At 42.0% G+C, this 144,179-nt stretch overlaps 3 protein-coding genes across 4 annotated transcripts; all 3 read right to left on the bottom strand.

The window, feature by feature from the left end:
• Positions 1-51,512: 51,512 nt before the first annotated feature.
• On the bottom strand, positions 51,513-57,054 carry TTC32 (tetratricopeptide repeat domain 32). The gene is made up of 3 exons (XM_004418299.3): positions 56,785-57,054; positions 52,658-52,824; positions 51,513-51,918 (listed from the first exon to the last, which is right to left on the bottom strand). The coding sequence occupies exons 1-3, from the start codon at positions 56,934-56,936 to the stop codon at positions 51,791-51,793; spliced, it is 447 nt and encodes a 148-aa protein (XP_004418356.1). The 5' UTR covers positions 56,937-57,054; the 3' UTR covers positions 51,513-51,790.
• Positions 57,055-62,818: 5,764 nt separating this feature from the next.
• WDR35 (WD repeat domain 35) lies at positions 62,819-118,894 on the bottom strand. Of its 2 annotated transcripts, XM_004418298.3 has the most exons (27): positions 118,759-118,894; positions 117,950-118,067; positions 113,663-113,734; positions 112,563-112,655; positions 110,899-111,027; positions 109,335-109,468; positions 108,051-108,216; positions 107,786-107,931; positions 104,136-104,261; positions 101,406-101,591; positions 97,021-97,081; positions 90,455-90,599; positions 87,710-87,779; positions 86,596-86,649; positions 84,589-84,698; positions 83,889-84,099; positions 79,146-79,226; positions 74,202-74,338; positions 73,685-73,888; positions 72,682-72,828; positions 71,848-71,980; positions 70,039-70,149; positions 68,942-69,106; positions 67,756-67,896; positions 66,936-67,092; positions 63,465-63,705; positions 62,819-63,158 (listed from the first exon to the last, which is right to left on the bottom strand). In XM_004418298.3, exons 1-27 carry the CDS (start codon positions 118,855-118,857, stop codon positions 63,008-63,010), a joined length of 3,588 nt encoding a protein of 1,195 aa, XP_004418355.2. In that variant the 5' UTR covers positions 118,858-118,894; the 3' UTR covers positions 62,819-63,007. The 2 variants fall into 2 exon arrangements, with proteins under 2 accessions (XP_004418355.2, XP_087293239.1); XM_087437113.1 differs by lacking the exon at positions 101,406-101,591.
• A 2,389-nt stretch (positions 118,895-121,283) lies between these two features.
• MATN3 (matrilin 3) lies at positions 121,284-141,579 on the bottom strand. Its single transcript, XM_087436426.1, has 8 exons — positions 141,302-141,579; positions 136,309-136,875; positions 133,670-133,795; positions 132,771-132,896; positions 131,221-131,346; positions 128,194-128,319; positions 123,871-123,981; positions 121,284-122,204 (listed from the first exon to the last, which is right to left on the bottom strand). Exons 1-8 carry the CDS (start codon positions 141,501-141,503, stop codon positions 122,149-122,151), a joined length of 1,440 nt encoding a protein of 479 aa, XP_087292552.1. The 5' UTR covers positions 141,504-141,579; the 3' UTR covers positions 121,284-122,148.
• Between the last annotated feature and the right edge of the window lie 2,600 nt (positions 141,580-144,179).

Here is a 144,179-nt window from a genome sequence, read left to right as displayed (position 1 = left end):
ATTTCTCCTAGAAGCCTTGATTTGTGTTAATGGGAAATGGTTTTTCTAGACCACAATCTCAGTGATAGGGATGCTCATGGCTACTTAGTCAGACTTCTTAAGAGGGTTATCTTCACTCCTCCATTCCCATTTACCCTTTAGCCCATCCAACTTAACTTCTGCCACCACCACTTTCTTGGAAATATTCTTACCAATTGCTAAATGAAACGGGCACTTCTGAGTCTTCACCCCCAATTGAAAAAACTAACCACTCCTTTCTTGACACACTCAGTGACCTTGATATCCGTGACACTACCTCTTCTCTTTTCCTCCTACTTTTTCAAGTGCTCCTTCTCATTCTTCACTGTGACCTTTCATCCTCTGCCCAGCTCTTAAATGCTGTAGTCCTGAGGGGATTGAAGGCATCCTAAAACTTTCCCCTTTTCACTGGACCCCTCTCTCTGACCTATACCACCCACTACATGGCTTGAATTAATTTGTATATTGATAATTCTCAAATCAATATCTCCTATCAAGATCTCTCTCCAGAATATAAGGCCCAGATTTCCAATTCTCCACTTGGATGTACCACTCAAGGTATCCAGATAGCCATCATGTCACCATTCCCCAACATGGTCCTGCTGTGATGATTCCTATCTTAGTGATTGTTGTCTCCATCTACCTAGTTGTCTGAATCAGAACCCAGTTGTTCACCTTTGACCCATTCTTTTCCCTCATCCTCCAATCCAATCAAAAACTGAAACTGACTCAGTCCATTCTCTCTCCTAACTACTTGGCATCTGTCCACTTCTCTCCACCCACACTACCCTTCCCCCGGCACATGCTGGCATTATCCAGCTGCATCTCAGCAACAGCCTCCTACCTTGTCTCCTGCCCTTGGTGTAGCCCCTCCAGTCCATTCCCAGTCTTTCTAAAACACAAACTGGATCATGTCATTCTACTGTTTAAAAGTCTTCACATCAGTCTAGGAATAAAGTCCAAAATTTTTCTTAAGATGTTTTTTACAAGACCTCTGCTCTTTTCAGAGAAGTGAGCTGATAAGTTCTCTTTTTGCTTCAGGCAATTTGGGTTGGGATTTCTGTCCCTGGAAAGCAAATGGAAACAACCCTATTGTAGCTCAATCCCATCTCAGGCCGCACCGGTCCATGGCAGACATCCAGGCACATTAACAACAGTATGGTGGCTCTTAGCTTCCACCTGCTGCACAGGGACCCAGCACCCCTCCCCCGCCCACCCCCACAAGGCTCCTTCTGTTATTTCTTGGTAAAGATTTTCCCAGTGGGTGCCTCACATGTGTTCAGGAACAGTTCTAGCCATGTTCTTTTATAACACACTCTTGTCAAATCACGGGCAGAGGTGGGAGGAGAGTGAGTAGAGTTGGCAGTCTCCTGTAAGACCACTCCATTAACATAGAGGAGAAACCGTCTCTTAAAGAAGGAAGAACCATTATCAGAAGAACAGGAGGAGGAAAGCTGGACAGAAAAAACAATGGGGCCCGTCATGGGCAAGGAGGGCCATCATCACCAACTGATGAAGATAGGAAGGCCTAGGGAAGGGGAGAGACATGACCATGGTCACAGGAGGAGGAAGTTACAGAGCTCAAACTTGAGCCCCCAGGGTCCAGGGTGCTTCCCCGGCTCACCCGCTTTCTTTGCTGGAGAGCAAAGCACAATTTAGAAAGAACCAAAAATGTTCACAAGCTCACATGCCAGTTCTTTCCAATCAAACTATCAAGTTTGAGCACATTCCTGAACAGTGAGGCAAAAGCATGATCCCAACATCCCCCCAGCATGAGCACCAGGCTCCCCATGTGGTAAATGCCACAGAACAGGGTCCCAGACCATGGCAGCCTTCCTCCTCTCAGAAACAGGTATTTTATGGAGTTAAAATGGGCTCTTTTTGCCTCAGGCTTTATCCAAATACTTCCTGACTCCCCCTTACTTCAGCCATCTCCCATGGTTCTAAGATCATGCAATTCTCTCACGTCTTGATAAGCAAATTCCCCTGGTCATTTAGACTTGCTCTCTCTCCATCAACCCAGAATTCTCTTTCCCATTTCTATAACTTAAAGGCTTTCCTCTCACTTCTCTTTCTAAGATTTTTCTTCTTTAAGCCAAACCCCAACCCAGCCTTCAAATCTCAGACTCCTCAAAAGAAAGAAGCCTGAATTGAAAGGAGAAGACCTGAGAGGAGGAGCCAACCTGGGACTGCTTCCCTTGAGGACATTGAGCCAGTTCCTCCTCCTCTGGGGCTTCAATTTGCCCTTCCCAGTGCCCTAGCACACAAATGCTGGGATTTCCTACATCATCTGACCCACTATAAGCACAAAAGATGCCCTGTCTTCCCCCTCCCCCGACCCCAATCCTCCTAACACCAAATTCTCCAGGGCTACGTCTGCCCCCGGGCTAGACCTGAACGATGGCAAGAGATACTCTTGGCCATGGAGACATGGGAGTCCAGGGCTGTTTCTGTTTTAAAAATAAACCGTGTGACTCTTTCAGATTTGGGGGTTGAAGAGCACAGAGAAAGGAGATATGAGAAGCTTCAGGGCCGATTGCCAAAAATGTTTCCCACCCCCGTATTTCCTAACTGGGAGCATCTCAAGGGGACACTGGCCACCTGGTCTTGATTTATTACAACTTCACTCATCAGGCTGGTATCCTTTCGGGCGTATTGTACAGCCAACAGGCGACAGCCTTTTCAAAGCCCCTTCCCCTCTGTCCTGGGGCTGGCCGGTGGCCCCAACAGAGGCCCCAAAGCAAGAGCCTTGTGCAGCCTCCCAGGAAGCTGCTCCTACTGGGTAACGTCTCCCCACTGAACCAGAAGAAAGCTCTGCAGAGGATCACACACAACAGAGATGTGGTGACAAACGGCACTAGGAGTCAAAGCCTGAATAGAAGCCTCAGCACTGGCCCCAGGTGTGATAGACATGTGTGTCCACAGGTATGGATGATAATGTGGACAGCCACACACACAGCCAGTCCCCCATGGGTGTCACCTGCCCACCCACTGGCTCACACACACACAGGCTCCAGTCCCTGCAAGCTGGAGAGGCATGTCCCTGTGAGCTCAGCCTCTGCCTCCAGCTGGGACACCTTTGACTTCCAAACTGCCTGTGAGTTAGATGAAACTGTACGTGGACTCTTGTTACATACACGCACACACACACAGACACACGCACACACACACACTCCTGAGACGTCCACCATCATGAAAGGTCATTTTAGTGATGTCAAGAGTTAATGTCCCTCTTCCCCAGTCAGGTGCAGAGGTAAAGCAGGTGCATCCGCTCCCCACAAGACAGCTGCCTGCAAGAAAGGGTCCATGTTCACTGAAGACCCTGGGCTGTGATGGGGTTTGCAGCTGGCACCTGCACCCCAGGTATGTGTCTGCAACAGCAAACCTGCGCCCATTAAACACCAAAGCCCTCAGACACACGAAGAGGAAGAAATGTCCCCTGAGCGCTCCAGCAAGGTCCCTCTTGGGGGACCTGTTGGAGGTCAGGGAGGAACTCTCAGAAGTAAAAGGAAGGGCTGGGGCCAAATGGCTCGCATGGGCTCCTCCCGCTACTGGTGGCATCTACCTAAGCGTTATCCTAAAGCCAGTAAAGGCTTAAATCCAGCCAGAGTCTAGCACCAAGATGCATTTTCCCACCAAAGGATCCTCATAAGAACATCCTTTCCTGAGAGTTGATCAGAGGCCGTGTTTCCTGACTCTGAGCCAAGCCCAGCCTGACCATGTCTTCTTTACCAGCCAGCAGTGCCTGTTCCCCAGATGCCCAGCCTTCTCACACTTCCACTTACAGGCTGCAAGTCAGCTCATTAACTCTGCCCTGGGCCTCAGCCTGGCTGGTGGAAAACTCCTGGGGCTTTCCAGGACTCAGTCTGTAACCAACACCACAACCAGGAGACCCACTGTGGGCACAAAGGGTGAGCCAAACAGGGCATTCCCTAGGGACAAGGTCCCCATCCCATCCCCCAGATTAAGGAGAGGGGTGTAGTGCCAACAGAGATGCTGAGGTTCATTTTATGATTGGGACACACACTGATGGTGTCAGAGGAAAGAGTCAAACCCGGCAACTGGCTGTTCCCCAGACCAGGAAGTTCTAGAACATGCTGCTGTCCAGTCAGATGGGCCTGCTGCTTCCCTCCACACCTCCCAGCTACACTCACTTTCAGGAAAACTCCAGGGTAAGATTCACAGATGATGGTTCTGGAAGGGGGTATAGTCCAATACCCTTTTCCCCAATGGGAAACTGAAGCTCAAAGAGGAGAAGACACACCTGTCCAAAGCAGTGCAGAGCTGGACCATGAAGCTATGCTGGTCTGGCAACTGAGAACACAGGCTTTGGAGACAGGTGGTCCTGAGTTCTGTCCAAACTCCCCTGTGGCCAAGGGTCAACACCAACTTCTGTAGGACTACCATCCTTACTGGTGAGATAAGACCACCGCTGGCCCACAGAGTTAGGTGAGTGTTAAATAGGACACTACATAAAAGAATCCAGCATGCAGTCAGAGCTTAATAAATACTGAGCTCTGCCCCTTCTCACTCCCACCTTCTTCCACCACTCTGAGCAAAGCATTAGCAGCTTCCCAATCATTTGACTAGATGATGCTTCAGATATCTGGCCCAAGCTGAAAAGGCTGCTCCAGTGGATGGGAGCACATCCCCCAGTTCCTTCCAGGGCCAGGGCCAAGTGGACCCCAAGACTCCAGGGGCTGCAGGAAGAGCCACTCCCTCCAGTTAGAGCCCAAAGCCCGCATCACCCTTCCCTTTGTGCCCTGATCCTCTTACAACAGCAGTACCAAGAGAGGAGACCCCTCCTCATTTGGTGGCCTTGGTGCCCTCCGTGAGAAGAAGAGGAGAGAAGCCTGATACACAACATGCTGAGGTCCCAGATGTGGCCGAGGGGCTGGGCAGGGCCATTGCTGTCTGCGGATCCTGAAGGGCTTTCTCCGGTCAGATGCAGCACACAGGCTTCGTGGCCCCAGAAGGCAGAGCCAGACCTAGGGTCAGCTACAGGTTGTTGGGAGGCTATGGGTATCATACCTGCCATGTCTATAGCACTCTTCAGGTTCTGACATGCTTCCACATCTATCTTCTCAGTTCAGAGTGCAAGGGGCCATCTCAAAAGGTGGTAACTCCAAGATGGATCCTAGCAGAGGATGACTACCTGCCAAAGAACACACCAGGAATTTCTCCAGTGGGTAAGGGAGGAAGGAGGTGGCTTTGAGGTCCTTCCCAGACCCAGGTATCTATGAGGCCACCAGCTGATTAGAGTCCAGCTCTATCAAAGGTTCAGAGCACTGATGGACAACCCCAAACATCACATAGTAAGAAGCTGGTTGCTTCTATGAGAAAGGACACTTTGTGGGCCAGGTATGTCCCGGAACTTAGCTGCAACTCCTCAGCCAGGAAAAGCCAAGCTAAATGCCAGGCATCCTTCCCCAACGCAGAAATTGGAAACTCACTTGCAACGTGAGCCTAGCAAAGCAAGATCTACTGCACTGACCCAGTGAAGGAACTAGGCCACCCAATGGGGGGCTACATGTGATTGGCACCTGCAGGGAAGCATTCCAGGCTGAGCCTCCCAGGACACACACATATCTGTCCACACAGTATCCACACCATTAACAAGCAGAGATTTCCCCAGGCTGGTCCTCACCAGGCTAAGTGGGAACAAGGCAAGCAGCTTTCCCGGGACAAAGAAACTCACTTTGTCTGGAACTTGCCATAGCCAAACTGGGCCATCTTTCCTCTCTGGATTTTAAGGCCTCCATGCTGGGGGTGAGACACTGGGGTCACTCTAGTCCAAGCCCCATCTAGCCTTCTGATCCTTGAGCCTCTGCCACAGGACCATCGACCACTGCGTCAACACCGCCATGACCCGGACTCACGAATGATTGCAATCTAGAAACTTTCCTCCATGTGTTGAAATCTGCCTTCCTATTTTCCGCTACCATACCTTCATTTACTCCACAAATATTTATTACCCAACTACTATGAAGTAAGCAAGTGGTCCCTGCCCAACTAGAATTTGAAGAGAACAATTACATCCTCCTAAAACCTCAACCTCTGGTACCCCCACCTTCACCTTGCTCCTTCAGCCACTCCTGCCAGGCATGGCTTGAAGGCCTCTGTGGAGGAGGTGGAAGACCTTAACAACACACACCAAAAGTGTTCCGAACTCAGACTTTCAAGGACTGAGGCCCCCCAGGTCACTGGGCGCTCTCCCACCTCCCCTAGGTCAGTGTCGAGGTGACAGGAAGATGGTGGGTCCCCCAAAGGCCTGAACAATCCTGCTTGGCTGACAAGGGAAGGCCCGGTGAGTGGAGGATGCCCAGTGGTCAACAATTAGTGTTTCAAACCAAAGAGGAGAAGGAGGAAGCTCTCATGAAGATGCTGGCCCCGTCTCTGCCTTAATTCTTGGGTCTCATGGGAGCTCTATAGTCGTTTTGGTTTTATTTTGTTTTGTTGAGGTAGGGATAGAGTAAGAATCAGAATGTCAGATATCGCCACAATATCTGACCCACCCTGGTGGTTTTCAAACTATGCTTGATGGAGCCCTGAGGGGTTCACAGAGTCCTTTAAGGGGCGCTGAGGGAGTTGACTATAGGGGCAAGGTAGGGCCAGGGGCATCGACAGTGTTCCTGCCCCGCCCTCTCAGAAGAGCGATTCTGAGGTTATCTATTCTATATATGGGGCTTTTTGTTTTAAGAAAGGCTCCCATAGATCTTTTTAAAAAAATTTTTTTGGATACCCCTTGCTTTTTAAAAGAGAAAATAAAACTGGGGCCTGAGGAGAGAGGAAATTGGCAAAGTCCACAGAATGGCTTGTGGGAGTCTCTTGACTGTCCGGCCAGAGTTCTTTTCATCCAGTTCACCCGGGCTTTAGGCCTACTTTAGGGTAAAAGGTGCTACACAAGAATATTGAAAGTGAGAGGTGAGGGGGAATTACTCCTTAATTGCGAACAATAAGAAATGCAAATAGATGGGCTTTTTCCATGGATGGAAACTACACACAATCCAGGCTTGGCCAGGTGCCTGGGAGCTGGGCAGGTACCTGTACTAGACTGTTCCCAGGACAGATTGATGGCTCCCATGTCATCAAGCCCAGTTTGGGGGCCCACTAGGGGGCTGTTCAAATGCTTCCCTTACCTGAGACCCACCCATGGACTTGAGCATACAGTTGATCCTAGGGGGAGTTACCTGGCTCAGGTATGGAATACTTCAAGGCCTCAAGCCAGAAGGCCCCCGGCAGGGCCCAGCGGGGGCTGAGTCAGTGGAAGGAGGAGACATGGTGTCAGCGTCTAGCTAATGCTCAAATAGATCATGAATAATTTGCTGGAAGCAGCTGAAGGCCATACACATTCTACAGCAATCAAATGTGGACTGTACATTGTTTTTGAATTTATTTCATTTTCTCTTCTGCCAAAAAAGGAAAAAAAAAAAAAGACACAAGTTTTGGGCCATGAGAACAACCCTGCTTCCTCCGCTCCACAGCCCTGCGTTTCTCCGGGCCTGGGCTTTTATTGGTGTTTTGTCTGCAATGGGCTTTGGCCATGTAAATGTGAACGAAATGAGGTAACTCACAATTAAATTTTCTGACTTTATTGTGGCTGATGGCTAATGCCTCTGAGTGTCGGCGGAGATAGGCAGGCAGGCAGGCACCCCAGTCAAGTGGCCATGGGGCCAGGAGCCAGCACCTTCCACAGATCAGGGAGTTCAGACCAGGAGTCTGGGATGAGGAGAGTCGGAAAAGGATCCACCTTAGCTGTAGGCTGCGGGATTTGCTTCATGACACCAGACACTGAGAGTCAGTCTCTGAGCTACGGTGGGACCCCTATTCTGAGTGTAGCACAGAGGGAATTTGCTGCCTGAGGCCTTCCCATCCCCAAATGGACCAGAGAGTCCTAAGCAAGGAGAAATGGCTAAAAGAAGACCACAGCCTGTTTTTCTGTAGCCCGTTCTTGTTCATCCCTGCAGAAGTGAAGGAAAAGAGAAGAGGAGCGGGGGGCCAGGGATGAGAGAGACACAAATAATGATGGAGATTGGACACCCCAGCAGCCGGAAGGCAGGAGACTGAGCCAGATTTGATTTAGAAAACTAAATGTGACATTTTGTACACCCAAATGACATGGGTCAAATTCATACTGGTTACACTTGTTTTCAAGTTTGTCAAACCGAAAGTTTGCCAGCAGTCCACACCCACAGATACCAAGCACCCACTTTTTATCAGTTCCTCTGCTGTGACTCTGCTCAACCCCACAGACCCCCTACACATCCAGGGAAGGCCTGGCGCACTGACATTCCAGACCCCACAACAAGGGATGGGTAGAGTCTTTCTGCCATGAGCGAAATCTGGGGCCTGGCTGAGGGCTCAACAAACACCTGAAATACTCCCAGGTAAAGATTAAGCACAACTCTCCCTAAATGAAGAGATGTGGGCTTGGCATTTTTCCTTCCTTCTATTTATTCACCTATTAACCAAAGTTTATGGGGCCACTTTCCTAGATATATCCTGTGCTCACCAATATCTGTTTCTTTTCTTCTTCCTGGACGTAGAAGACCCCGTGTTCCAGCCCCCTTTCAGTGAGGTGGGGCCCCAGAACTAAGTCTGGCTGACAGGCTATAAGCAGAAGTACGTGTGTCACTTCCACGCTGAAGCATAAAGAGCGGTTGGGGGAGCCTCCTTCATCCCCTTCTCCTACCCCAGCAATCGAGAGAGATCGTGTGCTCCAGACGGCACAGCTGCAAGTGAAATAGCCTCCATGGGCTTAGCACCTTGAGTGACTGTGTGGAGCAGAAGCTCCGCCCCCAGTCTGTGATGGACAGGAAGCAAAAAATACCGCAATAAACAAAAAATTTTTTAAATTTAAAAATTAAAAAAAAAAAAAAGAAAGAAAACCTTGTATTAAACCACTGGGATTTCAGGTTAATTTGCTGCCTAACCTAGCCTATCCTGACTACTATAATGGCCAACCCCACAAAACCTGTCCCAAAAACAGGAGTTCTGGGGGGAGGGGTCAGAAAATAGCAGAATGTAGAGATCCTGAATGGAGAAGACAGGGAGAAAAGCCATAGAAAGCAGGGCCTTGGGGCTTCAAAAGGAACTTTACCAAGTTCAAGGTCTGTGGAGGTCAATCCCACCCTGTCCCATCACAGCCGGCAACTACCCCCCACCCTCCGGAAATGCCCTCTGCTCTGCCCCCTCCCCAACTCTCCCCAGTCATCCATCTGAGCTGCGTGAGGGGTGGGGGAGACTAGCTGGGGGTGGGGACAGGACCAGCTACGTAATTTAGGGGGCCCAGGGCAGACTGAAAATGTGGGTCCTCTTGTTCAAAACTTATGAAGAGTTTCAAGATGGTGATAGTGTGAGGCTCTTCTAAGCAAATACACCCATGAAGTGGGGCAGCAACAAAACACTCCACAGGCAGGAGTGACAGCGTCACATGGGGTCTCTGTGCCATCGAGGCTGAGTCACAGCACTCTGTTCCTAAAATGCCCCCAGGAAAAGCAGTAGCTCCTGCAAAAGCTCAATGGGCCATACAGCCAGTGAATAGCACACGTGCACCCCAAGAAGTCAGGCCTCCTCTCTCACTCGATGTCAGATGGGACATTAGTGGAGCTGAAGCCATGAGCTCAGCCCTCTGGTGGCCCAGGAGGTCCGAGCACAAGGTTCAGACCCAGCACCCACCTCCCAGCTCTGCCGTCATCAACAGAATGTGTGAGGGATGGGTCGTTCCCACACACCCATGTCGAGGAAAGAGGCCACGTGTACCGAGCTCCCTGCCAACCCCAGGGCAGCAGCAGGCAGCCTCAGGGGAGACACCACGATGCCTCAGCAGCACCAGGCTCAGTGCTGGAGGAGAGGGGAAGGGAAGCCACAGGTGGGAAGGCAGCCAGTGGCTCAGGCACCCTACACAGGCAGGAGTACCACATCCCCACAAGCTCAGGGTCTCTAGCAGACTGCCCTGCTAGGCAGAGAGAGACCCCAGTCTCTCCCATCCCTGGCTCCCCCTCTCCTTTGTCCAACGAGGCAACATGAGGTGGAGGAGAGAGGCCTGGTCTCAGCCCCACCGCTGACCTACTATGTGACCCTCAGAAAGGCTCTCCACTAGCACGGAGCCTGTTTCTTCCACAGTAAAATCCAGAGCTGAATTCTATGATCTCAAAGGCACTGCTGGCTCCAAAATCGTGATTCTTCCTGAGAGGATTCCCGCCCAAGTGAGACAAGCCACGTCAGCCTTGGGGGACTGAACTTCAAGTCCCCCTGAGAACAGCTGGGGACATGGGGCTGCGTGACTTTACCTCCTTTCTGGCTTTTCTAGAGCCAAACTCCCTGAGGAGGGTCCTGAAGCCCTCTGCCCAGGTCGGTGTGGTGCAATTTCACATGGTGGGGGCTGCCCCAGGCCTGGGCTTTGCCGTGGAAGCAGCCAGAAGCCGCTGTCCAGCTGGCAACGTGTGGGATCTCGGACAAAGGCCATGAGTAAATCACCCATAAAATCACTCTCTTGCTCCCCACCCAGCTCTAATGGACCCCACAGAATAATTTATGAAGCCCAAGTGGGGAAGACTTCATCCACCACCCAGGGCCGTAAAGCCAAGGGTCCCCTGGTTATTCCCCAGCTGCCCCACAGGCCCAGGGCTGGAATAAAGGCACTCCCCTCACACACATTCCTCCAGGCTCCGACACAGGGGGCTGTTTCACTTCTGTGAAGGCTTTTCTGAGAAGGCCTGGGTGTCACGGCCTCAGAATAAGGACCTGAGCAGAAGCACGGGGCTCCCAGAGCCATTTATCACCAAGATATAGAGTAGAGACTGGCATACTCAAGTAGCATTTCATAAATTTTTTCCAAATATCTATTTTATTATTAAAATTAAAAATGACGTCTATATAGAGTTAAAAAATCAAATAGCACACAAAGTTATACTATGAAGTGAAAAAGCCCCCCATCTAACACTGAAAGAATCAGCCCACAAGTAGAGGCTGGTCCCCACTCTGCAGATGAGAAACTGCAGGAAGAGAGGTCAAGTGGCTTGTCCAAGGTCACTCAGCTGGTCTGGAATGGAGCCCGGGCCTCTGAACCCCCAGGTGACTGGTCCCTCTGGTGGCATCTGCTACACTCTCCATCCCAGCGCTGGGTGGTCTGAAGTGCCTCCCATGGGAACGGAGGTGGTTCTGGCCCTTCCTGTGTACCCGTGGGCCCTGGCATCCAGCACAGCTGGCTGAGCCCCCCAAGCTTCCCGAGTGAAGCCCCACTAGAAACTCTCTCATCCATCCCCTAAGCTCTGAAACTGCAAAACCCAAGCCTGGATGTCCTTTCTGGCGTGCCGAACACCAAGTCTGCCCACAGCCCTATGCCCACTCCGTGAGGATCTGAGCTAGGGCTGGCGGGATGTGGCAAGGGTGAGGGAGAAAGTTTCGAGTCCAGTGCCTGGAAGATGGCACCCTAACAACCAGAGCACACTGGAGGGGAGAGCACAACAGATAATGGTTACTTGAATGAGAAGAAAGAAATGAAAACCGTACCTCATTTGGGTACAAATTATCTTGCTGCACCATTGGACCCTGGGGAAAAGTCCAGTAGACCACGAGAAAGGCACCCCGGTGACCATCAGGGGGACCACCTGCTGGCGGGCGGAGGCCACCCCAGCCATGGCAGGATGACAGTATCCTGGGGGCTCACATTCTGAGTAAGAAACCCGCGCCATCTGGCCTGGCCCGGCCAGAGCTGTGTGATCCAGAACAAGTCCTGGGATGATCTGAAACCCAAAAGCACCCAGAATTGTAGGATACTGAATTTTAGGAGGGCCCAGGATAGAACATTTTATGGCCTTGAACAGAATCACAGAGAAGAGAAAGGGTATCTGTGATCAGAAAATTCTCCCCACCTCCCCACCACCCCGCCCCCTGCCTCCTCAGCACCCCCACCCCCCCTTCCCAGGCAGGAGTCCTCTCAGCAGCCTCTCTGATAATCAGCCATCCTCACTGATCTTCAATACTTCCTCCAGGGACATTCACACCCCTGAAAGTCAGCTCATTCCTTGCTTGAAATTTGTATTTCTTTGGAAGTGTTTTTTTACTAAACTAGAATCTGCCTTTTTGTAATTTCTGCTAACTGGATCAAGTCTAGTCTCTTAAAGCAGTTTTTGGCAACATTTTTTTCCTCTGTAACATATAACTGATGACCTCCGAATGCATATCCATGGCCATCGTTCATGTATTCATCCAACACATTTACTGAGCTCCAGGTGCCAGGTGCTGGAGCAGAACAGAGCAGGAAAGAGACAAAAACCTCTGCCTCATAGACCCTATATTTATTATTGCTTATAATAATAAGTAAAATACACAGTATGTCAGATAGAGATAAGTAGAAAAATAAATAAATAAAGCAGGGAAGAGAGGGAGTAATACTCGGGGTACGTTTTTAAATAGAGTGGTCAGGGAAGGCCTCATTGAGTAAAGACCTAAGAGGGGAGGGAGCAAGTGAGCCATGTAGAGGGAGTAGTAGGTGCAAAGGCCCTGAGGTAGCAAAGGCTGGGACACAGATGGCATAGGCTTCAGGATGGGCACGATTCTATGGAGTCTAGGTAAAGCTCCACCCTTAGCTCTCCACTCAATAAAGAACTGGGAACACAAGGGAATGAGAAGGACAGTTTAGAGATGAATCTTGAACCTGCTCTGCTCTAATTTCTTGTTTAAGGTACATTGGCACTTCATTATTAGCAACAGATTATGCTGGCAACGCACCTCACAGTGAAGATGACTCCCCAAGGCATCGCCACACCCGGCTGAGAACACTCTCCTGGAGACAATCACAACCAACTCAGCCTTCTGTTCAGAGAAGAGAGGAGAGCGCTCGCATCCCTCGCTGTCCTCCTGTCCTGCCCTGGACCTGCTCCAGCCTGTCTAGGTCAATCAATCAGTCTCCATCCTTTTATAAATCGCGATGTGCAGGTCACACACCAAAGATGGAGAAAAGGCACGCTGCGTATCCGTTCACACACAACTCAGGTTGCCTTAACCCAGACGTGTGACCTCCATGTTGGGGAGGCTGCGCACGGGACTGCCCTCCCCCCCTGCAACCACGTCACCTCCAATACCAGAAACATGTATCACACGGATCTTTTCCTTTTTTTTAAGATGTTCCCAAGAAAATCTGTATTTAATTTATGGGCAATTTATAATGGAAATAGACCATATAAAATGTATACAAATGTGTAGGTCTGTACATCGGGCTGGGAAGGAGACAGTGGAGCTTAGCAATAATTAACGTGGAGCGTCTCTTCCCCGCTGCCAGGTAGACGTTTGGATTGCCCGGACTTTCATTAAACTTAAACCAGAAAGGGCTCAGGGGCCGAGGGCCAAACATTCCTCAACTCTACGGAGGCCGTCAGGACACGGAGCCGACGACAATACATTTCACCAGGATTGCCAAAGCCCTGTTTAAGTTTAGAAGATGCCTGTATTGCATTACTTGGACAGAAGGAGCCAGCCTGTGCTCCACAATCAATTTTCCGGAGAAACAAAACCATTTCCAACCAAACCAACCCCAAACCAACGTGAGGCCGCACGGTTGGCAAAGTGGTCAGCCGACACTGGGGACACCTCTCTGTCCCCACCCCTGGCTCCTCGTCCCCCAAAGGCAGGACAGCTGCTGCTCCCAGCCCCGGGCCGCCCCGCTCGAGTCAAAGAAGAGTTACAGAGAACCTCGGAGTTGCCAAAAGCTATTTCCAGGGGACTTTGATCAACTGATGCTGTAATCTCTGAAGGGAAACATACTTCATTGAGAAGGTATTCTTTGGTGTCATTCCCGAGGAGAAGGCATACTTGTTTTTGGAATAACAGAGCACTTTCTCTCTCTCCCTCTTGTTCTTGTTCTCTCTCTCGCTCTCCCTTCTCGCCCGGCCATGAGCACTCTAATTGCGATGGTGCACAAACAATGCTGAACACAACGAGAGATCACAGAACACACTGTCAGCCAGAAAAGCCTGTTTTCAACAATGCCCAATTAGGAGCCAAAATCCTAGATGGCGGCAATACCACAGCCTTAGGGCCAACTGCCGGGCTCCAGCCTCCAGCCTCCACCCGCTGAGGACTCCTTGTCTCTGACCCCGTTCAGGGTGAGACCCCATTGTGCGAGAGGCAGGGCCCCCTAAAACACAGATGGGTCCCTGGAATCCCCTGAATGCCATGGTGAAGGGTGGTACATGGAAATAAGTTTTTCCTGGCATATTCTGACATGGCTTAGATCAATTACCTCATTTTTCAACAATGAAAAGATTAAACAGTTGTTAAGGGTTATAAAATGATTTAATATGCTATTAAGCGGAGATGTAAACTATCAAAGTTTAAGTTTCCAGAGAGAGACTTAAATATCAATTATATTCACATCCAATTGGTACGCATCTTCCCCCATGCACCCACCCAGAAGCCCACATCAGGGGCAGCCCCCTACCCTTGCCATGGGGACACACAGCCCCTGAAGGCAGCTTTGAAAATCCAGCTCCTCTGCGTTGGTTTCATGAGAATTTGTCATGGCGGGGAAACTAGGCTCAGACTGTTCGCAACGCTTTTTTTCCCTGAAATGGAGAACAAAATCAAATTTTAGAGAAATTTGGGGCTATGTATCCGTGCTGAATGATGGTAAAGGACGGCTAAGTACCTTATTTGAAACCAGAGTAGGATCCTAACCTCTGAGCTCGCGCTGGTTTTCACTCATTCACTGCTGGCAACATTTCAAAGGGTAATTTTTTTTTCACATTACTTTGTAAGGCATCATGAAAAAAAAATCTTTTCTTCATCTGTCTCCTCTCTTAGCATCAACTTTTAAAAATATTGGTTCTTCAGTGGCACTTTACTCCTCCCAACAGTTCAGCCTGAAAACCTGCCGCCTGTGATACTGACATCTTCTGATTGACGTGGCGCCCATTTACACAATCAATCAGAGGCAGTACAGCGTGCGTCTCGTCTCGGTTCACCCCTGGGCCCCTCGGACAGGTGCCGGCACTGTAGGCCCCATCACGGGAACAACTCCATAACCCATTTTATCAATTCGGACCTCAAGAGGGACGTGAAGGCAGACACTCCTGCGTGAGGAGCTCTGGAGCAGTTTTCATGGAACGCAGGTGTGACCCCACCTCCCTACTGTCTCTCTGTTCAGTCCAACCAGAGGACATCATCTAAGAGTGGCCCCAGGAAGGCAGGCTCTGCAACACTGTCATGTGGTCAAACTATGCTCCCTGTCCCCCCAGACCCCCAGGCCCCCCTCTCCCTCCTTCAGACCCCAGGAAGTCTTTGAAGATGATGGAAAAGAAATCCAGGGGTGGGAAGCAGTGCGACCCTGCTCCTGACAAGTCTGGGGGAATCAGCTTTAAAGAACATTTGGGAAAATGCTTTGCACAGTGAGTATCTCCCGACCCCAAACTACTGCTGCCCCACGTCCAGGGAATGAGAAAGCCCATATCAGGGCAAGATTTTGTTGCAATAATTAAAAAATGCGTATTCCATGTTTTTCAAGGAGAAGCCAAACTCCCCAAATTAACAGCACATCAAAGCAGCCCAAACATGGACTGATGTCTCCAGAAACAACCTCAAGTTTCTCGTGCTACTGAATCAGACTGTGTATGTCACCACCTATGAGAGGAGCGGGCCTGCGCTGGGTGCCTCTGAGCCCTCAGCACAGCAGGCCCCTGCCGCATAATTGAGTGGTTTGCAGAGTGCTGTTCACAGTTACTCACGAGACAGATGAACCAAGTTTCACTGTGAGCTTGGCGTTTTTTACTTTCTCAGGGAAAGCCGAGCCTGTGCATGAGGCAAGCACTGAGCTGAGACTTTCCACGCCCGCTGTGTGCGCAAGGATTGAACTCATGGTCTGCTGTTCAAAGCAATGACTCACCCACGTCGCCAAGAGTGAGGCCCATGGGGCTGGTAAGAAGCAGCCCAGTGACTTCGAAGTTTCCCTTCTGTTCTTCCCCCTTCTCTCCCCAGTCTGCAACAGATGAAGAGACTTGAGGTTCAATTCCTTTTGATTTGTTTGGTTTTCCAACTGTGCTCCTGGACAGCAGGGAGAGGGGCCCCTGAAAGAGCCTGAACCCTTTCCTTATCCATCCCAGCCAGCCTCCCCACCAGGCCCCTGGCTCCAATGGATGAGCATGCATCTGGATGAGGTGGGATACGGTTCTGGAAGGAACCACGATGTGTCAATCAACCACATCCACAGCACCGTTGCCAGAGGCCCAGGTGGATTCTTGCCACTAGGTCTCCTCTCCCGTTTCTGAAGAGTTGAGTCCCCCTGGCTGCTTCTGTAGCAGAAAAATTCTTTACCAAAGGCAGGGGCATAGGGGCGCATTGGCGAGTGGGGATGGCCGCAAGCGTGGACAGAGAGCCACCCTCTGGAACCACAGGCTCTGTCCTCCAGGAAAGCTGCCCTGCACATGTCCCGGAGACGGGGCCGAAGCTCCGCCGAGGAAGGTAGACTCGGGATTCTGCTAAATGAGAGCAAAAACTAAGTCAAAGTGATCCAAATTATGATCTTTAATGCTTCCGTTTCTGCCATTTGAAAACTTTGTTTTGGGTCTGAAAAGGGGCAGTTGGGGATCCCAGCAGAGGCAGATGAACTGAGGGCTCTGCCCCAGGGGAGGGGCCCTGGCCAGGAGTCCCCAGCCCCCACCGCCCCTGCCCAGGTGTGTTCTGCCAGCAACGCACACAGAGTCCTGCCCAGAGTCTCAGGAGGGACGCTTGCCCCACCTCTGGCTGCAGAGGCCAGATTTCCTGAGAAGCAGTTATCAGAGCTGTTTCTAAAAGTGATGGCCAGTTTCCGTCCTTATAAAGGATGTTCGGCAAGGCTGAGCACTCTACTGAAATGAACTGAGCAAACGCTCTTGTTCTTTGGGGGCGGGTTGTAAAAAGACGGGATAAACCTGACGCTCTGCATGTAAAGGAGGCTACAAAAGGTGCCCTGGACGGTCTTCCCTCCCACAGTCAGTCTCGTGCCAGGAGCAGAGACGACAGCAGTGCTCACCTCCCAGCCTGGCCGCTGTGCACACAGAGCAGCTCCCTGAAAACTGGGGTGAAGGAAAAGACAGGGAAAAGAGCCCCTAATGCCTGAGTAACCCCAGAATCCATAGTGCCATTTGACAGACCCAAGGACCCCCCACTCAGCCCTAACACATCTAGCTCCCAGGAAGCACTTCCAGAATCCCCAGGCAGACCTAGGAGCCCTTCTCTGCTCTTTATACGCATATGTCACGAAATCCTCAGGTGACCTTTGCGGTTGGCGTTAGTACACCCCAGGTTACAGAGGAGGACACCGAGGTGAGAGGTCATGCTGGTAGGAAGCAGTGAAGCAGGACGAGAGCCCGTTTCTCCCGACTCGGCTGTGTTCTTTCTCACACTGACCACATCCGCATGTGCCCCCACATCCACACTCTCACACACACACACGCACGTGCAACTCTCTGTGAGTGACAGACCCTGGCATGCCGCAGCCTCGACTTCCAGAAGAACCACGACCCCTTCAGTTTTTCCTGGGGGGAGCGTGTAAGGGCAGGATTTGGGATCGAAATAATATAAATAACAGAGCACCACACGCAGATCTCCCTGTCTCAGTGCAACCACAATCCCGCGACCCTTCATTACTCTCAAAACCATTCTTGTCATATAATATATGAACTATGCATAAACAATTCTGGGTTACGATGGGTTTCCTAAAACTAGGAGAATTTCAGCCATAACACTGACATTTTGTTTCTGGAAATTAAAGCCTGGGAACAGTGGAAATAAAGTCCATCGATTTATGAATTGCATTTCCACACATACTTCAATTCCCAGCGCTGTGGGGAACAACGCGATCTTGTTTCTGACGGCATCGCCGCGGAGCCCGGCAGGTCCGCCTCTCCTCAGCTTTCCACTTCATCCCGGGAAGCCAGGCTCTCCAAATACGGTCCCTGCTAAAACCCAGGTGACCTAGTGCTTCAGGACATGACCAGAACACGCCCAAGCAAGAGGGACATGCTAATTGCTCCTGGGAAACGGTGCCCCTGCCACTGCCAAGGTGTGGAGGAAGGGGTGCACACTTCAGAGAGTGGCCAAGGCTTCAGTGGGGACCCCAGTTTCTCAGACAGCCAGGTTTCGTCCATTATGAATCAGGCCTGGCCACACTGCATGGGACTGGGTCTGTGTTTCTGTCTGTCCCCCCAGTGGTGACCTTCTGCAGGTGGGGACATGGACCCCCAATTCCCAGCAAGCTGGAGGCCCCACCAATGTTTGTTGAATGATGACTGAGGGAAGTTTTAAAATGATTCCAGGGAGGGAGGCAAAGAAGGAGTGGTTTCTGGTGTGGAGGAGAGGGCTGAGAGCAACGGGGGCACGGCTAGCAGACCAGGTGGGATTTGGGTCTAGGCACGATAGTTCAACAGTGAGCTGGCAGTGAGGCTGGAAGCCCGGGTGGCAACGCTGAGGGGGCAGGGCTGGGAACGTGCAGAGGCAAGGGCAGGGAGGTTGATGGGATGAGAAGGGACTAGAGGAGGGTGCAGCACTTAGGATAACTAGATCCATGGTGGTGTTTCCCATGCTGGAAGGGCTGCAGAAGGGCCTGGAGGGGGAGCCTCCTGCCCATACAGCCCACACTTGCTCCTTCCTGGACGCCTCTGTCCGCAGAGTCTCCTCAGCCAGGATGGCCTCCCTGCCCCTTTCTCCAAGTCAGTCTTGTCCATCCCTCAAGGCCCTGCTCAAAGTCCACCTCCTCCAGGAAGCGTCCCCTGAACTCCTCGACAGACAGTAACGTCCTTCTTCCTCCTCTGCTTCAGTGTCTACAGCATACAGTCTGTTCTGCCCAGCCATCAGTCAGGGCTGGGAGGAGGCAGAGTAGGCATTTCACAGGTCCACAGTATGGCCACAGTGGACCTCGCTCTTCTTACACCATGAGCTTCCCCCATGGTGTGGTTCACCCCAGGGCAGGCATGCCAGGACCACGGGAAGGGACCTGCCAGTCCTGAGGGAGACCAGCCAGCCAGCCCAGCCCCTACCGTTTCCCTACCCACCAGGGACTCTGCTCACCTGAACTAGAGCTTCCAGGCCCTTCTTCAAGGCTCCTAAGAAAGAGGCTCCTGCACCCAGTTCAGAAGGCAGCCCAGCCTTCGGCACCTCCCCCAAGAGCCCCTCAGCTCCCCACCTCACCAGCCCTCCACAGCTGAAGATCATAGGTCACCTCTCATTAAAGCCAGGCAGTGTGGCCTGCCCGGTGCCAACACTTTCTGGACATCATCACGTCCAGCCAGCCCACTCCCAGGAGGCCAACTAGGCCTGGTTGCCAGCACCATCCATCCCCAGGGGCAATGTGTCTGGTCAGAGCAGCTGAAAACAGCCCTACCCCTGTGAGCAAGCCCACTTTTACGAGGCCAGAGGGGACCTGTGGGGGGTGAGGAGAGGAGAAGAGGCGGGAGGGCTGGGCAGAGCTCTGGTCTCCGTCCTTCCCACCGAGGAGGGAAGAAGGAAGACAGGCTCTTGCCTCTACTGGCTGGGGTGAGGGGTGGGCCTGCACAGAAGGCCCCACCTGTGGAGAAGCCAGGACCAGTCCTGGGCCTCCAGGTCAGCAGCACAGACACAAGCTCCAGAACTCTGTCCCTCGTCATAAGAAAAACACATAACACGTTTAATGGATTACTTGGGGGCAAACCCTCACAGGATAAAATTATTCTTCATTCAACGCAGGGTCCTCTTCAGGAATTAACAAATGCCTCTTGAACATGTAAGTGCCCCCCGGGAGGGCTAAGTGAGGCCTTTCCCTGGAGCCACACTGCTTAGGTGTTAGTCAGTCACACCTTAGTATGAATCAGCTTACTCAGATTGCTTTCCTGCTGCATTATGGTAGAATTCAACTTTCCTGAAAGAACGGATTCCATGCGGGACTGATACGAGGTGGGTCATTTTGGAACAAGGGGCACAATGTGAGGCTGGGAAGCATGGGGGAGAGAAGGTGGACTTGTTCAGCCAGCAGGCCGAAGAAGGAGACAAAGGAGAAGACCCCGAGGAGGCCGGAAGTCTGAGATCGAGGTGTTGGCAGGACTGCTTCCTTCTGAGGGCTGTGGGGAGAATCTGTTCCAGGCCCTCCCAGCTTCTGGAGGTTTGCTGGCCATCTTCGGTGTCATTGGCTTGTAGAAGCATCACCCCAACCTCGGCCTTCACCTTCACATGGTGATCTCCCCGCGTGCTTGTCTGTGTCCGCATTTCCCCCTTTTATAAGGACACCGTCACGCTGGATGAGGGGCCACTCTAGTCCAGAACGACCTCATCTTAACTAAGGACATCTGCAACAGCCATATTTCCAAATAAGGTCACATTCTGAGGTTCTGGGGGTGAGGACTTCAACACGTGACTTTGGAGGGAGGGACACGATTTCAGGGATGCAGCAGAAGGGAGCTCAGACCTGACTACTGGCTAGCTGAGCGGCCCTGAGCAGGGCATGCCCCCATCTGACCCTCATCCGATGGCATGGGGATGGTGGGTCCCTTCCCACCTGCCCCCCAGCACGTTGAGAGGGTCCATGAGGACAGGCTTGCATTCCACGGGCACCAGGGCAGCAGTAACGGCTCAGTAGGGTCTCACCTGATTAGAGCTTCCAGGCTCTTCCATCCCTCAGATAAGATCGTGGGCCTAACTGCCAACACTCCCAAGTCCCGGGGATAGGGAGCTGGGACACTGCAGCGTGCAAAAGTCCCAGCCTGACACAGGAGCCCTGGAGACGTCTTAAATGGGTAAGCCCCAGGGACCACACCCTTGAGACCTCCACAGAAAAGCATTCTACTAAACAATCCCAATAAATTCCTGATGTTGCCCACAAATAGCTTGTGCTTTCAGGGAGCAACAGCGCCATCTCTGGCCGAGTCGGGCCCCCTGCCTTCAGAACAGAGCCAGACAAGGGGACACACCTCCCCAGCACCCATCACAGGCCGGCACATGGTAAGCCCTCAGACGGCAGAAAGGAAGGCCCACTCGTGGGGCGAGGGCGACACCCCGTGGTCATCTAGAAAATGGCACTCAGGCCCAGCGGCTGGGCAGGAGAGAGGAAAGACATGAACCCATGTATATATATATAAGTGGCTGTGTCAGATTTGAGTCCCACGTCCTCTGGACTCCAAGTTGAGACCCAGGTCCTAGGAGGGACAGCAAAGCCTCCTCCCCTTTCACAGGGCCATCTGACCGCCTGCACAGCTATTTAAAGAACAAAGCCATGCAAGAGAGCGGGGCCGCTGTCCCCTCACCTCCAGACCACCCACGCCGACCGTGGACAGTCGAGCTGACCCTTTAACCGGGTTCCCTCTCCCGAGGAACACACGCGGCAGGACCCCAGGAGCCTCCCAGCAGGCCCAGTGTTGGGGAGCAGAAGAAACTCTGTAGCGACCTGGACTTCCGGCCTGACTCTGCACCAGGACCCCAACGAGCTCCCGCCTACCTGGACTCACGCGCCCCGTCCCTGCAGGGGGCGGCCGATGGGGTTACAGCAAACCATTTCTGCGGGCCTTCGCAGTTCAGACGCCCTCTGGGTCATTGTAAGCAATTTACCTTCAAGACCCTGAGCCTTGGTGTCAGACAGAGCCGGATTCAAATCCTGCCACTCTCCTGAGCCAGCTCTGTGGTCTTGGGCAATTCACGTAACTCGTGTGTGCCCGTTTCCCCTTATCTAACTAGGCTTTGAAAAGAACTACCTCACAGGGTTACTAAGAAGATTCCACTATACAATGTATGGAAAGCACCCCACACCTGCCTTTCCCGTAACAGGTGCTCGGTAGTGGCCAGCCCAGATTTCAGCCTCAGCTCTACTGCACGTGTCTAAGACAGTGGAATAGGGAATTAAGTCATCCTGGGAGATCAGAGACAGCATCTACTTCCTCTACCCTTAACAGAGCCTCTTGGCCATGACCTCACACAGCCCTGATCGCGAACCCCCCACACAAGCTGCGAGGGGCCACTCACTGACTGCCTCAGGGTCAAGTCCACATTGATCCCCCCCCCCCGCCGGCGCATCCCACCGGGAACCCCAATTATCCCTCCTAGAGTCTCCTCTGCACCACTGCCCTCATCCTTGACTCCTCCAGCTGCCTGGAAAAGGTTGGAAAAGTCCAGAGAAGAGCAGGGCATGTCCCGTCTACTATCTAATCAAGCGGCTAACCCAAAGCAGGGCCCTGGAGCCCAGGGATGGGGGACAGGAGAGGAGGCCCAGCCACAGCCAGACTCAGAAGCACTCAGCAGAGAGGAAGGAAGTGCTCCTGAAAGTTGAAGGATGTGGTTGTTACTGCAATAGACAGAACAAGCATCCCGCTTCCTCAGCAGCAGATGTCAAGGAAATCTGGGTGCCAAGCCCTGGGGAGCCCCTCTGAACCCTTCTGCTGGGGAGTGTGGGAAGCACTCCTGTTGGGCTGGGGACTCCAGCCCTGCCCAATGCCCAGCCTCCCTGCATGACTGGAGACCACCCTCCCACCAAATGCCGTCATCAGCCCACCAGCCTCAGAGGTGGCCACAGCCTGGGATGAGCCCAGAGGGTCTATCAACTCAGTGACATTAGAAGAGAGAAAACAGGCCCCGAGGGCTTAGGGGAACTGCCCAGAGCCACAGAGCCAGTAAGCGACAGAGGCAGGTGCAATTATGTTTAACTGTATTTAATTTGACTTAATATATCCAAATATGTTATCATTTTGACATAGAACCAAAATAAAAAATTATTCATGAGATATGTTACACTCTTTTATTGGTACTAAATCTTCAAAATCTGGTATATATTTAACACTTACAGCACATCTCGATTTGGATACTAAATTTTCATTAAAAATACTTGATCTGTATTTAGATTTCATAGACTTTGCAGCTGGGAAAGTAGATTCACATACTTTTAATGTAAAACATCCTTTAAACTTTTTCAATAACTGAACTATTTTTTTAATTTACATTAATTCAAATAAAATTTAAAATTCAGTTTCTCAGCAGCAGTAGTGACATTTCAAATGTTCAATAGCCACATGAGCTAGTGTCTACTGAATGGGACGATTCCTCTAGATTCTTTGTCTAATTCTTCAATGGGAGCACACCCAGAGAGAGACAGCACATAGAAACCCATGTTTCTTCTTCTTGCCCTGTCCAAGAACTCAGTGTCTTTGAACTTCATACATTACAGAGCTGGCTGTGTGTCCCAAATCCCTGCTGCTGATCCACGGGCATGCGTGACAGCCAAAGCATCAAGAGAAGTATCCACAGAATAGAGAGAAAAATATGGTGCAACTTCTGAGCGAGTAGCCACTACCTCAAAGAGTTGACACGTGTAAAGAATCGATGGGGTAAAGCCAGTCTGCACACGTGACAGACTCAAGGGACCCCAGAGGAGATGCCATCAGCTGCCACTCTATTTAGACAGCGGTGAGGAAAGGAGGCCCACACAGAAGAGTACCTTGTCCAGACCACAGTCAATAAATGGCACAGCCAGAACTGGAGCCCGGGTCCTCGTACTGAGATAACTTCACCAACTCCATTTCCTACAACCTTCGGTTTCCCTAGGAAGGGCGAGTCATACCCACAGGAGCACCTGGGGGGAAATGTCCCACCCAGTCTCTAGCCTGGAGACCTGAACAAGCCCTGCCCCAGCTTGTGTCCTTCTCATCTGCAAAATGAGGGGTATGTTTGTTTCTTGGGGCTGCTGTAACACACTTGGTGGCTCAAAACAACAGAAATTTATTCTCGCATAGTTCTGGAGGACAGAAATCTGAAGTCAAGGCGTCAGTAGGACCACACTCCCTCAAAGGCTCTAGGGGAGGATCCTTCCTTGCCTCCTCCAGCTTCTAGTGGCTCTAGGGGCTTCTTGGCTTGTGGCTGCATCACTCCAATCTCAGCTCACATGGCCTTCTCCTCTTCTCTGTCTCAAATCGTTCTCTGCTTTTCTCTTAAAAGGACACATCATTGGATTTAGGGTCCACCCAAATAATCCAGGATCTCTTCTTCTCAAAATCCTTAACTTAAATATATCTGCAAAGATGCTTTTTCCAAATAAGGTCACATTCACAGATTCTGGGGGTTAGGTCATGCATACATTTTGGGAGGAGTCACTTGGACAAAATGAACTCCACGTCTCACTCAGCTCTAAAATTCTCTAAGACAAAAATGTCAAAAAGCAACTATCTCTACTGCATAAGGAATGCATCCAGGTAGGTAAGAAAAACATCAACATCTCAAGAGGTAAACGGAGAATTTGTACATACAATTGGAAGATGTGCTAACTAGTAAGCAGACAGACAGGGATGTTCTGCCCTCCTAATGTCAGAGAGATGCAAACTGAGACAAGTCTTAGATGTGTTTAGTCTAAGACTAAGTCTGCTCCTGGACGGGCACAGCTCTTAAAAACCCAATGCTGGCAAGGATGTGATGAAAATGGGACGTACATGTGGACCTGCCATTTCTTCCCAGTGACTTATTGAATTCAGTTGCTGATGGGTATATAAACTGGCAAAACTCTTTGGGGGAAAAAAATGTGGCAACATATTCCAAGAACTTTGAAAATACAGTCACCTGCTGTAATGTCACACATAATGACATTTCAGTCAATGATGGACTGCGTATACGACAGTGGTCCCATAAGATTAGTACCATAGAGCCTAGGTGTGTAGTAGGCTCTACCATCTAGGTTTGTGTAAGTACACTCTGTGATGTTCACACCATGACGAAATCACCTAACCACATGTTTCTCGGAACTTATTCCCGTGGTCAAGCCACATACGACTGTAAAGGTGTCCCTTGTCTGAAAAGTCCACTGTTGAGAATTCATCCTAAGGAAATCATCCTAATAGATATCTAGACATTGCAAAAGCAATGTTAAACCCAGGAAAATAGGCTAAGTGACTAAATCAGGTCACTGTGGAGGGGGGAGGGGAGGCCTCTGGGATGCAAACATGTCTTGTGGGTAATCAAGAGCACGGTGTGGGGCCGGCCCCTTGGCTTGGCGGTTAGGTGCGCATGCTCCGCTGCTAGCGGCCTGGTTTCGATCCCCAGGCGCGCACTGAGGCACTGTTTCTCCGGCCCTGCTGAGGACCAGTCCCACATACAGCAACGAGAAGGATGTGCAGCTATGACATACAACTATCTACTGGGGCTTTGGGGGGGAAAAAATAAATAAAATCTTTAAAAAAAAAAAAGCACGATGTGTTTGCTTTATAATTATTTCTTAAACTGTGCATTTGTTTTATGCGTTTTTATACCTAAATCACATTTTACGATGAATAGATAGATAGATAGATACAGGACTTTTTCTTTTCTTTTTAAGAGGTGGATCCAAGAACCGTTAGAACACCAACTGCGCCAGACGCCTGAACTCCATCTGAGGCAGAGCCTTGGAGGGCTCCCAGAACGGTAGGATGAGTTAGTTACAGCAGCTATTTCTTCCCGGTACTTCCATGAGGTCCAGGGCCCTTGACACACACCGTCCTGATGAGGATGAATGGAAGGAAGTTCCCAGGTCTTAGATGCCTAGAGGTGAAAATGGCTTGACCGCCCCAGTATCTGTCCCGGGCTCCCCGGACACGCCCCCGCCCCGCCGGACGCGGGGAGCCAGGGGTCGCTCCGCGACCGGGTGCTGGGTTCCGCGCCTCCCCGGGGCGCTACACCCCGGGGCCTGGCCGCGGGGCCGCAGGGGCGGCGGCACGCGGCGCACACCTGCCCCTCGGGGCCTCCCCGCGGCGATCGCCCCGCGCAGCCCACCCCGCTCCCCTGGAGCTGACCGCACGCAGCTGGCCCAGCGTCCACACCTGGATGGGGCCCGCCCCGACCCTCTCGCCTCCACCCGGGTCATGCTCTCCGGCAGGGGCCCAGATCCCTCCGGGTCCCCGCCCCTTTCTCTTTCTGCCCCCAACCCGCCGGCTTCTCCGCCGCAGGCAGTCCTTGCTGCCCCTGTTCTGGCCATGGCCCCTGCTGGGGGCGCCCAAGCCAGCCTCTCTCTGCCCTCGGGTTCGTGAAGGCTCCGATGGAAATGCCCACGTGGAGTTCCCACAGGGCCAGCTGGGAGGGGCCCCGCGTTTTCTAACCGACCCTCCACGGGGTCCTCCCAGGCTTCGTGGAGAGCAGCTGCCTCCCAGGATCTTCCGGATGAGGCTGTCCCCGAGCTTTCTGAAAAACAAGACCTTCCGCCTTGAACTTGTTGGTGAGAGGGGACCCAAAACTCGTTCGGGTTCTCATGGCCCCATGTCCCCAGAGCAACCTCCTGTCCCCTACTCCAGCCCCCCTGACCAACTGGGCAAGCCTGGCCTGGCTGGGGGAGGGGAGATAGTGAATTGAGGGGCCTCCCACCACAGCCTGCCTTCCAGCTGGGCAATACCTATTCTTCCATCCATCTGCCCTGCCCACCCCCCACCCTCCGTGAGGTGGCCCTGGGTCTGCTCCCCTGGAGTCAGCCCTGAGCACTGCCCTAAGTGATCTTGGTGGGAGGGATGCTGAGGGCTGCCATGCCCCTCCAGGCCAGAGGGTGACCTTACTCCTCTCACTTCAGACCCCTCTGGGGGAGCTGCCATCCCCCTGGATGCCCAGCTGGCCTCCTGCTGTGGCTAAGTGCTGTCCACAGACGTCTGGGGAAACCATGTATTCCAGGCCTCTGTGCTGGGCTGTCATGTGGTCAACAGGTAAGGAGGCTTCTGAGGGACCCTTGTTCAACTGCTCCAAGAAACTGGAGCCCAAGTCCCAAACTCAAACAATAGCCAAAGCAAATACCATGGAACATTGTGGAAGAACACCCAGGCCCTGCCCTTGGAGCTGAGGATGTTTTGGGAATCCAGCATTCCCTCCTGGACATGTTCTGCCTCCACCTGGCACAAGGTCTTTTCCCAGCTGCAGAATCCTCTTGTGTTTTAAGAGCAGAGCCCACGGTTCCATCTGTGCCCTGCCAAGGCTGACCTGCAAAGCCTTAATGAGCAGAGTAGCTTTGTAGGGTGAACAAAGAAAAGCCAGGTCCCACGTACAGTGACTGTGACTTACACGGCTGGGGAAACAAGACCAGAACTGGAACCACTTTCCTCATTCCCACAGTTCATCCTCCCGCACTGCCTTGCCGGGTGACTGGTGGCAGACCAAACGCCGTAGGAGTTTAAACAAGGCAGCCTTGTGCTCAGCTGAGGCTTAGGGTAGACTGACGATGTTCCAGGTGAGAGTGATCAGGGAGGGAGCCTCAGGTGCGATGGGGAAGCCACGATGTCAGTGTGGTGGAAGCTGGATTGGAGCCCCAGCACCACCTGGACGCAGGGTTTGGGCATTTGAGGATGTAGGGAGCTGCCGGGAGTTCATTTTAGTTTTTAGGAAGATTGGCCCTGAGCTAACACCTGTTGCCAATCTTCCTTTTTTTTTTTTTGGCTCCCCAAAGCCCCAGTACTTAGTCATATATCCTAGTTGTAGGTCCTTCTAGTTCTTCTACATGGGACACCACCTCAGCATGGTTTGATGAGCGGTGAGTAGGTCGGCACCCAGGATCCGAACCTGTGAACCCCAGGCCGCCGAAGTAGAATGCGCAAACAACCGCTAGGCCACCGGGCCAGCCCCTGGGAGTTCTTGAACAGAAACAGGGGAGATTGACATCAGATCCCTAAATCCTGAAGCTCTTCTGTGCTTCTCGACCTGCTCTCTTCTATCCTACTGCTCCTTCCCTGCATACCTCTACCTGTTTATCTACTAACGAGATTTGTACCTCAGTCCCACCAAGACACGTGGGACTTGGCCGAACCTCTCTAATCAACTCTCACCATGTCTTCCCTGGGCCTGGAGAGCCTTCTTACCCTTCTTGCAGGCTAAGAAACAGTTTCCCCTCAGTGTGAACATAAAGGTGTCCGGGCTCGTGGAGCCTGGTGAAGAGATCACCTGCAGCCATTCCATGTTCTGTTCCTGTTTCACGTGGGCCCCGAGGGAGATTCTCTGTGAAGAGAGCTCCGTGGATGTGAGCACGCCTGAATGGGTATGGGAAGCATGGGAAACACCAGTCAGAATGCTGGATCTCCAGGGACTGAAACTACTTCATTCCTTCCTTCATTCTCTGAATGTAAGCCGAATGATGTTTTACATGGAATGAAGTCCCTTAGTATTTAGTTTTTATCAGCCATGAACTAGATCCTTTCTTGGAAGATTTATTAGATTCGAGGGAAGAAAATAGAGTATTGAAGCTGAAGGGACACAGGCCTAAAGGCAGGCAGACTGTATGCAATCACTGCCACCAGGTGGCTCCCTGCTGTTGCCTTGGGCACAGAAATAGTGTCAAAGCTGGTGGCCCAACCAGGCCCTCAGCCCTTAGGAAGGCTCAGGAGAATCTAGGTCGCAACAAGACAAACCATTCATGTGAGTGATCTGTCACCTTGGGCAGATTCCCTGCTCTGGAAGATATAACTAGGTGTGGGTACACTGGACCAGGTCCTGGGAATGTGTGTGAACTTCACAACCCCTGCAGTGGAGGTGACCCAAAGAAGAGGCTAAGATGCATGTGACCATGGGTGAAGGGGGCTCGAGAGATGCAGAGCTGGGGAAGCCTCTCTGAGCCTGGCAGGGCAAGTGCTGTCTGGGCAGAGATGGGAGAGGCCCCGCCTTGTGTGTACCTACCACATAAAGAACCCTACTTGGCGACAGGTGTCCATAAAAAGTCATGTGCCCATGGTCTCTGAAGCCCAGGACCCTGAGCAGTGGATGTGGGAGCAATGGCTTTCTCCACTCCCAGTGGTAGGACCCAGGACTGACCCGGCAATCCTTGACCAGCCTGGTTTAATCTGCCCACCTCTTTGCCATACAATGTATTGATGCCCCCACTTCAGAAGGCAGGTTCACAACCCTGCTGTAAACCACATCACATCCTTCCAATTCCCCTGTAGTCTGTGGAGATCCTATCTCACCTTGCCCACTTGGGCGGTCCCTGCCTCTGCCAGTCTTCCCTCCAATTGAGAACCTCCCCCTTAGGCCAGAAGGCAGAGCGCTGGGAGCTCCCATATATAGACCTCCTCTGCTGGGCCTCTCCTCTCAGCTCTGCCCAAGCTGGGGGGCAGCAAGAGTTGCTGAGTGTGGCCGTGCAGCTCATGCAGCCTGCGGGACTCCGCATCATGGCCCTGTGCTCAGTATCCCCTGAGGGGGCCCAGTCAGACTCAGTCTTTCGGCTCTTTAGTGCTCTGCGTTATCAACTTAGTAAAATGTCTAGCAGTTGCCTTGAGTTTGAGAGGAGGTGGGAGAAGCGGAGATGGCTGCCTTAGGGAGAAGAAGTGTGGATCTCTTGATGTGAGTAGCCAGCGCCCATTTCTTGCCTTGCATTCAGCTCCATAGCTCTTACATTTGATTGCCTGGTCAACACCACTCCTGTTTTCCAGGCTCCGGAAGCTGCTTACAAGCTATGGTGGGTGGTGTTTGAGCCCCCAGCAGGGAGGAAGGTCCTGCTGGTGACCAGCGGAGCCAAGCTGGGCTACATCTTCCACAGCACTGGGGCCAGGGTGTTCCTGCGCACACACTTCAGTGACGAGTCTGAAGAAACCTGGGTGAGTGTCCTCTACCCTGCTGACCCTCGCAGAGCGAGGGAAGGGACAGTTCTGGAGAAGGCTCTGGAGCTGGCTTTTGAAAGCTCTGAGCGCAGAGTCGCCAACAACCCTGTCTCGAGGAGGCGGCAGGACGGAGACTAAGAGGACACTTAAGCCAGTTCTCACGTTCAGAATCGAGTGAGACTGGTGGTCCAAGTACCTGTGCAGGCCTCTCGTGTGGTGGAGACAGTCCTGGTCTCCGAACCCAGAAAGTAGAATGAGGCCAGGGTTTCAGGCAAGCAAGCCTCACTTATTTGGTGAGTTTCCTGCAAGTGCTGCCTCAGAAATGTCCCCACCACTAGGCAGAGGAAGCAGATTGGAGAGGGATCGAAGAGATTCTCGTGCCTGACCATTAGAGGGAAGGCTGTGATCCTCGTCAGCACAGGCTCTCACCCCATTGCTTACGCGTGCAACCTAAGGAGAAGGTGTCCCCCCAGCTATGCTGAGGTCCGCGGCCGTGTACAAGCAGAGGTGGCTGCTTCTGCTTATCGACATCACAGTTTCCTGCCCCACAGGTAAGTGTTAGACTTCACTCTCCCGGCACCTGAAGCTCATCAGGGAGGCCTTCAGCTGGCTGCCAGGGCAGGCCTGAGTGGCTCACTCACTGGCCTAAGTCACAAAGACACTCTTCCCCTAACTCATCACCGTCTAACTCATGAACTTCACGGTTCTGAGCTATCATTCACATTCTCAAGTGAGGGTGTAACTTTTAGATCCTGTGAAGAGACCACCATAATAAGGACCCTTGACCTCCACAAGCTCTTGGTCTAGAAAGGGGCAGACAGTGGCTGGTCTCCACGTTTTTATGTTTGGCTGTTACTTAAGCCAAGATACAAAGGGACAAGGCTGGGTAAATTCAAGGTAACTCTCACCTGGGGTAGGAAGACTAGTATATTCAGGAACATTTGTATCAGAAATGGCTGACACTTGACCAATGATGCTTCAAGCATTCTGAGTAGGCTTATGCTCCCAAACTGGCTCTCACTCATCCCGTCCCTCCTCTGTCCCCTCTACCTCATCCTTGAGTTACCAGCTATAGAAGGACTGACTCACTAACCTCCAAGAGACAAACGCAGCCTCCAGATCAGCCTTGAATCTTCAGAGGAGATTATCAAAGGACCTAGATAGCCTAGTCCTTTCTACTCCTCTCATAAAAAAAGAGAAAATGAGGGCCAGCCCAGTGGCGTAGTGGCCTGCTCTGCTTCAGCGGCCTGGGGTTCATGGGCCCTGATCCTGGGCACAAACCTACACAACGCTCATCAAGCCATGTTAAGGTGGCGTCCCACATACAAAATATAGAGGAAGGTTGGCACAGATTTTAGCTCAGGGCCAATCTTCCTCACCAAAAAAAAAAAAGAGAGAGAGAGAAAATGAGACCCTCATAGCTCTGAGGACTCACTTAAGAGAGGTCAGTTTTGACTGGTTTGCTGCTAGTCGACCACAGATCTGCAATAAATGAGAACTTCCCAACAGATACAGTTCCTGAGACGAGACTCTTCAACATCACATTTGGAGCTGTCTTCCCTGATGACCAATTGGCAAAAATAGGGATTGGAACTGCGTGCTATCCCATTTCAGAAGTAGAAGAACATGGGTATAAGATGCAGGAGACACCCCTCCCAGATGGAACACAAGGGTTTGTGCTTGAAGCGTTTTGATGACCTGAGTATGATCAAAGAGGTAAGCTGGCTGGTGCCCAGGTAAGGGCCAGCAGTTTCGACAGAGCCCCCGCCCAGCAGGTAACTGGCTGGGCAGATAGCTCAATTCTTAGGTAAAGCTCCCACCCACCCCGACCCTCATGGGGCGTTACACTATGTGAGCTTGTCTTGCCTAATAAGCCACCCTGGCAGGGAGGAGCAGAGTTTGAAGGACTGTTAAGGAGAGACCAGTGGCCACTTGCATGGGTGACCAGAGTTGACATCCTCTGTGGATCACGGTCTCAAGCCCCCTATCAGGCAGTGGTCACACAAGTGCAAGCCCTGCTCCCCCATGCTGTCCAGCCTGAGCAGGTGATGTGAAGGGGGAGTAGGTAGGGTGACCACCAAATAACAGCTTCATAAATTCAGGCAGCCTTTTGCTCAGCGTGGCTCTAAGCTGCCCATCGCTTGCAAGCTAACCCTATGCTGTCTTCTAGTATGTGAACAGGAACAAAACCTGCTATGTCCTTCATGTGGACTATACGCTGAGTGTGGGCCCAGACAGGAAACTGTTCTCCTATCCTGCAGACGTAGAATATACCCTCCAGGATGTCGGTAAGTGTGCCAAGTGAGCCCTGGTCCTGGACGCGTGAAGGGTCTTGATGACTGTTACACTGGCTCTGTCTGAACAGCAGCTGTGAAGCCCTCTGGGCTTCCACTGGGGCGGCTAAAAGCAGATCCTCACAACTGACTCGACCGTGTGCCGGGAGTGGAAGCCGGTAGAGGAGCAGCTCGTGGCTGTGTAGCTGACACATGAACTGATACGTAGAATGGTTGGCTGCTCACACAGTCAGCGCTGAGACTCCTCTTACCTCATGCTAGAGATGACATTGTGGGTTCAAGAAGCTCCCTGCCACCACACCTGAAATACAAACATTGGTAGATCCGCCACGTCTCTGACTTAGGAAGGGCAGCCAGTGGTGCCAGGACTTTGATGTAAGTTAGATGTGACCCTTTTGCCAGCAAGGTCATTAGGTGCCAGATGTAGGGGTGGCTGGGAAAGGGTGTTGGAAACGCAGGGTGGTTCCAGGTAAATTGTCTTTTACCTATGTCCAGGCCTGCCTACAGGTTTCCATAGCCCCAGGAAGTGAGGTTTCCACCAAGGTTTATAGTTGTCCTTTCTCCTGTGCCTCCCAGGCTGTCGTCTTCTTAAGGTCTCTAGGATTCTGGTGTTGAAGGCTTTGGTGCCACATGGATGGCGGCATTCTGTTCTGTCCTCAAAGCACTTTCACAGTGCTGTCTAGTGGGCCCGAATCCTGGTTCTACTGGGAGCCCTAGGCAAGGAATGCAGCTTCTCCCAACTCCCATTTTCTCTATTACTAGCTACTCTAAGGGGGCTATAGGAGAAAGTGAAAGCATGTTGAACACAAAGATGCTCTCTAGAAATTGATTCTCTCTCCTCTGAGCCCCACAGGTCTGCAAGATGGGTAGATCCTGAGGTGGCACTGGGCTCTGAGAGGGGCTTCATCACACAGCTGGTGCAGAACCAAGTCCCCTGACCCCTAGCTGGCACATCAGAACCTGGGCAAGGAGCATGGACCTCAGACAGATGTGACTTGAGAGAACCTGCCACTGCCAGAATAGTGCCACTGTCACTTTCTCCAAATCCAGTTCTCCTACTGATTTCCCACAAGATAAGTCCTTTCTGTTAAGACCAAACCTTCTCACTTAAGGGCCTTCTCACTAGGGTTCTGGGGAGAAGTAAAAGGACCAAAGAGCATGATGACAAATGGATACTTGGGAAAGAACAGGCCCGCAACAAGACTTCTTCAGGCTCACTGGGCCGGGGGTTGGTAGAAGAAGGAGAATTTGACCCCAACCTCAGTCCTATTTACCCATTCTGCCCACTCCAAGGAACTTCCCACAGACCACTGGCACCTGCAACAGTGAGAACCTGTACTTGGCCATCCTGGTGACTGGCTTGTTCTGCTATTGGGAGCTTTACATGGGACACCAGTGCCTGAGCCCTGGGCCAGGACCCTTTAGTGGAGTCCTCCTAACAGATAACTCCACCCGTCTGCTGGTGACAGCACAGCTCTTTTCCCCAGGGGTGTTCTCTGAGGTGGGTCCTGAGAACAGTTAAGCTGATGGGCCAAGGAAGACGAGGAGAAGCTCTGCGGGCACTGTCCTGGGACCATCAATCACAATGGGGTGTGTTGTCGTGTCAGACACAAGGAAGTGGCCAGAATCTGAAGGTTGCTTCCAAGCAGTGAGGTGCAGGCTTGGGCAATCTCTGTCTGAGTGCTCGCATGGAGAGAATGTCCTGGGTCTCTGGGACAAGCCTATAGCAAGGTGCCTGAGGAGTGGCCTGTGTTTCGGTGCATGGCGTGCTATTCTAGCCCCTAGAACTAGAAAGAAGTGGCTTCCAGATGCCAGGCCCCCAGGCAAGCAGGCAACTCCAGAGGTCCTGGGCCCGACAGGCAGGAGTTGCCAAATCTGCCTCTTGTGGTGAAGACTGTCTGGCCTCAGCTTCTGCTGAGGAAGCTGAACCCAGCCATGGGGTGGGTCCCAGGATCTTTCCCTCCAGAGGCTATGAGCCTGGTTGGAGGTGGCTCTGAAGAAAGCAGATACTTTAAAGACTCTAGAAACATTCTCCGTGGGGGGTGTTCATCCCTCCTCAGACTCCATTGGTGAGTAAACAGGCCTCTGGGCTCTCTAGTCATGTGGCCTCCTGCTTGGTGCTTCCAGAGGTCTCCTTGGCCTCCAATGACCTTGTGTCCTATTTGGCCCATAATCTCCATGCTCCCTCATTTCATCTTTCAGCCCTGTCTTCAGGCCCACTGCTGGCTCTCCTCTAAAGCCACAGCATCTGCTTCCATCCTGAGTAAAGAGGCCTTGAGCATCTGTCTTGGTGGAATCCCTTTCCAGACTCACTGGTCTCCCTATCCCTCTAGGGAAGATGAACTACACTGTCACAGCTCAAATTCTCCTCATATCACTTCCATACCTTCCTCATGAAAATTATCCCACCTCTTCTTATGTGAACTCTCAGGCTTCAGAGCCCATTTCAAGTGCTGCCTCTTCTACAAAACCTTTCTGATTTTCTTTCTCTCTTCTTCCATTAAACTCTCATAATCACAGAGTCACAACCCCATTCTACCTTGGATTGTTATGTGTCCTTAATTGTTTGTCTGTATTTTCCCTTCTAAGTGATTTCCTTGAAGGCAGGGCCCATGATCTTTGCCTCTGGTAGTATTCAGGCTTGGCATTCAACTCCTAAAATGTATCTAAAAATGAGTAAATTCCAATATTTGTCCATCACCTACTCACAGGCCTAGGAATATGACCCAAATCACCAGTGAAAGGTCCTGGGGTAGCGAGCCAATGCTATCTCGGAGCAGTATAGAGGCTCAGTCCAAGTCCAGTCCACAGACTCCCAGATAAATTGGGGGACAGGCCTTGGTCAAAGTGTGGTTGGGGAGCAAGAATGGTTTTAAGAATTTTGGTTGTGTTCTAGTGTGCTTCCCCAATGGGACTGTGGCCATCTCCACCATGATGGCCACTGACCCTTCCACTGACATGAGCAAGGCCACACTGAAGAACCACACTTGGCAGCCAAGAATGTCTAGCAGGAACCAAACCTTCTTCCAGTTTAACATCACCAGCTGTGGTACCTCCATGAAGGTAAGTAAGGCAAAAGAGCCACCTGTTCCTTCCAGTTCTTAGAACAGCTTAGATGGCATTCTTCTTCAGTCCCATGTCCTCAATATACTCCAAAATCTTGGGTTATTTAGTTTGAAGGTGACTATGTCGTAAATGAAAATGGAGTCATCTACGAGAAGGAAACCGTTGCTGTGAAAGACTGGCCCAGAATCATGAAAGATCCTGACTACAGGTAAGATGGCCATGCTCTGAATGAAGGTCAGCTGTGTCCCTGAGCTTAGTGCACCTGTTATCCCCACCCCCATCTACAGGAATCCCATCCGACTAGGGAAGGAAACACGGAAGAGCAGTGTGTGGAAGGGCCTTACAACATCAGAATGCTTCAATTTCCATAGTTTGTTTTTTCTTCTTTTTGAGCTACATTTTATCTTATTTCTTCATCAGATACATATTCATATTGGAAGTATAATATAAATTGGAGTTATATTGAAAGACCTTCTTCTATAGAAGACTGAATGATGTTGCTAAAAACAAGTGATCACATGACTGGACCATGGTCCATCAAGAATATAGCCCACCAACCAGTGGAAAAGACCAGTAGAATAAATCTCTGCAGTAGGCTCTCTGTACTGAGCTCAAAACCCAGCTTTGTTGCTTTTGCCATTCATAAGTTGAGACCTTGGTGAAGTCCCTTCTCTCTGGTCCTCAGGTTCCATTGTCCATGAAGCAAAGAGTTCTGAGTCCTCATTTGCTCCGCAATTCCACAAACCAAAGGACCTGCTCTAGCCTCCACTCTTGTCGTAGGCTGGTGCTATTCTGCTGCTACTTGGTTAAAGAAACACTAACCCAAATGGGAAGGCATGGGGACAGGCCGAGGAAGAAAGCTATTCTGCCACCAGGAGATGTCTCAGTGGTGATTCAGTCCCAGATCAGAGGTCAGTGGGTGGCTGAAGAGCTGAGGGAGAACATTCCTTGAGTATTTCTACCTCGTTGTCCTAGGCTTGACATTCTCATTCAGCAGGGTCTAGGAGAGGCATTCAGGCACTAGAGATCCAGACAAGGGTAGCTAGAGGTAAGGGTATTGTAGAGTGTATTCTGGCGGCAGGAGGGCTGAAGAAGAAAATTCTCCATGAGGAAACCAAATACTTCCCTTCCTAAGAGGAGTCCTTCACTGAGTTCTACAATGGGGAAATGACCACCATGAGTCAGCCATCAGAGCCTGTGTTCCTTGAGATGGAACTGGAGAACTTTGTGGATGCCACAGCAGAATTACTCCTGGACAAGTGTTGGGTGTCAATGTCACCAGAATTTGATGGCAGCTCCCAGTAGAACATCATTGTAAATGGGCAAGTACCCTCAGATAGAAGCTGAGAGGGCAGAACCAGAACCCCAGTATTACCAGATATAATAGCCCAAGATTCTGTAAGGACATCTCATATTCCAGAGCAAGACCCCTAAAGTGGGAGACCCAATCTCCCAGTGGGTCTTAGTGTCACCTGAATCTACCAAGAGAGTTTTCCATCCCTTCTGTGCAGTTTCTCAGTCAGGATCTTCTCCTGACTTCCTAGCAGTCTCAAGACCTGGCCCCAGCCCTGGTACTCCCTCCAGCCCTGTGCAGGCTTCCTCATGTGTAAGAAGGGTCCAGAATGGACTGAAGACAGATGCTGATGGATGCAAGATTTCTCCAGAGTGCATCACACCTTGTTTGTCTCCAAATTCTTCCTGGCAGCTGAAAGAAAGAGAGTAACCTGCTGGAGGTAGATTTTTACCCTGTCTCCCAAGTGAGAGAGCCCTGTACACCTTCTTGGTCAAGAGGCTAGTGGTGAAGCATGAGGCATCCAGATTCAAAGAGGTGAGCTCTGAGAGAACTAGAAAGGGCCAAACAGGAATCTAGACTCCCAGTTATACGGACAGTTTGGGGACACTGAGCAAAGTCTCTGGGAGCCTCCGGTCCCGAGTACTTCCTAGGTTTGGGGGAAGAGATCTGGTTTACACATGCTGCTTGGTGACTTGGCATCAATGTCCAGAGGTCAAGGCCGACAGATGGTAACTAATAACTCGGATTAAGCATGGTGGGAGGCAGCCTGGTGTAAGTCAGACCTCGAGCTGATCCTCTGGTTAGCCAGTTACTAGCTGTGTGACCTGGACCAGTCATTTCTCTTTTTTGAACCTCACTATCTTTTCTGCAAAATGGGAACTTGAACCTCACTAAGGTCATTGAAGACTTTCAAAGTGTTGATGAGGCATCCAATATGTAGACTTTCTACTAGGGAGTCTCCACTGTTCCCCACTTGGGTTTTCAGGTGTAGATACACCTGAGACACACTCCGTCAGCCAAGTCTGCCTACACTTGAACCATAATGGGCATTGTCCAGGCCAGAGTTCTCCTGAGGAGGAGAGAGGAGGAGGCAAGAGCCAACCTTTACCATGCTGTATAGTGGTGACACTGAGAAGTTTTGCCCAACTGTCCTGCCCATGAACATCTCCACCTCTCCCTTCCACCACTCCAGATGACCCCGGCCTTCTGAGGGCTACCTCAAGTCCTGACCGAACTATGAACTGCCCTTTCTGCAGAGCCCTCTGAACAGCACTCTGCGTATCAGGGCTACACCTTGGCTGGGCCCATTTTGTTCTCTCAGCCCGAGGAACTGTTGCTTGAAGAGGTGTTGCATGCAGACCTGGGTGAGTTCTAAAGGCTCTTTGGCCAAAACCTTGAAGCTTGGCTCTCACCCATCAAGCTTGTCTAGTGTCTGGCTATGCTAATTTTCAGGGATTTTATGAAACATTTAACAAGTCTAGTTTTCCTTCTAGAAGAAGGAAGTCCTAGAAGAAAGTCCATATGAGCCAAGAAGTCTTAGCCTTCCTGCCTCAGTGACTACCCTACCCCACATCCACCTTGAACTCAGGCCAGGAAATTGTGCTTAACCATATGGCCCGGATTCAGTGACTATGTGGGTTATGTGCCTGCTGGCCAAAAGGTCGCGATCTTAGGAGGAACTTCAGAAAGCATGTCCCCTGCCAACCTTGAGACCCTGCCTTTTTCCTCCTCAGAGAGTAGCACCTGAAGGTCCTGACCATGGTCCTGGCTGTGCCATCTGCTTCCTTGTCACAGTGGTGGCCACTGTGCTGGCACTATCCAAGATGACCTGTACATCATTCCATGAATGACCACTGCTTTCAAATATAATAAATGCATTTAACCAAGCACATGTCAGCCCTGCCATCCCGTCAGTAGTGTTCCATTTCAGGGATCTTGTTCCTTTCCTTAAACAAGGGAGAATTCTCAGCACTCCACAGCAGAGACCCACCAGTCTTGTTGCCTTAGAATTTGTTTTATAAAATGAGGTGAATGACCTCAGCCATGTTGTCTGGTTTCCTATTAGCAAGGAAGAAACAGAGGGACAAGGATAGTTATCACAGCCTAGAGTCCGTTAGTGGAGGAGAAAGCTTCCCAGAAACTCTCAGTTCTCGATGAGCACGTCCAACAGCTCCAGTCAGCCTGTCACCACTTTCTCACGAGTCTGCCTAACCTGTTAGGAACACAGCCGTGTTCTCCACGGCACTACTTGCTAAGCCCAGTTGCCCACTTCTCCACGTAAGAGTGTTTTCCAGTGATGCCCACGTGACCACCTTCACCCCCAGGGGTCAATATTTACCTCAACTCTGGGAGTTCACAGAACACACCCTGACTCTGGAGATTATCTTTGGCACAGCTCTTTCTTCCTCCACATGGGACCTAATGGCCTTAGATGGACGTCTGTTGTTGTGGGGCCCTTCCTGGCCAGTCCTGAAGCAGCCTTGGAGGAGAGTGGTAAGAACATTTCCCTCAGGCCCCGTTATGGAGCTTGTCTCCTTTCCAGATCATGCTGTAATGGACAGAGCCCTCAGCTCGGACCACACTCTCCTTCCTGGCCCACGTAACTGTCTCAGAAGGGCAATGTTTCTCACTATAAAAATGGGTGGTCCATCTTGTTAACCCAGCTGAGCCTCATGGGTTGGTTAGCTGTAAGGGCCAGGGTGGGGTGGGCGGGGGTGTAGCTCTTGGCTTTGGTGATAAAGAGCCCTGACCACAGAAGTCCCTACCAGGGCCGGGACCCCAGCTGGGCCACAAAGGCTTTAAGATGCTGGCTTCTCCCCATTGAGAACCTCAGGCCCCTAGTTCATTATCAGGATTTTAGAAACACCAAGAGCATCAAAGAAAAAGAAGAACACGGTTTAAGTGAAAGTATTGGCCTACATAAAGGAGACCCTTAAAGCGCCCCCAAGAAGATGGGATTTGCACGTAGTCACTGACTAAAACTTGAACTGCTTTAAAAGGCAGAAGGCCTTAAGCAATGGGTATAAACTGATTGGCGTAAGTACTTAGAGAAGGGAAAGTAGCTCTGAGGAGAGTGAGAAAGGCTTCAGTAAGGAAGGAGCAATCCAGAGCCTTCTTGAAAGGGGACGGGGTCTCTAAGCTTCAGAACATGCCTTAGTATAGATGGAGGCCGAGAGCCAAGGCTGTTGGAGCTGGACTCCTGGGAGAGAGAAGAAGGGCTTATTCCCCCCACTCCTGATCCCTCCTTTCATGTGGATGGAGCTCTACTAGCAGTGACACCCCACCTCTCCACCCCCTTACCTATCTCCCTCACCCTCGTGAGGGAGAGTGACTTCCCTGATTAGTGGGTTAAAGAGCCAAGCTGCAGAGCTGGGCCACTTCCTCTCTTCCCGTACTCTCTTGGGAGTAGCTCCTTTCAGGGTCTGTGCTTGTTTCCTCCTCACCAAAGCCTTCCTGGGTGGCAGCAGCCACTCCCGCCCTCCTCCAATGTGAAGGTGCAGTGGTGGGTAGGTAAGTTGTCCACACTCTAATGCTCTGTTATTGGAAAAGCATTTCACTCTCTATAAGCTATATCCTCCAATCTGGTCCTTCTCGCAGAGAAGCTCATCATTCCCTCTAAACCTGCCTGTCTGCATTAACAGTTGATTCAAACCCCAGTGCTATTTGCTGGGCCCCTCAAGATGCCAGCGAGGCTAGGCTGGGGAGGGCTGGCAGGGAGAGGCCGCTCCCACACTCTCCCCCTCCCCAAGCCTGCTCCTGCAGCTCGTTCTTGGATCCCATGAAACTTGTATCCTTAAAATAAAGTCCCTTTTGACTTGAGCTGATTCTGAATAAGTTTTTGATCCTTGCACTTAACTTTGTCCCAAAGTAGAAACAGCAGGCATTGGCATCACCGTGGCTAAGTCACTTGTCTTCCTGTGTGTCAACCTCTTAGTCTGGGCTGAAGGAAAAGCAGGCAGACAGCACTCTCCTGTTGGTGACCAGGGTTCCACAGGGCTCCCATCACGGGCAGCGTGATGGGAGCTGGCCGAGCAGCAGCCAGCCTGGGGCTGTGGACTCTGTCCCACCTCCACCCCAGAACCAGTGAGCTGCAATCAGCTGAGCAAAGCAGGCCTGACCCAGGACCTGGGGGGGCCAGGGCGGCTCCTGTCAAGAATGCCTGTTCCTTAGGGGCAAAAAGATTGAGGAGCTAAGTTCACCCCAGACTGAGGGGATCCCCAGGATGCTGGACTTCCAGTCTCAAAACCAAGAAAGTCCTGGGCAAACTGGAACAAGTTGATGACCCTAGAGGGAGCTTAGGTTTGAGGAAAAGTAAAATCTGGGACTTGCTAGGAACTTTGACTCCAGCCTAATTTAAGCCTAGACTGATTTAGCCTAGACTAGACTTGTCCCTTTTGGTAAAATAGAAATAATGTCAGTCTTGAAGGGATATCATGAGGCTTAAATGAGAACACATGGAAGATGGCGGGCATTTGCCATACTGAAAGTTTCTCTAACTAGAGCCCGACCCTGCTCCCAGTAGGTTGCCTTCCTCTATATCCCTGGTTTGATGTGAACTTACTGTTTTCCTTCCCATACTCACAAGTCAAATTATAACCAGCTTTTAAGTGGGTGGAAACACAGTTGGGTCTATATGCCCCCTTCTCCTCTCTTCTCCCAAGTTCTTTCTACCAGCTTCCTTTCCTGAAGCCCTCAACTAGGGCCCCACAACTTACCTGTGCCTTGGGGCATCCTCTCTCCCTTAGGACTGGGCCTGTGGGGCTCCCATTCTGGAGGACGGTCCTGGGTAAAGAATTAGATCTTGAAGCAGGTCGAGGTTTGGTGTCAGATTAATGGGAATAAGTATAAGCTGAGGCGCTTCACTAACTGGAAGTCACTGTCTTTGTTCAGCTGAGAGTTCACAAGGGCTGATCCAGTCACAGTTCTGTTGTTAACCAACTGCGTAACCTTTAAACCAGAACCTTCTCTGGTTTGTCTACAGCTAAGGAGTATGGAGTGGGGGTGTTTGGCGGGGGGGGCGGGGTGGATAGATGGAGCACAGAAGATTTTTTAGGGCAGTGAAAATATTCTGTATGATATTATAATGATGGATTTACAGGCAGTCCCTGACTTAAGATGGTTTGACTTATAATTTTTTTTACTTGATGATGGTGCAAAAGTGATACCATGCAGTAGAAATCGTACTTTGAATTTTGCATTTTGATCTTTTCCTGGCCTAGCAATATGAGGTACCATCCTTTCTGGGGATGCTGGGCAGTGGCAGCAAGCCGCAGCGCCCGGTCAGCCATGTGATCACGAGGGTAAACAACCGATACATTTACAACCATTCTGTACAGTATTAGCTACATTACAATGAGATATTCAACGCTTAATCATAAAATAGGCTTTGTGTTAGATGATTTTGCCCAACTTTAGGCTAATGTAAGTGTTCTAAGCACGTTTAAGGTAGGCTAGGCTAAGCTGTGATGTTTGATAGGTTAGGTGTGTTAAATGCATTTTTGACTTGATAGTTTTAACTTATGATGGGTTTATTGGGACATAACCCCATCGTAAGTCAAGGAAGATCTGTATGTCATCACGCATTTGTCCAAACCCATAGAATGTACACTGTGAAGGGTGAACTCTAAGATAAACTATGGACTTTGGGTGATTATGATATTTCAATAAAGGTTCATCTTTGGTAAAAAATGTACCATTCTGGTGAGTGATGCCGATAATGGGGGAGGCTATGCATGTGTGGGAGAAGGGGGTATACGGGAAATCTCTGTATTTTCCTCTCAATTTTGTTGTAAACCTAAAACTTCTCCAAAAAATAAAGTCTTTTAAAAAAAAATAAGTAAATAAAATAAAAATAAAGGAGTAAATGATTTCTCAAATTCCTTCCAGCTCAAGTATCATGACTCTGATTAAAACTATATGCCCATTAAGCAATTCAAAAGGAATTATGTCTAGAAATTTGAAAGCTAGCAGCCAGCCCGAGGAGGAAGAGCACTTGAGGCGGAGACATTCTGCTCCCCAGCCCGGGACTGCTGGCTGCAGTGGTGATTGATGACGATGGAACACAGCAGTGTTTTATGAGAGCCCATGGGTAGGAAGCCTGAGGAGGCTATACATTAGTCATGTCTGAAAATCCTCGCTGATACTGTAAGCCAGAAGAGCTAGCCACTGCCACTTGCCCAGATGATGGACTTATTGATTCAGAAAAAGGTACAGTTAGCCAGCACTGCTTTATTTACTCAATAGCAATGATTTTTTCCAGGGAGGATAAAACTATTGGAAGCCAAATTCTGGATCAAGTCAGACCTCGACGTGATAACTCGATATTACCCATTGTGCAAAATTACATGGTATCAATTTGGTCTCCATTTTGGGAGAGGAAACATAACACCCCTCAGAAAAACTTCAAACCCTTAAGGGACTCAGGAGGACAAAGGGAAGTCTCCGTGCATCTCTTTCCTCCTCTCCCCTTCTCCCCGGCCTTCACATGCTTGAGTAGAACAGATGGGGAGAAGACACTGATCAGTTACCCTGGACATCAATCACCCCATGCTTAGACCTGGGCTAAGTGCCAGAGAGTCACGCAAAAACATGGCTCCTGTCCTCAGGGTCCCCAGCTTGACGGGGAGACACACACATAGGAACTGAAAGCATAATTAGATGCTGGGCTGAGCGATGTAGACAAGTGGCTCTCAAACTTGAGTGCGCATCAGAGTCTCCAGGAGGGCTCCTTAATCACAGAAGGCTGGGCCCCACCTCCAAGGAGTCAGGTTCAGTGGGTCTGGGGTGGGGCCCAAAAGTTGCATTCTGACAAGTTCTGGGTGATGCTGGTGCTGTTGTTTCAGAGGCCACCCTCTGAGAACCAGAGATACAGACCACCGCTTCCCACATCCTAGCATGCAGATGGACTACATGCGGAGCTCGTGAAAACGTAAATTCTGATTCAGTGGGTCAGCAAAGGCAGGGTCTGCATTTCTGACAAACTCCCAGGTGATGCCGATGCTGCCAGCCTGTGGACCACATTCAGTTGCAAAGCTGCTCCGTCTAGACCATAACGGAAAATTGGAGAATAAGGAGATGAGTTTGGGCTAATATTGGCAGGGCAGGGTTAATGGTAATTGTTGGGACTTGAAGAATGGGTAGGACTTAAATGAAGGAAAGAGGGTACTCTGGAAGAGAACACTGTGAGCAGTGGCAGGGAGGTGGGAGCGAGAATAACAGGGGTAGAGATGTGGACACTGGCCATTGTCATGTGCTGGCATCAGTGACACATTGAAACTAGGGGCTCCACGTGCAGGCGCCTCACTCCATTTGCCCTCCACCCCACCCTCCCCATTCAAAAAGCTATTCCAATTCCAATAAGTCTACTGGCACTGGTCTTCATAATGGAAATGATTATTGTTCCGCGAGCCCCACTGACAGCTCCCAATCCTGCTGGCCCAGCCAACTTGGATGGTGTCTCACCTGGCTTGTAATGGCTTGTTGTTTGGCAGCCTGAAGGGACTCCCACTTTTCTTTTCCAGTCTCAAGCCAGAGGAGCGTCAGTCCTCCAAGATTTGAGTGTCTTGAAGGCACACGGGGTGGTTATGAGCTCCTTAGCAGGCAGCCAGGGCAAACCAGCATGTTTTGTAGCGTTCTTAGTCATGGGCCCCTCTCCTGATTGAGTCAGGGTCATGACTAAGTAAGGAAATAACAGCTCTGTCTCCCCTCCCTCCCTTGGAAATCTTTAGTTTATAGGCTTGTTCTAAAAAAATGTTCACCCCTTTTTCCACAGAGCTGCATTTGTGGGTGCAAAAACGGGAAGTCATATGTGCAAAAGGCCTGTCATTTGGAAATTGAACTAATATTTACTGGGACTGTCTTAGTTTCCCAGGGCTGCCATAACAAAGTACCACAAACTGGGTGGCTTATAAGAACAGAAATTTATTCTCTCACAGTTCAGGAGACCAGAAGTCTGAAATCAAGGTGTCAGCAGGGCCACACTCCCTCCGAAGCCTCTAAAGGAGAGTCCTTCCTTGCCTCTTCCAGCTTCCGGTGGCCCCAGGCATCCCTTGGCTTGTGGCAGTGTCACTCCAGTCTCTGCCTCCATCTTCACATGGCTTCTCCACTGTATCTCTCTGTGTCCAAATTTCCTTCTTACAAGGACACCAGTCATAATGGATTAAGGGTCTGCCCCACTCCAATATGACCTCATTTTAACTAATTACACCTGCAACAAGTCCATTCCCAAATAGGGTCGCATTCTGAGGTACCGGGGGCTAAGACTTCAACATATCTTTTTGGGGGACACCATTCAACCCATAAAAGGTACATGTTATAAAGTCATATTAAAATATAAAGCCTGTGCTGAATTTGACCTTGTTTTTTAGAGGGCTTTCTTCCTCTAAATTAAACAATCACAGTGAGCTGTTTTAAATAAAATAAAAACACCTATAAATTGTGCCCTTTCTCAAGATCAACTGAGAAACAAGGGATCAAACACTTGTCTACCCCACACCTAATAGCCAATGATGACTGCGCAAGATCTAAATAGCAAGTTAAGTGGCAGATTATGATAATTAAGTCATTATCCATTCAACATATTTGAGGCCCTTCTGCATGCCAGGCACTGTTCTGGGTGCTGATGATACAGCAGTGAACAAAACAGACAAAAATCCCCGCCCAGCGAAGCTTACCTTCCCGGGGGAGAAGCCAGGCAGACACAATGAATGAGCACGCGGTATTGGAGACAGAGGAAAAGTAAGATGAGGAGTATGATCGGAATTTGCATTTAAACAGGGTGGTCAGAGGAGGGCCTCCATAAGGTGACAGACAGGCAAAGGCCTGAAGGAGGGGCGCGGGCCATGTAGTGAGGGGTGCAGGAAGGGAGCACCAAGTGCAAAGTTCCTGGACATAAGCCTTTGTGAGAGCTCTGCTTCTACTCAGCGAGGAGAGCAGCCATTGCACACTTTCAAATCCTCACTCCGTGGCTGTGTTGAAGCAAGCTAGGGGCGAGGACCAAGGCAGGAGACTAGTTGGGAGGCCTGCAAAAAAGAGGGGGTGACATCCTGGCCTTTGGTGTAGCAGAGAAGGGGGAGGACATGGCTGGACTCTGGATCTGTGCGGAGGTCAGAACCCAGCTGTTGGCTGCTGGGGGCCCTGGGATGGAGGGAGTCTGGCCCAGAAGCAGCGGGAGACACCGGCAGCTGAGTGGGCGACATGAGCTCAGTTTGGTCTTGTAAGTTTACACTATTGCAACTCCTTACTCTTAAAAAGAGTGCTCTAATGAAGTGGAAATAGGTTCAAATAAATGTGGTGCCAAACGGATATATTCGGAAGTATTCTCATTATGAACTGGTCAAAATTGCGAGGGCATAAAGCCACAAAGGGGGCGAAAAGAACTAAAACAAATTTTACAGATGAGACTGGGGGGTATAGGAAAGTGAGCTGTTTACCCTTTGCTTCTAGTTGTTCTGGTTAAAAGTGGTTACTTCTGGAGGGGAATGTGGAGGAGGAGGGGGTCTTACTCTTTATGTATACCTCCTGCACAGTTTTAATTTTTATTACCAAATGCATGTACTAATTTTATAACAAAAAACTAGCAAGTATTTTTAATGTGATTTTTAAAATCATGGGTCTAAGCAGAATGAGGTAGATTTCTAGGTTCTTACAAGAATGTCCAAGATAATAAATGACTTGTTACTGAATAATGATATGTATACTAGAATTCTATGCATATACAGTCGTTCCTCAGTGTCTGTGGGGGATTGGTTCCAGGAACCCTGTGGATACCAAAATCCACAGATGCTCAAGCCCTTTGTATACAATGGCTTAGTATTTGCATATAACCTACACACATCTTCCCATATACTTTAAATCATCTCTAGATTACTTAAAATGCCTAATGCTATGTAAACAGTTGTTATGCTGTATTGTTTAGAGAACAAAGACATGGAAAAAAAGGTCTGTACATGTTCTGTACAGACACAACCATCATGAGCCTTTCCATCTGTTGGTTGAATCCGCAGATGTGGAACCGCGGATACCGAGGGCCGACTGTATACATACATGTGTCTATGTATTTGTACATAGGAAAAAGTCTGGAAGGATAGATATAAACTTAACAGTGGTTACCCATGGAGAGTGAAAATGGAGAAGGGCCTTAAATCGGGAGCTCGCACTTTTTACAATATATTCTGCTGTAGTTCTTGTCTACTTTTAAAAGGAGTACTTACATGTGTTTGAATTCAAGGTGAAGGCCTTCCCTATACTTTGCTTCACTCAGTTACACCTCCACGTCATCCGAAGAAGAATTATTGAATATTTTAAATAAATAGGCCATAGAAACTTTTCAGTCTCCCTTCTCTCTTAGTCCTACAAGAAATAACTTAAGTGACTATAAAATGATAAACTCAAAGTTGTTTTTGTTTTTTCAATAGAAGTGTCACAATATCAGTTTTTAAAAGTTAAGTATGACTCATAAGAATACAGAATGAACACATGACAAGTGTTTATTAACTCATGAATGAGAAAACCACCAGGATGGGAGAAAAGCAGTGGAGGAACTGAGTGTTTATGGTCAATTAGGAAGGAATTTGGGGATAAAGTTACTAGGTTAGAATCAAAACCAGTTGATGTCCTCCAGGGCAATAAAACCATAACCTTTGGGATTATCTTTTCTACCAGACAGAAATCATTTGCATCTCCTCTGGAAAGAAATCTACAAGTTACATGTAATCTCACAGAGTCTGGGCCCTAATTGAGAGTGAAGAGAAAACTAAAAAAAGACACAGCCCCTAGAGGAGGAAACAGTCCCTGGGCCGGTCTGCTAGGCTGCGCTTAGCATGATGTTGAAAGGACATGCAATCCTCCTTTTGTCTTATTTATAAATGTTGGATACTTTTTCTTAACATAAGATACGAATTTACATATTGGCAGCTGTGGCTTTCAATTTTCCAAATGGAGTTTGCTCTTAACATTAATCTACTTTTCACCATCTTTTGTGTCTGTTTTCAATCAGGCAGGAAAATTACCAACAAGCAATTCTAGAATTGCAATAATGTTCCATTATAACAAGTAAATATATTTTTATATTGTTTTGTTACTCTCTTTGATGGGTACTAAAAATTTTATGAGCAATTTAAATTTTGTATCAGGACAAAAAAAAATCCATGTATCTGCTTTGAGTTGCTTCAGCAACAAAAAATCAATTGATACTCACTGCAGTTTTGAATGTTTACATTGATTTTAGAGATAACTTTGGGCAAGTTACTGAATTTCTTAGCCTCAGCTTCCTCCTCTGTGAAAAAATAAGACTTTCTTCACTGTACAGTTGTAAGTGTGATTGTATGCTGACAGTTACAAAACTGGGATCACACTGCTATGCTCTTCACTCTGTTATACGCATACTCACAGGTCATAATTGATGCTTTTTGGGCTTTCTTGTAGATTCGTTTTTTTTTACCATTTGCCTTTGGTACATGGATGTGTCCTTTTATCTTCTTGTGATTTTAAAAGTATAAACTATGTTTTTTAATCTTACCAATTGCTTTGTTTTTCAAAAAATATTAAATTTTATTTCTCATCCTTCTTTCCTTTTTGTAAAGAATGCGATGGTGTTTTCTGAAGTTTCCTAACATTAGATGTGAAATTGAACAAACCTCTCTCTCTCTTTCTTACCAAATGCCATTTTAAACTGGAATGTCTTTACCATAATTTATTGTCATATTTTTGAGAAATACAGACAACACCAAAATGTGAATTTATCTAGCAGCTGTGAAAATTACACCCTGAGCTCACATAGCAACTGCTCAGTTAGCTCTTCTCTAGGCTCTTGAAAAGTTATGCCATATTTGTCAATAATTCATTTTTTTAAATAACAACCCATTCACTACAACACATCCAATAAATACGCTGTAAGTGAAATTTCCACCTCAGCCTCAGGCAGAGACGTCCGCTCCCCTTTACTCAACACGAGTTTACACTCAGAGACCGTCACGTGAACCAACTTAGATGTGAGTGCTCCCTCAGATGAAACTAGAGGAGGCCGTGTCTCACGACTCTTCGTCTGTTGTGTGTGTGCTGTAGGAGTGCTGAAGCACTCTATTTAGCCTTGAATTTGCCCGAAAGTGTTTTTCTGTGTTATAATTTCATTCAGTGCAGTTTGCATGCAAGGAGAGACACACAGTTTGAAAATTGGTTTTTAAAATGGCACAGAAACTGACTATACTTAAAAACCACTGAATTGTACACGTTAAATGGGTGAATTGTATGATATGCGAATTGTATCTCAATAAAGCTGGGTTTTTTTAGTGGTAGAGAAAGAAGAAAAACATAAGTATATATAGTAAGCATTCATGCCATTCCAATGTATGTAATTGTTGTAAATGTAATTACGTTTCAAATTATTATACAAATTTGTTTTCATTGCTTAATTTATTGTTCTGTCTGTGAAAAGTATTTGGGTACCTCAGGCTAAAATGGAATTCATAATTTTTCCAATTCAAATTAATGTAAATTTTTTTCATTTAATGGCTTTTTACTTCTCGGGAGCATTTTCAGAAACAAATTAAAGTTGTTAAGCAAGACACAGGCTTAATTATTTGAAATTTAGAGTTAAATTTCTAAGGGGGATTAGACTTGCAGAGATGGAAACACTAAGATGAGGACCAGTGTAAATGCTGGATTGATTTGCCCTGAGCAGCAGGGTTGAAATACATCACATCCACTGAGAAAAACTTCAGACCTGCAAAATGGCAGGGGGGCAAGACTATGGATAGTGTTGGGACGGTAGAGAGCCAGTGAAAGACAGAAAAACCAGGAAAAATCTAGAAAAGGGCAAACAGATGACTAAAAGCTGACTCGGAAACTGAGTTTGCTAATCCACCAGCTGGACTGGAGTTTGCATTCATAAAGTAAGTCCATAGGCTTCATTCAGCTCCAGATTTCAGAAAAAAAACAGAGAGTTCCTTGCTGAAGGGTTAAGAGTAATTTTCTAAGCTCTAAAGTAACTTTGGGCCGGCCCCGTGGCTTAGTGGTTAAGTGCCCGCACTCCGCTGCTGGCGGCCCGGGTTCAGATCCCGGGTGCGCACCGACACACCGGTTCTCTAGCCATGCTGAGGCCGCGTCCCACATACAGCAACTAGAAGGATGTGCAACTATGACATACAACTATCTACTGGGGCTTTGGGGTAAAAAAAAGGAGGAGGATTGGCAACAGATGTTAGCTCAGAGCCGGTCTTCCTCAGCAAAATGAGGAAGATTAGCATGGATGTGAGCTCAGGGCTGATCTTCCTCACATAAAAAAAAAAAAAGTAACTTACATCCATTTACTCTCTCCCACCTTACTTTGTAAAAGACAAACCTTATAACAAACCACAATTTTCTGCCTTGTTTTTGCAAAGAAAAACTGGAAAACAATATTGTTTGGGAAAAGGAAAGAGCTCAACACATACTGAAATGTGGGAAATATGAATGACAGCAAACATAAAATACTATCTTTAAGGCGCACAGCAAAGGTACTATTTAGTCAACCAGAAATGTAGACTCTGAATGCGTAATGCCTAAAGTTTTGAAGAAGATAAATGAGGAAAATATATTATTCTTCAGTTACTTCCAGTAACTTGAGAAAAACAAGTGCCTGGTTCCAAATCAGCCTGCGCTAATTCTGAACTTCAGCAACTTTATTTTCTGATAAAGGATGAAAAAACATTGAATAAAACCCAACAAACCAACTGAAATTTTTTAACAAGTTTTTTTTTTTCATTTTACATCTGATACCAGTCAAGAGCAAAGAAAAGAGAATATAAGCCAAGAGAAAATAAAGTTATTGAAGCATTTTTTAAGTATTTGATTTTCTGAGTAGAATGGCTTTAAGCTCTCCCAAGGTCTAGGGATCTTGCTTTTCTATTAAAAAAAAATGTTTTCTTAAGAGGGATTTTTCTACATTTTAATGCAATTTTATAAATTCTTTTAAAGACATTTCCAACAAATGGAAAGATAAGTCATATAGGAAAATGTGAATAATTCCAGAAATATAGAGACTTTTAGTTTCCCTTCAGACTTCATTTTCTTTTAATATTAATTCACCTGCAGCCCAAATTCTCCACGTATTTTACCAGACATTATTTATGAACTCCAAACAGGGCAATTACTTCCTCTCCTTCATGAGATCACTTAAACTCAAAAGAAAACTTGTAAGGCTGATGACGGTGATTAGATCTGAGAAGGCCACAGAAGTCACTCTGCGCCTCCCTCTGGAGACACTGAGCAAACACACTCTCCTTTCTCCTGATTAGGGTAATTTCCACCCCAGAACAATTTTTCCATAGCAATAATAAACGAGTGTGAGAGATCCTGAGATGCAGGATCTGTATCTCTGAAAGCCAAACCTCAACAATGAAAACAAAAGAGAGTACATGAGACATGGCTGGCTTTGGCTTGTTTTCCCTTCAAATTCTTCCCAGTTCTTGATCGCTTCATCATAGCCTAATCATTTGTTGGCAGCACCTAAATAAAATAGATTTTTTAAAAGCTTTATATTTACTAAGCACTTCTCTTCAGTCCTTCATCTCTCTATCTACCCCGTCCCACTCCCAATTTTTTATATAAAGATCACCAGTGCTTGGCTTATAGTAAATTGTCAGCAAATGTTGATGATGACAAGAATTATTGTCATTATCCAGAGACAGAAAACTATGTTCCATATTTAAATCTTAACCTATCTTATCAAGGATTACTAGAGAAAATCAAGTATAAATTGAATTCTTTCAAATTGCTCTCATGTAGGACATCTGTTTATTCTTAAGCCCAAATGCTATGTATCTCTAGCCTAGCTATATAAAACAGCTTTGCTCTCAAAGCAAATGCCATGGGGAGAAAATGGGCGAGGGACCATTCTAGATTAAAGGAACACCAAGACACAGAACAAGAAAATGCAATGTAACTTGATTGCCTCCAGATCTAGAAATAAAAATCTACACAAGATATTTTGGAAACACTTGGGGAAATTTGAATATGGGCTGAATGTGGATGATATTATAGAATTATTCATTTTATTAGGTATTATAATGGTATTGTGGTTATAAAGGAGGATGTCTCTGTTCTTAGAAGATGCAGGCTGAAATATTTAGGGGTGAAGTATTGTGGTATCTGCAACTTATTTTCAAATGGTTCAACAAAAGTGTTATATTTAAATATAGAGAAAAAGCAAATGTGGTACAATATTAACAACTGGTGACTCTAAGTGAAGAGTTTATAGGCGTTTATTGTATTATACTTCAACTCTTCTGTAGATGTAAAATATTTAAATAAAAAGTTGGGAATAAAAAAATAGCAAAAGAATAGTTTTACTGAAGACAATACCACACATTTCTTTAAATATTTTACTGTAATAATATACAATTATACATTATTACTTATTTACACTTTACACTTTATACACTCAGTTTCTCATCCTGAAATTAACTACCTTACATTATTTAACTTTCAGTGTTAATGGATGAATCTCTTTTTCCTAAATATAAATCAAAATAGCTCAACACCTACTTTAAATTAGAGACAATGAAATACCAGGTGTAAAGATCACGAATTAATATTTTAATTAAGTTAAAATTTTCAATAATTTTTTTTTTTTAGTAATTTCTTCTTTGTTTTTCTTCTTTGTCCAGAAGAGTCTGTTTTAAGCTCAAAGTAGCATCTTGAAATCCAGGATTTAAGTCTAAAACCTTCTTGAAATCTTCCAAAGCATGATCAAAATATCCTGTACCAGAACCCAAAAAATGGAAAAGAGAAAAAAAGCTGAATATTTCTATATATTATTCATAGCAAAGTTTGGATATACACACTTCTGCTTTTATATTTACAAGCTTTCAACCACTCCTAGTCAAGGAATTTTTTTCTTTTTATAACGATATAGAGATGTGTATATCAAAGTAATTTTCTGTACCCTTAATAGAATAATACACTTAAAATTAGCTATGGGTTTATTTATTCAGATTTAACAGGTGAACAGCATAAATCAACAGAAAATATCAACAAAATAATATCACCTGTTTTATATAATTACAGTAAAATTAAGAGACAGGAAATTAATTTTCTTTTTAACACTTTAAATGAGAAACAGTACCTACAATCCCTTTAAGCCAAGGATCTAAAACCTCTTCACTTTATATTTTCTCCCGTGCCTTCAAAGATTTTACTCAGACAAGTTTCACAGGTGAGCACTAGCATTACCCTCATTTTGCAGTCGGGAATGCACAGGCTCAAAGTAATGGGGTTGCCCTCATGGGGTGGGTCCAATTCCCACCCGTGCTCCACTGTGGTCTGTAATGCCTGTCGAAAGCCTAAAATAAACTCAGGTATGCTTCCTTTGTTCCAGGTTCTAAACCTAAATTTCACATAATTTTATGACTTGATGATTATTACATTAGTTTTACAACATTTGAGAGCTCTGAATTAATAGACCACAGTCAAGGACAAAAAGAAAAAAAAATTCTTACCCAGCCTATACAATATCAACCCTCTATTGTAATATGGAACTTCAAAATCAGGTTGGACTTCTATGGCCGATGTGTAGTCATCCATGGCTTCATCAAAATCAACCCTGAAGTACTTGATTTGCCCCCTGTTGTTATACGCAGTAGCCAAATCCTCAGGGCTGCATTTGCTTTAAACAAAAAGTTCACATTTAAAACACCGTGTTACCAAATTCCTCTCATTTCCACTTTCATTCCCTTTTGGGTATTGTCAAACTTCATAGCCTATAACATGCAGCATCTACACTGAAAAACCAAGCGGAAGAAACAAAGTGCAAAGAAATAAAGCAGTGGAATCAATTTTTGTTTAATCCCGTTACCTACTTTTGTCAGGTTATATAGCGCTACAGTGTCAACCTGGAAAGCCCATTCATTTTATAGTGTGTTCAAAGCCCCTGTTCACTGCCAACTTGTTTGCTGAATATAATATTAAAATGATTGTTCATTTTTTAAGCACATGCCAGCAGGGCAAAGACAACAGATCAGATTCACGCTGAGTAAGGAGAGAAAGCCAGCCCAAAGTTCAAGTTTGCTATGGACATGTCACAAAGTGAATCATCAATTTTATTCTCAAATTTTTTAAGTGAGCTCAAAACAATGAGATTTGAAATCATTTTCCAAAAATAAAGAAACACAAGTTAATCCTAAGTGAAAATTCAACATGCTGATCCCCAGGGAGTGCTCTCTGGGGACAGAGCTGCCCTCCCTCCAGTCTTAGCTGGGAGCCTCCCCAAGGCCGGACTGGCTGTCTGCTAGGAGGCTCTCAAGGCTCCGGTCCACTCTGGCGGTCCTGTGTGCAGAATCAGCTCTGCATCTGAGGGCTCCAGAGGCTGCCCAAGGGGCTTTAAGTGACCAGACTTTCCTGTAAGGGGTGGGATGCCCAGGCAGCTCTGACCGGCCACCAGCTCGACAGGTTACAGCCGTCTGCTGACCCCCCAGCCCCTGCTGGACAAATCATCTGCACAGAGAACATTAATGGGCTCTGCTCCTGTCACAGATGATTCTGTTTTCTTTTCCTTTTTTCTAAAGGGACTCTCAAATTTGAACCAAACAGAACAGAGGCAGGTTAAACTCATCACTCCTTTCTTTGTTACATCCTATAGGGCAAAGTATAGTGTGACTGCAGTGAGTGTTACTAAAAGTTACTTAACATCTTGATCCTTGCGATCTCTGATCTCTGACAGGGACTGTAACTACTGCTGCCATAAGAGGTACTCAGAGCCTAGGGGTCTCCTTCAAATCTAAGTTTGCTCACAACGGAAAGGAACCACTGCAGCTTTAGAAAATTCTGTTTCTGGGCTGGCCCCGTGGCTTAGCGGTTAAGTGCGCACGCTCCGTTACTGGCAGCCCGGGTTGGGATCCCGGGCGCGCACCAACGCACTGCTTGTCCGGCCATGCTGAGGCCACGTCCCACGTACAGCAACTAGAAGGATGTGCAACTATGACATACAACTATCTACTGGGCCTTTGGGGAGAAAAAGGGAAAAAAAAGGAGGAGGATTGGCAATAGATGTTAGCTCAGGGCCAGTCTTCCTCAGCAAAAAGAGGAGGATTGGCATGGATGTTAACTCAGGGCTGACCTTCCTCACAAAAAAAAACAAGAAAATTCTGTTTCTGTGAGCTATGACTGAGAGAGACTGGGTACAGCGATGCTTCTGGACGCCACTAGCACCACTGTTAACACCTAGAGAACAAGAGGCCACACTCCATTCACTTATTTCTCTTATGATAGTAGGTGAACCGCTGCCCAGTAAAGAGTTTTAAGAAAAATGCAGCCTCAGGACTCCCGTAAGGAGTCATTAAGTTCTAAGCTTCTTAGAAATTTCTTGTATTCAGAGGATCATAGAATGTTTGATTTAGACTTAGATCTCATTACAACAAATTCTGAAAGCCTACTTTTTATGTGGAAATTGTTTCATATTTTATAGACATGGGCTAAGTCAAAGGAGAAAATTTTTTTGCAATATTAAGATTTTGTAATGATAGTATTTACCATAATGGAATTTAACCTAATCCAAATGTGGATTTTTAGCATTTGCAAACTTCAGCAAAGAAAAAATATTTGGAAATTAGGTTTATGGCTAGGCTGCACTTTTGCATATTAAAAGAAAATTTTATAAACCATGCAGAGTAGCAGGCAAAGACTGCAAATACTGTTTCAAAATGATTCAGTGACCCAATATTTCAAAAATAAATTTAAACTCCAAAAGATATATTTAAGGAAAAAAGTTGAAATGACAGAATTCCGTTTCAATCCATGAATTCCTAAAAGAATTTCAGAGCTATAAGGAAATTACAAGGTTCATTCAGACATACTGAATTCCCTTCTACTAAACCATGGCAGATCTCCTCTCCTACAGTGGTAAGGGGCAGAAATTACACGTGCTACAGACACACACATTTGTGCTCTTACATTGAGATGTGCCGAGGAAGAAGAGCAACAAGACTAGATGGCATCAATATACGTGTTGCTGATGAATACTTTTTGAAACATACCAGATTAGATTATTCTTAGAGCTTGAAACAAGGATAGGAAACTACATTTTCTATGTTTACTAATTTTTTTTTGAGGGGAGGGGGTGGTTGTACCATCTTATTGCCTGTTCAGAAACTTCTATTAACTATTATTCTGGTGTATTATTGAAATGAGAAAACAATTTTATTTTTCTGGTTTAATTCCGTATTAGTTTAAACCTCATACAGAAGACAAGCTGGCATCCTGTCAAAAAAATCAAATCCCTGATGTGGGAGGGTGATGGTGCAGACAACTCAAAACTGTCAAAAAAACCTGTTCTTTTAAAGCCTCTCTGTTCTTTCGTTTCTCATCTTGGTCCAATCCACACCATCAAGAAGAACAAAGGCAAAACTTGGAGTAACAACAAATGCTACACATCCATAAACTCAAGACAGTTTGGGCCAGCGGCACTAGCAGGTGAAGCTGCTAACATCACAAAAAGAAAGACATTGCGTGCTTTCTGGTGGAAGTATACACCACCACCTAGGAAGTATTCTAGCTATAATACTGAATCTGAATTGGATCAGACCTCAAGATTTAGTTACCAACTCACAAGCAATGTAGGAGCCAGAGGACCACATTAAATGACATCAGGGGGATGCATTCAGCAAATCCAAAATATTTTGTGTGTCTCAGGACACACTACTCAGTTTCCTCAACAAATAAACTGCAAGGGAAAAAAAACAAGGGGAGCCTTATAGATTAAGAGACCTGATGTGCATCCTGACTTGAACCAACTGCTAAAAACAAACCAACAAAACAAAACAAACTTTATCGATCAATCAGTAAAGTTCCAATATTGACTGGATATTTGATATTAAGAAACACATAGAGACAGAGATTGGATTGGTGGTTGGGGGGGGGGTGAAAGGGATAATTCAGCACATGTGTGTGGTGATGGGTTGTAATTAGTATTTGAGTGGTGAACATGATGTAATCTATGCAGAAATAGAAGTATAATGATGTATACCTGAAATTTATACAATGTTATAAACCAATGTTACTGCAATAAACAAAATATTTTTAAAAAAAGAAATTATGTGATAATAATATTGTGGTTATGTCTTTTTAAAAATCCTTAATATTTAGAAATGCACTCTGAAACACCCATGGATGAATAATATGTCTGGGTGAAATAATACTTAAGGCGCGTGACGGTTACCCGGAGGCTCATTATACCATTTTCCATATATTTAAATTTTTTTCACAAGTGAAAAACAGACCAAAACACCCCTGCCGTGCTGCTGTGGTTGGAGTCGCGGCACTGTGTGCTCGCGTGGCACGACCCCGTCACCTCGCCTCCCAGGTCGCCACATCTCAACTGTTAAAAGGACAGGCGGAGAAGCCTTATCCGCTCCTAAGTCTCCGGATCAGAGACGGAGTAACGGAAGGAGGACACCCGGGCTGAAGGGCAGCAGGGCGGAGGGACGCGCCCCTCACCACCTTTCTGGGAATACAAACACCTGCCCGCACCGTCCTCGGCGCCCGCGAGCTCAGACCGCTGAGCAAAGAGTTAGAGGACCCCCACCGCCCACATCGGGGAGACACCGCTGCCCCCACTTCTCGCGATAGTTACCTCCCGGGCGCCGTTCCTAAGGAGGCTGCACAGGCGCACTGGCGAATGTAAGCGGAGTACAGCGCCTCGGCTTCGGCATATTCGCCCTTCTTGAAATGAGCCTGAGCGAGTGCTAGGGTTGCGTGGCTTTGTTGCCCCTGCTGCCCTTCCATAGCGGTTGGAGGCCTAGCTTTACGTGGAGAAAGGGGGTTGACTTTTGAGAGGCAGGCGGCACCACAGAGCCACTTCCGCACCCCGGCATTTAACAGGAAAAACCTCGGCGCTAGCAAACGGAGAAGTTTGTGCCTTCTGAGCACCCGTCATCTCGCGAGATCAATAACCAAGCTGCCTGCGGAGAGTTCCCACGGTCCAGGAAAGCTTGGACAGACTCCTCTGAAGTGCAGTTCTGTTATTACTGCTGGTCCCGCGCGCTCCGTCCCAGAAAAGCAGTATATGGATGGTGCCAAACTGGTTTCCAGGTCCACGGTCTGATGTTGTGAGGAACTTGCCCTTTGTTACAGCGAATGGGAGGCGGGGAGGGGCTGACAATGCCCGAAGCGGAAGAAACCCTGGCTTGTTTTATGAATGGCTAATTGGCCAGCGGACTTACTGTCGCGCTCTTGGGGTTCCAGGGTCCGCCCTCAGCAAAACACCCGCTAGAGTATGTTCTGAGTAGGCTGTGGTTACCCTGAGACACTTTGTGTTGAAATCCCATGAGCTTAGTTGTCCCACCGTCCTGAGTCCAAAGTCAAACCCTACCGTTTATTAGCTCCAAGACCCGAGATTGAAAATTTCTCATCCTTTTGGAACCTCTGGAATAATGTAAGGATTAATTAAATAGGATTTTGTGTTGACAGTGTGTGGTCTATGATGTTAGTTTACATTTTCTGGCTATTTATGCCAAAGGGGAACCCAGATAGTAATTTATTAAGTACAATATGTTTAATTCAAGTAAAAAATATGTAAAATGAACAATCCAGAGAGGAGATTAAGAAAACAATTCCATTTACAATAGAATCAAAAAGAATAAAATACTTAGGAATTAACCAAGGAAGTGAAAGATTCGTACAACGAAAACTATTGCTGAAATTAGACATAAATAAAAAGACATCCTATGTTCATGCCAAAGCAATCTACAGATTCAATGGAATCTCTATCAAAATCCCAATGATGTTTTTACAGACACAAAAAAAATCCATCCTAAAATTCATATGGAATTTCAGGGGATCCCAAATAGCCAAAACCGTCTTGAAAAAGGACAAAGTTGGAGGACTCACACTTCCTGATTTCAAAACTTATTACACAGCTACAGTAATCAAAACAGTATCACCATAAAGACAGTCTTTTCAATAAATGGTGCTAGGAAAACTGGATATCCACATGCAAAAGAATGAAGTTAGACCTAAACATATTAAAAAAAACTCAAAATTGATTAAAGATCTAAGTGTAAGAGCCAAAAATATAAAATTCTTAAACATAAGGCAAAAGCTTCATGACATTGGATTTGGCAATTTCTTGGATATGACAGCACAGGCACAGAAAACAAAAGAAAAATTGAACTTCATGAAAATTAAAAACTTTTGTGCATCAAAAATATATCAACAGTAAAAAGGCAACCCAGAGAATGGGAGAAAATGTCGGCAAATCACGTATCTGATTAAGGATGGACAATGCAGAGATGGAAAGTCTGTGGGGCAGGCTAAGCTGGTGTGTCCATCTACTCATAGAATACACACGGGATTCTGACATGGTGTCTCTATCACTTGAGAAGCTCTGGTCTATAGAACACCTGCCCTGCAAGTGAGTTGCTGGGGCCAGGCTCCATTGCTGCCGCTCTCCGACTCTCATGCTGTTTTCCATGGACTCTGTCTATACTTAGTGCTTTGCCTGTGGGGTGGCATCTCCAAGCCTTCCCTCCACCAGCTCATCCAGAAATACAACTGCAACAAGATGATCTACCGAAAGTGTTATGGTCGCTTGCAACCTCATGGTGTCAACTGCTGCAAGAAGTGTGACCACACCAACAAGCTGCGCCCCAAGAAGAAAGTCAAATACGGTCCCTCCACAGGCTCCTCCTTCCTCCACAGGGCAGCCTCCTGCCTGAGCCCCATGGCCCTGGGGCCTCAGTAAAGCTTCCCTTTTGTTAACTGGAGCAGTTTAAAAAAAAATTGTATATGTATACATATACACACACGGACATGTTTTTATATATAGAATAGAGAGAGAGAATTCCAGAATATATGGAGAACTTCTAAAACTCCACTTTTCCAGAAAGGGTGTACTATTTTCCATTTCCACCAGCAATGTATAAGGATTTCATTTGCTCCATATCCTCACCAATACTTGTCAGTTTTAATTTAGCTATTATAGTGTGTGTGTAAAGGTATCTCATTTTTCTCTAAATTCCTCTAAATTTTACTAACAATTTATGAATTTTACTAACAATAGAAATTTAAAGTATGCCAAATAAGAAATGAGTAGTTAAACAAAGTAGTAACTCGAAGCCTCTTAATGTCTACTTTTTCTTTTAATTTTAGAGAAATCTCTTAAGAACAAATAGGTCTTGTTATGAAGAAAACTGATAGTACAGGAATTTCTTGTTTCACCTCAGTTTTTTCTTCTCCTAAATTCTACTAAAATAGAAATTAATGGCTTTTATTTTTTTAAAAAGTTAAGACTATTTTTAGGGCCAGCCCCATGGCTTGGCGGTTAAGTGCGCGTGCTCCTTTGCTGGTGGCCCCGGGTTCGGATCCCGGGCGCGCACCAAGGCACCACTTCTCCGGCCATGCCGAGGCGGAGTCCCATATACAGCAACTAGAAGGATGTGCAGCTATGACATACAACTATCTACTGGGGCTTTGGGGGGAAAAAATAAAATCTTTAAAAAAAAAAAAGACTATTTTTACTTTCTCATCTATGCTCTATGTATTTTTGAAGTTTTCTACCATGAACATGTGTTTACTTTTATACTTAAAGAACAATAAATGTTAATTTCTTAAAGAATAAAAAAATGAATTGAGAAAATAATCATAGGAATAGGCAGTAGGGGGTGACATAATATTGCTTTTTTCATTTTAGAAACTCAGTAGCAATATCTTGGAGCTATGAAATCATCAAATAAGTACTCTTGATTTTCTCTTAAAAGTGTGGTAACATAATTTTCCCCATTTCTAAATGAGAACTCTGTGTGACCTCTAAGGAGTGATTCACTGCAACCTCCAGTCATCTCACATTTGCCTGGTACCTTTAGAAGTTGTTCTTCCTGTTTGGTAGCAAAAATGATATTGTACATCTATTGCACCTCCTGTCCCTTTCTCCCCTTATCCACTCTGAAGCCCAACACCCTCCTAACCAACCCCCACCAAAATATTTAAGTCAAAACAAACAAAAACCATGTTAAGCATAAGTTGTAGATAAATGAAACAGGATAGATACAAGTCCTTTTTACTTCAATATTTTATTATTGTCATATTTTTCTTTACTTAATGCCACATAAAACCTAAGATCTCAGCTACTAGAATACAAAAAGATAATTCCAAAGTGTATTTTAGCAAAAAAAAAAAAATGTATAATAAAATTAGCATTTGTGCATTGACAACAGGTCATTTATGCTATGTTGCTCGTTAGGCACATTGCTTATCAGGATAGCGTTATCAGTTGGTTCCATCATCTCAGTACTTCGGCCTACCGTGCTACTTTGAAACTTAACATAATTCAGGCCAAGTTTTATGATAAAGAACAACTCAGCATTACTTAAAGGGAGTCAGTTCATGCTTATTACAAGAAGAGAACACCGTAACTGTTTCATTATACTATCCACTATATTACCACATTTTGTCTGTCCAACTTCTCTCCAAGTATTTGTTATAGACAATTTTTCTTCTCTTTGCCCCTTCCATCAGGGGAGAGTTGGTTGGTGGTGTTATCATGAAATTTCCTTCATGTTGAATAAAGCTAATAGGGTCAACTCATACTGTGGGTCTTTCTCTAGTACCATTTTCAAGCAAGACAAAGGTCTCCAAGACATTATCGCTAAAACTTGCACAGATATAAATCCCAAACAGTCATAAGCTTTTACAGTAGTAGAAAAGATACATCTGTGTGTGTATATATGTATGTGTATATACACGTATGTATATATATGATAATTAGGTCTACAAGGTATGACAGGTTGTTTTTAGAGATTTTTGGTTTCTGGATTAAACCGAACAAGAAGTAGCGACAGCAACTCAGGCTCTATCTGAAATAATTAGTTTCAGGAAAAATTCAAGGGCTCAGGCAACATGGAATTAAGTGTCAAATGAGAAGGCTCCAAGAGAGTTCACAAAAAATGTTAGGAAAGGCTTGAGGAATCAACAGCTGATTTTGGACTTGAAGCAAATGGGAGTGTAATCAACAAGTCACAGTAAGGGCTAGAGGAATGACAATTTAACTTTGAGTTCTCAGCTGATTCCTGAGATGGGAAAGGGAAAGAGAAAGAAGAGATATTCAGGCGTTAGACCAGGGACCAAGAATCACAACTCTGAACATGCAGTCCTGCAGGAACCCTTCACCTACAAATTTCTTGAAAATTTCTCTTTCATTAATGAAGCAGAGAACAGTTTCATTCCTGAAAACAGAAAGTCTTATAGAAAGATGTAATTAAGTTCAACAGAAGATATATTCCCTAGGGCTGATCTCTTTGTTAGGATGTTATTTTCTGATTTAGGAGAATATTCTATTCTGTCATAGAAAAAGACAAATGAAATTCATTGTGTTAAACTTAGATAAGTAACTTAAGAGACATGTTAGACAAAGTAAATAATAGAGCATATATGTGTGACCATACCTAATATTGATGAGGCACTAAAAATACAAAAGGTAACCAGGGACCTAACTATTCATGACACACTAAATATGCATGAGACCTATAAAGCACTCAATATGTATGAGGTTTTGATTCAATTACCCATTGATGACACTTATTCTGGCCCATCCTCTGCCCAGGAAATACAATTGAATCCATGACTGCTCAGCAGGCTAATTCAGCAACCTACAGCTGTGACCAGGTGTACTTGCCCCAGAGCTTCTTCTCCAGAGCAAGTGTAGAAGACACATTCCATCTGATTGGGTCCCCTGGCTCAAACCTCAACTCTGGTCCTGCTCATAATCACACTATTGGGGGAAGCTGGTGAGGCAGATAGTCAGGACATAAGAACAGTACATAACTGAGGATTCACGCACTGTAATCTTTCTACCCACTGGCCCCCTATCCTAATAGTGGTAATCTACCCCCTCACTTTCTCCTTGTTCCTCACTGTGTATTTCAAATTGATTCAATAACCATGCAATTTGAGCATCCTCATTTGGTTTGTAACCCTTTCTGTTCCATGACCTCTGGAATGGCTTCCTTTGTAGTATATTTGGAGGCTGCTACCATATCAAGGCAACTTGATAAGTCAAAACAGACGCATATCAAGAAAGAATCACTTCCTACAGCCTGAGAGCTGTTTAAACAAACAATCCAGCTTGGTGGCAATGTTTCAATTGAAACTATAACTACAAAATGGATGTTTTTGTATAAATTGATATCATTATAAATAAAGCCAAGTTTTCTGCACAATAACATGAAGAGTAAATGCCAAATGCCATTTCTTAGATGAGACTAAAAGGCTAGATAAAACAGGAAAAGCTATAAAAAAAATAAGGCTATTAGAAACAATGTAGAAAATGTCTTAAAATGCCTTCTCTTCACTTCTGAAAATAAAATAGAGAAGACATCCAACACTTATTTAATTAAATACAGCCAGAGTTAGAGCTCGTTTCAGTCTTACAATTGTTTAACCTCCTTCTAATACAGGTTATATCAATTCCCTAAATTCAACTTTGCCCCACTCTCATGTTTCCCCCATTTCCCCCCAAGGCTTTTTAATGAATTAGTAACCTTAACAGTGTGAGAAAAATTTCTCATTTGGAATATTTCCATTGTATCATGTAACCAGCCACAAGATAGATAGATAGATAGATAGATACATACATACATACATACATACATAGACAGAAAATAAGGTTGATTTCCACATTTTTTATTGAAAATCAGCATCATTATTTCACAGTTGTATTTTTACACAAAATTATTTAAAAAATATGGAAGTCAATATATATATATAGGAAAACATATGCAAGTCAACCTTATTACATATACAGTTACAGATATATATATTTGCTACATTTATTTTACAATTTTATGCAGTTTGTCATTTCTTTATCCCACTGAACTATGGCATAAGGGACAGAAGTTGTAGTTACTGATTTCCTGAGCCAGAACACAGTGCTTGCATACACTGCACATCCAGAACTGATATTCAGTGATTGGGCTTCCTGTGGCAACACATGTGGGCAGTTTCCCTTCCCCTCTGTAAAAATAAGGGGAAAGACAATTTAATTATACTTTAAGCCTTCTAATTACTCAAAACTTTATTTACTACACTTAAAAAACTGAAGAATGAAAAATATTTCAAGGTAAACTCCAAATTAAAACTTTTCTTACAATGAGAAAATAAAGCATTAATATGCTTGTAAAACTAAATAAAATAGGGTATAATGTTAAGATAAATTACTTCAAGATTTAATGCTTTCATTATTATTATACACTATTATACATATAGAAATCCCAGATTCTAATAAGGTAGAGTGACATCTGCTAATTACAATTAGCGTACCCTTCAAGAAGGCTGTCCAATTCTGATTTTCTGTTATCTTTTGGAGTATGTTTGGTGAAGATTTCTAGAGCAAGATCTTCATATTGTTGTTTCTGTTCTGAACTGAGGGTCTCTAAAGATTCAAGTTTAATAAAAGCTTTTGAACAAGTACCAAAAGCTCTACTGGCACACGCACAGAGTGCTAACAGAGAGTAGATCTCAACGGTGGGGATAATGTCTTCATAGTCTCTCAGGTGAAGAGCTAGGAAAGAGAGGACAATGTGGATTTTGAAAAGTAATCATGATAACATGAACATGCATGGGAAAGAATCTATGTTAAGCTGTTTTAGTTTAACCTACATGAACTTGAGCAGACTGAAAGAAAATAATGGCAGGAGATGGGTGCACTAGAAGGAGGAAGCAGGCGACATGACCTCTGGGGTTCTGTAACGCCAGCCAACAGCTCAGGTCCTATAAAAATCACCACCACCAAATCACGCACATACACACAGACCAAAAAATCTCGTATCGAAACACACATCTGTTGTTCCATATAAATATGTTAGAGATTTTTGTGGCATTCCAGAAAAGGTAAATTAATATTATACTATGTTAGTCATAATTCTCAAGATATCATGTTTCCCTTTGTAAAAAAAAAAAAAAAGTATAAAATCATATGTTTTCTCTTTGTGTTTCTTTGAACAGATTATTGCTTTTCTGTCTGCTTTTCTGTCTTATTGAAACAATAGAACTTGGAGAAAAGAGAAGCGAAAATGAGCCTCTAAGCTGTCAGTTCAGACAATTTATTTTGACAGCTAACCACATCTTATTTTCAATTTTTCTATACTGGAGATATAATCTCTTTCTTAAAAATGCACTGTAGAATTAATATCAGATTGGTAACCAAATTGTATCTTTTTCTTCTCTAGACGTTGCAATCTTAAAAATATCTTGTTATAGTATAATATTGGGCATTTCATAAAGCAATTTAAAACAATATAGTCATGTATTTTACAATTAGATTCCTATAAACTGCTTTTGGGGTCAAATGTTTACAACAAAGTTCACTGGAAGAAATTTACAAAAAATAAATTCATTCAGTTCCAATAAATAATACTTTCTAATTTCACAGGTTCATAGGCAATAATTTACAAGGCATACATTGTTTCAGATCATTTTATCAGTGAAAAACAAAAATACTGAAGTATACAGATATCTTCACCAGTAGGTGAAGAATCTTAAGTTAAAGGTCTAATTTATCTTAGAAGTCTAGAAATTGTGCATAAATTATATAAAATACAACTATTTTAAACAGTGCATAATTTGTATCATATTAATTAGTTAAAATTAAATGAAGGTCAGTTATAAAGTAAACACATAAAAATAAAAATGATTCCTATGTACAACTAATAACCAATTAGAAAAAAAATTTAGAGTCATTGCTAACGACAACAAAAATAGGAAGAAACTGCAAAAGAAATGCTCAGAGTATACAAGAATAAAACTACAGAACTCTAGAAAGAAGACAGATATACAGTTTTAAAAAACTGATGTTTCTGGATGAGAAAACTCAATATTGTAAACTTATCAATGATCCCATTAATAATACATTAAATTAACGCAATTCTAATTCAAAATCCAATGGGACTTCACCGAAACCCCTCCTACTCTAAAAAACGATTCTAAAATTAATCTGGATGAACAAATGCAAGAGAATACCCCAAATTTTTTTCAAAAAGAAGAGTAATGAAGGAGAGCTGAAATTCAAAATATTAAAATGTAAAAGTAAGGTAACTAAGAGGGCAGTACTGACAGAAATTCGTGACTAGAAAATAATAGTCTAGGAAGAGATTAAGAATATGTAAACTTAGTTTCATGAAGGTAGAATTTCAAATCTGTGAGGAAAGAATAAGATTTTAATAAATGTTTTTAGGAAACTAAGAAGTTATAATAAAATATAATATTTAATAACCTTCCAGTGAAGAACTTCCTGAGCATGACCCCTAAGTGAAATATATCAAGTAAAAGACTGATTGATCAGACCATATCAAAAACCACTATTAATATCATCATCACAGCTACCACTGCTTGAGGGCTCACAATGTCCAGGCACTATAACAAGTGAATTTTCTTTTCACAAATTTCTCACTTAATGCTTAAAACAATCCTATGAAGGAGATACTATTATCCCCACTTTTCACAAAAAGAAACTGAAGCTTAGAGAGGATAAGTAATTATAACTTAGAAATGCTAAGGAAAATCAATACATATGGCAGAGGGTTACTGTATATAATCTTATAAGAGCTCTTACACAAATAATGTAAAAAGAAAAAGAAAAACCCTTGCTATGAAATTCCAGAAACATCCAAATAGAAGACTTTCTCTAAAGGGTTTCTTTTAAAGATCATGCCATTATAATATAAATTGAGGATATATCAGGGTGTATTGTCGATGACACGAGCAGCAGATTGGTGATTTCACAGTGGCCCAACCAATGTGACACAGGAAGGCTGGGCAGAGGGTGACAGTGCCTGCACTGTTGTTATGGCCCATCTGAAAGCGTTGTGACGCTTTAGTCATTCATATGCTTTGGTTTATAACGTAATTCTTATAATTATGCCCTTTTGGAGTTAACATATTTAAACTATAGAATATCATTAAGCCAGAAATGAAGATCTTGATATTGCATGTAAATAATCTTCTATAAATTATAGCACATAAATACGATGGCATATTATGTCACAATAAAAATGACACAGATCTATGTTTACCAACATGGGAAGATAACTGCAAAGACAACTGTTGACGGTAACAAGCAAGCTCCTGAACAACGTATATTGTATGATGTTATATCAAGTCAAACTGTATACGATTTTATACGCATGGAAAAAGTCTAAAAGGAAGTTCACCCAAATGTTAGCAATGATTATCTCTGAGTTATAAGATTATTTTATAAATTATTATTTTACCTTTTTCTTTTTTTTTTCTGTTTTGGTTAAAATTGCTATATAAGTATCATTTTTATAAAAAAATAAGTTAAATGCTATGGAAATCTATCTACTAATATGGAAATATTTTGCAACATATTATTATGTTAAAAGTACACAAAAGTATGGCCTGTTATATTCTCTATATTGCAAAATAAAAAATTATTTATATACACACATACACACACAAAAGGATATGGACTGGGCTATTAAGTGTTTAACTGAACGGGTAGAAGAGTGAATGCTATAAATGTTCTTTTTTGCTTATTTCAAACTTCTAGTTTTTCTGTGAACTATATGTATTGCTTTCTACATATTAAAAAATAAGAACAACTTCAAAGAGGAGAATGCACAAAAATTACAGATAGCAAATCTCAAACGTATAAAAATAAATCCATAGATAAAAGTGTTATTGAAATTAATATAACAGCAAATTGAAGAAGCTGGCCCTTCACTTCAATTTATAATTTTTAGACATATCATCTGCATTAGGTAACAAGCCCACCTGTCTTCAATGCAGTGTCAACGTATCCCTCATAGAGCTGCCTCTGGGCCAGTATAAAAAAGTGGTAGGCCTCGGCCCCTCTCCAAGCATTGTCTGTGAAATGACCAGCTGTAGACAGAACTTCCTCTTCTAGCAGACCAGCCAAAGCAGAAGTGGCCTGCAAGGAAAGCAGACCCACATTTTCCGTCAGCACAACCGTGACAACGGTCCTTCCAATGAAGAGAACTTCTGAAACTGTTATACATTAAAATATCTAAATTAGCAGATTTTATAATTACAAAACTATCACTACAGACTTACTTTCTCCAATGTAATTCATATTTTGTTAAACTGGTATGATCACATTTTTTCTTCAGCTTTACTGAGGTAAAATTGACAAATAAAATTATAAGATATTTAAAGGGTACATTGTGGTGATTTGATATATGTATACATCGTGAAACAATTCTCTCCATGGTGTGATCAAATTTTAAAATAGAATTGATTAAACTTTAAGTTAATAAGAGAATAATTAATTTATACATTAAATAATATACATATTCTGGGAAAGTTTTTAAAACTCACTGATTAGAAAGGATTTACCAAGTAAGGAATTAATTAAAGCCAAGACACAGATTAGTCTTGTAGAAAAAATAATTTTCATTTTTAATATTTCCAAGTAGAAATTTCTAAATTTGAGTACTAATTCCAAATCAGTCATTCCTTTTCCTCACATCATTTAAGAAAATAAATGCAAACAGGCACATTAAATGACCTGTCCATAAAGACAAGCTTGACAGTTTTTTCTCTTAAACACTTCAGGTGATTTAATGTTATTTACCTCTGAACTCTTCCCTTTAACTTTCCCTCGCTGGGCATTTTTCACCTGTTCGTGGTGTTGCTCTATTAGTAAAGCTGCCAGTACATAGAGCTTCTTCACACGTAAAGGTTTAGTTCTTTTCTTTGCCTCTTCATCTGCAATCTTTAAACATTTAAAGAATTGGGGGAAGATATTTCTTAATCTATATTTGTACAAATATAATCATTTCTGAAATTTGATTCTCTAAAAAAAGGAGTAAAACCACCCATTTATGACAAATATTTGACAACCCATTTTCTTTTCCTTAGTATTGATAAGTACTTAGTTTTTTCCTTAGCATTCAGCCCTTGGAGTTAGAACTCATAACAATGGTAGAAAATAACAAATGCCGTTAAATAACTAAATCAGAATAAAGAAAGTTTTCATGGAATGGGCAGTATTTTCCATAACAAAGATATTTTAAAAATAATGCTCCAGGGGGCCAGCCCTGCAATTAAGTTCATGCGCTCCGCTTCCGCAGCCCGGGGTTCACGGGTTCGGATCCTGGGCGCAGACCTACACATATGGGGCAGCGTCCCACATACAAAATAGAGGAGGATTGGCACAGATGTAGCTCAGGGCCAGTCTTCCTTGCCAAAAAAAATAATAATAATGTTCCAAGTACACAAAGATAAGACTGCTTTAACATGGTACATCCTTCAGACATTTTAATATATTTAAATGATTCCAAGGGAAATTTTTCATTTTTAATTTAAATCAAATGGGCAAAGAATAGAATAGAATGTAAAATTTGCATATATTAATACTATACTAGTCATTTTCCCTCCAACTACATATTATGAAAAGTGTAATGTCTTTAAAACTTGTACATTTAAAGAACTCAAAATTCTATTATCAACAGGATTTAATTCCTAGTTAAGAAAACTTGTATTTTATGGTCCCTGAAAATTCTATAATTTTGTTAACTTCAGTATTAAGTAAATATACAATTGTTTAGGTATCAATAAGGTACTAATATTAATAAGTAGCCTTGTTAGCAAAAGGTAATAATACTAAGATAACACATAGTTATAATAGTAATAAAACCAGAAGGATTTTGCTATAATAAATATTTGTTTCCAAAGAAAATGGAAAATGTATTCTTTAGGATACAAGAAAACAATGGTAACTAGAAGAAACCAAATACTCACCAAGATTATTACATTACCTTAAACATCAGTTTAGCAGCATCATAAAAGTAATTGGCTTTCCGATAGAGTTCTATGGCATCAAGAGTTTTATTCTTTTCCAATAAATGAGATGCATACCTCGCTAAAAGAGATCCAATTTCTTTCATACTATGATTTTTAGCCAATTCAACAGCTTTGTTCCACTGAGAAAAAAAAAACACCATTCAGTTACCCAAGCATTTACAGTCACATATGTCATAAAATTCACAAAATAAAGCTTTAAGTTTACAATAATAAATAATATTATATCAAAATTAAAAACTGGTATGTTTTTAAAAGTCACTTAAAATCAGAGCAATTATAAGTTTTATAAGTTAAATATGTGTCAAAATGATTAAATGATCTAAGACTTTGATTTGCTTAAGAAGTACAACTGGAAAGGAAAGCTTCAAAGTTTATAATCACATTACTCTTATAATTCTAATTTTGTACAAATTCTGAGTGAGAATTATCATGAGTGAGAAAAAGATACCTTTGTTTATAGTAAAACAAAATGTAGTTTCAGTTAATAAAATGTCCTATCAGATTTAACATTTAAAAGTTATTTTTATAAAGCAAATGGAGCTTTATAAAATTCTTTAAGAAAATACTTAAAAGAATACATTGATAGTCAACAATTTCAACAACAATTCTGCACTTTAATTTTAGTGAAATTCCAGCTCTTAAAAATATCAAATATACGTTTTCTATAAAGGGAAAGGAAAATAGATTTGCCAAAATAAATACAGATAAAGTAACTCAATTCCTTCCTCTTGTAATGACCATTAACTGGTCCTTCTTTGGAAACAAAACTCCATCCTAATAAAATGCAGAAAATTATGAAATTACTTCCAGACAAAAACTTGCCAGACTAAAGGTAAGGGTTTGTTCATGTTCCTGCACTGAGTTAGTTATGAGTGGGTCACCCTTAATGGTAGCACTTCAAGGGGTAAGTGCAAACTCCATTTTCTTGGTCCTCAACTAAGTAAAAGAATGTCTGGCTCCCTTCACAAAATTCATCTCAAGCTCTCCAACCCTTATATTGGCAACAATCTTTACAGGATGACTACAGTGACTCTAATTTTCAGTTCCTTACTTGATTGAGATGCACACAGGTATCTACTGCTGCCTTTGGTTGATTACATTTCAAAAATGCAGTCACTGCTTGTTCACACATTCCAACTCTCACAAACATTTGTGCTATTTCCTGTAAGTACAAAACAATACTATCAGATTTCACAGACCAAGGAAATCACTTATATTTTAATTTATAAAACTCCATAGGGACATATGAATATTAAATTTACTGGTGGTTACAGTGAGTTTTCTTGTAAATGGACATAGGGGCAGATGCTACCAACCAGAGAGGATGCTAAGGCATCCTCTATAAAACCAGGGCGTCACTGGGTCACGCCGTGCATCTGATTTTTAACCAGGTCCTGACAACACTGCCCTCTTTTCTTCTCTCGGTTCAGTAGCTAGTTTATAGAAATATCAAGCTCCAAAAAAAACCCACAATAGTGGGTGAAAAAACCTTTAAGGCAATTGATAGTATACTCAATCATCAATTAGAGGCTTAAGAGAAACTTCACATTCACAGAGCTCTCAAACACCTCTATAAAGAAATGCCCCAGACAAGCTGGCCATTCATCAGTTCAGGAAGCTAGACCCAAAACAGAGCTCCCTTGGAGGGTGGTGGCAGGCAGAAAGAGCCATAACAAAAACCAATCATACCCATTTGGCTGTATTCTCTATTTTCAGAATACCAACTATTTTCTTTCTGAATACCTAATTGGCCAGAGTTTTTCTCCCCACTACCACTACTAAAAGATTTGGGGAAATCTCATAAAAGTATATTTTGTATCCAGTTATCTTTTTAAAAAGCAATGCTTACATTTTTCTGATTATAAAGTACATTATTATGGTACAAAAATTGGAAAATATGAAAAAGTAAAGCTACTCATAATCTTACTATCCATAAGAAACATCTCTCAATATTCTGGTGTAATTTCCTAACATCTTTGTCCTATGAATATATATATGCGTGTGATACACTGTCCCCATACCCAGGGTTATAAGTAATTTCAATTACCTTCCTACTCAAGAAAACACATAGGACTGAGAATAGGGTGCATGAACATGCCATTGTTACAGGACTAACTGCTCTAATTCACAATAGAGAAAACAGAATTATCAGAATTCTATACTTAATTACTAGACAAAACTTTTGTGGCAGAACTCACCACTGATATATGTCCAGACCCTGCAGATGACAGCTGCTAACTCTATGGTATTGGAGTGATTTATGAAGCTCAGTGATTTACGCTTTAGATAAATAAAATACAAACTCATACACATTATTTGATCATTAATTAAAAGAGGCTTTAAAAGAACATTCAAAACAAAGTTACAGAGAACTCTGCTTTTCGTTTCTCTTTTTTAACATTAAATACTTTATTGTTAATATAACCTAATAAAAGTCAAGCTATCTTTTTAAACTTTTGTTATAGCAAATTTCAAACATACATACACACACACTACTCCCCAGACCCACTTTGGATTATTCTGAAGCAAATCTCTGACAACATATCATCTCATCTGTAAATATTTCATGTGTTCAGCTAACTTGTAAAAGCAATTTTATAAAACTGATAAGATTACACAAGACTGTGATCATGTTAAAATAGTAGAAATATGACAGATTTTTCCCTCCATTTTCAAGCATTCTACAGTATCGATATACTGTTTTAACAATTAAAATAAAAGCATCATTCCATGTCTAAGAAACTGTAAGATCATAGAGTAATTTTTAATTTGCTTTGTGGCAGAGGATATTTCCTGTCTATAACATAAAAACCTTATAAAGTAACCTAAAACTCCAAAAACTAAAATGTGCAATACCTACTGGAAGCAACTTGTGGTTTTCCGGGAGTGAACTGGCAAGATTCTCCAGTCCCTCGTAATCTTCTAACATGTAGTAACATTCCGCTAAGTGCTCCTGGTTCCGGCCTTGTACATAATATTGTACAGCATTCAACCTATGGAAAGAAAAAAGAAAAACTTTTAAAACTAATGTGAATCTCCTGATACATAAGCACTTTCACCAAAAATGTTCCTTCATTAGAGTTACCAGTTCTAGTTATTACTAGAATTCTAGAATCTAGAATTACTAGTACTACTCCAGTCATCACCTTCAGTTACAGAAAGTCTTTGAAGCATATAAATTGGAAAAAAAAAACCTAAAGAATGTGTACATTTTAGTTGCAACATTCTATGAATATTCTTAAGAAATATTGTTTTAATGTGACATACAGTTGTACTTTCAAACACTGACATAAATAAGTATATTGATCAAAATGAAAACGTAAGAATAAAGCCAATGATTTCTGAAAATAATCTATAATAACAAAACAAGCAAATATAAAATACTTTTTTTACTTTTTTCAGAATTAAATCATCTAATGTCTTAGAATTGCACACTGCGGTCTCAAACAGTCGAAAGCCGCCTGGAGCAAAGAGCAAGTTTTGTGCTTTTGGAAACTCCAAAGTTTTACAATGCTTATCTAACAACTTTAAGGATCTCTTGCTCTCCAATGTGAATCTAGAACTATTTGAATTTTAGGATCCAGGAGGATGGTCTTCATTTCCCTAGTGTTATTCCATAGGCAAGTACTCAAGCAGCTACCATTTTAAGTAAGTGCTGGATGAATGGAGGAGGCGGTCCAGATAGGTTACCCACCACTTTTGTCGATCAGCAAAGTAGTCTCCGACGGCATTGTGGGCTTGTTCAAGGAGACTGTCATCTGCATCACCAGATCCAGTTTTCAGGAGCTGGAGTACTCTAAACCAATCTCCCAATTTCAGCCGGAGGCCAATAGCAAGATCTCTACAAATAATGGCATTCATTCACTCATTTATTCATTTATTCATCCAACAAGTATTTATCATGTGCCTACTATGTGCTAGGTTCCATTCTAGGGAACTGAGAATACACTGCAGTGAAAGGACAGACAAGGGAACTCTCCAAACATTTTAGAAACTTAGCCTGACCAGGGAAGAGGCAATGGGGAGAACCTGGACTAGGGAAAAGGAAACAATTTCCTGCCTTTTATTTTCCTGGACTTCCAATTTACTTAGCAAAATAATGACTTAAATAATAATCATTTCATCAATTTCTGAGACATGATCAGGTTTATTTCAAAACCAAATGTACACGTGTTTGGTTTTATTTTTCTTTTCAGTGTTTAACTTGTACTAGGGATCTCCTGGAATTACAAACAATATTAATGAAAATGAGACATAAAGTTTACAGCTGAAATGACATTCATGCATTATTTTATACAAATCAAAAATGAAACAAAGAATAAAACTCAATCGCTAAATATCTTTTTTATTTCATGCTCCTTGAGAACACAAAATTAAATAATGGCCTAAATCAAAAAAGAGAACCCAAATAATGAGCTGTGTAATAAGTGATAAATGCCCCCATTTTCTGTAGTCATATGATTTTTTTTTCCTACCTAAAGAAAAAAATCTCCCATGGCCAGCCATTAACATATGTAAAAATAGAGAAGAAAGCTGCCCTCAAATTACAAAACATAAATTAATGAGAATCATGTATTACAATCCAAACTGAAATTATTTTCTAAAAGAAAAATACTTAGTCTGTTCTACATTCCTCATTTGTAACAAAATCACGACCTCTGGAAGTACTCCGGGATGATTGCACCTTCATTTCTCACCTTCTGTCCATATCAAGATACATTCTTTCAGCTTCTTCGAATCTGCCAAAGTAGGCAGCAACTTCAGCCTGCTTCATGGACTCACTCTGTAAATTGCCCAGGCGCTTCACAAACTTAATGCCTTGGTAATCTTTACAGCGCACAAATGCTTGCTCTGCCATGTGCAAATCCAGTTTCTGAAGAGCTGCTTCGGCCAGTAGGCGCCTTTATTACAAACAGAAACAGAAAAGCCTATTGCAAATGACTGATAAACAAATCTTGAATAAGAATTCAATTACTATAACTATTGTTTCTAGTGAAACACAGTGGGAAGTGATTATTTTAACACCTTGAAGCATTTTTCATATAATATTATGCTTACGTTGAGTACTTCCAAATCTAAAGTGAATTTCTATGTTTTAAAAAGAAGAGCAAGAATGGAAGTCTCATCCCTCCAGGAGGCCAGTATGAGCCGGGAACGACAGAGGGGAGACGTTAAATACACCCGACATATTGAGAGGAGTATTTTTTTAAATACCAAAGTCGGGGGTGTGGATTGTCCTCTATGAATTGAGATGCATCTTCAATTCCAACATTCTCAATCAATGCTCGACTATCTCGCAGGGACCGAATCTCAAAGTTAATTATATAATCCTTATTTGGATGTTCTGGATCCTAAAAGTAAAGATGGAAAGAAAGAAATTCAAACAGTTGCCTTTAGAGTATGTGTTTCTTTTTTACAGTAAAAAAAAAAAACAACTGCATCATATTGTAAGCAAAACTGGGGAGAAAAGAAATTCCCAGGGCCGGCCAGGTGGCGCAAGCGGTTAAGTGCGCACGCTCCACTGCGGCGGCCTGGGGTTCGCGGGTTCGGATCCCAGGCGCGCGCCGACACACCGCTTGTCGAGCCATGCTGTGGCAGCATCCCATATAAAGTAGAGGAAGATGGGCATGGATGTTAGCCCAGGGCCAGTCTTCCTCAGCTAAAAAAGAGGAAGATTGGCAGATGTTAACTCAGGGCCGATCTTCCTCACAAAAAAAAAGAAAAGAGAAAAAAAGAAAAAAGAAATTCCCATGTGTGGGTCTTTTGAGTTATCAGCAAACACCCACAACCCACAAGTGAAGCCCCTCCTGAGGCTCTCAGGCTGCCTATGGGAAGGGGGACAGTGGTGGAAGAGATCCCTGACAGGTCTGTGGCCTAGTTTTCCTCAGCTCAAATGGTCTGTTCCCCAGGCGCTACTCTCTTCCTCCCAGCCTCCGCTGGAGCAGAAAACTCATGTGTAGGCCTCTTCCTCCTCACTCCCAAATCTACTCTTTCCCTGCCGGGGCAATGAAGCTGTTATTCCATGCGCTGTTGGGCAGCAGACAAACAGGTAAAGAAAAGAAAAAGGGCTAGTTTTCATCACCACTTTCCTTCCGTAATTTAGCAGGCTGACAAAGAAAAAAACAAACAAAACTGAAGGCCAGTCTTGCAGGAAACAGGTAGCTAATGATCAAAGAAAGGAAACGAGCAGTTATAGTGAATTCACCGATATCCTACATATCCCAAGTAATGAAAAAGTGAAGCGTACAAGAAAATTAGAGCCCCCATGTGTAAAACAGCAATGGCTCCCAGAGACCCAAGTTCTCCAAAAAGGTGAACTCAGCTGCATGCACCCCCTCCTCGCCCTACAACTAAAGCACTGTATCCAGAAACTGAAAAGTTCTTAGGGAACTCCCGAGTACAAAGGAGGTAACAGTAAGGAAAGAGCATGAAGTCTGGATTCAAACAGACTTAAGCTCAATCCTAATTCCATCGTTTGCTGGCTACATGACAACTCTTTCTAGAACCTACCCTACCCTTCTCCTGGGCCACCGAAGAAGCCAGGGACACCTTCCCAAAATGTAAACCCAATCATGTCACTTTCCTGCTTCACTCCCCCACTGACTCAGGATGAAGTCCAAACTCCACAGCCAGGCACACACGGTCCCTTATGACCTAGGCCCCCTCCTCCCTTCCTCATTTCTGCCATTGCTACCCATCACACACCAGCTTCGAAGCCAGACAGCTTGGAGTCAAATCCCACCTTGCCTACTGCTAACTGGGTGTCCCTGGCAAATTAGCTTATCTCTCCAAGCTTCAGATTCTTCATCTGAAAAAATGAAGGTAATAATCAAACTTACTTCCTAGAGTTGTGAGGATTAAATGTGATAGCACACATCAAACATTTAGCACAGTGCTTAGCTGTGTGACTCACATTATTCACAGTCTCAGAACTGACCCACTGCTCCCTCGCTTCCAACCTTTGAAGAGATACACCTACTACCAGAATCACAGCGCCCCCAACCCTTTTCTGGTTGCTGAATTTCTTGTCTATCTCCCCAACAACTCTACTTGAGGCCAGGAACTGTGTCTTATTGGCTCTCAATAAATATTTGCTGAGTCAACGAACAGATGAACTTTGGGTAAATCATTTTACCCACTAAGAGCCTTCTTATCTAAATGAGGTCTGTGTAATATCTACCAGGCACGGTTGTAATGAAAAATGAACAATACGTAATGACAAATGAACATCTCATATGAAGGTACTTTAGTAAATGTTAATTCCCTTCCTTTTCCTTTTGCATTCCTTCTTCTCTAGTCCTCCAAGAAATTTCTCAGGTTATTTCTTTTTTTCCCCCATTTTATTGAAATATAGTTAACATACAACATTGTATTAGTTTTAGGTCTACAACGCTCATGTTATTTCTTAAAACTGTATGCTTAAAAGAATCTACAGTTCAGCTAAATATTTCCTGGGTCAATGAGGTCCCAGAGGGAAGGAACGTATGACAATATTCTTTTCTTAATGGCTTTGCATGTAGTAAGTCAGATCACAAAACTGTCAGAGACTTGATCTCCCTTACAGTTCAACAATCTCTGCCAGTAAACTGGGCAACAGTACTGTAGATATTCTTTATCCTAATATCAGATATACACAAAATGTGCCCAGTGTATCAAGAACCTCAGAGTACACCTAACCGATTTAAATATATATACTTTAAAACACTTCATAAGAGTCAATACAATTATGATAGCAATAACACCACAGGCATTTTCAAGCATTCTAAAACTTAAGGCAACTAGAAGGCAAAACTTAAGGCTCAGCAACTATGAGCCTTTCTTGAAAAAAACCACGATAATGAAATCCAGCCAACCAAAAGATTAATCAAAATTAAGAACTTATGTACAGAGAAAATAGTAAAAAGACTGGAAATAGTTTTCGTTTAAATATAAGTCTAAACAACTGGAAATTAGGGTTACAAAACAAAATGTAAATGTTCTAAATCTTGACAATGTAAAAATAATAATATGGCTAAAAAAAGGAGAGAAAGAGGGAGAAAATTTAAGAATGTCATCTTTTACAGTGGACAATCAATACTATTAAAAATTAAAATGTAGGTTAAAAGTGATAACCTCTTAGTTTTTCATAATTTTTTTTCTTAACCCAGAAAAATGGTGTTGTTTGTGGTGGAAAAAAAAAAACTATCCAAAGTCCTAAAATTCCTTTAAATTCACTTTCAGGTTATTAAATTAAAATTAAATTTAATACTAAAAAAGTAGATTGTACAATGATGCCATTTTTATAAAATTACTTCTGTTCACTTATCTAATCTATCAAATCTATCTTTCCACACACAGCTTACAGCTGTATGAAATGATGTTCTGATATTTATCCGAAGTTAACGATTAAAATATCTGAGTTGTGGGATTTAGGCTGATTGATTTTTTTTTTTTACTTTATTTTCAGCACTTTTCTGTACTGCTTGAATTCTATATAATTACCATGTATCACTTTTTTAAAAGCAATAAAGTCACTATTCATTTTTTAAAAATCAATTTGACAAACACTTTCTGAGAACCAAATATGTATATCAGACCTTTGCTAGACGCTGGGGCTTCAAGACGCTCACTCTCCATCAAACCATTAATACACAAAAATAGACAAGATACTTCAGCCATGTTAGTTTGTTTCTACCCACCTATGGGTAGAAACCTTTGTTTTTAAAAAAGATATTGGCAAAATCACATCTTCTAAAAAGTTATTCCCAAACCCTAAATCTTTTAGGAAAGAAGAAAGCAAAAGGATTTAATCTTCATTCATACGAGAGGAAAAGGGGAAGAGATATATTCTCTGTTACTATATTCAAATTAAATAGGACAATAACTGCAGATGACACAAGTTCAATTCTTTTACAAGTTTCATACCTTAAACAAGGACAAGATTTTTTTCTTTACTCTTTGCAGAAGTGCTATCCACAGAAAGGAGCCAAATGGTCAGATTTGGGGATTATATAATCCCAGATTGCAGTACAGCCTCAGACTTCATTTTCAAAGTTTGACTGCGGACAGCTTGTAAGCCTCACCCCTCACCCTTCCCCTTCTGCCTCATATCTGGGCAGGCTGATAAGAAAGCCCAAGTGCTACATCCTTTAGCATCAGCAGGAGTTTCAAACTACACTAGCCCCTACTCGAGGAAACCCTCACCCCAGCCCACCCTCTAACTACCAAAAATACCCCAAGCCAATCTCCTTTCCCTCATCTCTCAAACCATTTTCGGACCAGCTTGAGATGCCTGCCCTTTCTCCCCCAAGAGCCTCATTATGTAAGTAACAAACCTTTTTATACCCTTTCAGTGTGTCTGTGGGGTCATCACTCTTGACATCCAAACCAAATTTTGGGTGTGGGCCCATCCTGCTACTGCATGGTGGTCATGATATAGGGAAAAAAACGGGTTCATAATAGAAACGCTGCAATTTACATATCAAACCATGCTACAAACTGCAACTAACTTTCAGAAATTTAAAATCCTACTTCCCCCTAAAAAATGTAATATATAGAAAAGTAAATGTTTTAGATAAAATGAAAGTAAAATCGCTCTCAATGTATTCTTAGAGGAAAAAATTCCCAAAGGATAGTCAATGAGGGCCAACGTAGCGGTTCAAAAAGATATCTGGAATCAGGAGTGGATTATTTTATAAAATCTAAAAACAAAAAAAAACAGGAGGAGAGTGGACGTCCAAACAAAAAGTTACTCAAATATCCTAGAACTAGAAAACGACTAACGTAAATTATCAAATATTCCTTCAGTACCTCTTTGTTATTAATATAAAAACAATGACAACAACAACTAGCTACCATTTCTTGAGCTCTTGGTCCTAGCACTGTGCTAAGTTCTCTTCACACATTATTTTATAAAATAACAACCCTATAAGATAGGTACTATTATTATCCACATTTTATAGAGGTAAAAACTGAGACTCATAAACAGGAAAGGAAAGTGAAGGTAAAAACGATGGAGGAACCTGTCTAAAGAATGCACAAGGAAGAGACAGAGCAAGGTTGGAACCCAGATACATCTGACTCCTCGGTGCACATTCCTGACCAGGATACTAAGTGTCGGTGCAAAAATGAATCCCAGTCAAGCCAGCAACAGATATATAATCATTTTTTAAGAATTACCTTTAATATCTCATCCAAAAGAACAGATTTAATTTCTAAATCCTCAAAGTTACAAATATATCCAGAAGTCTGAATGGGTTCCTTTAAAGACAAAAACAAATGTTATATTTAATTGTACAAAATATTCCTTCCTTTAACATATCATGATTTTCAATTTTATTATCAAAATTTTCAAACCAACAGAAAAGTAGAGACGATGTCATTAACACCAACATATCCATCATCTAAATAATTAATATTTAGATATTATGGGCTTCAGTCAATTTTTTGGCTGCAGTATTTTAAAGTAAATAAAGTAAATTTGTGGATATCATGATATTTCACCCCTAAATATTTCAGTACATATCTCTAAAAGATAAGGAAGTTCTCTTTCATGGCCACATTACTATTATCACACTTTACATAACCAATATTAATTCCCTAATAGCATCTAATATTAGTCCAAATTTTCCCAATTAATCCAAAAATCCCTTATATAGCTTGATAATTCTTATTCATCCAATTCAACATTAAATTTAATTCTTAATAAAATTGACAAACACTGTATTTGTATCTAAGTACATATGTCAAAGAAGTCCCGTACCATACTGAAAACTCCATCCTCTGTAACATTAGCCAAAGAGCGTTCCTGACAGATTTCCTACATAAGAAGATTTAACTTGCCAGTATGTAAATATACGAGTCTGTTATATGTCTGTCTCTTATCCTAGTGTTATACAGGCTTGTGGAAATAAAGTATATAGTAGATGCATATTATAATGTAAAGTAGCTACCCTAAATCCTTAGTAGAAAAAACAGGTATAAATATTATATAAACAAGGAGAAAGAAACTCCCAGTAAACTTACTACCTCTAAGAACACTGTAAAAAGAACAGGATAATGTTGTGGTAATGGAAGTAATACTAGAATGCGATTTTTAAAAATATGCGTGTATATGTATATCATAATGAAACAGAAAGTTACCAAAATCCAAATGAAATAACATATCAGATTGGAAGATACCAACAAGATGAAAAGAATAGGTAAAAACTGAATCATATTTAGAGTTTAGTATGTCTAAGTTTAAGAATGAGGCTCCTGTATGCACATTATATGTATTTATTGGGTTTTAAAATGTATACTTTCTTTTAAAAAGTAGAAATTGTTAATTAAAATAGTCAGATTATATGAGAAAATTTTATAAAATCCCCTTTTTCCTCAAAAAAAGGTTGTATTACATAAATACAATATGCTTTTACGAACAATGAATACACAGAAAGAATCAGAACAAAATTTAATTCAAAAAGAAAGGGTATATAATAAAATATTCCTTATAAATTATAGGACCTTTCATATACTTTGATTATTTTGATACTACATGTAAACCACGTATACCTGTATAAAAGTGTTTATCATTAGAAAAAAATTTTTATTTTTGGCTAGATAATGCAACAAAGCAAGATAGTCAAAAAATAAAAGTCAGAAAAGATGATCTGTGGATAAAAAATAATACCAAAAACAAAGAGAAAAGGAGAAAAAGAAGGGTGGGGAGAGAGATCAAAACTAAGAGTTCCCAAAATAATCTATGATTATTGGCATATACATAAATATACAAATATTTATGTAATTCAGATTTCAAAAATTCAACTTCTGCTTGAATTATCCCAACTAATTTTCTTTATTTTCCAAAATTCCTAGCTATCTATCCACATTTCAATTGAATATGAAGTTTTAGACTAGTGGTCTACAAAGTAGGGTACACTGATCTAAGCAGAATACAAGATATTTATCTTTATTGAAAAAGTATTGAAAACTTGACTAATCTTTACTATCCCAAGAAACACTGGTACTCTTAGTACACAAGTCAGAAGGTCTCATAACCTATACAATATATCAAGTATCCTGAAGTGCCCCTAACTTATCCATTCAATTTTAGCATAGTGTGACATACTGAAGTTTGTATGTTCTCACTTAAGTGGGTTTAGAGATTATCCTGTCTAATTTTAGCTAACCTTCATAAATTGGATGAGTGGTTTAAAAATCTTCCTGCAAAGAATGTGTGAATGAAATGTACTATTGGTAACACAAGCCCAAGCAAACAAGAAAAGGCAGAACTGTCACCTCTCTTACTCCTAGCACAATTTCTCAGGTCAGCCACATTACAAAGTAAAAACAGTGCCATTCTAACCAGGTCTGACAAAAAGTCAGCTGAAAAATAAAAAGTATCAAGTAGACTATTTGAAACATGAGACTTGTATTCACTAAGGTAATAATTCCTCTCTCTAATGTGCGCACTCTGCTTGAGACACCAGATAATGGCAGCACAAACCATAACAATGAGTATGACATTTTAAAAAAAACGTTTCTTCCTGTTAAAATTCATCTTTTTCTCATTCTTTTAAAATTTCTATTTTAGGGACATAAATCATAATGTAATTAATACGGTAGGTCACATATATAATTTCTAAATAAGTATAAATAAGTATGCATGTATGAAGCTACATATTCAAAAGTTTGGAAACCCCTTGTTTGGAAAAGACGCAAATGTACAAAAATGAGAAACTGATTGATGAAAATATGAGCTATGAAAGAAATATAAAATAGTAGTAACCAATGAGAGGGAAGATCCAAGAAAAAGAATAAAAGACCTGAATCGGTACCTTGAGAGGGTCACTGGAGATGAAAAGGATCAAGCAAGGAATATCAACATTAAATACTCATTTCCAAATTCTCAAGGAAAATGTGCTTTATCAGTGAATTAGAACTTTGCACACAAATGGCACTCTTTTCCCGCATATGATCTGAAGAAAGGTTTACAACTTAAAGAAAGGTATGAATTTAGAATTCATAATAACACTCAAGTGGATAAAAATACATTTATTATTTACTGTCAAACAACAGCTTATCTCCTGAATAAAAATATAGAATACTACATCCTGAAGGAGCTCCAAGAGGTTCTGTTTTGAAGAGGATGTCCTTACACGATCAGTCGATAAGCAGTTAGAGGAATGGACAGCAGAGTAACTAACCAAGCAAGGACCACAGCCAGCAGTGTCCTCATGAATGAAAAAAACAGCACACTATGGTTTATAAAGAAATCCAGTCAGTGGTAAGGTTGCAAGAAATTCATCTAGCTCTAAAACTAATAGAAATTGAAGTACTTGCTAAGCCAGAAAACAAACTCAAATTCACAAAAACAGAAGACGGCTGTTCTGTTAAAACTACTTAAGAAACACTTTCCACCAGGCAAAGATTTCTCTTGGTACTAGATGGACCATGTGTGCTACACACACCTGAGCAGCCAGGCATAACAAGCACCCTCGCTTCTCCAAGCACATCATTTCTAACTTTGTGCACGTGGGACCAAGGATGGACAAAGGACCCTAACATTCCAAAAGTATTCTACTGCCATCCTCAAGGTTATTCTGTGGTTACCTGTCAAATTTCTATTCTCCTTTTGTAGTAAGGGTCAAACTTCCCCCCGACCCTTGAAAGAAGCCCATGTTTACAGGTCATATGCAGCAGCCCTGAATGAATGCCTTTCCTTTGAACATTACTCAGGGTCTAAGAATTACAAAGATCCTTAAGACTCCTAAAAGCTTTAACAAGCCTTTGAGAGCAATTTACATCAGGTGATTTACCAACCCAAAGATCCTGAGTAGGGCTCAAATAGGGAAATGTGAAAATAATTTAGGATATTAAAGGGGCAAATAGTTTACCAGTAAATACATTACTACATAAGATCTTTGGCAGCTCAAGGGCCCAAGCATGCAATTTCTTCCCAAGAAGGAAACTATAGGTCCAAACAAAAATTAATCAATGACATAAAGCATTTATCAACTCATCTCTTATTATTTACACTAGTTGGAATATAGCAGGAGTTCAGAAAATTCCAAATTCAAAATCCATTAATAATTCAAAAATAGTTTAAAAGATTTTTCTTCTTAATGATGTTTAGATTAGGCTACCACTCAAATTATTCTGAATTTCCTAACACAACAGCTAACAGTTGATCCAGAGCAGCCTAAGTGACAGGAAAATTCACGGTCTAAAAATGAGCTGATGTGAGCCACAAACAGAAAATCAAAATATAACTTTAAAATTAGTGAGAAAGGGGCTTCCTGATACTCCAGAGAGAAAAGATTAATTGCAGTCCAGATTGCACATTCATAAGAATATCAGAGTGAGCGCCTCTCCTGTAATCACCACACTATTTGGGTTTCTACCTGAGTCTCTGCTCCTCGAATTGCAATTCTCTGATCCCACATAAACACTTTGCCTCTTACATTGGTTTCTGTTTTTCAGGTTGACAAGTGCATGTAAATATAAGACAAGGTAAGCACAGAAGCGGGTGGCTAGATTGGGTGGCAGAAGAGAATGAAAGGACGAAGAAAATTCAAAACCACAATTTTTGGTTAGGTTGTTCTAAGCAATTTTGGTAAATAAGACTACTGATTTTCTTTTCTTTTTAACTTTGACAAGGAAAAAAAATAAAGACCATATAGTTAGTGACCCTGGTTCCATTTTTTAAAAAGAACAGATAAATGCTTAGGAAGTGCCTTTCAGAGAAAACAGAAAACATTTAAAGGACGAGTATTTTTCCCACTTAAAACTAGATATTTTTAAATTCCACAGAAATGTTTCTATTTATTTTCAGAAATTCATGCAGCCAACACCAACAAACCTCTTGAAGAAACAAAGGTGAAAATCCAGGTTTTGATATTTGGCTCATTATTTATGTACTGTTAATGATCTTGTTTTTACCTCAGGATCCAAGTTTCTGAAAACATACATTCTTGTCTTCTCCATCATTGCAAACAAATCAGGATTATCTTTTGCCCACTTCATATCCCAGACATCTTTTCGCTCCAATTTTAACAACTCGCCAATGACTTGCTGTCCTGTGCTGTCCATTACCCGGGCGTCCAAGTCAAAGAACGTGAGAACTCCTGAGATGTCTATGACAGCAAGACGACTGCAAATAATGAAATTGGAGAGGGGGAAAAACCGTAAAATGACTATCAGTGATCACGGATACAAGTACCCATAACCATGCTGCTTCAAAATCAGTTCATCAGAACCTGGGAATAAGGCAGAAATGGCTTTAAATAAATAAATGGCTTTAAAAACCGGGACAGCCCCCTAAAAACTTTTTTATAAACTTGATGGACAACATGGACTATTCTTCATTTTGCTTCCTCATGAGGAAAAAGTATCCAAAGGGATTAAAGCAACTGGTATGCAAACAACTTAAAATGTTACACTGGAATTGCAGTATTTGGCCCAATTAAAGACATTTAAACCAAATACAGTATAGTAAATACAAATACAGTATAGTAAAACCACACTGAACTGTAAGACAAATTTAAAACCATCACGTCTTTGCATTTATTACACAAATCCAATAATCCCAATTGATAACTTCGAAATCTAACATCTACGTAAGTAGAGTTTTCAGACTTACCTAGAGTTGCAATTCAAGGATAACTGGTAGGCTCGACAATTAAGGGAATATTTTTGAATCAAACCAACATTAGGAAGACTATATCTCTGAATGGTGCCAGATTCACGACCCTATGAAAATTATTTTTGATTACTAAAGCATATTTACCATAATAATACTAAATTATAACTACAGGTCTCTCTAGATAACCATACGTTTGTTTCAAAACCAAAGTGATGGTGTCATGGTGAATTCCCAACTCTGATACTGAATCATGTTATGGAGTACATATTTATCTCCTAATTTAACTAAAACCTTTCTAAAGCAGCTGTAGGTGATCTAATTTTTTTCATGTAACATTCAAGAAAGAAGTCAGAAACCTAGCTCTTTAATAATACACAAATTCTTACATCACAAGGAAGAAATATCTAGGGTTATTTACAGTTGTTGTCTAGGTTAATATTCAGGGTACATTAAAAGATAAAACATAAAGCACTTCTCGAATTAAATTTCATATATATGAAAAATCAATATAAGATCACCATATGAAACAGTTATTACTGAAAGTCTACGTTTTTATCCTATAGCCGTCTATCTGATACAAGTTTGTGGCAAAAGGAGATAATCAGAAAGCAGTGATACAATAAATATTAGTTTTAATGTGTTTAAAAATAAAACAGAATATAAGTTTCTGTGCAACTCTGTGCAAGATTTAAGGCTGACAGATCAGCAGTTAGTACAACAGACAGGAGAGAGCTGTGGTTTTCAAACACTTCTGGGCCTTGGGCCACAGCCATGGGACAAAGTGGAAGGCCCCACTCAGCCAATCTTTCCCTCTCCCCTTTGTAATCAGAGCAGCACTGCTTTGGCAGCATGATTCTCAAGAGGAGCTTATCAGAAAGGCTGGGGGCCATGCGAGGGGGTGAGGGGGAAGACATTTTTTAATGTATAAAAGGGAGGTGCAGGCTTTAAAAGATTTAGTATTGGGGTAGGAAATAAAATTTTGTTTTTAAAAACGGGGTCCTGTGGCTTAAAAAGTTTGACAAGTAATAGTTCTAAAAAACTGTTTACATTTCAACAGTGGAAAGCAACTTTAAAGGCAGAAGATGTCTTCTCCGTTAAAATTTTGGCTGGTATTAAAACCATCTGAGTACGTTTCTCAGAGGTAGACTCTGTCATTTAGGAATTATGTCAATTTTTGTAATTATCTGAGTTGCACATTATTTTTTCCTGCAAATGACAGAAACACAACTAACAGAACAAAAAACCCTGCCATATAGCAAAGACTCTAAAAAGAAAACAAAAGACTCCACAGGCCTGACTAAGGTAAACTGCTTAAAACATATACCAAATGCATTTAGTAAGGAAAAATGAATACTATGTTCTTAAGATTTTTTCCCCCACAAAATTAGCTAATGGCTAAAGAATGTAAATAGCACCGGAAATATATGCTATTAAGGCTCTGTTTACATAATTCAAATTCAACAACTCCACTAGCATTACTATATTAAAGTAAATATTTTTCCCTAAAATTAATATTTTCAAATGTCAGAGCTCAAGAAAAGACACTGTAACATTGATTTCATTTGAAAAATTCAGCAAAAATTTGCTAAGGACTTCTTTATTGGCTAGCAAGCATACCACCTCTTCATTCTAAGTCTTATGAAAGTAGCTGAGCCAAAGCACTTTCTCCAACACGAAATAGCAGGCCTCATGGAGGAGGAAACTTTCTAAGATCTACTCCCACCCTCTGATCTGCTCCACATCTGCCAACCTTTTAGAGGACTCATTCAATCCAGTGTCAAACTCCTCAGCTGGCCCCCAATCTACTGTTTTTTATAAACAGCTGTTTTTGCAAATGATTAACAATTTGTGAGGCAATCTTTAAAACTTTCTATTTCTTATGTTGGACTTAGTAAAACCTGAGGTGCCCACAGATGATATTAAAATCCAAAACATATTGCTTTACTCTATTTTTATAATTTAAACAATTATTATTCATAAATAACTTTTTTCTTTACAACTTACCACAATCAATGTCTTATCAGATGCAGTTACGGCACAAATTGGATCCCTTGTGCCCTAAAATAAATTAATTGTTATTCTTTACCAAATAGTTATTGAATGACTAATCTAGTATAAGGTAGGATGCAATTCACTAAGAAAAATACTTCAACAATATATTTATTAACAAACATTTACTTCCTGAGCACCTACCATATGCCAGACTCTGAACTAAGCACCAGAGATACTCCGATGAAATCTTTCCCCTCAGGGATTACTCAGAAGTTTACTGGGGAAGATGGGGAACCGAACACCTGATTACAATACAGTAGGATAACAGCAGAGGTACACACAGAAGTTACGAGAGCACAGAGGAAGGAGCATCTAACTTACACCAAAATGGACAAGGAGGCAAAAACCCAAGCTTAGTCACAAAAGATGAACAGACGGCGGGAGATGGACAGATGGCAGCCAAAATGAAGAAGGGGAGACGGCACTGCAACAACCTGGATGGATCTCAACAGCATTATGCTTAGCGAAAAAGAGCCAACCGCAAAAGCTTACATGCCTTATGACTCTATTCATAAAACATTCTCAAAGTGATAAAACTACAGAGATGGAAACAGATTAGTGGTTGCCAGGGGACAGGGATGGGGGTGGAAAGTGGGTATGAAAACGAAGTAGCAAGAGGCAAGTTCCTTTACGGTGATAAAATTACATAAAACTACACACACGCACACATTCACGCATGTGTACATGTAAAAGCTAGTGAAAAGTGAACAAGGCCGAAGTCTAGTTAACAGTGTCATACTAATGTCAATTTCCTGATCTTGATATTATACTACAGTTATATAAGATGTCACCATTGAGGGAAGCTGGGTAAAGGGGTTCTATGTGCTATTTTTGCAACTTCCCTTGAGCCTATAATTATTTCAAAATAAAACGTTTTTAAAAATCAAAAGAAGAGAGAAAACAGCAGATCTAGAAGAAGTTTTTCAGAATAGAAAATTTTTTAAAGAATTAGTAGAATAATATGCTATTCACTGGAAACAAATTCTTTTCCAGGTCACAAAATAAAATTACAATATTACCAAATCTACAGATATTAACATACGCTGGCAAAAATAAAATCACCTACTTGAATGGCTTTACTATAATCAAGCACGCCATCCACTGATCCAGAAGGGGTATCATCAACATGATAAATTCTGAAATAAAAGATAAGTACTATTTCATAATCTCTAGAACAATTAAAGGATTGGATGACACCAATGAATACTGTTACTTAATATAAATGTCTGGATTATTTTAAAGAGTTCTTGACACAGCTCAGTCTTATAAAGGTAGAAACTATCTACTAGGTGTTTACTAGTTATACAAGTGATTTGCTCCTGAAAGCTGTGCCAAAAATATATTCAAACATTGAATCACATATTTCCAATGAATTTCATTAAGCCCCAAGAGATATTTTACCTTACTCTCCAAATGAACATCAGTTAGCAGTAACTTCTAATACAGTAAGTTTCTTTGTTGTTTCTCCATAATTTCCCTTCTATCAATGTAAACTTAAAGGTAAAACTTAAATGTATTTGGGAAGCTCTAATTAACGGAATTTTTGTTCTAAAGTAAAGAATCCTTTCCTAAGCTTACTGTGTTATGAAGATGCACCACTTTTGGACTTTCGCCATCTCTGATACCTTTATTATAATACTTATTCACACCACAGTATCACTGTTAGAGTACTTATTTCTCCTACTAGATGGTGAGTTTCCTGGAGGCAAAGACTATATCTCCAGTGCCTCGCACAGTGCCACACACTGTCAGGTGCTCTATAATGTCTGCAGAAAAAAAATATTAAAATGAATGGAGGTGGATGTGGGAGATTCACCATAGAGTAGCGATGAGGCCCTGGGCTACTTACTTAATTTCTCTGAGCCTGAATTTCTCCATCTGTAAAATAAGAGTAACAATTCCGCCTTTGCAGGCTTTTTGAGAGGTATAAACAAAATGTTTGTAAAGCACATAGGCACAGAGCCTGACACATAAAAGGGGTTCAAGAAATTGTAGCTGTAATATAATCACAGGAAAATCATGCCATTTTCTATATTTAAAATGCCACGAAATTTTATCATTGTTAAATGCAAATCATGATTGTACTTTCATCAATGTAATGAGATCAAATGTTAAATAAATTCAATAGAAATGTATTAAATGCAGAAAGGTGTACCAATTTAGAGGAACCACATTTCTGTATTTTAATACATTTCTATTAAGTGTATCCAGTTACTATTTTCACTTAGTTATCACAAAATAAAAGTAAAGGGTAAGAATAGGAGGCCTCTCAAGAGATCATCTGACCCACCTCCTCCTCTTAAAACAAGCAGTGTACTACGAGAAAGGCCAATCTGAGCAAAGTGGTTCACAGCCAGATAAACCTGGCCTTCTGTTCCATCTCTACTTATCAGCTGGTGACCTTTGACAAATAATTTAAGGTCGTGTGTCTCAGTTTCCTCTCTGTGAAACAGGACTAATAAGAAAGTTGACTAGACCTACTGTAGTATCTGGCACATAAGCACTCAATCAATGCTGGCTGTGATCACCATCATCAACCATATTTTACAGATGAGAAACTGAGGCCCAGAGAGAACCTGCCTAAAGTCATTTAAACTAGTAATTATAGCCCAGGGAGAAATATAAGGAAATGCTGTCTTCTTTATTTAAACAAAAGCCAGAATGTCTTTATCTGGCTCATGGAGAACACTCACTCTATGGAGAGGCTAGACTTTTCTGCCCCAACTTTGTCCTAAGATCCACCTTCTCTCTGCAGACTGCAGGTCTCTTGCTTATTATTGCTACCACTGCCACATGCTATCCTCAGAGAGGCCAAAGATTCTTTCTGTTCCGTCTTTCAGAACTACTGACAAGATATAGTACTTTTCAACTGTTTTTTTCCTTCTGCTTCCACATGAATTTATATATTCAAAATACTTTTACTGGGGACATATCTCCTCTCTTAGTGCATAAGTGAGTCTGAAAGGGAAGAGAAGATTGCATTAAGATCTCAAGTATGTGTAAGGGAACATGATTTGAAAAAGGAACCTGGGATTTCGGACAGGACTCCCACTGCCCACCCTGACCAACACAGGCCTACGTTCTCATTAAGATCATTAGGTTAAAACATTGAGCAAAATGCTTTACTTAAAAGCTTAGGGTAACAACAAAAGGGCAACAAACATAGAGTATCACTAACCGAGACAATATAACTTACAAACACAGTAAGTGTACCTGCACCTTGAGACTTACTGTAGGGAATCCCTCTATCCTGGCAACTAAGCTCTCTATGTGGTATAGCCCTCTTTACCCTCACTTACCAGAAACAGTTCCAACCCCAGACTCCCCAGAATCCAGGTCAAGAGAAAGAAGCCAAGTGGCCAGTTCACCCCACCTAAAGACCTCCTCCATATCTGTGTCCAATGACCTTACCTCTCCTATGGTGATGGATACTAGAATCACCCCACCCTCCTGTACCACTAACCCATAGGAACGAAGCTTTGGTTAGACATTCAGAATTCAGTTCAATAATCATATTTCAGTACAGCATAATAACCCTAATACAGTGGATGAGTGAGAATAGCTATTTCTTTATAAAAACATAGATTTCCAGTCTTTATCTCTAAGGGCTTTATTTTATTATACCATGCTACCTCTCTTGTATTTTGATAAATTTAAACAGATAAATTTGGAAGATTTTCAAATTAATGGGAAAATATTTCTAGTAATGAAAACAATTTGTAGTTCCCAAGCATTGCAATTTATAATTAACTATGTCTGATTTAAGTGTGATATGGTTAAGCTACTAAAAAATATGCATCAAAAGATATACCTTTCTCTCCCTTCTTTTCGAGACCTTGTGATCTGATTAATTTCCAACGCTGTGAGCTTCTTTGCCACACGATATTGCCAGGTATAAAATGCTTCTTTTGAAGCTGCTATCACGTGGGTTTTCGTCATTGTAACAAACAATGGTACTATTAAAAAAGAATATTAAGACAATTAGGTTACAGTTACACAGAACCACAGAATATTTGTGCTGCAAAAGACTTCAATGATCACTGAGTCCAACCACTCATTTTACAGAAAATACACCCCAGAGTCTCTGAAATCAGAAAAAAATCCAAAGCTTATAGGACCACACAAAAATATTAAATCAAAATGGATCAAAAACCTAAATGTAAGAGCTAAAAGTATAGAACTCTTAAAAGAAAACTTAGGAATAAATCTTTGTGACCTGGGGTTAGGCAGTAATTTCTTAGATATGACACCAAAAGCACAAGCAACAAAAGAAAAAGTAGATAAACTGGACTTCATCATAATGAAAAACATTTGTGCTTCAAAGGACACCATCAAAAAAATGAAAAGACAACCCACAAATGGGAGAAAATATTTGTAAATCATGTATGTGATAAGGAATTGTATCTAGAATATGTAAAGAACTCTTATAACTCAATAATAAAAAGACAAGTAGCCCAATTAAAAAATGGGCAAGGGGTCTGAATAGACATTTCTCCAGTGAAGATATACAAATGGCCAATAAGCAAATGACAAGATGCTCAACATCATTAGCCATCAGGGAAATGCAAATCAAAACCACAGGGAGAAACCACTTCACACCCACTAGGATGGCCAGAATCAAGTCAGACAATAACGGAGCGAGTATTGGAAAGGTTGTGGAGAAATGGTAGGAATATAAAGTGGTGCATCTACTCTGAAAAACAGCTTGCTGGTTACTCAAAATGTTAAAGATAGAGTTACCATATGCCCCAGCAATTCCACTTCTAAGTATATACTCAAGAGAAAATAAAACATGTTCATTCAAAAACTCAAAACAAATGTTCATAACAGCATTATTCATAATGGCCAAAAAAGTAGAAACAGCCCAAATGTCCATTAACTGATGAATGGATAAACAAAACCCCACTCCTTCCTCCCATCCCCACTCCCATTACTGCTTGGTTCAGGCCTTTATCCTTTCCTCTGGTATCATATGGATTGTAATTCCTCATTAATTTAGAAAAGAAAATTCTCCAAAGTCCCTCCCTAATTTAGGAATATATTTTCCTAAACATATAACATTTTCATCTGTTTCGGTTTTTAGAGAACATTTAATTAAGCTCCTACTGTGTACTCTTTTATGAAGTAAATAGTCTCATCAAATCCATCTCATAGACAAAGAAATGGAGAATTAAAGAAGTAAAATAACTTGCCAAGGTTACAAAACACAAAATACACAACATAAAATTAAACAAACACATTCACACAAAGCATATAAAAGCTGATAAGAGATTTTCACATATTGAGGTAGATGGGGTAACTATTCGGGTTCAAAACTGATTCGGCTTGAACTAAAAAGCCTGACTTATGGCCTATCAAACATACATTGTACATCTGCTTAACCATTAAAGAATGCACTCTGTTAAGATGAGAATGTGTACTTCCCCTCCTATGCCCTATGGGTAACGCCCTACTGGTAACGCCCTATTGGTGACGCCCGGATCAGTCCCTTTCCTGACATCACCGGGCACGTTGACCTGCTCATTTGCAACTGAATACCTCTTCGAAATTTTGATAAAAATGTATCCTGGGTGTGTCTAACGTATGCTCTTTGTTCCAAAAAGATATAAGACTGTACTGAAAACCATGCTTCTCCAGAATACTTCCTAAGGCCTTCCCGGGTTATATTCCTCACTCTGGCAGCAAATTCACCTTATTTCTCTTACCTATAGAATGGTTATTGGTCATTTTGCATTGACAAAACAAAAGAACTCCTTCATAAAAGATCATTTTAGTGCCTGTTTTCTAAATTCATGAATGATTAAAATGGTGCAAAACTTATTTTTCTATTTATAAATATTGTGCAAAGGAATCATTAATATGGCCAGAATAAAGGAATGGTGTTAATAGCAGCTAACATTTATGGAGTTCTTGCCATAGTCCATAGTCCGTAGTCCTTAAATAAAGGACATTTAAGGCAGTAAGAAACTTAGAAATTGAACAAAGAATTAGTCTAGAAACTAGACTGATGGTATGATGTTAATTGAGTACTTGAGGATTCAAATTCAAGAATTTTTATATTCTAAATAGTTGAGTAGTTGACTTATATTAAAAAACTTTTTTTCATTACAATTGTCAGGATTTTTTCTATTCAAAATGTGTACTATTAGCGAACTCTAGAGGGAGCTAGAAGCCTTTCCTGTGGGAACAATTTGCTGAAAGCCAATCCTGGAGAACAGCAAAGCCCTCAGGAGAGCGCTGAGTGGGATGAATTAGCGTGCCAGGCCCAGGCTTCGCTCAGCTTTCCCTGACTCTGTCTTTATTAAATCATAAGACATTTGCTAAATATTTAGTTAATTCTACCATGGATACTCCAATGCCAGTAACCATCACGCCCTTAGTGTGAACTACAGTTAAGTTCATAAACCTTAACTGCTTTCTAATAAAATATAATTTTTCCTTTTATATAAAAGCATTTTTCTACACATTGTTTACCTACAATTATAAACTATACTCATGTTCCTTTCTTTTTGATACATCTTAAATAATCACAAGAGTTTATCATTAGCCTGATTCATTCAAAATTAAAATGTTAGTGGTTCATGGTAAGAGACAGACTCCTTGGATTCAAATCACAGGCACTTGCTAACTCTGTGGCCTTAGATAAACTCACTCTCTTGGAACCTCAGTTTACTTATTGCAAATGGAAGATGATAATAATACCAATCATATAGAGCTGCTTTAAGGATTAAAAGAGAGTGCCTGGCACAGAATCAATGCTTAAAAATAATAATAATTTTAAAAGCCAATATTTACTTAATTTTTTTAAATGTCAGGCATATATTTTAATATAATTATATTAATTATATCATTATAATTATAATACATAATTAATGTTACATATATTAACCCATGACCACCCTGTAAGGTAGGCATTATTATTATCCCCATTTAGCAGATAAAGAAACTGAAGGATGGAATGGTTAAATAACTTGCTGAAGTTGAACAGCTAGAAAGTGCTAGAAGCTGGGACACAAACCCAGTTAATCTGGCTCCAGAATGTGTGCTCTTAACCACTATGGCATATTGCCTCTCATTAAGGGTTAATAAGTGTTAGGTGTGGTTGCTATTACTGCTCTTACTTTTATAACCTACACAGGTTTTTATAATAAAACCATATACAAATCCACTAGTCAATACAAAAAGCAAATACAAATATATCTAAAACATATGTTCTTTTGAATCAATATGGTAGTAATTTCAGCATATTCACATGGGTAGATAATCCTATCTACATAAATTATGCTAGATCTTTATTAAAAGACTTATCCCATCCAAGTGGATTAGTTCTTAGTTTCTTAGAACTAAGCCTCTAGGAAAAAATTAGAAGACCAAATTTTAATAGATAGACTATTTTAGGAAAACAAAAAAAACCAAGATAAAAGCACTCCATGTCCTCAACTATTCAATCAATATCTGGAAAGAAAAAATTCAAAATATCTAGGAAGATTATTGGAAAAATATTTTTAAAGAAAGTAACATGCTTTCATTAATTGAACTTTGTAATGCTTAATACGTAGTAGTTACTAGCCAAGCAAGGATGTAAAATAATTTAAAACAATCTAGGAATTCATATACAAGTAAAGCCTGCTTGTAATATTTTAATGTTGAGCCTGAAATAAATGTCTACATCTGTAATGTTCCCCCACTTTCCTACTTATTCATTTCTCAGCCCTTTAAAGACCTGGTAAACTAAAACTGCACTGAAATGTCTTCATCAAATTACCTCTCTCTGGAATATGCGGAAGACTCAGGGCATGTGTTACAGACCATCATTAGAAAGCTCCTATACGCTCCCGCCAGAAGGGCTGCACACAGGCACCCGGTACTTTTCAGGTGCTTTTCTTGCCTTCATTCCTCTGCAGATGCTGTTAGCTCTCCTTAAAACGTCACCCGAGGGTACCGGCCGGGTGGTGCAAGCAGTTAAGTGCGCGAGCTCTGCTGCATCAGCCCGGGTTCACCAGTGCAGATCCCAGGCACACACCGATGCACCACTTGTCAAGCCATGCTGTGGCGGCGTCCCATATAAAAAGTGGAGGAAGACGGGCATGGATGTTAGCCCAGGGCCAGTCTTCCTCAGAAAAAAGAGGAGGATTGGCAGATGTTAGTTCAGGGCTGATCTTCCTCACAAAAATTAATAAATAAATAAATAAAACGTCACCCGAAGACATACTTACCCTTCAAAACTCAGTGCAAATGAAACCTTCTCTAAGTAGAAACGATGTCCCTGACATCCTCACGCACTGATATCCACTTATCCAGCACCCAGCACAACCGGAGCACACAGCCGGGGAGCAAGTCATTGTTCCACAGATTAACTATATTTTAATTATTTGCTTAGACATTCTACAGGAAATGTCATAATTTCTTATCACTCCCAGTACAGTACCTGAAACAGTATATACTCACTGATGGTTTCTAAAGTAATGGATTATATTTTAAATATTTTCATACATTCAATAAACATTCATTACAGGGCAAGTACAGTGTTAGGCAGTGGGGATACAAAAGTGAATAAGACATAGATCTTTAAAAAGCTCAAAATCTTGTGGGGATGACAGACAAGAAAATGAATAACCATGGTGCAGATAAGTGCTTTGGACAGAAGCACACCAAAGGTATTCCGAGGGCTCAGAGGAAGAGCACAAAAAGGGGTACGTAACTCCTACCAATGTACCGTACAACAGAGCCCCACAACTAAACTTCTCTAATAATGCAGAAAGTCCTTTTTAAAATTTCTGAGAGTGTCAGGAAGAACAGTAGATGACAAAACAAAAATTACACTTTCTAGGACAATATCAGTTACATGCTTTGTTTGCTTTAGCCTCCAGTCCTCATGAAAATTCGACATAGAAAGTTAAAAAAGGAATTTTACAGGATATGTATGAAACAAAAATGTTGAGTCTTTGGCTGAGTTTACTGCAAACCAATGAAAGAACTGTTTGTTAAAATTTCAGCCAGCAAGACTGCAAAAAAAAAAGTTTCAAGACTCAAAAATACAAATAATCATGCCCTCAAGCATTTGCCATTTTATGAAGGTGAAGGATTTATATCTGGCTTTATTAAGCAAAGACTACCTGTGACCAATATTACTTTGAGGCTAACCCTATCATCATTATGAGTCTATGTTAAAACTTTTGATACTGAAAGAAAAAGCATATAATCTGAAGATTGACAGAATTCATCCCTTAGAGACTGCTATGTTTCCAATAAGTAGAAGATATTCATGTGACAAGAGTCTGTAATAATTTTAAGCTAAGCCTTTTAACACGGAACACTAACATTTACGTATGTAGGTAAATAGAGAAACACATAAACATACCTATGTAACAACGGACATTAGACACAAAGTTGAAAAGTTTCAATAAACAGAAGTGAGTTACCAAGACCCTAGAGCATAAAATCTTTGAGGCCAGTATTTCTCACATTTGCTTGTATCACCCCAAGAGCTTAGCAAATTACAAATACTTAGAAGGCAGACACTAACATTTGATTGTTAAGGCTGAATGTGAAATCTGGGGGAAAAAAAAAAAAAAAAAAGACTAGTTCTCAGATTCAGAAAATAATTCAATGGGTTTTCAATTTTTGAAATCTAATAATTTTTCTAATACCATATCCAATAAACTACTCACACACTTTATAAAAAAATCATTACTTTGGGAAGTTATAGTGAAATGGCAACAAAATATTTGATAATGAGTTTTAACAAAATACTTAGAACAAGATTTGGAATTTTTTTAATGTTTCTTCCATAGCCACTGGGTAGAGGGAATGGTAAATCTAAAGTAACAAATATCTTCTGAAAACAAAAAGTCAAGAATTTTTGAAAGCTGTCCCTATTAATAGACTGATTTCATTACAAAAATCTGGAAAGGGCAAACTCACTTTTACAAGCAACTAAAGTGTTTTTTATGGAAGAGAGGTATGTACAAGCAGTGTACTAATAATAAAAGTGATTTAATGGCAAAATTCTTTCTATAATCCTCAGTTTATTACATACTAATCATTACTTTGCATACCAATTCCTATACAATTATATTTCCCACTTAAAGCAAATGATGGCAGTATAGCAGTTGTGAGGTTATTATGGATTTTAGACAGACTAACCTTATAATTATTGTATTAACCAGGATACTTCTGAGAAAATTGAGCGTTATTAATAATTTTACCATGACAACAGGCATAAACTGGTACTGGACCTGGCAAATCAAGAAGTATGCTTGCTCATTCTTGTTTTAGAGAATACCATTCTAATTAATAATAGCATTGCTAGGTTTTTAAGTTAGTTTTACAAATAAAACTTGATTAAAGAGGGAATAAATATTAACATTTCCTTACCAATATCAATGTATTTGGGATCCAAGGGTGTGCCAATAGAATTACAAAGAACTAGCACAAACTGTGGACAAATAAAACAAAAAGAATATCAGAACTCCTGCTATGTACAACAAAGGAAATGATGCCCAACATCATGCTTATCTTTTTTTCAAGTATCACTAACTGGCAAATAATTGATAAAACTGTTAAGTGCAAAGAATAGCAGACAAATATAAAGATAATCTACAGCACTAAAAATAAAGAAATACGGGGGCTGGCCTGGTGGCATAGTGGTTAAGTTCTCGAGCTCCACTTCAGCAGCCCAGGGTTCACAGCTTCAGATCCCGGGTGCAGACATACGCACCACTTATCAAGCCATGCTGTGGCAAGTGTCCCACATATAAAGGAGAGGAAGATGGGCACAGATGTTAGCCCAGGACCAATCTTCCTCAGCAAAAAGAGGAGGATTAGCAGCAGATGTTAGCTCAGGCCTAATCTTCCTCACACAAAAAAATTAAAAAATAAAGAAATATGAATTCAAATTAAACCAAGGCTGATTTCTCAATATAACAGAACACTGTGGTTTTTAAGAGGCCACTTAAGAAACATAAGTACACTGGCTACTTGTCATTATTTATACTTCTAAAATTCCTGATCAGCTATTACCTCAAAACTCATTTTTATCCTATAACCAGCTATATAAGAGCCAACTTAATTTGTTACCATTGCACCAAATGTTTCCATCTCGTTCTCCTCCTTGGAAGCAATATATAAATGACATGAGAAATTCAAAAAAATTCAGTTAATTCAGGAAAAACATTATCTAACCTAGTGAAAATGACTTAAAATGCCCATTAGTTAACACATACACAAATAATTATCAATGATTAACATTAGGAAAAATAATCAAGAATAATGCACATTTAATATCACATTATTCTAAAGTGATAATTTTGTTTTTCTTACTGCTAGTCACCTTTTCTATATCTTGTACTAAGAATACTATTTTACTTAGACATTTTACTGATTAGCACAATGATTTCAAATAAGCCAGTTCTCTATGTACTGTTTACATACAGACTTTCTTTTTTCAGCATCTCAAGTAAAACTTGTCTAATTTCATAAAAATATGCTAAATGCCAAAAATTATACTAAAATACTATAATTTACTCTTTTACTACTTATAATAAGCTTACTTACTGCCACAAAACACCACAAATAAATTTTATTTTTTAAATTCACTTATCATTTACATGCTCATAGTTTAAAGAATCAAACAGTTCCAGAAGACTTCTTACTAAAAATAGAAGTCCCTCCTAACTTCCCACTTCTTGCCGCATACAGTATTTACTTTCAGCTCTTTTAACTCATCCTTTTGATATTTACCTCCACATGTTTATAATGCTACTTCTTGTTTTGCTTCCATTTGGGGCATTATCTATAGACTTCCCACCATCAAAGGCAAAGTACGTGGCTCTCTTTCACTGCCCTTTCCCAGTCTCCCATCACACAGGAACACACTTCCATCCCTCCATCTTTCCATTTATAATTTTGTTAGATCAGAATTTAGGGTTTTATATTTTATTATACTTCAATTTAAAAGTTTTTTTAATTAAAAAAATCCAGGGCCGGCCCGGTGGCTTAGCGGTTAAGTGCGCGTGCTCCGCTGCTGGCGGCCCAGGTTCGGATCCCGGGCGCGCACCAACGCACCGCTTCTCCGGCCATGCTGAGGCCGCGTCCCACATACAGCAACTAGAAGGATGTGCAGCTATGACATACAACTATCTATGGGGCTTTGGGGGAAAAAATAAATAAATAAAAAATTTAAAAAAAAAATCCAGTGAGTACATCATTTTGACTATTTAAATACTATTCACAGCCTGAGTCAAGTGTATCATGATTTATTCTCCTTTCAAGCACATTTTGCTTTCCCTATAGTTGGTAATTGTCTTTATTTTTTCTCTTTGCTTAGTTTTCTCTGTATTTATTACTAACTCAAGTCCCCAGGGACCCCCCAGTTATGTATGTCTCCCCTCAAATGTTCAACCACATTAAGTATTCTATTAATTTCATCTTGAATTTCTTTTTGAACCACATGAGCTGCTCTCATCTAATAACTCCCTAGGCACGTGCACAACCATCAGCTGGTACCACTCTTGACCATCGCTGTTGGGTTATCCTTTCTGCCTCTTTCTCAGTTTATCCCTCATTTTGGTAGACCATATCCTAAAGTAACTTTCTAAGATAAGGAAGCTTGGAAGGTAAATTTTTGGTGACCTTGTACATCTAAAAATGTCTTTATTCTACCTTCAATTTAATTGGTAGTTTGCTTAAGACATGGAATTCAAGATGGGAAATCATTTTCCTTCAGAATTTTGAAAGAAATTCTCCAAAGTACTGCTGTTGACAAGGCAAATGCCATTAGGAAACCTGATCCTGTGATGTCTGTTTTTCCTCTGTGAAAGCTTGTGGGATCTTCTTTTTATCCCCAGTGTTTTGAAATTTCACAATGATGTGCCTTGATGTGGAAATATTTTTATTCACTGAGCTAGTCACTTTCAATCTAGAAACTCAAGGGAAATTTTCTTGAATTTTTTTTTCAGAATTATTCTCCTCCATTTTGCCTGTTCACTCTTTTTAGAACTATTATTCAAATGCTGAACCTCCAGGATTGGTCCTCTAATTTTCTTATCTTTTCACTCCTATTTTCCATTTCCTTGTCTTTTTACTCCATTTTATAGTTTTCCTTCATTTTATATTCTAACTCTTCTGCCAAATTTTTTACTGTTGTTATCACATTTGTAATTTACAAAACCTTCCTTTTCTATAGTATCCTTTCCTTGTTTTATGGATGTAATATCTCTTAACTCTGAAGATAATTTGAAATGATGATTCTTTTGAAGTGTTCTTCTGCATAGTCTCTGCTTCCTCCCAGCTCTTTCCTCCTTGTGTTTACTTTTGTTGTCTGTCTGTTAAATTAGATGTTTTCCTCAAATGTCTGATAATCTTTGTCTACATGCTTATAGAGTGTGACACTAAAAAGCTATTTGGAATCTATTTGTTTATGGGTGGGCCTCCCTGACTCTGGTTTTCACACAAAGGGGATGGGAGGGATGTTTCCTTGGGCACTCCCAATAGGAGTGCTTTTAGAGGTCTTTTCTCTTGAACTGGTCAGATTCTCCAGAAAGGACTCCTCCAACCTCCTACCTGAGAGCTATCTGCTTAGCTGCCAGCGTCCTGAGAACCAAGTGGAAAAGACAACAGGGGGACACTGAGTGGTCAACTTTTCATTGAACTGCCTTGTTTTCAGCAGATTTCCTCCACCCTTCTCTATGCTCGGTGCCCTTCAGTGCAGAGACTCTTTTTATCCCTCCTTGAGAGTGAACCCCAGTCTCCCCAGGTGGTGGAAGGGCAGGTGCCTAGGGGCTCAGTAGAGGGAAGGGCATCTAGGAACCTTGTTTAAGTTTTCTCCTCCCTGCATAATCTCTGGTACTTCCAAATTGCTTTTGTGTTTGTTTCTTTCTCTACCAGGTACCATCAAGTCCTGTGTCTCTCTGGGATTCTGCGATGTAAACTGGTTGCTTCTTTGCTTTCTCCACCGATGATTTAGGATTCAGCTTTCTTAGGTCTGCTAAGAACCTAAGAAATAATTCACCTACTCTCTAACTTCCAAAACTATGTTGCCATTTCCTCTCCCTTTCTGGTCCCTATGGGCTTATGACTTTTTAAAAAATAACTTTACTGTTGTTTTAGTGAGTTTCAGAGAGAACAGAGCCCAATGTGGCTGTTCAAATGGCTGCCTTAAACCAAAAGCTCTATACTTTTTAATGAAATAAAATGATTTATAACACAGCCAAAGACAATGGTGGTCCTTTTTTGAAAAGTTTATATGCTTCTGCAAATATTTAAATTGTTAGCATACTTTTTAAAAAGGCATTACTTATATTATTTATTTTATGCTATGAGACTGATTTTTAAAGCAATATAACTCCAAATAAAAGTATATTTCTCAATGTCAAAGCTACCCAAAGTGTTATAATGGTCATTGTTACATAATTTCTTGAGCATTTATACTAGACATCTGGATATTCATTTTTGCTTGGAATTTTAACTTGGAAAAGGAATGTAGTATTTTAACTATATTTAGGAGACAAAAAGCTTCAGTACTGAACTGGTCAATATGAACTGCCAATCAATTAGCTGACTGGAGGAAAAATCCAGGGGACACAGAACCAACAGAGTCACATAGTTCTCCAAAACAGAGGTCTCGACACACATGGCCAATAGACTCAATATTTTGCTGTACCTTCCAGTACAGGGGCTGTGCTTGAGAAGATAGATAACTATAGCCCAATTCTGCCAAGTAGCTAACCCATCTAAGTTTTAAGACATCCATGAATACCTACCTGAGGATGATTTTCATCAGCTTTCGTAGCCAAAATGCAGAAATCTCCACAGGTAGTAATAGAAATGAGACTCTTCACATATTTAACATATTTCTCATTGTTTTTCGTATCCCAAAAGACAACACAGTACTCAGGACGATCAGGTCTGGTATAAGCATAAACTACAGTATTTGAGCAATAACCCCACTAAGAAGAAAGGAAGGAAGAAAGGGAGGGAACAGAAAGAGGGAAGAAGGGAGAGAAAGGGAGAAAGGACATTTAACAGTGGGAAAGAAAAATCACATTATTTTTACTCCAGAAATACTGCAGGTATGTGGTTTATCAATGCTGAAAAAATATATTCTTAAGAAAGACAGAAGGACTGAATATTCAGCTTAATACCTTTTCTCACTAAAATAACAAAAAATCTAAGAGTAATACAGACAGTTATAAAACAAAGAATGTACTGCAAAAATAAGTTTAGTTTGTTTAACTTTCCTTATTTTAATTTGTATGATTTAAGCTTCGGTGGTAAAAATTTCAGATTTTTCAACAGTCAGTAATAACTGCATGGGGGACAAAGGAAGAGTGACCCCTGTCAAAAGTTTAATTCCGGGTCCCCAAGCCAAAATTCAAAAACAGACGCTTTGCCTCTTCTCCCCTATCCACGTTTTTTATATTTGTTTTTATCAGAGTAACAGATGCACATAGTTTATAGCCAAATAATTCTACATGGCTTATTCAAAACAAATGCAGACTCCTCTGCCTAATTTCCTCCCCAGGGAAGCCATTTACAACTCTTTTAGCTGTACTCTTTGGTGTTTATCTCCATATCACATGTGTATTGATTATGGAACTTAAACACTTAGAGCTTTCCCTCTCCCAACATATTTACATGTAATTTTGAATAAACCAATATTCAGTGTCAACATTATGATGACTGTTTTTACTATTCAAAGTAAGCCATGTTTACTTTTTATACCATAATTACCTTTTAAAATAAACTTTTTACTTTAAAATAATTTTAGATTTATACAAAAGCTGCAAAGATAGTACAGAGTTCCCTATACTCCTTTCCATCTTCCCCCATTGTTAATATCTTTCGTTACCACAGTACATTTGTCACAACTAAGAAACCAATATTGATACACTAGTATGAACTAAACGCCATACTTTATTTGGATTTCATTAGTTTTTCTCTAATGTTCCTTTTCCATTCCAGGACCCCATTTAGGATTCATTACATTCAGTCGTCATGTCTCCTTAGGCTCCTCTGGGCTGTGACAGTTTCTCAGTCTTGCCTTGTTTTTGATGGCCTTGACAGTTTTGAAGAGTACTGCTCAGGTATTTTGTAGAATGTCCCTCAATTTGGGTTTGTGTGCTGCTTTTCTCATGTTTAGATTGGGATTATCAGTTTTTAGGAAGACCACCACAGAAGTGAAGTGCTCTTCTCCTCATGTCACATCATGGGGTATGTGCCATCCATGTGACATCACTGACGACCTTGATCACCTGGACAAGGCAGTGTCTGCCAGGTGTCTCCACTGTGAAGGTACTCTCTTTTTTTCCCCTTTCCATACTCTACTCTGTGGAAGTGAGTCACTAAATGCAGCCCACACTCTAGTTAGGGGAATAAACAGGGGACTACGCTCCACCTCCTGGGGAGGGTAATGTCTCAGTAAATCAGAATACTTCTATAAGGAAGATTTGTTTCCTCTCCTCATTTATTTAAGTAATTTATATCAGTTTGTACGCATGGACATTTATTTTATAATGTAGGTTACAATCCAGTGTAACATCATTTATTTTGTTGCTCAAATCCTTCCAGCTTTAGCCATCGGGAGCTCTTTAAAGCTGCCTCCCTTGTCCCTTTGACACACTCCCATCCTCTTGTTTTCTGAGCACTTCCTTACTCTCGGGCACTACAAGACGCTCCAGGCTTATCTTGTATTTTCCCTGCCCTACTCCTAGAATCACCCATTTCTCCAAGGTGCTTTGCCCTTTAAAAGTTAGATATAGAAGTTTTTCATAACAAATATTCTTAGTAGTTTACTAGATCAATCTCATACTGCAGAGCTTCTTTTGGATCAAACGTTAAATCTAAGATAAAATATTGATGAGTTATTATGCTGCTTATTCTCATTTTCCCCTTCTGATCCATTCTCTGCCCTTCTCTAACCTGCTCTGTGCCCTCGAGGCTGACCTCTATGAACTCCATGGGCTACCTTGCTTTCTGGTTTCCAGTTGGGTTTGGCCAACAGAAGGCACCAGCAGGTAGAGAGATGGACAGAAGTGTTTATTCCCCTAGTCGTTCTCTGCCCCGCCAGCTGGCAGTGGCTGTGCTCCTGCAGAGCAGCCCCTCCTGCACAGCCACAGCTCTCGTGGGGTCCAGGAACAATACTTCCTTACCCTGCCCACTGTTGCTAGGCCCTGGATGCTTGCTTTGTCATCCCTTGCTGGTATACCTCTGTAATAAACCCTTCATCAATCCTCTTCAATTATTCCTCTGAGTGGGCCATCTGTTTCCTGCTGAGACCCTGACTGTTGGAGTATTTTACTAATTATATATAGTATTCTAGAAAAGTTTACTAGTCCTAAGGTCTTCACACTAAAAAAAGCTTCCTTTCAGCTGGTTTCTAAAACAAAGAGGCTATGAATATATGCAAGAAATACATAGTATACTGTGAGCTATAACAAAATTATTCCATCAAAAACAGCTTCCTTTTTTTTACAACTGCTCATAACACTCACCTTATAATCAGGTCGAATATTTGCAAAATATATGAAAGAATCAACAGCTAGTGCAATTTTCAGTCCACCTCCTTCCCAAGATAGTGCAGACATCTGCTTTCCAGGAACCTTCAAAGTACCCAGATGCTGAAAAAAATAATTATATTGAACCTAAAGTATCACACTTAAATAAAATACAAATTCCCACCAACCACTTCACAGGGATCAATTGTATGAAAATTACTTTGTGAAAGGTTGCTACTCACTTCAAAATAATTTTCCTTGAATTTTTACAATGAAAAATATACACATGATAGGAGACATTTACAAACTATAGCCAAAGAATTCAGTATCAAATTTCATTAAATCTAAGATGTCAGAGATGTAAATATGCATCTTTATTTTTATGTACAACTAAGGAAAGAAAAAACACATTGCTAGTGAAAACAGGACAACTTTTTTTGTCTGTGTGTGAGGAAGATCAGCCCTGAGCTAACATCCACGCCAATCCTCCTCTTTTTGCTGAGGAAGACCCGCCCTGAGCTAACATCTATTGCCAATCCTCCTCTTTTTTTTTTTCCCCTTTTTCTCCCCAAAGCCCCAGTAGATAGCTGTGTGTCACAGTTGCACATCCTTCTAGTTGCTGTATGTGGGACGCAGCCTCAGCATGGCCGGACAAGCAGTGCGTTGGTGCGCGCCCGGGATCCCAACCCAGGCCGCCAGCAGCAGAGCGCGCACACTCAACCGCTAAGCCCCGGGGCCGGCCCCCAGGACAACTTTGATTATAAGATGCATCTCAATTTTAGAGTTGTAAAAATTGTGCTTCTTGGAATCAATGAATTATTGTGGTAGTAAACTGAACCTTCAAGCCTTGCCTCTCCCTTTCATGCCGCAAAGCCAACCAGGCCCCGTATCCTATTGCTTCCGCTCCTCTCTCTCCTCCACTACGGCTGCCTCCTTTCCTGACTGAACTATGGTAACAGCCTCCTACCTGCAATTTTTACCTTTCATCTCTTTCCTCATTCCCACCCTCTACCCCTCAAATTCAATCTTATCTTTCCGGAACACAAATCTGATAAAATCCTACTCTGTTTTAAAAAATTTTTAATAATTTTTAAAAATCAATAGCTCCCACCATTACATTCTTTAGCATAGTATAGCATGCCTTTTCCCATCTGACCCAAAACTACTCTCTCTGCCTCAATACCCAACTATTCAGCCATAATTACTGTGTTCTCCCTCAAGAGGGAACTATTAGGCCCCCATACCTTTGGTCCATATAACATCCCTCCCACCTGAAATCCTCCTTTCCTTTCGCTTCCCCTGTCCTACTGTTCCTTATCCTCCTGGAGTACTTCTATTTATCCTTCAAGATACAACTCAAAAATTGTTTCATGCCCTCTTCCCTCCTTCTATGGTTCCAGAGAATTCAGACAGTGAGCTACTTGAGAGCACTAAGTATATCATATTCACATTTATTTCCCTATCCTTTAATAGACTGCTCAGTAAACAGGTATTAAGTAAATAAATGTATCATGCATTCAAATTAATTTCTTCACATACAAATGTAGTACCTTTTATGGCTAAATTAATGAGTGAATAAATGAATGCAAAGAAATTTTTAATGTGGCCATAAAAAGAAACCATTTTTAATCTGTACTTATTTGACAAAACACTATAATCCCAAGAATTTTAACAAATTGTACTGCTATCCCTTGTTCTTAAGCAAATATGCCCTAAAATCAAATTTAATGTATTAAACTCCATTTTGCCAGGGAAGCCAATGGGGAAAAGAAAAACTCTAGGAGGGTCACTCTGTCCTGCTGCCTGTGTGAAATCAAAGGGAACAAGCTGGCACTCACAACAGCACGCTTGATGCTGACAACCCACACTGGGAGAACAGGGCCATCTCCCAAATCTGCAAACCAGCCAGGTGGTGGCAGCAGCCAGGAGAGAAAACCGCCTTGTAGTAAGCACTCACTAAGCACTGTGGTGGGCATTTTCTCAGTGTTATCTCCTTCAATTTTTACAACAGCACTGTGAGGTATTACCTTTATTTCAGAAAATAAGTAAACAGAGTCTCAGAAGTTAAATAGCTTCTCTAAGTCAAACTACACTGTGGACACGGAATTCAAAGCCAAAGCCAGGTCAACCTGACTACAAACCCCTGCCAGGGCTAAGACCACAGTGCAGAAACCGGAAGACCCCAGCCCTCAGAATGAAAGGCAAATTCTACCCTGAGGTTTTCCTTAACTTTAAATCTTCAGATAACTTCCTTCTAAGTTATCTGCCCTATCTTAACAATAACAGGTCCAAAAATAAATCCCCCATAAATTCATTCAAAAAATATTAAGTGACTAATATACTCTGAGGAACTATGCTCACTACTTTTAATTACAGCCACACAAAAACCACTTACAGTTTTCAATTTAACACATAACACATCATTTTGCAAGATAAAGCAAATAGGCCTTAGAATCCATGTTTTTCTACTAGGAAAAGGCTGACCTAACAAAAATAAACAGATTAAACAATATAATGATAAATAAGCCAACAGCAACAAACGAACATAATCAACAAAGAATGTGAATTAAGAAGGAGGCTATAAACATTAAAATAACTAGAATTCAAATTTTTAACTATTTAGGAACCTTTGGAACTCTGCTTTTGTTTTATCTTAGCTTTTACAACTACCAGAAATATTGTTAGCTGACAATGTATAGAGAACACCTATTCCTTAAGCACATTCTAGTGGGTAACTGAGATATTAATTCAAAAGCATCAGCTGACACCATTTCTTATCCTTACAGAAATTATTAAAATATATTAAAAATATTAATACTAAAATAACTGGTGAGGGCTTTTGTGTAGCCAAAAATATACATTATTGAAGTCTATAGTGAATTTATAAAAACCAACAGGGTATTCAAAAGGGACTGAATATAGTCTAGGGTTAGAAGATAAAACAGGTACAAATTTATTAAGCTTAGTTATTAGTAAGTTCTCATTTTCTAAAATCTTTAAAAGTCACAATATATCAATCCTCCTACTTGATATTTCCCAATGCCATTTCAAAAAAATTCTCTTTAAAAATTAAATTAATAATACTATTGAGAAAGATAACATGAATTTATGAAAATGATGCTTATATTTTAAGGTAGCATCACCTAAGATTAATTAGACAGATTTTCTTAAAATAACTGATTACTCCACAACAAACTAAAACTATTAGAAGGCTGGGAAGGATAGACATATATGTACGCTTAGTATCTATGCACATTTAATATATCACATTAAAAATCAGAAAAATTAATCTGAAACAACTAAATTATACTTAAAAACAACTCAAAAGCCAGCTATGAAAAGAGATGCATATTCAGATCACAGAGAAAATATTCCAAATAACTACTCCACAGTGATTTCTTATGTGAAACATCTAGTTTTCTAAAAGTACAGATTATAAAATAAATTCCACGATAAAATACAACTATGAAGATTTATAATATGAAGATGTCATTCAAAGACATACACCTGATATCTCATCATTTTTACTCAAAATGTCCCTAAAAAAAATGACAAGTTTATACCTTTTCCTCCATTCTTTTTTCCCTTACCTTACTCGCTGCATATTTAAATGGAAAGAAAGAAGATAAAATCTTTAATACATTTACCTCACCAAATGGAGTGTAAAATTGCACAGTGTTTACGTCTTTATCCTGAGTGACGGCCTTCTGGGAGCCTGCCACAGCTAACACGCTGCCAACATGGTTCCACTGGATACTTACTACATACATGCCAGTATCAATTAAAACAGGATCTAGTCAAAAAGAAAAAGTGAGGTGACTGGTAAAATACTTAGCCTAGAGAACTTTATAATTTTAAGAACAATTTTAAAATATTTTTTTAAATTCTCCACACTAAAGAAAAACGACATACTCTGGTCACTCTCGTGTCTCATTATTTGGCATCTCCCGTTGTCAAAACAAATAGCAAGGCAAGGACAATCTGGCTCCACGTAGCCTTCTGTGCCATGGTACCAGTGAATTCCAGCAATACTGATTGCTCCAGTGACATTCACCAGACAATTCAGTTTCATTTTCATCTAAATAAAATTAGTTGGGTTAATATTTTATATTTTTAAATAGATCAGCATGAATAGAGTACTGTAGAAAGAACACTGAAATAGAATTTAAAAATCTAGTTTCCAATGTAAGCTCCATCACTCACTAGTTTAGCAACCCTTGACAAATCACTTCACCTGAATTTCAGTTTTCCCCATTTGCAAAATGAGGATAAAAAAAAAAACTCACAGAGTTTTTATGAGACTCAAATAACAAGAGATATATGAAAGTACTTTGAAAATAGCAAACGTCATATAAAAGTTAGCTACTATCACTTCCACCAGGGGGTGGATTTATGTAATGTCCTAACCCTCACTAAAAACAAAATCGCCTCATAAGTAAGATCAGAGATCTGCCATAGCCAAATCTGGCAAAGCCAGAATTTTTCTTGAGATTATGCTACCTGAGACCATTCTACCCACCTTCTTCCCAGGACCTGATTTTTCTCCCTCACTGTTTAAGTCTTCCATTCTTTTTACAAACAACCTTTGCAATTAGTAGCTTGCTACAAAAATATCTTTGGTATCACACATAAACTTTGGCTTTGGGTATTAGAAAACCCAAAGATTAAACTGCACTTCATCCTACTCATTACCCCTCAGCTTCAATACACTGAAATCTCGTCCTGTCCAGCCTCCAGAAAACCAGAACTAAAGCTATCCTCTACATGTCACAATAACTTACCTTGAAGCAACACAGAAGTCTTTTTTTTTTTTAATTTTTTTAATTTTATTTTTTCCCCCAAAGCCTCAGTAGATAGCTGTATGTCACAGTTGCACATCCTTCTAGTTGCTGTATGTGGGACGCGGCCTCAGCACGGCCAGACAAGCGGTGCGTAGGTGCGCGCCCGGGATCCGAACCCAGGCCACCAGTAGCGGAGCTTGAGGACTTAACCGCTAAACCACGGGGCCGGCCCCGGAAGTCTTTTTTAATTAAGAAAAAAATCTTTAGACAATTGGGAAAAAAACCTGAATTGAAGACTTTCTTGATTACACAAACCATCATAATAAATAAATGTGTATACAGATACGAGTGATATATAAAATTATCATATAAAATTGTATAAATAAAACTAATGCATATATATATATATACTTACTATAAAATTTCCTTGATTATCATAAATGTGTATTTCTCCATTTGCCATTCCAAAAAGTAAGACTTTACTATCCGCAGACCATGCTACATGGCATAACTGAATACCCTTCAGGTCTTTTCCCCAAATACGATTCCCTAAAACAAAACATAAAACATACTTATTCCATTAAAAGTTCAAGGTCATGATCCTCCAACAACTGCTCTAAAAGTCTTTGTTTCCCTAAAGAGCTCTCACATTCTTCACAGTATTCATGCATTTGTTCAATTTATTCAATCAATAAATATTTACTGAGCGTCTACTCTGTGCCACACACCATACTAAACATTTGAAACAGTGACTGTTTCAGACTTTCCCCCTTCTCTTCTAAATTCTGACCCAGGACCTCACTCCCAATTAGCAGATGAACCCATCTTCTACTTTGGAAAGAAAATAAAAGCTTTCAAAAAAAGAAATCCTTCATTCCCATTTTCAAATATTCAGAACATAACTGAATCCACACATCCTTTCTGCTTTGCCGCCTAATACAAAGGAAGACACCATCTAAGGCTAATCCTTCCACCTATCCTCTGATCTGATCCCTTCCTAGCTTTGCAAAGATCTCTCTCTATTGAGGGACTTAGCACCAGGCATCGTAATTGCTTGGTTACTTATTCCAGACTTAGATCTGGAATACTTTTCATTGTTGTACCTAGTGCCTAGAACGACAGCTTGCGACTTTATAGGTTCTCAGAAACATTCATGGATTACATGAAGTTACACCAAAAAAAAAAAAAAGAAAAGAAAATGATCTTAAAATAAATTATTTCTCTATCGACAGTTTTACATTAAAATAAAGGTACAGACTTTCAGAAGACCCAGTTTTATCCATGTTCTAGAATTTGAAAAACAGGTTTTAAGGCTACAAAACACAAATAACAATGACATGCTTAGCTCTAGTAAAAAAAAAAAAAAAAACCAGAGATTGTTATAACTCTATCTACTTTTTGAAACTAAAATCTACATATTTATTTAGTCTAACAAGTGTAAAGATAAATTATATAATCAGGCAGACATATTTAAAATAATACTGAAAAATTAATTCACTTTCAGTGCCACTGTAGGAAATTTTTTAAAAATAGATTTTTCTCTTTGAATAAACTTAAAAATAAATGGTTCTTGGGGCCTGCCCAGTGGCGCAAGCAGTTGGGTGCACGTGCTTCACTGTGGTGGCCCAGAGTTCGCCGGCCCAGATCCCAGGCGCGCACCAACACACCGCGTGTCAGGCCATGCTGTGGTGGCGTCCCATATAAAGTAGAGGAAGATGAGCACGGATGTTAGCCCAGGGCTGGTCTTCCTCAGCAAAAAAAGAGGAGGATTGGCAGATGTTAGCTCAGGGCTGATCTTCCTCACAATAAATAAATAAATAAATAAATGGTTCTTGAATGTCATCAAATTTTATATCAAAAGTTTTCTCTTTTTATGTTTATTTTTCTGTCAGAATGCTAACACATGATAATTTAAATTTCTAAAGATAAAAATGTCAGCTAAATCTTGATCTTAGCTCTGTGTGCAATCAATGCATTACCATCCACCGAACCAACTATCACAGCCCCGTCTTCGTATACAATGCAGATCTTCTGCCCATCAGCATTCCAGCTCATACTTCGAACCACTGATTTATTTCTATTGTTGATCATTTCCTCATACCAAGAGCCTATTTTCACAAATAAAGAAAAATCACAAGCCAAAAGTTACATATCTGTTAAATAGTATTTAAGGGCTGAAAATATTCCATAAACTACACTGTGAAATAAAAATTGCAAATTTTTCTACAACCTGAGACATTAAACTCTAAAACTTTCAAATCTAACATAAACAAAATGAAAAATTAACTTAGGCCTTGACTAATAATTGCTTCAAAGATTATCACAGAAAACATAATAAATGCCCATCTTTTTTCTCTTTCTCTATCTCTGCTTCTTCCTTTCTTTCTGTCAACTAAAAAATAAATCTTCATTTGCTTTTACAGGGCCAAAACGAACTTTTCTTAAAGCCTAAGTTTTCCCTCTCGAACACACTTCAGATAATAACCAAAGAAAATTCAGAATAACCACAGTAACTTTATACATATGCATAAACTCTCTAACGATTAATTGTAAGCATAGTAAATAAAAGCATTTTCGGTAAAAACTTGAAAATAATTTAAAACTGCTCATAGCGTATTAGTGATATCACATCACTAATGCTGAGTGACAAAACCATTCTTGTCGTGGACAGGGCTGGAGTGAGATGTGACTTGTCTCCCTGCATAACCAAAGGTGAGGCAAATCACAAGGCTATTTTGTTTTGTTGCTGTTTTTTAAAAGGCTTGACTCCATTCTGGTATAGGGAACTCTGGTCTGCAGCTAAGCAAATAACCATGTAATCTGGAATAACTAGTCAGAGCAGGGTATTAACAGAGTTAGGACTAAGGCCCAGAGAAGATCTACCTGGAGGAAAGAAAAAGTTTACTCTAATCTCCTGTACTTTCACGCTGTGGTCCCTACACACACACATATACATTAAAAAAATTAATTCATGTAATCAGCATATTTTTTAATTAAGAATTTTTAAACAGTATACCCTGAATATTTTCAAAACAACACACATGAACTAAGGTACCCTTTCGTTTGAAAATGATGGCTACAGGCCTCAGGAGAACGTGTACTACGAGTTACTGTTCTGGTAATAGTGATGCATCTAAATTAATCCTTCTCTCACTTGCTCTCTTGCGGGAAAAGACACAAATTGTGAGCTAGCAGTCAGAGCTGAAAGAAAATCTGCATCCATGAGAGAAAAGGAAGTTAATTGACTCAATAAAGGAAATGAATTATGGCCTCTGACTTGTTAATAAATGTTTTCATCTACTGAGCTAACTCCAGCCACTGACTACATGGAAACTAGTTCTTTTTGGAAACCTGGATAAAAAGAACTATCTCAAGCAGAAACCATTCTACTAAGAGTCTAAGTTCATTTTGGAGATAACCAAGTCACCTAAGTCACTTTCTTAACACAAGGTCACAGTTAAAAGGAAATAAAGTTAAACTGAAAAGGAGGCAGCAAAAAATCCCAAAATACCATCACTGTGCTGTTAGGATGAACTCCTGTTGCTGGTTAAAAGTGGTCCATTTCAAAGACATTATTTCCCTATTCAAATACTGTAATCCAGACTCCAATCTGTGAAAGATTAAATAAGCTCTCCTGACATACCTTTATATAACATCCACACAATGATAAGCCCATTTTGATCACTGGTAGTCAACTTCTGATATTGTTCATTCCATGTTACAACTTGAACAGAACCTGAAAAATTATAAGACAATTTAGAAACTAAAAAAAAGGCTAGAATTAATTTCAAATTTAGATTTTTACAATAAACACCAAGAGCAGGTTAAAATCAATACAGTTCCTGTGCAACTAACCAGTCTTTAATATTACTCAAAAATATTCATAGGATGCAGCTATTACTATCATTCATTTTCTACAATGACACTGTTTTTCATGTTTGTTCTCATTTCATGCCAGCAAAGGCACCTATTAGTCAGCTGCCAGAGGTGCCATATATCAGACGACAGAAACAGTGTAAGTATGATTTACCCAACTGGCCTGACTCCCAAGGATTATAATGCCCAAAGGACAGCATACTAAGTACTTAGGATTTGGGGGCGAGAGGCAAGGGGGGTGGTTTGATTTTGGCTGATATGTCCCCTAATCTCTCTTCCCCACCCCCTTGTTTTCCATTCTATTAGTAACACACTCTTGAGCCTATCTTAAACCTCTGGGTTATATGAACAATTGATTTATTTTTTGTTTTTTAAATCCTTAAATACTTCAATGTATATTTCCTAAGAACAAGAACATTGTCTTTCATAACCATATTACAAACTAGGAAATTGAACACTGACACAATGTTATTATCTAACTCACAGTCCATATGCATCAACTGTCCAAATAACGTCCTTTATAGATACTTGTTTTTCTCATTCCAAGATCCAATCTAGGATTATATAGTGCATTCAGTTGTTATGTCTCTTTAATCTCACAGATTCTTAAAAAGGATTATACATCCATAGATGGATAATGATATTTTTTAATATACAAAATAGCTACTTTTTTCAGATTTACTGAAAATGTTAAATCGTGTAAAAGTTGTTGAATGACACTAGGCTATATTAATTATGGCTCAACAGAAATGATTACTTGAAATATTACCATTATTTAAAATGTTGGCATTTCTGCATTAAGTAGATGGTTTCTAAAACCTAAAGACAATACTATTTAAATACAATTTAAAAAATTACATGACTCACCACTATGACCTTCAAGAGTCTGATTCATAGAAAGGTTACTGGGGGCTGCAAGACCTCTCAATTTTGCATCATCTAGAAAAACAAAAAATACTCCGGCAAATATATAAAATTGACAGATTATAAGATTTTGACATGTCTTGCTCTTTTGAAAGAAGTTCCTTTTCCTGGAAGATAGTTTTTTTTAAGTATGCCTCATTCTGATCTATTTTTCTCATGGTGGAAACATGGACATTAATACATACCTCCTTGCAAAGATATTATTCTGGTAAAATAAAGTAAAATGTGTAAAAGAACACTGTTCATTCATTACATTAAATACATTAGTAATTATTACTGCTACTTATTCCTTCCTAAAAGATCACAAATAAAAATATTTATGACACATAGATTGAAAACTTGGAAGCATAAAAGGGATCAAAAAGCAAAGACTTGGGAAACTGGTTTTTATGATATTTTGCAGAATCTTATATTCATTCACTCATTCATTCATTCAATAAATATTTGTTGAATGTCTACATTGTGCTATTGACTGTGGAAGGTTCTGGATACAAAATGATGAATAAAATAGTTAAGGCCTCTCCCCTCAGAGAGTTTATAGTCTAATGAGGGGATATATACTAAATACATACTCACACACACAAAAATACATATATATGCATGGGGAAGTAAAGGCATAATGAGAGACAGTAACAGAGCGGGATTAATTTAAATTGGAATGGAGAACCAGGGAAGGCTTTCTGAAGAAATGATATTTAAGCTGGGACTGTTGGATAAACTGGAGATAACCAAGTGAGCTAGGGAAAGGGGGGGAAGTATTGCAAGCTAGGAAACAGCAAGTGCAAAGGCCCTGGGGTAGAAGTGTAAAGCCTCTGACAAACTGAAAGAAGGCCTATGTGGTTGAACTAGGGGAGACTGGCATATGATGAGGCAGGAGTGATTAGCATAGGAATAAGGTTTTTGATGAAGGTGATGTTAAGGAGGAAAAGAGGAGGTTTCTAGCTTGAGCAAATGGGTGAAATTAAGATATTTACTGCAATGGAGAGAACTGAAAGAAGAGAGTTGGGAGAAGAGCAGGAGTTCAGTTTTAGACACCTGTATGAGTATGAAATACCTGTGAAAGACTCCAGTGGAGATGTCCAAATCTGAAAAATCAGGACTGGGCTGGAGATATAAATTTAGGAATCGTCACCCCACAGGTGGCACGTAAAGCCATGGTAACGAAAGAAGCCTAGAGAGCATGTAAAATGGAGAGAGAGCCCAGAACCAAGTTCTCAGAAGTCCCAAAGAAGAAAAGGAGAATCTAGTCAAGAGACTGAGAATTTACTGGAGAGGAAGAGGGTGGGGAAGTAATATGCTTAAATATAGCAATAATTTAAAACATCTGAATTCTCCTTTTGTCTTGAAAAATAATGTTTTAAAGACAGAAGGAAAGGTCGAATGTGTCCATTAGATTTAGAACATGAAAGTCCCTGGTGAGGGAGATAAAGGAGGGAGGAAGAAGACTGATGCTGAGAGAGGAGGGAGAGGATACGTTAGTAATGAGGTCCCGGAGAAGGTGAGAGGAGTGGGCTCCAGCAAAACATGTGGAAATTGGCCTGTGGGAGCGGAAGGGTTACCTACCTCACCATCATAACCTGATGTAAAAAGATGGAGGCAAATGCTGGTTCTAGTTCCCTTTCTTCTAAGGCAAGAGAGTGAAAACTGGGCCTCCTGCTACTGGGAATGCAAATGAGTGCAAACTTTCAGGGGAGTAATTTGGCTAAACATATTAAGAACCTTTATAAACGTACATTCCCTCTGATCCAGTGAATTCCATTTCTAGAAATTTATCCTAGAACGTAATTAAAGGTTCATGCAAAGATTTAGATGCAAAGATATGGTTGTTTTTTTTTTTTTTTTTTTTTTTAAAGATTTTATTTATTTATTTTTTCCCCCCAAAGCCCCAGTAGATAGTTGTGTGTCATGGCTGCACATCCTTCTAGTTGCTGTATGTGGGACGCGGCCTCAGCATGGCCGGAGAAGCAGTGCGCCGGTGGGAGCCCGGGATCCGAACTCGGGTCGCCAGTAGTGGAGCGCACTCACTTAACCACCAAACCACGGGGCCGGCCCGATATGGTTGTTTTAATAGTAAAAATGTGGATACATCTAAATGCCCAACACTAGAACTTAATTATTATATATCAACATAATGGAATACTAAACAGCCATTAAAAATGATGCTACAGAAGACGTTTTATCGATATAGAGGTTGTTGTATTATATTGATGAATGATAATAACTTAGCTATTTGATAGCAAAGCTACAAAACCACACTTACAACATAACATCTTCAGCACAACACAATGCTTGATATGTAGTAGGCATGTAACATCTGGTGGTTGTTACCAGAGGGATCTGCTGCATCACAACTATTATTATTAAATACAATATACTGACCTTGTTAGAATCTTCCAGCTATATTTCTCATATTTAACTCTTTCAACATGATTTACACTCAATAAGTTCAAAAACAAATAATTTACTCCATTTTCCAAACCTCAAGAATCTATTTTCCATCTCGCTCACTAATTTCAAAGAATACCCTATACTTCATCAAAAGGGCAGAGAGAGAAAAAAAGCAATTTTTTTTGGAAAAGCCTTCGATGTTTTACATAATGAATGCATTTCTTAATGTAACTAAAACTTGCTACATGTTTTAAGCAAAATAAAAAATACATATATATACATATACCTGCTTGAAAGGCATAACAGAGAAAAGTTATTTTAACACAGTTAAGAAAACTAAAGCACTGAAACATTAAATTATTAAACATCAGAAGCCAATCTCTAATTGGTACATAAGTATCTACCTGCCTTTTATTCATATAATTAATCTAGCACATGAAAACAATTATTCTCTCTTTGCTTAGGCTGTCCACCAAGCACTTTGTGTAATGGTTACAAAGACATAAAAATGAGACAAGCTTAGTTTCAAATCCCAGCTCTGCCACTTACTGGCTGTGTGCCCGTGGTTAACCGATCAGAGCCTCAGCTTTCTCATCTGGAATACCTACCTCTCAAGATTACTGTCAAGTCAAATGAGATAGTGAAAGTTAAGCACCCCATACATAGAAAATGATCAGTAAACATTTATGATTCCAACCACATTCAAAACTGTAAAGCAGCGCTACTCAAAGTGTGATCTGAGAACCAAGCAACACCAGTATCAATAGAAATGCAAATTCTCAGACCCTATCCCAGATCTACTCTGGGGCTGGAGCCCAGACATCCATTTTAACAATCTCTTCAGATGATTCTTATGCCTGATAAAGTCTGACACACAATACTGTAAGGAATTCAAAATGTAATTTAGTTCAACCTCTCATTTCACAAAAGCGTGAACTAAAGCCCAAAGATATTCAGCAATTTGCTGAAAGTCCTTCAGAAGTCTTATGGCAGAGCAGCGATTCCAACTCCAATCTCCTTATCTAGATCTGCAATTCAGATAGGGGATTATCTAGATCTCCAATCTAGAGCAACACTAGGGATGCTAAAGAAATGTGAAATTCTGCTTTGTGAAGTTTGCTATGATTCCAAAGAACTAGAAGAAGAGAAATTAAGCTGTAATGACAAGAGACTTATTAAAAAAAAAAAAAAAAAAGTTTTTTTTTTTAGGGCCTTCGCCCCTGGTGCAGTGGTTAAGTTCCTCGGCGGGGGGTTTGCAGGGCCAGATCCCAGGGGTGGACCTACACACTGCTCATTAAGCCATGCTATAGTGGCATCCCACATTGGCCCTGAGCTAACATCTGTGCCAATCTTCCTCAGCAAAAAAAGAAAAAAAAGGGGTTTTTTTAAAACCCCGTTTTCTGTTCTTGGGAACTAGATACATAATAATTGACCCATCTGATAAGTGGAAAAGATGAGATAGGCCTACAAATAATCTGCCAAAATGTGAGATTTTGTGACTCACTGAAATGCTGATTCACACGATTTTTACTAGACTCCTAATAATAAAGCACAACAAACAGACATAGCACAAGACAGCACAGTGGCTTAATTTTCATTTTTCATTCTTTTTCACTTTTCATCAATAACTTCAGCAAAAGCCACCTGACGTTTACATTCGATATTCTCTGAACTTTATTGCAAAAATGCTCTACAAAAACACAAGATGTTTGGGATTTTGTTTTTTTCCTTTTAAAAGAATTAGAATTGCATACTAACGAATACCATGAGCAAATCTCACTGAACAAATGACACAAGCCAATCTTCCATCAAGTTCAAACATTTGGGCTTGCATTCATTTACCTGTCTGTGTCTCTAATTTCAAAACTTTCAGTAATCCATCTTCACCACCACATGCTATGAATCCTTGGTCCTTGTTCCAAGATATGCATTTCAGCTTCACATTATTGGGAATGGCAATCTGAAAGGCAACCACAACCACTCACACAACTTGTCACGAAGGAGTCGAGAAGTGAGTCCACAGGAGATGAAGGCTGAAGAAAATCCCCCAAGAAGAAAGACGGTCACCCTTATGAAAGAGTGAGCTGTTATGATGCGGGCACAGTCCCCTGAGCTTCCCCGGGCCCTACCATTTGGGAAAGACAGAAAGAAGAGAACAGGAGAGAAGAGCAGTGACTGCGGAGGAACCCCTCACCGGAGTCACCAGATAAATTTGGGGGGGGGGGCGGTTAGGAGGTATAAATCCATACCATTAGTCCATATTCCCTTTCTACATACAACACTTAGGCTACTCTTTTGTTATTACGTTTCTCTTGCCCAGGGGTCCGGGATGATCCAAAGAATTTAAGTCACCTGGATCAGCAACAGGTGCAGGGGGAAAGACAGGCAAGCACGCAGTGCTCTGCCCTGCTGACCCCCCAAAAGGACCTAGCCTGGGGCAGTAATGGGAGACAGTCGTGCGAGGAGGCTGCCGCCCCCCCGCTCCCCCCACGGACTATCTGGGACTCGAGGATCGGCTGGAGGAGGTCAGAGGCCGGTTGGGGTAGGATGGCGAAGCCGCGATCAGGCGCCTGGCTTCGCCGGCAGGATGCGGGAATCGCCCGCAGGACGCCAGAACGGAGGAGAAGCGGGGGCGCCCCCAAAAAACTCACTTTCTTGCTCAGGTAAAAGAACATCCTGGGAACCCCGACAGGACGACCCCCGCCGTCAAGGCCCGCAGCACGAAACTTGTTCTCCGTCGCCAATCGCATGTACCAGCGGCTTGCAGAAGCTCCCGTCGCCCTGGCAACCGCCGCCGCCCGGTCGCATCCGGGGCGCCGAGGGCACTTCCGGTGTCGCCCTCGCACGGGCCCCGGGCGTCGTGCGCCTGCGCGGGCAGCGGGGACCTTGTAGGAGCGGTGGTCGCGGGGCCGAAGATGTGGTTGGACGTGGAGTGTTTGCTTCTGGGCCTTTTTGCCCCCTGCTTGGGGCCTCGTCGCTGACCCTCAGCGCCTTGCCGCCTCGTCTCAGCTGCCCTCAGTCCTTGAGGGCACGGAGCACCTGCCACACCTGGGATGGTCGCGGTGGAGCTCGCCTGAGGTGTCAGGATCGACTCAGGACAGGCGCTCGTTCAAATGAGGTCACAATGATTGGGTATTTTGTAAGCCCCAAAGTCCCAACATTGTTGAAAGGGAAAATTCATTTACTGTATTTGGTAAACTGACACCGTCGGCCACATGAAATTGGGAATGTGCGTTTTCAGAGCTTGCAAACCTTCCCATGCGCTTTTGGGAATTGGAGAACCCTCTGGAGCAGTTTGGGGACAGGAGATTGTGTTTATTACGTTTGTTTCAGAACTTTTTAACATCTTATTTAAGCTGTTACTGCAGCCCAAGAGTCCTTATAAAAACAATATGTATGAGCTTTGGGCCATTACAGCATATGATTGCAATTGGGGTATAGCCTTCCATTTTTAAATACTAATTGAGGTGCTTGGTATTTTCTCTCCTGGGGTCGACTGTTGAATATTCTCTTCTTGTTCTACCATATTTCTTTCTTCAATTCTCCTTTGTCCCTTTTGAATGCTTGGAGAGTTACAAATCACCACAATTTTAGGTATAGGGCAGAAACTCGCATGAAATTATTTAGTCTCACCGTTTTTTATTTCTCTCTGGTTTTTCCTTTTCCCACATTCTGTAGCTACCACTGTTGATTTGTATAATCTAGCATGTACTTTATGCAGCAGTAGCTTCTTTCCCCATCTCAAGCAAATGTTCAAATCCTCTGACCTGAGTCTGTTTGCCTCACCCAGCACACTCAAGAATTGAAATGGTCCTAATGCCTTTCCTATCAAATCTAAACCCCAGCTAAAATCAGATCTTCCTTCAATCCTAAAATGTCTTTACTATGGTGCCCCCACTCTAAGAAAGCCAATATACTTCCTGCAACCTACCATTCCTCTCTGCTTCCAAGGCCATTTTATATATCCTATGATGTCCTTACCCTCTTGGCCAATTGTGCCTAGCCAAACACACAAAGCAGGTCTCCCTGGGAAATTCTTTCCACACATAACCCCCATCCCATTCAGATAATATATGCATTTCTTTTCAAATGTATGTGTATCTGTTTTTTCAGCACCAAACTGTAAATTCCTAAGATATGTTGGCACATGCTCACAGGCACCCTACACTGGACTCATGAAACAAATCAGTATTATCTAAGCCGGGGGATTCCAATCAACTGGTCAAGTTTAAGACATGATTAGTTGAAGCTAGTTACTGATGGTCACACTGTTTAAAAATCATCTTTTTAAATACCTTTCCCTAGTTCTTGCACATGAGCTCTTATTCCTTATATAGCACCATTTCTCTGTGATATATTAACATTACTGACTCTATGCTCAAATAAGTTTGGAAAATAACTACTGTATATCATGTCCTTTCAAAAATGTTAAGAAATAACAATATGTTTCATATAATATATACTCCCTTGATGTATTTATTTTTCATTTCTTCCCTTTAAAGTTTATATTTTAGATTTTTGACTGTTTTCTGGGTTTACATCTGAGGTTATATTTGCTTCTCAGGCACATATATTAATGTACCCTCAACAATATTTTATCTAAATTTAGATAATTTTGTTTTATTCCCTCTCCCATGACATTCTTGATTAAAGCCTTTCTATTTAACCTGAACTTACTTTTTGTTTGTTTGGTTTTTTGCTGAGGAATATTCGCCTTGAGCTAACATCTGTTGCCAGTCTTCCTCTTTTTGCTTGAGGAATATTCGCCGTGAGCTAACATCTGTGCCAGTCTTCCTCTATTTTGTATGTGGGTCGCTGCCACAGCATGGCTGCGGACGAGTGGTGTAGGTCCGTGCCCACGACCCAAACCCCAGGCCGCCGAAAGAGCATGCCGAACTCAACCACTAAGCCACGGGGTTGGCCCCTGAACTTACATTTTTAACCTTAAGAGCATAAGATTAAATTATAGGAAGAGTCACAACATTTTGTCCTTTGACAAGAAACTGTTATATATTCAAAATAAATGTTAATTTAGTTTAAATTTAAGGAAATATGTTAATAGACAAAATTGATATGAGTCACGACAAAAAGGGATGACAATAATATATAAAGATACTAACTTTTTTATTATACCAAAGACAATACAAACCAAAAGAGGACTTGAGTAGTACACAATTTAAAGGATTGTTTTCTTCTAAAAGTTATAAGTTTTAAAGCTAAAAACATGTATCAAATATATAAGTGAAAAAAAGTTAGGCTTATCACTAACATTTAAAAAGACAACATTAGGTTTTGTTACTTGTTATAGCAATATTTATAAATATATAATTTTATTGATAGGATCTTAAAGTAAAACAATAAACTAAATGTAGGATTTTATGCCCTTTGTAAAAAGTTATAACATTCTTATTTCACAACTAAAGTCTTTAGTTGTGTGTTTCTTTCTAACATCAGAATGAATTAAAAATGGCATGTAATGTTCACTTGATCTGTGTTAACTATGTTTAGATATGTATATTATAATCCCCTGATCACAGCTTCAATAATACTCTAGTAAAAACAAAAAATGTTAAAGAAACAGTTCTAAATTATATTCCTCTCAATTTAATTATATCAACTTTTGTATGTGTAAATACTTTGTACAATTTACACTTTCAGTAATAAGATTGTTTTATACCATAAATATTATCAAGAGAAAATAGATCAGAAGTTCCCATTGTAAGTATGGTTATCTTACTAATATAAACATTTAAAAATTAAATGGCTCAATTAGTAAAGAAAGAAAGAAACATTAAACTTTTCATTCTATTTCTACCAACCATTTCACAGTCATAGCTTAGACACTAAAGTTTGTTCTTAATGAGGATCTGGACATTTATTTCCTTAGAAAAATGATACTGATTCTCCAGAAGATCCTCATACTACTTATCCAGTAATATTCAGGCATTTGTAATGGCAAATTATTAGCAGGAACATTGGAGTACGCAAAGTATTAAATACACCAAGCTCTCCATATTTTCCAGGTGAAAAATTTGAGAAACTTAACGATGTATTTGTCCATATTCATTTGCTTGCAACTTCTCCAAAACGTCATCAAGTGGCTAGTTGTTAAGGCCAACACTATTGATTTTTAGACATTAGAAAATGTAAACATACTTTCAAACACTTCAATACAAAAGAAAATAATTACATTCTATTGTAAACAAAAAGAGCAAAATTGTTTTCTCACCAAAAGTCTAGTTTAATCTAAAACTCAGAAATTCTGTTCTTTAGAAAGCACGATATAAAGCAGTGGTCTTCAGACGTTTTTGCTCATATATCCCCTAAAATAATCTTGAAAATAAGTCATGTCATGCATATTTAAATTATATGAAAATTATCATCATGTTTTATTTACAAAATATGCAGTTTCTGCTATAAATACTGAGTCTTTAAAATAACATTTAAATCAGTCTTTCAAATGTAACCCACATAATATTAATATCATACTGAATTAATACCTACTATCACTCTTCTAAAATAAAATATTTAAAATAAAGGAATTTGTATTTCCTTGAATTTGTATTTCCTTTCTACTTTCTCCACAGAATTTTATTCCACTTTGAATCTTGGAAATCTTTTCTGGATCACTCTATTATACTTCTCAAGTAAGCTTATACAAACAACAAGCACACACACATTTATATTGAAATTACCTTTAAATCAATTTTCTTTGACCATAAAGGCCCTAAATTTTGTTTTTAATCATCTGGATTACCATTACAGCTATTATGAACACATAATTGATCCAAACAAAATAAATTACAAATTTTGACATAAAATCATTAAAAATAAAAGGTAAAATTTAACTGGAAAGGTATCTCTTAATGGAATGGAATAGGGGAGCAGTGTTAATGAAGCCTTGATTTAAAAAGCTATTGAATCTTCCCTTTGTTTGGCTCTGGAGATTGTACTTTTCCAAGAAGTTCACCTTGGTAATCTCAGGCTGAGTGGGAGGTATGCGTTTCTTGGGTAAAGTTAGGAGAATGGTGATCCTGAAGTGAGAGATGGGAAAAGAGAATGCCAACTGACCCCAAGTACCATTTTAGGCAGATCAATTTAAGGAAGTGAAGGCTTTGGAACTGGTTCCTTTAAAATGTTCTGTGCACCCCTATTCCCCCCAAAGTCTCTGCATACTCCTAGGGTATCCCCATCGCAATTTGAATACCACTCCCCTCAGGCCCCTAGGAACAGTGTTGTTAACTGTGCTAAGAAAAAGTACTTTTCCTAAATTACTCATTTGGCTAAAGAACTGATTTTGAAAGTTTCTGAGATGGTACCATGTTACATTTTGAAATCTGCTTTTTGACCACTTGGCTAGCCGAAGTGTACAACTACGTGTCATCTGAGCTGTCACACCCCATTATCAGCTGACTCATTCTGTACATGTACAGATTCTGAACTAAGAAAGCCATCTGAAGGAATCAGCATAAGAGCTCCATCTGTTACTAAGATCTCAATTAGGAGCATATACTGCTATGGAAAAGCACTAAAGAAAGAAATAGTTAGGCAGCTTTTACATGTAAATATTAAATGAGTGAAATGCTCTATTAAAACATTTTAAAAGAAGTCAATTTAAAAAATAAAAGCTGCATATTATTACTGCTCATCTTGAAACTTAATGAATAGGACCCTTATCCTGTGGAATGTCCCAAGCTATTTGGCTCAATTGTAGTACCTAGGCTGGCTTCAAGGAGAAGCAGAAAACCTTCCAGAAAGGATATGTTTGGTGTTCAGTCTCTGCAGATATGAGCTGACCCTATCCTGGAATGCCAGTGTGGCTTCACATCCACAAGTATCTTCTGTGGAGACGAGTCTTCGTGCTTCTTCAATGGCTGCCGACAATGACAGTACGCAAAATGTTATAGCTAATTAGAAATTACAGCAAATCAGGAAATCTATGATTCAATATTTCCAATTTTAAGACTGACCTAAATGCACTTTCCAGGAGGTAAAAGGATATAAGAACACACAGAAAAAGGAAAAAATACTTTGGAATGTTAATGTCACAGAAGAAATGGAATTAGGAGATGTTAGGTAAAGGTTACAGTTGTCAAAGCTGGGTGATGGTTATATGGTAGTTCATTATATTATTCCCCATACTTTTGTGATTGAAATTTTCCATAATATAAAGTAAATTTTTTAAAAGATGGTGTAGGAGGAAGTCAAAAATGCAGAGATAAGACAATTAAGCTTCTTGTGATATGTCCTCATTAAGAAATGAAAATGAAGAAAACAGTTCTCTATAAGTACAGCCAAATATTTCAAGGATTAAAACTAGATAATTCCTAATTTCCTATACAGACTATTATTCTACTGAATAGTTTGAATTCAGAGTTCTAGTTCTTACTCATAAACACTTTGGAACTAAATGTTCAGGTTTTATTGACATTTAAGCAAAGAACCTGGGAGAATGACAATGCTCACTCCTATTTCTTTCTGTAATTCAGTGAGGCAGTTATTCCTACTCAATACCAGAGCCCCTAAAGTTGCCTTATGGAAATAAGAGTGACTGCCCAGATCTGAAGACTGATGTATAATCTTCCAACTGAGTGGTCTATTGCCTGAGGACAGGGAGTGGTCCTTTGCCTCTACATTCTCTCCCACATTCTACAAAGATATGATACAGGACTGGGAACCAGAAATTCACTTGATTAAATATTATCTACCTTTCCAAACACTATTGAACCTTTTAGGGATAGCCAGCTCAAATCCCATCTCAATCAGTCAATTAATCAGTCAATATGCCAGAAAGTATCTACCGAGTATCAAGGACATGCCCATCATCGCTGTACAGAGTATAAAATGGATACATAAGATACTTTTTCAGTGTCTGTCTTGCCTTGTGAGGGCAGGGGTTCAGTGGGACATTCTAATTAAAACATAGAAAATTGGAAAACTGAGATGTAGCACAATTGAAAATTGAGAGATGGATCCATTCACAATAGCATCAAAAAGAATAAAATATTGGGACCGGCGCAGCTGCGGAGCGGTTAAGTTCACGTGTTTCACTTCAGCGGCCAGGGGTTCGCCAGTTCAGATCCTGGGCGCAGACCTACTCACCGCTCATCAAGCCATGCTGAGGAGGCATCCCACATAGAAGAACTAGCAGGACCTACAACTAGGATACACAACTATGTACTGGGACTTTGGGGAGAAAAAAGCAAAAAAGAGGAAGATTGGCAACAGATGTTAGCACAATGCTAATCTTCCTCAAAAAAAAAAAAAAACCACAACAAAAAAATTTTTTAAAAATAAAATAAAATGTTTATGAATAAATTTAACAAAAGAAGAGCAAGACTTGTGCACTGCAAATGACAAAACATGATTGTCTCCAGTTCCTTCCTCAGGACCTAATAGAGTACTCGATATATAACAGTAGCTCTGTGAATATTTGCTGAACAAATCAATAAGTGAATGGCTAAACAAATAAGGTCAGAGCCTAAAACATTACAAACCATGCTGGATTCCCCAGCCTCTAGGAGAAGAAAAAATGCCCAAGACTGATTTTTCTGAAGATTAAACACTTAGATAGGGTGACAGTACCCAGACATATTCAAATTCTAAAAGTAAGCTGCTCTTCATTATTCTCACCCTCCCCAAGAAACTGATCCATACTTTAATTTGAATGAAGAAATATCTACTGAGTAACCATCAGGTGCTATGTAGATGCTAGGAATACAGACAAGACCTACCACTCTGGGGGGTTGGGGTTTACAATCTGCAGGAACATAAAAACACAAGTCCAGGGCCGGCCCTGTGGCGTAGCAGTTAAGTGCTCGTGCTCCGCTATTGTGGCCCGCGGTTGGCGGGTTCACATCCCAGGAGCAGACCAACACACCACTTGTCAAGCCCCACTGTGGTGGCATCCCATATAAAGTGGAGGAAGATGGGCACGGATGTTAGCCCAAGGTCAATCTTCCTCAGCAAAAACAGGAGGATTGGCATCAGATGTTAGCTCAGGGCTAATCTTCCCCACAAAAAAAAAAAAAAAAGTCCAAAACCTAACTCTTGACTTTCTCCCCCAAATCTGCTTCACCCCCAGTCTTCCTCACCTCAATAAAGATACCCCATCCTCCCAGTTGCTCAAGTCTGAAATATCAAAGTCATCCTGATTCCTCCTCTGCTCTGTCCCCCACATCCAACTGATCACCAAGCCCTGTTCATTCTACTTAGTTCATTGAATCAGTTTAGTTCTATCACCATTGTCACAATCCTAGCCCATGCCTGGACCACTGCAATAGCCTCCAAACTCGTCTCCCCCTTCTGCTCTTCACCCTCTCCAGTCTACTCTTCATATAACAGCTACAGTGACTTTTAAAAATACAAACAGAATTATGTCACTCCGCTGCCTAAAACCCTCCAATGACTTCCAATTCCCATATAATAAAAAATAAACTCCTTTCTCTTGGCCCAGAAGATCCGCACGGTTTGGCCTCTGCCTAAATCCCCAAACTATCTTATTAGTACACTTCCCCTGACTGATCGTGCTTCCATCACACTGGCTGCCTTTCACTTCCTCTCCCCATTAAAGCCATCACACAGGACGTAGCATTGCTCTCCCTCCTTCTTTCCCCACACTCCAGTCTCAACCTAACTACTGCTGATCCTCAGCTCTCAAATGTCACTTCCTCAGAGAGACCCTCCTAACCTGAAGTAGGTTCCCCCAACCCCCATTCTCTGAGGACCTTGTTCACTTCTATCATTGCTCTTATTAATTTATAACTTTGCTTTTTACTTGCATTTCTCCCCTATACTATACTATTACCAAAGACCATTTATGTTTTGTTCACAACTGAATACCTGGTGCCTAGAACACAGTATGTGCTATATATATTGAATGGATGAAGGAATGATTGAAGGAACACACACAAGCAACCACAACACAAGGTGTCTGGTGCTAAAAGAGAAGATAAAGTTTAATAGAAGGATAAGGGGAACTCTGGTAGAGGGGGTTAAAATTGAACTAGCACTAGGAATTAAAAAACAAACAAACATAATTTGGTAATATTTGATTCACACAAAGTAATTTATAGAACACTTATGTAAGTTATAAAGCATAAAAATAAACACTAATAAACCTACTGTACTACTTAAGAATTAAAATATTATGAATATTGTTGCAAAGACATCAAGAAGTAAGATAAGCACAATCTAGGAGAAGATATTTGCAACACATAAAAACAACGAAGAATTTATATCCAGAAATGTGAAGAGTTCCTGTGACTCCATAAGAAAAATAAAATAACCCAATAGAAAAATACAAAATTGGCATAAACAGCATTTCCAAACAAGAAGCTCAAATGACCAATAAACATAAGAAGAGATGCTTAATCTCATTAGTAACCAGGAAATGGAAAAATAAAGCTCACGAGGAGATACTTCTTTACATCCACTAGATTGACAAAATTTCATCCAACAAAACCAAATGTTGGCAACGATGTGGTTCTTGGATTTTGACAAGTAAAAGTGGCGAAGGAAGTGGATTACAGCAACAATGGAACCAGGCGAGTGCAGGGCATGCTCCTAGAATAGCAAATAGTCCACGTGGCTGGACCACAGGACTTGGGGAGAAGTATACGGGGGCAAATGTAGTGACAGGATGAAGAAGAGTGGTTACAGAGGCGGGGAGAGAGAGGAATGGGAAGCTATGGTTTAATGGGTACAGAGCTCTAGTTTGGGATGATAAAGTTCTAGAGATGGATAGTGGGATGGTTGCACAACAATGTGAATGTACTTAATGCCACTGAACAGTACACTTAAAATTGTTAAAATGCTAAATTTTATATTATGTATGTTTTTCTACAATAAAAAAAAAATCTGGACTTAGATAGGGAGAGACTTTAATTAGCAAGAAAAACAGAGATTGAGGATGGAATCAGATCATGGAGAGAAGAACACCTGATGAAGGAATAGAATTGCTTCGTTCTGAAGACAGCTGGGAACCACTGAAGGATTCTGACCAGGAGAAAGACTCAGAACAGTGCTTCAGACTTGGAGAGAGGGAAGCTCCTCCTAAGGAAATAGACTTAAAGGACGGTCTTTACCTGAACATGTCTTCTTGTCTTCATTCAAGGTGTAGCCGGGGTAACAGTCGCAGTGGTAGGACGCAGCCCCATCACTTACACACAGGTGCTGGCAGCCATGAGATCCCAGGGCACACCTGTTACGAACTAACCAGGAGTGATGCAGGAAAGAAAGATTCACAAATCACAACAGGAAACTAAATGCAGACTTCTGGGAGGAAAAAGCTTCAGTTTGGTCCCAACAAGTGCAAAGAATGAATCCTTCAGTCATCAGCAACAAGTCTCCCATGTTTCAGAAAGAGAAAGCCTATTCTCCTTACCTCACGTCCCATTAGCCTCACTTTTTATTGCATACACTCCTTCCTTTTTTGTTTTTTGCAGATATCTGGGGGTGCCTTCTCTTTTTTCCTACCCCCAGCACTGGGGCTGCACTGAGTCTTGATTATATTCCAGAACTCACCTTCAGCCTTTTCTGATGACCATCAATGCCTCCACATCTCCAGCTATATATGGATAACATCGCCATGGCCAAAAATAACTTATTTAGGGACCTACTTGCACACGGAGCTAAGTCTGATGCTGCACAAAAAAGACTACATTGACCAAGGGCAAGCCCTTGCGAGCTTACAAAGTGGAACAGAAAACACTGACCTGCATGCATATACACACACGCAGACACGCATGCACGCGTGTACATACACAGATAGAGAGAAAAATAATAACCAATAATAATGATGACGTGATGATGTGTATGATTGGATAGTGACGTATTTATCGTCTGTCACAAGTAAATACATTTCATGGAGGAAGACAGTTTGCCCAAATTTGAGTGGGGAGCAGAGAAAAGTGCCATACTGCCGTATGACCAAACTGGCCTGGAACAAGTGAAAACAGCAATGCTCCTTTAGTAAACCCAGAAAGGCTTCCTGGGAGACACAGGTTCTTCCTCTGCCGTTGCAGGGGCCAAACTAGTTTATTTGTTCCCCAATAACTCTCCTCTTAAGTGTCATCCACGCTCAAAAACCTTCCATGGCTCTCTATTGCCTATAAAATAGCTTTGTGAAATGTAAGGCCCCATATAATCTACCCATAAAATGTCTTTCCAACTTTAACTCTGATACTCTCCTCCATCACTACAATTCAGATTGTTCCAGCAAAATGTCTAAGAGCAGAACGTTTCCTTTTTCCCTCATCCCAGCTTAGCGGCCACTCTTGAGATACCAACCGGACATGCCTCCACTCCTGGATCTTGATGTGGGGCTCGACATTTAATTTACAAGCCTTCCTACTGCCCAGCAAGGGGAAAGCAGGCCGTTAGAGGGGATCTGACCCATGTTGTATGCCTCCGTTTTGGTATAATCACCATTATTACTTTAAAATATATAAATACTAACTGTGGGTCATCTCGTCTTTCTCTTCCATCTCCCTTTGCTATGCTGTGCTTTGCACCATGAGACAGTATGGCTTGGTGTCTAAGAGAACGTATAACTAGAGCAAGTGCCGGGTTCAAATCCTGGCTCTGCTACTCACTAGCCGAGTGACCACGGTCTGTGCCTCGGTTTCCTCATGAAGTTGCTGTGAGCATTAACTGTGGGACTGTATCTAAAATGCCTAGAACCATGTATGGCATACAGTAGGCACCGAAGAATGCTAGGTATTTGCCTGGTATCTGGTATTGCCTGGACCAGTCTGCCTCAATTGAAAATCTTCTTTGATGTTTTATGTTTTCTTTTTAATAAAATGTCCCATTTTATTCCATAATATCTGTTAGTTTAAATGTAAATTTGTTTTTGTTTCCTTTCCCAAGGTCTTCAATGTTCTTGGGAGCTCAAAGCACCAAGTGGGATACTTGTAACCGGTTTGAGTAGCACAGCCCTCAGTCCTCCCATCCCAGCTGACTTAGTCCTTCCCCCTTGAACAAACCAACACAAGCCACCCCCATGCCTGAGCTCCATCTAAACCTTCCCCATCTAAACTCCTCCATCTAAACTTTCCCCATCCTCTGACGCTCAGTCCCATCCACCCTGTGTCACCTCCCCAGCCTCCACAGCCCTCAGTTACTGTGAGTCCCTCTCCCTGGCTACTTAATCTCTGCTTTCTTAAGGTGTTGGTTCTCTTCGCACCCAGCCTGTAAGTTGTTCAGAGGCAGAAAATATGCTTCTTTATATCCCCACAGTGCTTAGCACAGTCCTGGAAACAAAATAGGTACTCAGCACTCTTTTATTGATTTCATTTTTTTAAAAAAGAGAATTGGTGATATGCCATTTCCCTTAATCTCTCTTGAAAAGGTCACATAATATATCTCCTCAAGGGACAGGAAAATATACATACAATCTTAAAAAATATTGAATATGCCAAACTAAACACCACCTGGAAAGCTAGGAATTTCTCTTAGGAGTCTTTTTACATTATAAACGCCAGTCTGCTCTGCCAGTGCATTTAAATCAAATTAATGAGGATTAGCAGTACTGGCATGGGCTCACTAGCCAAGTCATAGGCTCAGATTCACCGAAGATTGATCATCTAGAAACTGTCAGGAATGACTTGCTTCAAACTTACTAGAAGATCTGTGTAAGTCTAATTCAGTCATTTACAAAGTCTCCTTTACTAAAACAATCCAGCTTTAAGATTAATGCTACAGAAAAGTTCCAGGCCAAGTTTTAATTGGAAAAAGATCAATTCAGCCTATCACACCAAACAGTTACTGTCCAACTGGCTTCCTCCAAAGTTTCCTATGTGTTTTACAAGTCCCCAGTGTACAGAGCTATAAAGTTTTCCTGAATAAGGATCCTACATTCAATTTGCTTTTCTCATATCCCCCACTCCCTACCCATTTCCTGGTAATTTTCTGAAGTAAGTGATGTTTGCAAAGTCTAGTGAGCTCATTGCCCTCTGAGCAATGTGAGCCTTGGTCAATAAGCACCGCAGAATGCCTAAGCCCAATTCCTTAAAGTACCTTTAAGAATCTCTCTCCTTGTGAATTGCAAGTTGGTTTTGCTGCAGCAGAAACAGCCAAGTGTGAAAGAAAGTGTTGAGTGGAGACCTTACCTGAACACGTTTTATTATCTTCATTCAGAGTGTAGCCCTCATAGCATTCACAGTGATGGGACCCAGGTCTGTCATTCACACAAATGTGCTGACAGCCATGTCTACCAAAAGCACATTGATCTTGAGCTGCCAAATCAAAGTCCAGGAGAAAAGAAATTAAATGCGGAGAAGTCTTTTATTACCTACAGATAGAAATCTTCTTTGCAGCTAGAAATGTATAAGAGGAAAACTTATTAGAAACCATTCAAAGCCTTCAGTAATGCTTACTCTTACTAGAAGTTAGCCAAGTTAAACAAAATCCTATACATACAGTAATTACTCTTCTACTTTCCCCAACTCTTTTTCAAAATGATCTATACTGAGTTTTTATAATCTAAGTGTCTCATAAATACTTTCTACAGCATTCCTTTTAGGTTTATTGTATTTATATCAAATCAGAGGGATTCCAAGAGTTGTGTGGCTAATTACACTAGATTCAGAAAAACAGAGTTGGAAGAAATTGTAATTCAACCCTCTCCTGTTATAAATGGGGAAACTGAGTCCAAAGGAGACCAAGTGACTCAGAGCAACATCAGAACTCAAGACTCAGATTTTCATTCAGGGCACTTTTCTCTGTCCTGACATGATATTTTAAAACTATTTTTTATTTTTAAACTTTTCATTTTGAGATAATTTCAGGCTTATAAAAAAGTTTCAAAAATAATACAAAGTACTCTACTTCACCCAGTTTCCCCCAATGTTAGCATCTTATATAACCATAATACACTTAGCAAAACCAGGAAATTACCACCGAAATAATACTATTAACTAATCTACAGATTCGTTCATTACTAATCTACTAATCTAACTAATCATTCAAATTTTGCCAGCTGTTCCACTAATGTCCTTTCTCTGGTCCAGGATCCAATGCAGGATCACACGTTGCATTAAATTGTCCCATCTCCTTAGTCTTCTCCACTCTGGTATATTTCTTCAGTTTTTCTTTGTCTTTCATGATTTCAACACTTTAGAAAAGTACTGGAAAATTATTTTGTAGTGTGTCTTTCAATTTGGGTTTGTCTAATGTTTCCTCATGACTCTAAATTTTTAGCAAGAATACCACAGAAGTGCTGCCGTGCCCTCAGTGCATCTTGTCAGGAGACGCACGATGTCACTATGTGTCATTACTGGTGACATAACTTTGATCCCTTAGTTAAAGTGGTGTCTGCCAGGTTTCTCCACTATGAAGTTACTGTTTTTCCCTTCATAAATAGTAAGTATCTTGTGGAGTGTTCTTTGATTTTAACTGACTAAATTGTCTTTAGCATTTGGAAAGGACTGTTAGGGCTGAGTACAGAGAAGGAAATGAACAACACACTTACACATATGGGCTGTGATACACACATGCTGCCATTTCTAACTTTTCTAATAAGACTTAGAAATGGGAAAAGGCCAGGGGTGGCGAGAGAGGAAAACAGACCAAGCTCCCCATCAATGTTACCTTTCCCCCAACACTGGCTAGGGAGGGAGGTAGAGGGAGGTAGCAACAGAAACACCTCCTCTCCACTCACCTGAACAAGTTTTCTTATCTTCGTTTAAGGTATAACCTTCATAGCACTCACAATGGTAAGAGCCAGTTCTGTCGTTCACACAGATGTGTTCACATCCATGAGTGTTAAGAGCACATTTATCGATAGCTATTAATGTGAACATATGGAAAACACGTGGTAAATAAATACTTACGGGCCACAAGACCCACACACCCACACCCACACCCACACCCACACACTGCTAATGAAACAGGGCAGCCTGGCACAAGAGGAAGGCTACAGAACTGGAGGTTGGGAACCAACTTCCTGGTCTCGGCTCTTTCACTAAGAGACTCCATGACATGGATAAGTCCTTTCCCTTCTTTGGGTCCCAATTTCATTACCTATAAAATCAGTAGGTTGAATTAAATGATCTCTCAGTTTTCTTCCTCTCAAAACTTCTCTAAGATTTTTAAAAAATGGACCTAATTCCCATTCTTCATTGACTTTACGTGAGCATTCAAATACCAGAAGAGTAAGAACCTCTCTAAATTTTCTTCCACTTCTAGATTCCATGAGCATCTATGGTCATAGAGATGAAGGGATAGCCTGTATTTAATTAAATAAAATCCAAGAAAAAGTCCAAATCCTCCAAAGAACCAAGAGTTTTGGCCCCCTTCCTGGTAAGGAAGGCTAGTAAGGGCGAGTAGGCCCTTTTCTCTACTAACCTTTTTCTCTAAAACTAGTGGTAAGTATTGTAATAGGCCGATTTCTGTATTATTTCACTTTTCTCCTCAAGTTCCTTTTCAAGGAAAACTGTTGAAAAGCAACAGTAAGCCAGCCAAAAGGCAGTTAGGAGAAAAGCATCAGGCCAGTCTAAACCCTAGAGAGGGAGTCCCCAGATACGTTGTAGTCAGCACCACCACCTACGGAGGCCTCACCAGAACACGTCCTCCCGTCGGCATTCAGGGCATATCCTTGGCTGCACTCGCAGTGGTGCTTGCCCTCCCCGTCACTGACGCACACGTGCTGGCACTGGTGGGCGCCAAGCATGCATGGGTCCAGAGCTGCGCAAAGGAGGTTTACACCAGTCAGTGTCAACCCGGAAGACGCATGTCAGATACTTTCTCCCAAGTCAGAAAGGCATCGCTCTCCAGGTTCCTCTCCCATTCTATCTTCAGTTCACTGTAAAAATTGGTATTTGGTTTCTGCCCCTGGTTTATTACCAATACCACTCTTAAACTAATGATGTTACTAATTTAAAATCACAGATCTTGTTGTCGACTTTCTCAAACGAGACAGGGAATTTTGAATTTGGAGCTGAAGCCAAACACTCACATGGGTCAGGCAACTTGATATTTTATTCAACTTACCCATCTGCCCAGGAAAAAGACTTTTGCTTTCCAACTGCAAGAAATGAGAAGAATAATGTACTTCCTGAAGGTCCATGAGCTAATTGTCCCACTGCAGCCAGAATCCGGTTTCCAAGGATTCTACAGTTGGTGTCTAAACAGAATTCACCCACAGGTATTCCTCTAGGCCTGGAACTCACTCACTCTTGGGCGGCAATACGTATTTGGATATGCAAATGGGGGAGGGCAATTCGGGTAGCTGCCTTCTGAATATGCAGCATGGGTTCTTGAGCCCAAATGCATATGCATGCCACTTCAGCACCTTTAATAGCTGCAAGGAGAATAAACTCATACGCTATATACAAACAGATAAAAAGAAAAAGACGAACGAAATAAAAGAGATTACATTAGCTAAACAGCATCCCCATCATTTTGCTCCTGGAGCCATTTATATCTCACTGGATTTTTTTTCCTAGTGACACATTTTGAAAGGAGAATCAATGAGTTTAGTTATTTCTGAGAAACCAAGGAGGCCTGTTGGAGGAGGCTGGCACCCCCGTGGCAGGTAACCCAGCCTCCACTGCTCTGGCAACAGGACAAGGCTAATATTTTCCCAAGAAGGGCCTTTTCATGGAAAGATGTTTCCAGCCTGTTGACTACAACAAGCTGCCCCTCAGTCTTTTTTCCATAGAGAGGACATTTTCCCCCCAGAACAAGCAGGCCTTTTGTACCAGAAGGAAAAGATTGCCACTCACCACTTGTTACTTTATGGCCTTCAAGCCCAACCCCAGGTGCTAGCTTTCAGACCCAACTTTGCCACAGACCAGCATCTGCATGGAAAAGCTCTCAGCCAAAGCACAGGGGGGTTTCCTGGGAGAAAGAAAGCCATTTTCTTTTGGGAAACTAATGAATGCTAAGTAGATGCCACCAAAGCCAACGACGGTGTGTGAAGGCCCAGTGTCCTGGGACAGGAAAGACAAGGGGCCTGGCCAGGTCTGGCTGAGATGACGCCAAACTTTGCTCCAGACCAAGTCTTCATTTCCCATTTCCTGATAAACCAGTGATTGCTAAGTTTCACATTAATTTAGATATAAAGTCTCCTTGAAATTTACTATTATAATTATTGGTTCACTTGCTTGTCTCATCCCCTAGACTATTGCTTGAAGGTAGGGAGTGACTACCTTTATCTTTGTATCATCAGTGATCAATAAATGCATGTTGAATAAATAAACATGGAACAGATATACTATAGCAAAAGGGATCTATGTTTTAAAATTCACTTGAACTAGAAATTTGTCCACACCGGCTTGGATAATTCCATAGAGGGCTTTGAAAGATTATCTCTGAGTGATAAAAGATAAAGCATGAATAAAGATAGATAGCCAGATACAAATAATAAATAAATAAATTTAAAAATAAAAATAGAAAATAAAGTATGAGTCCACAAATTCATAATTATGCTCAGTGACTAAAAATAAACTCCAGCCTTGAATGAATTCATATTCATAGATTTGGCTAATTTATGCTAAAAATTCTAATTAAATTAGCATGTTCATATATTCAAACTCCATCTAAAGGAAGAAAGGAGCAGAAGGACAAGATAGAATAATTAAAAAAAAAAATCTGCTTCTTGTTCTCAAATGAACTGAAATCCCCATCTCCCTGATTCCTAATCCTGTCCTTCCACAAAGAATAATCAGAGAAAGAGCCAAATCTGAAAACTACAGTAATCACTAAATGTACACTCTGCCTGACGGTTACGCTGGCATACACGCCAGCTGATCCATCCACGGACAGACGCAGCTCCCTGTCTTCTGCAAGAAAACAAGCAGAGTTCTGTTAATCTAGAGATGGTAAAGCTAAAGAAAATATCTGGAAAAATGTAGTGGTGGGCAGAGGGGAGAAGAGAAGTGTCCTGAGTTTTTTATTTTTATTTTTTTCTGACTCCATCAGGGAACAGCAGGATCATTTATCCTGGATGTTTCCAGACCATCACATTTCTAATGCAAACATGAGGATTTTATGAGCAAACCAAGTTATACATAAGGCAGCTCAATATTCCTAAACCAACAAAGCGTGTTTAAGTTGGTAAAAAACACCAAAAAAGCATTGCTTACATTTAAATTTTCCACAAAATTTCTACCAGAACTAAAAAATAAATCTCTTTTTTTAATGGATACACAACGTCTGAATATAACATTCCTTTTCAGTTGGCAGCAAAGACTTACCGCAAAACGTCTGCTGGAACCTAGAGGAAAGTTTCTCAATGACCCCATAGGTCTCCACGTAGAAGACATGCTCCTCTAGGGGTTCACTGGCAATTATCTTGAGGGACTCCATGTCTGCCCGGTCCACACCCACAGCATAGAGCTCAATACCAGATGCCCGGGCCCGAGCAGCCACCTCGTTCACCTGGTCCTGGGGCCGCCCGTCTGTCACGATGATGGCCACCTTTGGGATGTTGTAGCTGGGTGCCCGAGCTCCTGCCTCCACTGTGAAGGCTTCGTCCATCGCTGTCTGGATGGCCAGGCCCGACATGGTGCCTGTAGCCAAGGGTGTGATTCGAGCCACGGCCTGTTTCAAGGACTGCTTATCCAAGTGGGTCTGGAGATGGAACTCGATCTTCACGGTGCTCGCATAGTTCACCACTGCCACCCGCGTGTCCGCTGCCCCAATGTCCAGAGTGTCAATTATCTGGGAGACAAAGGTTTTCACTTTGGTGAACTCCAGGGGCCTTACGCTTCGAGAACTATCAATGATAAAAACCAAGTCCAAGGGCTTGCTCTTGCAAACACCTGCAAAGAAGGGGATGGGGAACAGAAAAGACTAAGCAATGATCAGACCACAATCAGAAATGGGGCAATCCTAACACCTTTGAGCTCTGGGATTGGAGGCCAGGCAAGGCAGCATCCCCACATTCCCCCTAAACACTCTCCAAATACCCCACTGTCTGCTATCTTCCCCAAGACCATCCTCCCTTTGGATATTGAAAGCACCCAGGCCTTCATAATTCCCTAGTGAGAATTCGCATCAACGTGCGAAGTTTCCTCAAATATCTCCCCTATAGGCTGCTGAGCCCTGGAATTTCACTTAGAACCTCATCCCTCTGCTTTTGTTCCCAAGGTTCCTCTCGACTTCCAGGAATGAATGGACTCCAGATCTTTCTTGGGCACCTCAGCCATCCGAGGCAATGGGACAAAGTGTCCTGAACAGTGTAAAAGGCGAACTCAGGGCAGCCTCACTCACAGAACCCCACCCAGGCCTTCCAGATCCCTCAGGCAACTGCAGAGTTTGAGGCCAGGCACACTGGTGCTCTTCTGGTGGTTTCCTTCTTTTATTTGCCTTCCAAGGGGGCAAAAACTGCTCCAGAGTAACCCTGAATTCTCCCTCCATCTGTCACTCATGCATGTTTCATGAACTTGGGGGCCCAGCTAGCCTGAGCTAGATGGAAGTAGAAAGAGGAATGACACCGAATCAGACCTATGTTTACTGCACTTCCAACTTGGTGAGCGTGTCTTGTTTTAAGAAGCAGAGATTTCCCCCTGGTATCTATCCTACTGACCCCAAAATTCTCTCAGGCACCTCTCTTTCATTCTGTCATTCACCAAATATGTTTTTGAGAGCCTACCATGTATTAAGCTCCGGGGCTACAAAAGTAAATAAGCCAGATTTCCCACCCTCAAGGAACTCATATCTTTCCTCCACAAAGGAGGATCTGGCACATTGTACTAACACAGTAAACTTCTGTTTTCATCTCTTTTTCTTATCCTTTTCCCCACAATCTCATTCTACACTCCTCCTTCTCCTAGCCACCAAAATCAAATCCAAAAGTCAGGACTGGCTAAGAGAGAAGCCAGTTATTAAACCTCTTTTTCAAGTCATTCCTCCTTTTCTCCCAACGCACACTCACTCACTCACACACACACGCACGCGCGCGCACACACACACACACACACACCATATAATGGAAATCAGATCATCTTTGGGCATGAAGTGCCAATCAGGGTTCTTTCTCTTCCTAATAGGGGGCTGGAACTTGATGCTGCTCTAAGAAGGCATTTACTCAGTGAGCAGTGGGAAAAACTGGATTTGAACGAAATTCCTAGGCTAAGCAGTTAATCACAGAAAAAGCCCTCTCTGGTACAGGAATTATGCCTCTGTGCAGTTTTTTTTAAAAACTGAAAATTATCTTCTTGGTTTTATCCTGCTTCCGGAAGGTATTCAGTTCAGAAAACAAATAATATCCTACTTTCAATAATACTTCAGAGTTCACAGGGTACCAACACAACAGCCCTGTGAAGTCGGACGTGCAGAGGTTGTTCTTATACCCATCTTACAGGTGAGAAACCTGAGTCCCAGGGAGGCATAAGAGCTAGAAAGCGGTAGAACATGGATTGGACTCTGAGTTTCCTGACTCTCAGCCCAAAGGGGCTTTTCTCTGCACGGTTGCCTCTCTCTGAGGCAAGATTTCCCACGGCAAAATCAACATTATTTCACGTACCTAGTAAACATTCTGCTAGTTGACTTTGAGCCACCACTCTCAAATATGCTGTATGTCATGTATTTAGTTAAGACAAAAGAAATTAAGTCTTAAAAAAAAAAAAAAAAACTCTAGAATTTCATTTCATCCCTGAGTACTATGCATCAGGAGCAAGGAAGAAGAACCATGTTAAAACTCCTTCCTGGAGATGGATCTAGGTATTTTTGCATATTTGGAGTAAAAGAAAAAATGCATGATGATAGGAACCCCATATTTGACAATGCTTTCACTAACACCCAAATGGTGTCCTTACTAACAGCAAGGCTATATTCTTAAAAGTAAACGTGCATGATTGCTCCCTTCTCCACTTGGTCTTTCACATGGAATCCTCCACGGGAGGTAACAGGGGGTGCAGTGAGCAGAATTAATGCCCCATCCCCAAAGATGTCCATGTCCTAATCCCTGGAACCTCTACGTATGTTACTTTACCTGGCAAAAGAGACTTTGCAGATGTGATTAAGTCAAAGATCTTGTGATTAAGACAAACTCCTTGATAAACCAGGGAGTTTAACCCAGATTATTCAGGTGGGTCCAATGTAATTACAAAAGCCCCTAAAAGTGGAAGAGGGAGGCAGAAAAGGAGAGCTGAGTGATGACGTGTGAGAAGGACTCAACCTGCCTTTGGTGGCTTTGGAAATGGAGAGGAAGGGCAGCGAGCCAAGGAATGAGGGCAGCCTCTACAAACTGAAAAAGGCAAAGAAACAGATTCTCCCCTAGATCCTTGCAAAAGGAATGCAGCCCTGCTGACACCTTAATTTTAGCCCAGTGAGACTAATGTCAGACTTCTATCTACAGAACTCTTAAATAAATGTGTGTTGTTTTAAGCCATTAAGTTCATGGTAATTTATTACAGCAGGAGTGGAAAACTAACACAGGGAGCTTGACCTGATAGCTGCAAATTCTATGAGCATCCGGTTGCTTCCTGAATGAGACCCCCTTAGCAACATCATTAATTGTTTTTGAATCTCACTCTCCTTTACTAGAGAGTAGCACTTTGATTCTCAGAAACCAAGAAAGTGAGAATCTGAATTTCCTAAAATGTTTCCATACTCACAATATTGCCAACTTCTGATAGCCCTGCTAGAAATAAAAGCCCATAGCAAAGCTTAGCAATTTCTGGTTGCAAAAAGCAGGGAATTTGGAAAAGGGTGGAATGTGGTGCTTATTAAAGGATCATCATTCAATATTGGTTTAGATTCCAGGGAATAATGTGCCAGTGCTGCTTAGGGGGCATGGCCACCCCATACAGAATCCCTCCTCCCTCTCCCAGTTCCTTCCCCAAGGGATGTGGCTCAGGACCAGAGGTAAGATTAACTTCTAGAAGAAGTTAATCTTCTTCTAGACTGACTCCTGGCCTGGAGCAACCATCTGGCTACCAGCTAAATTTAACCCTTGTGAACTCCGGCACTTCCTGGCTCAAAGACAGAGCTGTCTTCATTTCAAATCCAGCCCACAGGGGCTGGTGCAAGAAAGAATCCCTTGTGCTCCTTCTCAACGTTATCCAGAAGGGTGCAGAAGGGGATAGACAACGCAAATCAACCTGAAGCACAAAGCATCCCTGCCCAGATGAGACTGGACACCAAGAAAATGGTGTGGTGCAGCCACTCTTTAGCAAGACTAAAGCTGGACTTTTTGGTAATGAAGACAAAAATCTTAAGTAAACCATATTAAGAGCTTGGTAGCTTGGAGCAGTGGAAAACCCTTACTTGGGCTATTGGAGCCCTGAGTTTTACTCCAGGCTCTGACACTGATTTGCTGGGTCCCTTCACTTTGATAAGCCTCAGTTTCCCTGAGTGTGCTGTTAGGGATTGTGTCAAATGATCTTCCAGCTCTGCTGATCAAGGAGCTCTGCTCTGCCACAGGAACCAATTACTGACCCAAAAGGGAATGGAATTGTTCACCAAGGACCAAAGTGTCTTGGATGTTTGAAGATGGAAGAGAACACAGGTTGGAGTTGAAGCCTGTGTATTCAAGCAAACCATCTGGCCAGAGGCAAGAGAACAGAGGTTGAGACCAGGATGGTTACAAGACAGGTCCTGGGCATCCAGGAGGCTCCTCAGATTTCCTTCCTGGCCTGACACCCTGACCTTGGACATTCCAGTTGGAATTCTAGCCCAGATCCTAGAGGGGACTGAGGCCGCTAGAGGGCTGGGAGGAGGGGGGAGGGTCACATACTGACCTGGGGAGATAGAGATGGAGCGATTTCCAGAACTAAGCAGAATCTCAGGAAGGGGTTATTCTTCTGAACCGAGAGGTAGGGACTGGGACAGGAAGATAGGAGGGGGCCCGGTGCTCCTCCCTGCCCAAATCGCAGAGGAAAGTGGTGGTTTTGAGCTTCAGGAGGCCCAAATTCTTGCCCTGACTGTGAGCCATCTTGGGCATCTCCCTTCCTTCTCTGGACCTCAGTTTCACCACGGGATTCATCAGGAGGGATTCTTTCTCCTGCACCACCGTCTGGCTCAGGCTGGGATGGAGGGAACACATTCATCGGCGGATGACCGAGGCTCTTCCTCCTCATTCGATGCCAGGCTCCCCAGCCCACCCTCGCCTCCCGCCCGGCCCCAGCCCGGGATCTCTCTCTCCCTCCCTCCTGCCAGGTGTCCCTCCGGCCGGTGTCCCTCCCGGGTACCCGCTCGCGTCCTCTCGGCCTGGGGCCCCTCTCCGCCCCGCCCGGGCCGTACCTGCGCCGCCGGGCTGGCCGGCCGCCGAGGAGGGCGCGCCGGAGGGGGCGGCCGGAGCGGGGCGGCGCCCGGGGCTGCCTGCTGGGCCGCGGGACCCCAGCCTCGGGAAGCCGGGGCGCGCCAGGGGGCCGGGGGCGGCGGGGGGCGGCAGCAGCAGCAGCGGCCAGAGCAGCAGGAGCAGTCCCGGGAGGGGGCGCGGCATGGCGGGCTCGGCGAGGCTGCCCGGTCGGTCGTCGGGGGTCGCTCGCTCGCGCGGTGGGTCGCGGGCCTGTGCGCCGCGTCGGGGCGGCAGATTTAAAGGTCCCGCGGCCTCGGGCCCCCCCCCGCCCCCCCCCGGGAACCCGGCCCCCCGCGCGCCCCGGGCTGACAAGGAGCCTTGTCCGCGCATTCCAGCGGCGGAAACGGAATGTCTGGGGCGAGCTGGCCGCGGCGCGGTGCCCTGAGCCCGGCCCGCGGCCGCCCCGCCCGCTCCTGCCCTGCGCCCGCCAGGCCTCCTCTGGGTGGCTCGGCCCGCGCCTCCCGGCCCGGCTCTGCTTCTCTGGAACCCGGGGCCGAGCCTGTCCAAGGCCGCAGCTGCCCGACCCTCCACTCTCCCTCCTGCCCCTGCAGGGCCTGACCCCCGGGGTCCCCGTCGAGGAGGCCCTGGGCTCTGTGGTCCCGCTCCGTCCAGGTTTGCCTGCCCAGAGGTGTCATCTTGCTCCTCACACTGCGTTCCTTTTCCCAGCCAAGTAACCCAAGTTTTGCTGTGAGCTCTCCGTTAAAAAAAAAAAAGCTTCACAGGTTCTAGCAGCATGAAAATTCTTTCATCCCAGCTTCAAACATCCATGAACATGTGAACTTGTATTACTGGGAATAGAAAGTCAAGCATACATTCCCCAGGGAGCCCTGTTAGCTGGAAGGACAGCATGTACCCAGAGGCTTCAAAGGCTCTCCCTATAACCCATTTCCTCTCCGGAAGAGCCATCAAGGCAGCACAGGGCTGGAGGCGGCTCAGGGGACCCTCGGGAACTCAGCCCACTGGGAGAGGGAGAAGCATAAAAGGTGTACATAAACGGTGTACTGTCTAGGGGAACAAGGTAACTTAGGAAAGGCGGACTGGCTCTGCCTGAGGAAACCAGGAAGGCTTCGAAAAGCTGGTGACGTTTGAGCCGCATCATAAAACATGGCAATGAACGTGTTGCGATCAGATCCTATCTGGTCTTCCCGCTTCCAGAATATTGCCCTTTAAAATCCACGCTCCGCACAGTAACCCTAAAATCGCTTCTCTTGGGGCCGGCCCAGTGGCGCAGCAGTTAAGTTCGCGGGTTACACTTCCGCGGCCCAGGGTTCGCAGGTTCGGATCCTGGGCACGGACATATTTACCACTCATGGAGCCAGGCTGAGGCGGCGTCCCACACAGAAGAACTAGAAGGATACACAACTATGTACTAAGGGCTTTGGGGAGAAAAAAGAAGAGAAGAGGAAGATTGGCAACAGATGTTGGCTCAGGGCCAACCTTCCTCAAAATAAAAAAAAAAAAAAAAAGGAGGCAGTGTTATCCCCCCCCAAAAAAATCACTTCTTTTCTTAAACCTTGCAACTTCATTTCCAGTAAAATCCAAACCTCTTTTCATGGCCACCTCGTCTACCACACTGACCACAGCTGGAACTGCGTTCTGCTCTCCATGCATCCACCACACCAGCCTTCCCTCTGTCCTGGAGGACAAGCTTGTCCCCACCTTGTGGCCTGGCACCTAGTCTCCCCACCTCCCATCTTCCATCTCCCCCCCCAACCCTACCACGCCCCACTCCACTCTTATCATCTTAGAGCAGTGGTCTCACTTTCTCACCCCATCAAACCTCACAGAAATCAACATACACCATCAGTACCAGTGGGAGTGGTTTATTAGGGCAGTGATGGTCATAAGGAAAGAAAATGTCTCTCAAAACTCCCAGGGACAATTCACCAACTTAGAAGGATATTAGAAGAAGCTACAATTTTATGATAATGGGAAGGAGACACTAGGAAGTTTGAAAGAAGCTACACCAGGGAGAGAAGGGAATGCTAAACACAATATTGCCAGCTCTCATGGACATTTGTCATGCTTTTTGGATGACCCTCGAAGCTTTTGAACACTCTTACTAAATTTTGGGATTTCCAACTTTATGAGTCAGCACCCCCCCAAGTAGAATCCAGCAACTTGCTTCTCCAGCATCTCTTGCAGCTAGGATATATGCAAGTGACCCAGACTTCATCAGTCAGGTGAGCCTCAACAATTGTGTTTCAGCAGCTAGTCGTGAGAAGAAGCAAGCACTTTGTAGATTTCATTCTTACCAGGGTGGGAAGACATCTAGCTTCCAAAAAAGCCATGGAGAGCATGCAGCTGGAGTGCCAGTGCCCAGGGAAAGCAGAGTGAGCTGTAGTGTCTGTGCCCAGCAGCAGTAGCTCCAGATGTCCCCTGGAGCCTGCAATATAATTTGGGAGTGTTCCATGACTGTGTGGCTTCCAAGCTTGGTTCTCACCCCCTTCCAGAAGTTATATAAGCCACTTGATATTCAGGGTGCACTGTTCACATTCGTAGTCACTACATATTTATTATAACAATTGGAAATCCATTTCAATAAATGGCAGTGAGGTATCATGAGGAACGAAAGGCTTTTTGATTTGAGCTTTAGGCTAGCAGCGGGGCTGATAATACCCTAAATATATCCTTTTTCTGCTTATTCTAGATGGAGAGAGTTCTGTTGTTTACAACTGAGAATGTTGATATCTTAATTTTATAATTTTTTCCTCTGAGTACCACTAGGGGGCATTGTATCAAAGAACTCAAAATAAATCAAAAATCTCTTAGCCCTTTGGTGAATGTCGCCAGTCACAGCTGCCAATAACTCAGATGATT

This window comes from Ceratotherium simum, chromosome 11 (assembly GCF_057802395.1).
Source record: "Ceratotherium simum simum isolate JZ-2026a chromosome 11, ASM5780239v1, whole genome shotgun sequence".
Classification (NCBI taxonomy): Eukaryota; Metazoa; Chordata; class Mammalia; order Perissodactyla; family Rhinocerotidae; genus Ceratotherium; species Ceratotherium simum.
The sequence above is the reverse complement of the archived record's forward strand: the minus strand, read 5'-3'. Positions and strand labels throughout refer to the sequence as shown.

Excerpts from the sequence above, each read along its gene's own strand:
- TTC32 (XM_004418299.3), bottom strand. The coding sequence starts at position 56,936 with ATGGAAGGGCAGCAGGGGCAACAAAGCCACGCAACCCTAGCACTCGCT. Across the intron at positions 52,825-56,784 it reads TTAGGAACGGCGCCCGGGAG|CAAATGCAGCCCTGAGGATT; the intron begins GTAACTATCGCG and ends TTTTGTTTAAAG. Across the intron at positions 51,919-52,657 it reads GTTGATATTGTATAGGCTGG|GATATTTTGATCATGCTTTG; the intron begins GTAAGAATTTTT and ends GTTCTGGTACAG.
- MATN3 (XM_087436426.1), bottom strand. The coding sequence starts at position 141,503 with ATGCCGCGCCCCCTCCCGGGACTGCTCCTGCTGCTCTGGCCGCTGCTG. Across the intron at positions 136,876-141,301 it reads CGGCCAGCCCGGCGGCGCAG|GTGTTTGCAAGAGCAAGCCC; the intron begins GTACGGCCCGGG and ends CCTTCTTTGCAG. Across the intron at positions 131,347-132,770 it reads AGATAAGAAAACTTGTTCAG|CTCAAGATCAATGTGCTTTT; the intron begins GTGAGTGGAGAG and ends TTGATTTGGCAG.
- WDR35 (XM_004418298.3), bottom strand. The coding sequence starts at position 118,857 with ATGCGATTGGCGACGGAGAACAAGTTTCGTGCTGCGGGCCTTGACGGC. Across the intron at positions 111,028-112,562 it reads TGTGTGGATGTTATATAAAG|GCTCTTGGTATGAGGAAATG; the intron begins GTATGTCAGGAG and ends TTGTGAAAATAG. Across the intron at positions 90,600-97,020 it reads TCCCAAATACATTGATATTG|TACCATTGTTTGTTACAATG; the intron begins GTAAGGAAATGT and ends CTTTTTTAATAG.